At 36.4% G+C, this 144,179-nt stretch overlaps 2 protein-coding genes and 1 long non-coding RNA gene across 4 annotated transcripts; 2 read left to right on the top strand and 1 right to left on the bottom strand.

Moving 5' to 3' along the window:
* Positions 1 to 9,623: 9,623 nt before the first annotated feature.
* On the top strand, positions 9,624 to 11,236 carry LOC120074946 (protein OXIDATIVE STRESS 3 LIKE 1). Its single transcript, XM_039028056.2, has 2 exons — positions 9,624 to 10,414; positions 10,587 to 11,236. The coding sequence occupies exons 1-2, from the start codon at positions 10,104 to 10,106 to the stop codon at positions 10,972 to 10,974; spliced, it is 699 nt and encodes a 232-aa protein (XP_038883984.1). The 5' UTR covers positions 9,624 to 10,103; the 3' UTR covers positions 10,975 to 11,236.
* Positions 11,237 to 34,278: 23,042 nt separating this feature from the next.
* Positions 34,279 to 95,177, bottom strand: XI-I (myosin). 2 transcript variants are annotated; one of them, XM_039028483.2, is made up of 39 exons: positions 95,069 to 95,177; positions 94,687 to 94,815; positions 94,442 to 94,588; positions 93,443 to 93,588; positions 93,144 to 93,300; positions 92,732 to 92,790; positions 86,266 to 86,422; positions 85,920 to 86,069; positions 85,685 to 85,821; positions 83,208 to 83,354; positions 83,024 to 83,125; positions 81,376 to 81,433; positions 81,201 to 81,302; positions 79,678 to 79,715; positions 79,456 to 79,582; positions 79,184 to 79,357; positions 78,610 to 78,741; positions 75,522 to 75,631; positions 71,125 to 71,185; positions 70,458 to 70,635; positions 54,637 to 54,842; positions 53,040 to 53,159; positions 52,826 to 52,924; positions 52,208 to 52,429; positions 48,644 to 48,783; positions 48,323 to 48,434; positions 48,141 to 48,188; positions 47,969 to 48,058; positions 47,641 to 47,811; positions 47,364 to 47,516; positions 37,904 to 38,080; positions 36,898 to 37,032; positions 35,978 to 36,048; positions 35,800 to 35,899; positions 35,654 to 35,710; positions 35,512 to 35,568; positions 35,299 to 35,379; positions 35,133 to 35,215; positions 34,279 to 34,978 (listed from the first exon to the last, which is right to left on the bottom strand). In XM_039028483.2, the coding sequence occupies exons 2-39, from the start codon at positions 94,804 to 94,806 to the stop codon at positions 34,861 to 34,863; spliced, it is 4,542 nt and encodes a 1,513-aa protein (XP_038884411.1). In that variant the 5' UTR covers positions 94,807 to 94,815; positions 95,069 to 95,177; the 3' UTR covers positions 34,279 to 34,860. The 2 variants fall into 2 exon arrangements, with proteins under 2 accessions (XP_038884411.1, XP_038884410.1); XM_039028482.2 differs by lacking the exon at positions 95,069 to 95,177 and adding an exon at positions 94,950 to 95,009.
* On the top strand, positions 44,613 to 47,119 carry LOC150036682 (uncharacterized). Its single transcript, XR_016529190.1, has 2 exons — positions 44,613 to 44,867; positions 46,270 to 47,119. It is a non-coding gene; the product is annotated as an uncharacterized LOC150036682 (long non-coding RNA).
* Positions 95,178 to 144,179: the final 49,002 nt, after the last annotated feature.

The following is a 144,179-nucleotide window of genomic DNA, read 5'->3' as shown; positions in this document are numbered from 1 at the left end:
TGTGATCTTCTTGGACGATCGGCCTTTGGGCTTGTTGATCTTCTTAGAGAATTAGTGTTCGCACGGGGCTTCTGGAGAAACTTGTTTCGTGGAGTTGAACTTGAGTTGGTGTTGATGTTGATGTTGATTTGATGTATGTGGTTTGATCTCTAGTACTTGATCCTCCGATTCTCTCTCAGTTGAATGTGTACGCTTGATTTGAGGAAGCGAATCGCGTGATGATCTTGGAGTTGAAGTCTTGGAAGAATGCTTGTATCTCCAAAGGACTTCGGTCTTCAGAATGCTTGTATCTTCAAAGGACTTCAGTCTTCAAGCGTGGTCAGAATGCTTGTATCTTCAAAGGACTTCGGTCTTCAAAACTTTGATATGTCTTCTAATCTTTAGAGCTTTAATGTCTTCTAATCTTCAAATCTTTGAAGGAGTTATATTCTTTAGATCTTTAGAGCTTCAGACTTCAAATCTTCAGAGAGATTTTGCCTTCAATTCCTCTCCCTAAATGAAGAGGTAGGGCCTCTATTTATAGAGGTTTCTTATGAGTCTTACATGGGTTTGGGCTCAAATTGGGCTTGGTTGGTCCATGGGCCTGGCCTTTGGGCCTAATTAATTGGATTTGGGTCTTATTTAACATTCGGGTCAAATTCAACCTATTTTTGGGCTAAGTTGAATTTTAACCCAAATAATAATATCAAATTGGGCCAAAATAATCTTATCTAATTCAACGGTCACGATGAAACCACGTGATGTCATTGGACTTTGTCTTCAACTTCAATTTGGGAGGCATGTCACCCTCCTAGTTGGTCTCAAATTTGATGATCAGAATTTCGTCATTAATTTAATGAATGGTATGGCATATAATTAACATTTGAATCTTGTTCAAATATATCACTCATATATTATATAGTATTAATTATAAATCATATTTATAATTAACTATATATTATAATGTACCAATATACATTATATCAATTTGAATCTCATTCAAATATTTCTCTCTTATTGATTATAAATTATATTCATAATACATTATAATGTGTCAATATACACTATATTAATTCCATAATACATAATATTAATTATATATCATATTTATAATTAACTATGTATTATAATGTATCAATATACATTATACTTTATATTAATCACATTAATATAAAATTTCCCTTAAATAATTTGAACAATTCAAATTAGGGGTGTACATAGACCGAGTTGGGCCGGGTTGGAAGATTTTTGTGGACCAACCCAAAAATTCGGGTTGACTAATAGTGAACCCTATTAGTTCTTTTTTGGATGGTCAACCCAACCCAACCCAAAATTTTCAGGTTAGGTCACCGGTTCTTTTTTTTTTTTTTAGTTTGACTTTTTTTTAACTTATATATATATATTCGGGTCGGGTTGACCCGATCCTAAAATGGGGTAACCCCAGACCTAACCTGAATTTAACCTTTTTAACCCAATCCAACCCAACCCAACACTTGCGGTTTGGGTTGGGTGGTCCGGGTTGGTCAGATTACTAGGTTTTTTGAGCACCCCTAATTCAAATTATTCTAAAACTATTTATTCACTATTTTATCTTTAGTGAGCTAGTAAGGGGACCTGATGGACCTACAGATTAGATGTTCCAATGATACGAGATGAATTAATTAAACTTTTTAATTAATTAATCAACATTCATTAACTGTCGGTGACTACACTGAAGATCGATAGCTACACTCTTCGCACTGTATATATATTTCTATGTCCATGGATATAACCAATCAATAGTGAGTTGATCCTTCACGAATCGCTCGTAACTACAGCTGGGTCAAAATTACCATTGTACCCCTATTGTTATATCTAACTCCTTAAGAACCACTGATCTCTCTAATGAACAATTAGTTATAGTCCAACTATAAACTAGACCTCTCTCTGGCCAATGAGAGAGTGAGGTACCTCATCGTTCAATATCCAAAATCAACCCTTAAGGAAACAATTCTCTACTTACCCTATGATCGGATGGAGCAAATCGTTGTCTCAACGTGAACGATAAGGCACAAATCGTTTACAACTATTGTAACAATTACAAAGTGAGTTGTGTTTGTAGTGTCACTAAGATAAGGCACCCAACCTTATCCATATACTACATACCATTTAGGTCATTACTTAAGCATGATCCACTTGTATGTCAACCACATACATGAAGTTATATTAAATAACCTGAATCTAATTTATTGGATTGAGTTACACAATTCTAAATATCAAATAAAACATCTTTTTTTATTAAATAAATAAATATCGTCGTTTATATATTAGAACCCACTAGATTTAAGGCCCAACACCTATAATGATGTGAAAGTTAAGACCAGGCGTCATTCAACTTGATTACAAAGAAATCCCAAAGAAAAAACTTTAAAAGCTAAGAGAGTGGAGGGAGAGTGATGGAAGCCCGAGATAATTGGCCTAAAAATGAAAAGGAAGCATTAATACTAGTGTGAGAGCATTGTGACGCTGCTAAAAAAAGTCTCTAGTGACGTCGCGCTTAAGATTTTCTCAATAGCGTCTCGACGCCACGTTATTGTCTTGCAACATTGTGGACGAGTGTTTCCTAGCATTGCGACTCTATTCTTCTAGGGTATTTTGGTTTTTTTGCACATTTTTTTAACCTCATTGGTCTAATTGACCCCTCAATGCTTCATTCAACTCCAAAATGCACATAACACATCCCAATGACTTCTTATGCTCAATTATCTGCCAAAAATCACATTTAATAATAAATCCTAAGAACTAACTTAATTTAAACCGAGAAAAACAACTCATTTTAAGAACTACTAAGGTTGCTTTTAAATTTGACGTGAGAAATAATAGCTTACTTTTTAGCTGGTAAATTTCATTAGCTTAGCTACTTCTTCTGTAACTTTTTTAAGATATTAATTTCTGCAATCATTTAAATGGATTTTTTTCCCTAAAGTTGGTATACCTTTCTTTAGTTGTTCTATTTATTCAGTTAAATTAATACAAAATAATAATGTTAGGGTGTTGGATAATTTTCCAACAACTTCCTATATGGAGGTGAAAGCGACGGGTCAGCCCGTGCAAAAGCAAAACCAGGAATCGAACCTGCCCAATTATTCGATTAGACTGAAGTGCTTTGACACGTGGACCAATAAGTTTTATCCACGAAATTGGGTCCGTCCAATTCATTATTAATGGGCCCACTTCCAAAATCGAAGGATTTGATTCGGATATTAATGTAAAATCAATCAATCTACCTTTCCAGTTCAAAATACGTACTCCGCACGCTCCACGCCCTCCTTTTTCTTTTCTCTCTCTTTCCCTTTCCCTTTTTCCTTTTACTTTTTTTCTTTAGAGCGGTTTGATTTAAAATTTTGTAGATAATTAAGAATAAATGATGTCATGCTTAAGATATTTGAGGATTAAATATAGTTATATTTGGTTGTGAATGAAAATATTATCAAAATTATAGGAATAAAAATTATGTTTGTATTTAATTTATAAAAATAAGTATGAAAATATTTTATAATCATAATAGATTAATATATTAACTAAAATATTCAATGTATCGATAATAAAAATTAATTAATTATGAATAAATTATTATAAATATTTGAAAAATAAATATTTATAATTAAAAATTAACCAATTAATATATTTAATGAACGTCATACTAATTATAATCTAATAACTAATCATCTTTATAATTAATTTCAAAATTAGTAATTTTAATTTTTAATTAAATAATATAAGAATATATATTTTAATAAACCAAATATTTTATAAAAAGTAAAAAATAAAAATAAAAATATGATTTAGTAATAAATAATACTATTTTTTTTAATATGATAGATTAATAATGAATGAAGTAATAAAAGTTAATAACAATAAATAATTAATGATTACTTGTTCATAATAAATGATCAAATTAAAAATAATCTCAATAAATAATTACTTGGTTATTAAAAAAAATAAAGTAATAAACTATTATTATAGAAATAGAATTGTTGTACTAATTAAATTTAACTAATCCTAATTTACTAATTAAAGATATTATTATCTGATAAATTATTAATTTATGTAAAAAAAAGCAATTGCATTCATTTAATAAAATTTTATTAACAAAATAAGTTAACTAAATATTTTAATAGATTACCATTAATTATTAAAATAAATATTTATATTATTTTTATTAAATTAATATTAATTACTTAACTAATTAACTATATTCAAGGTGAAATTATATATAAAATAAAAACAAATGAAGAAGAAAAAAAGAAAACTCACAATTTTGGAAGGGAATATAAAACTCTTGTCTGTGGCAAATGAGAATGCTTGAGATAACTTATTTCAGACAAATGTTGAAAAACTATGAAATAAACATGAGAATTGAATGTTTGTGTCAATTCTTGTAAAAAAGATCTTCAACTAAACCATCCCTTACAAATTGAGACTTATATTTTTCCTTTCCTTTTTAAATGGTTAGATCGTAAAGTTTCCTACTCAAGTAAAATGTTTTCAAATAATAATAATAATAATAAACAAAAGGCAAAAACAACTAAGCTTGTGAGATTGTATCTATAATCAAAATTTGATTTCATCGATTTAAACATTAACTCTTCATTCGGATTTAAAAAACAAAAAAAAAGAAAGTACGAAAAATAATTTTAAATTAATTTCTTTGTTTTGAACAAAAAATGTTTGAATTAAATATATTTGAAATTATGAATTCGAATTGCGACTGATCAAGGAAAAAAAAGTTAAGAATTAGTTAGTATAGGCTTTTTAACTCTGGAAATACTAATTGAAGATTAGATTATGACAATGTTATAGTAGTAATTTATTTCTAGATTCAATAAATTCCTGTTAAATTCGATTTATAGTCATGAAAGGTTTTCTGTTAAAAGGTAAAATTAGGATTTGAAATTACTTCAAATTTTAAAATTATTTTCTTTTTTAGTAACAAATAGTAATTTGTTTAAAATTAGTTATGACTGGAAATCTTTGAGGTTTTAAATAGGTCATGAATTTAAGATTTGTGTCTATTATGAATAACAAAAACAAATTAAATAAATAATAAAACTTTGAAGGATATGTTTGGTGTCTAGAGTTAGGTTTAATTGAGTTGATAATGACTATTTATGGGTAATAATTATCCGTATTTAGGATGTAAAGTTGAATAGAGTTGGTTTTAGAATTCTATGTGTTTGGGTGTATAGTTGATTTATAATGGTGTAATTTTTTGTAACCTAAAAAAAAACATGCATTTTTATGGGCTTTTTTTTGTTTGTTACTGTTTCGTTGTTGTTTTTGTTTTTGTTTTTTTTCTTAACTTTTTGTTATACCAATCAACTATCCACATATTCTCACTAATTCTTAATACTCGTTTGAGATGTGAACTTAATACAAAAACACATATATTACAAATTGTTACATGTAACAATTGCACTTAATGTAGACAAAATACTATTATTTATGTAACCAACAATTAATCAATTATATATATATATATATTGTTAATTAAGATAGTCAAGCTAGTCAGTCCTACCGAGTTGATGCATACGATATGTCTTTTTAGATTGTGATAGGACCGTTAAAAAATAGTCTATCTTCTAGATATTTGTAACAAGTAGGTCTATATAAGGACGATTATTAATTACTATAAAAGGCGACTACTAAACACAATAAACTAATAATTTCAAATTTATATTTTAAAAATACTTTTGCCAATTGATTTTTTTTCTTTTAATATATTATCAATCAAGTTGGTTATTAGATTTAGTTGCTAGAGATAAACGACAGAGTTAGTAGTTTTGAAGTTGATCACTCGAGGTGATTGTCGAGGCTGGCTGCCCAAAGGTGATCATTGTTAAAGTTAATCATTAGAGGTAGTCGTTAGATCCATAGTTGGTCATTGGAATTGGTTGTCGACTTATGTCATTGAAGTATGGTAACGATAATGATCGATGATACCCAAAACATGAAACCATTGAAAATATTGGAGGGGGGAAAAGTTAGGAGTTTTAATAAATTGGTAAAAGCAACCAATTCAACTATACAAATATTTAAAATTGATAGGTCAAATATTGAGTTGATAATTTTTACCAACTTAATCCACCCATGTTGTAAACTGAAATTTTTGTTGAATACATTTTAAATTTTTTAGTTGTGTCTGATAGCATCTAGTGTAATTTTAAATTCATATACCGACTAGTTGGAGGGCTAGCCGAATGAAGCTGAGCCGAATCGCAAGGGACAGCTGGCAGTGATGATCGTGGGCGTGTGGAAAGAAAGAACATCGAAGAAAGGAGGGAGTGGGGGGCCCACAATTTCCCTCCCATATTTGGATAAGGCTTACCGAAACTTACTTCAGTTGGTCATTGCCACGTCAGTCCACCCAATCCAATTTCAAGAAACCTCTATCTCTCTCTCTCTCTCTTATCACACTGACCGACCACGATCCTCAACGTGTCTGTTTCTTACACCGTTCATTTTTCCAACCTGCTTACGTGGCACTATCTTTTTTACCTAAATTATCTACTGCTGAAAGGTCCACCCTATACTTCTGCTCTCTTCCAATCACATGCTTACAATTTTTCATATCTTTCACCTTTCTTTAATATTTCTTTGACGGAGTGGAGATAAAATTTAAAAAATCCAATTTATTACTAAAATCAAACAAGAGCTTTTTTAATCAATCCGAAATTATCTTAATACTTTAACGGTTGATTTTGAATCAAAAAGTTGAAATTTTATACTATTTTAATTCTTCTTTATTTATGTAGATTATATTCTATTATTTTTAATAAAATAGTATTATACTGTTCTTTAAGAGATACCATCTCTTAAAAATATTATGTTATAATTGAACTAGAAAAGAATAAGATTACTAATTCCATTGTTTTAGTTTTCTAATCACAAGTTAAATTCTGTAAAATGTCTCCATTTCACAAGCATCTTTTTCTTCCATGACCATATAAAAAAGGGCTAGTTGCACAAATGAAATTCAAATCCAAAATAATAGAATCTATAGTACAAGAATAAAATAATTGTATATATAGAATAAAAAATGGTAAAAGATTAAATAACCTATGCCTAACCACCATTTTGCTTGTTTCTTCTCGATTTTCTCAAATTGAAAGCTACCACTGATAGCAGGTATCGGTGATAGCACTGATAGCTGCTATCAGTTGTTATCATTTATAGCTCCTATCAATTGTCATCACTGATAGCTGCTATCAATAGTATCTTTCAATTTGTGAAATATTGATACAATCTTAAAATATTAGCTTTTAATTTGCTATTAATTATTCAGTGGCTATCATTGATACATTTTCATTAATTTGAATCAACATTTAAATATTAATAGTTAAGGTCAACAACGGCTATTAATGATAGAGTTTTTATAAGTAGTTATCAACATTGAAAGAAAGCCAACTTTGAAAGATTGAGTTATACCATTGATGAAAAACTATTAGTGGCAATCACTGATAAATTATCATGAATGATTATCAACTTTGAAAGATTAACACAATAGTTATCACCAATAATTTTCTATTGTGGCTATCATTAATAGCAACTATCAGTCGCTATCACTGATAGACTTTTATTAATTAGAATCAACCTTGAAATATTAACGCTTAAGGCTAGCAATGATAGACTTTTATAACTAGTTATGAACTTTCAAAGAAACTCGATATACAAATTTTGCCTAACTTCTATCACCGATATCACTAATATCAATCATATTGTAGTTATCAGTGATAGCTTCTTTCACTGATAACATCACTAATAAGATGTTATCCATGATTTCACTACTATCATGTTATCAATGATCTCATTGGTATCATGTTATCAATGATAGCTCTCTATCATCGATAACATGTTATCAGTGATGACTTTTATCACTAATAATGTGTTATTAGTGGTAGCTTATATCATCGATAACATGTTATCAACTTCTATCACCGATAACATGTTATCAATGTTAGCTTCTATCACCGATAATATGCTATCAACGGTATCTTCTATCAATGATAGCTACTGAATACCTTACTTTCCCTTTCTTTGTCCTTTACAAACATTAGTATGGTCCCTTTTCTTTTCGATACCTCTCAAAGACACCTTCGTAAAAACAATGAATAACCAAACCAAACTTCTTCTTCGTTTGATTTTATAACCAAATATTACAGTACGCAAATACACAAATACTTCAATTTATGCCCTTCATTTTGGACCATATATGCCATTTTTTCAAGTTAATTCGTGGGAAACATCACACTCTTAAAGTCCTATAAAAAGAAAAAAAAAAAACTATTGGCCTGTCTAATATCGTTTGCATTTCTCAAATTTTAATACGTAAACTTGTTTAATAACTATCCTCGTTTCTTATTTCAAAATTTTAAGAAATGTTTTTAAAAATTGTGCAAATTAGTAGACTAACAAAATAGCTTTTTTCAAATCTGTTTTCATTTTTTATTTATATTTAATGTTTCGTTATAATAATCAAACTTGATTATTATTTTTGTTGATGTTAAGTCATTTATGAATTTGGTACTTTCAAGTCTTGGGTACGAAACTCAGCTCATAATTCTTATGAAAAAAAAAGGAAGAAGTAAAAAACGGATAAATAAAAGAAAATTAAAAAAAAATAGAGAAGAAGCAAAAACTAGAGAAAGGAAGGAAAATTAAAAATAAAAAAGAAGCAAAAATTGGAGAAAGGAAAAGAAAATAAAAAATAGAAGCAAAAATCGGATAAAAAAATAAAAATAAAAAAAGGGAAGAAACAAATATCGGAGAAACGAAAGAAAATTAAGAAAATGAAAAAAAAAATTGAAAATGAAGAAGAAAACAGGAGAAAGGAAAAAAAAATAAAAAAGAAAAAAAAAGAAAGAGTAAAAAATGGAAGAAAAGAAAGAGAATAAAAAATAAAAATAAAAAAAATTAAGAGAAAAAGAATATATAAGACAAGATAAGGGAAGACAAAATTAAAAATTAGAAAAAAAATTCAAAAGTTAAATAGTCAACACTTCTATATTTACAAATATTTGAACGATATGATATATTTTCAGATTTTTCCCTTATTTTACTATCTACTACGAACATCCTATAAGAAAGTCTCACCATAATTTTTTTAAAAAAGAGAAATTATTATTATTATTATCATCTGTATGTAGATAAAAATATATTTTCTTTAAAATATAAATTTGGGTCCAAATTATGGTATTAAGTTTTTGTTAACATGGTGACATTTATCAATATTTTCACATTTTCATGAATTCAAAATTGACATGAGAGGTAATTAAAAGTTTTTATTATATCATAAAAAAAACGAAGAAATGTCAATAGTAAACTTATTTAATTGTTTTAAAACTGTGAAATGTTTTACCAATTTAAATATTTTTGTTGACATTTTTGTTTGACAATATTTTAGAGAAATATCTATCTAATTTGACATTTTATCAATAATTTCACCAATATTTACATTGACATCAACCTCTTAAACCTTGGTCCAAATATTCTCAGAGCTATTTTTGCATATAGTAAGAAGATTAAAAATGGTATGACAAATTCAGCCAAGTTAGGTTTAATAATTGAAAAGTAGGTTAGAAATTTAAGGAAAAGGATATAAAGGTGAGAGCGGAACATGAAAGTGCGATGGAAGCACAGGCAGCGAACAAAAACCAAAAATATTAAAATTACAAGAAAAAATGAAAAATAATGTGATGAATGGAAGCCCGGCAGATGAGGATAAGACCTTCGGCTTTCCTTATCTGAGTTCTTTATCCTTTCATTAACTCTCTCATCGATGATGATTTTACTGTTTTCGTTCATTAATTGTTTCCAAATCCATAATTTTCTATATTTAAATTGTTGCCTGATCTTCTTTAGACAATCTCTCCATTGAATCTCTGATTTGCACTCCCATGGCGGTCTTCTTCTTCTTCTTCTTCTTCTTCTTCTTCTTCTTCCATTGATTACATTATCATATCCTTCAACTTAGTATTTTCCGTGAATATATATATATATGTAAAATTATATGCACAATCTCTTCAGTTAAAAACCGTGATCATTTTGGTTTATCTTGTTCGTCCCTTTGGATTTGAATCACAATCATGTCAATTGCTTTGGAAAGCAATAGCAGGATTCCGCCGTCCGTTTTCTCGCAAAGTGGCTTGCCGTCGTACTGCTCCGTCTTGAATACGACGGGAAGGATTCCGGTAGTTCGACAAGAGGCAGCCGCTGTTGGTGATGCGGTGGCGGCAGAGGTGGATGGATGTAGTTCGTCTTCATCGTCGTCGATCGGAGAAAACAGCGGTTTCTCTGTACGATCGTCGGATAATGACAATGGAGAGGATAATGAGGCTGAAAGTTCGTATAAAGGACCTCTAGGAATGGAATCGCTGGAAGAAGTTTTGCCTATCAGGTTAGCGATTGTGATTTGTATTTTTGTTCGTCCTAATCTTCTTCTCCATGGTTTCTAGATTTAGGGCAACTTGATCTTGATCCATCGCTTTTCGATTTCGTTTCTGAAGGTTCTTAATTACGAGATTCAGTTGAATTTTAACACATTATATCATCCTGTGAATGTTATGCAGGAGAGGAATTTCAAATTTTTACAACGGAAAATCGAAATCCTTCACAAGCTTGGCAGACGCTTCCTCTTCTTCCTCCATTAAAGACATAGCAAAGCCTGAAAACGCTTTTTCTCGGAAACGAAGAAATCTTCTTGCATCTAATCTCATCGCTGGCGGCATATCAAAGCGACCGATTATTAATTCAAGTCGAAGCTCGTTAGCGTTGGCCGTCGTCCTGAGCAGTTCTGAAAGCCACAACAGTAACGATCTGAACTCAAGATTGTCCCCGCCGATTCGTCCTCCATTGCACCCCAACGGACGAGCATCTCGTAGCAATTCAGGTTCTCCAGTTCCTCTTCTCTGTAAATTCCCCTCTTGGCGATCATACTCCTTAGCCAATATACAGTAACGTAGGGTAAGGGTTTTTCCGTGGCCGCCTCCATGGAAGCTAATCACCATCAAAGACTAACTTGACCTTGCGAAACCGATTTTCTTCAAATTGGTTTCTCACGAATAACTCATTTTCTTTCAAATTGTCCACGATCTTACTTCCTTTTGCAGCGATTCTGTTTTTTTTTTTTCCCTTTTTGTATGTATGTAAATTGAAAAGAGAAAAAGAATAGCAGTTCATCCATCGAATCGAATAAATCGATATCTGTTTGTTTATAGAATTTGAATTAGCAAATTGAGAGATGCGAGAGTTGTTTTCCGGATAAAGTTCGAGCAAACATACAGATTATTGTGTAGCAGAAACTTTGGGGAAAGTTGAAAACGAATCATAATGAAGTGTCAATGTCAATGGTCTCAGGAATTGTGTGGAGATAGTGATTATGGTCCAATTTAGGGTACGTTGTAAAGAACATGGATAGGGTACGTTGTAAAGAACATGGACCTAATGGACTAAAATGGAATTAGAAGCATCAAGAGAATTTTTCCAATTCAATCTAATTAGAACTAAACGTTTGTTTTAATAGATGAAAGGAAAAGAAGAATTTTGACTTTTTGGCCAAATTTACAAAATTACCTTTAGTTTCTTTTTCCTCTTCTTTCTTTGAGTGCATGTCTCTACCCTATTTGATCTCTCTCTGTTCAGTTTGTGTTAAAGAGTGAGATCGTGAGTCAAAGAGCGATTTACGTGAGCGAGGGAAGGGACCGAGAGAGTGAAAGGGTTAATTTGCGTGTATGAGATTTTGTTTCGATAATTGCATTCGAATTTTATGGGTGCATAGATTGGGTTGGGTTGGGTTGAGGGTTTTTGGACCAACCCGGTTGATTAGATTGACAATATAAAGAACTTAAATAAAGTCTCTAATCTAATCCAACCCATAAAATTCGGGTTGGGTTGGGTTGTCGGATTATAATTTATTTTTTTCTTTTTAATTAAAAATATATAAATTTATATACATGACTAATAACTAAAATCTCATAAAATTAAAATGTCAATTATATCTAAAATATTTATTGTAAACTTCAAATAAAAACAAATATCATAATAATTTTAAAATAAAAATATTTAAAATTTACAAATTAATCAATACAAAATAATTAAATTTTAAACAAAGAGAAATATATATTACATTTTATTTATATATATAAAATTTGGGTTGAGTTAGGTTAATCCAAATTTTTTTAGCCAATCCATGATCCGATCCAATCCAATAAAAATAGAAAAAAATTTAATCCAACCCAACCTTTATATTTTGGATTGAATAGTTCGGATTGTTTAGGTTGTCGGGTTATTTGAATATCCCTATCATCAACCATGAGTAAAAAAAACTCAATTTTAAGAAATAGGAAAAGTGTCTTTTTCTTCTTAAATTTGGGTTACCCATCCAGTGGATCCAAAGGAAAAAAAAAAAAGATATGTATATTTTATTTTGATTAAATTATAAATTTAGTTCAGAAAAATTTAGCCATTAAAATATAGTTCTTATTTTTTAAAAGGCGGAATTCAGTCATTACACTTTGATAAATAATTTTCACCACTTATTCTAATTATAAACCAGGGCACTTGATAAATAATTCCCACCATTTATTCTAATTATAAACCAGTGCGCTATATTTGAACTTTTTCCATAGATTAAATTTTTAATTCAACCTTTTTTTAATAATTTTTTTTTGTTAAAATATTATTGTGATCTATTTTTGAGTTTCATTCTATCTGAGTCTGGTTTAATGATTTTGTTGACCTTATCCAAAGTTAAAATTATTAAAATTGGTTATATAATAATAATAATAATCTTTCATTCAAGAAAATGCACAACATATTTTTGCAATATCTAGAGAGAATGTTAGCAGAGAATAAGGACGTGTTTACCAACAAACATTTTCGTGTAATCGCAATAGGGATTGATTGAAATAGAAATATTGAAAATTTAGCTAAATGGATTGTTTTAAAATCATATTTTCAGGCCAAATATTTGTAACTATTCAATTTTAGATTTGAGGTATATTTTCTTACCTTTATGTTTATCTTATCCATAATAAATATTTCACTCATCCAATCTTTGTTTTTTTTAAAGGAGGTATCTGGCTCATAGATTTGTAAATGGGGATTTCGGCTTTTGAAGTCAAATCCATGGTTGGGCACATAGAATCAAATTCATGGGAATGATAAACTAAGTCCATGGGTTTGGAAGATGGGATTTTAATGAATGATAGGGTATGGAAAAGTTCTATCTTCATCTCCTACCTCTTATAATTAGATGTAGTGTCTGTTGACAATCGTTGCTAGCCAAATTCTTCACAAATCGATTGTCATGATTGTTGTCGACAATAGTTTTCGGTCGACTATTGATGACAGAAATGTGTATGAGTGATATGGTAATGAATTTGTAAGGTCTAGTGCAAGTATATAATATAACAAGTAGTAATCTAGGAGTATTTCAAGTATCATATCCCACGGGACTAGTAAGCAATTTGATTCTTTTTAAGACAATACTTTTCAATGCAAACCAAGGGTAATTAGTAAAAATAGGTGAACTTGTAGTTGGTTGTTAATAGTAAAGAAAATAGTAGATGATAATGAGGATTAGAGATTAAGTTTCGATCTATTGACAATTTACTTTGAGCTATGCGACCGCATCTTAATTGCGTCAACCAACTATGAATGGAGAATTACTCCTACTCAATTTTGTTTCACAAGTTCTTTTAGGAGGCTAAATAGCTAGTTCAATATCTCTATAGTTAATTGAAACTTAGATTACTTCATGCAATCTATGTCTAAGGTTACATGACAACTTATCTCTAGGCTATTAGTCTCATATTCTTTTGTAAGTTCCACTTATATCCTAACCTTCATTGCATTCACTACAACAAAACAGGATTGCCGTATTTCTTGACTCTTTTTTCTTAGTTTTTTAATCCACCATCAAGAAAAGTATATAAATAACTCACGAAAATTCTATCATTATTGGTTGTTTCATGACTTTTCAATTTAGACAATGATAAACATTTATTGACATTTATTATGTATTATGGTAACATTTTCTATGACAATTTATCATTGTAAATAAAAGATCCAAAAGTTGACTTTTTTTCTTGATTAAACATTTGCCTTAACAATGAAAATCTGTCACAAAAATATTAATAATGACACATATGCAATGTCAATAATGCCTTAATTTTGACACTTTCTAAACTTCATTGAATTACATATATTGACATTTATTTATAGTTATTGAAGTTCGATTGATGATAGTATATCAATGTCATATAATACATCTTATGACATTAGTTGTCAAAAAAATGCTTATAGTAATGGATAACTATTTGCTTTATACCTATCATTATACATATGTTTTTATCTAATTTTGGAAAAAAAATATGTACGCAACCACAAATATTAACTTTCATATATAACAATAAGATTAGTCAACTATACAAAGAAACTATATAGAAGAAAACTAGTAACCAAAATTTGGTTAAGTTATTTACAAAGAAACTAAATACAACAAATGTTGCAAAAAAAAAAAAAAAAAAAAAGTGATAGTACTATCCCAACATAAAGAACAAATATATAAATAACTTGCTTGGCAATTCCTTCACTTCAATGGATTTGCACAAAACCTAGTAAAAAATAACATTCATTTTAGAACTCAACTCAATACATATCAATGTCAGAAATAATAGTAATATCCATAAAGTATAATACCTTCTTAATGTTCATTATCTTCCCAACCCATCAAATATCAATCTTGCTCGAAATATTGATATCAAACCTACTTCTACAAGATAGGAAAACCCACACTTCTTTATTGGAAAGAATATAATCAAATGTTATTCAAAATATTGAAATATTACATTTTTATCTACTAACAACCCAACAAAAGTCTCATCCTTGCCACAATCAAAACATAACACTCATAATATATAGTACAAGATATTCATCAAGCTAAAAGGAGATGTTCTTACCTTGACAAGAGCCTCAAAACTTAGTTCAAACAATCTAGAACTACAAACAAAGAGTTTAAGACTTAATTAGAAATCTTAATCTACACTACAAGAATTTTGGTCGTTTCCGGCACAAAAAAATGCTTGATAGATCTTAAGAAACGCGTGGGCAAAGCCTCTGCCAATGTTTTCTTACGTGGACAGAAGTCTGTCGGCAGAGCTTCTGCCCACGCATTTTAACGTTGGGTCTGAAGGGATCGAATCCCAAACGGAAGCGTGTGATTGCCTGGCAATTTCATTTTCGATTTTACATAAACAAAATACGGTAAAAGAATAATAACATAATTGATAAACAATCAAGATTAGAATGCATTTAAAAGAAGAAAAGAGGAAATAGCTAAACCTTACCTTTGTAGATTCCCAAATTCTTCACGATTCCCTCCATGTCTTCTCCGAAACATTTCTTTAATGATCAAGGGACACCACCGTAAGTGAAACTTTGTTATTCTCTAGGATCCTAAGAATTGGATGTGTGGTCTCCAAGATTTGGAAGAGGAAGAAGAAGTAGTAGAGAAAAGAAGAGAGATTTTGAGAGAAGTAGAAGAGACTAGGATTCAAAATTCTCAATTCAACTGTGTCACAAACATGGGCCAAGAAGACCCATTTATAAGAGAGGAGGGGTGACCCCGTTCTCCTAGTCTTCCTATTTCTACTCTAGTTCTAATTTAATTAAATAACTTTTATTTAAGTAATTAGTCAAATAATTAAATAACCATATATATTAGATCCAATTTAATATAATAAATAAATAAATAAACATCACATGTTTATTTATCTCTACTTCTAAAAAATGTTGAGTTGTATGTCCTAAAACTCGTAGTTTGTAAAATTAAACATATTCTATTTACAATAAAGATATTATTGAGGTTTATTCAATAAAGATGTTATTGAATATGTAAATTGCACTTGCAAAACCTAAAATTCAATAAACTAATGAACACCTGGCTATAGTATGAATACTTAAACTTTATGTGGAGATATAAAAGATGATCAGGTTTGGATATATAACCAAAATGGTCTATAAGTATAAGGACAAGGTTGGGTAACTTATCCTGGAGACACTATGGATGCGGTCTGCTTTATATTTAATACAAACGATGTGATCCCAAAATCATTCATGTATAGACACGTGAGTGAGGGCATCCTATGCAAAAGATGTTGCATAAGAACGGACAAAAAAATAGTCACTTTTTCTTTATAACTACATTTACTATTAAAACTGATTATCTCAATCTAATGACTTAAGATGACTCGATCTCAATCCTAAGCTAACTATGAACTTCTGTTTATTCGGGATTATCTTTTAATCTGCATAGGTGAGAGTGGCTCAACAGAGCCGCTCAATATGCTTCCCATTTTAGGAGGAAAACCGAGTAGATAGCTGGGGACATAATCCTACAAGATGAAACTCACTCCTACCCACTTTAGGGTTAGTAGATAGGTTGTTCCATTAAATACTAACTCCTATTCTTGAACAAAGGGACCCGACCTCTCTATGACTGAGAGAGCTTCGATTTATTGGTAGAATAATAAACCAATTCTTCATTAGTGGACTTAAGGAGCAAGATATATTACAGAAATAAAACGGTAATATTGGTCCAGTTGTTAATACGAACAACCTGTGAAAGGTCAACTTACTGATCATGGTTAAATCAAGTGGAAAGAAATATATCTACAGTGAGGAGAGTGCAGCTACTGGGCTTTAGTGGAGTGATCCAATAGTTAACAAATGGTGATTAATTCGGTTTAAAAAGTTTAGCCAATTAATCTCGGATCATTGGAGCTCGTGATCTATAGGTCCATTGACCTAAGGTTTATTCCATTTGTAAGCTAGTGGGATGAGAAAATTTGAAACGTTCAGACTAGAATTAAGAGAATTATTAATTATATGTGATATAATTAAACGTTTAATTACAAATTAAACGAAATTTGAGAATTGGATAATATTTAAATATGATTAAAATATCAATAACATGAATAAGGATTCATGTTTGAAGAATTGGTGTTTAATTAATTTAATATTTGATATTAAATTAATATAATTAATATAATTATTTAGTTAATTATTAAAAATTAAATTCATACAAAATTAATTATGGAATTAATTTTGTTTAAAGCTAATGAATTTTATATAATATTAATTATTGAATTAATATTTTATATTTTTTCTTTATAATTTTTTAAATTGGATTTCAAAATTTGAAATTGATTTTTTTTTTGGGTTAAAAATCAATTACAATTAAAGAAAACTCTAAGTGGGTTTATTCCACTTTTAACACTCACATTTCCACCCAAAATTATTGAAGCTTGGGTGTCATCCTCTTGGGCAATTGAGTTGCATGATGAAGGAAGACAAAAACAAAACTTGAGCTGATGAGATGATGGATGCAACATCTGAATTTTGAGAGAAATTATTTCTCTCTAGTTCTTGACAGAAAAAAAAACCCAGAAAAATTCTCCAATACCCTTGATTCAACCTCATTTTGAAATCCACCTTCCAATCTAAGGTCCTCGAGAATAGTAGGGAAGATCAAGTAGTAGTATTCAAGCATTGGAGCGAATAAATTCAATCGAAATTGCAGCTGGAGGAGGATTCTTCAAAGGTAATTTCTGAAACCCTACTTCTAAGTTGATGAACATGTTTGCTTGATTGCTAAAATTAATGGAATTAGAGTGTTTAAGATCTAAATTCCTTCCGCTTTTTGTCAACACCAACAAAAAGTTAATTAATTAACCATTAATTAATCAATTAAACGACTATATTAAATCATATTTAATATAGAATGAATCAACATATAATTATCACATATTTATATGTATACATCTCTTTAATATTTGAATCTTATTCAAATATTTTTCTCTCTTAATTATAGATCACACCTATAATTAACCATATTATATTAGTCTCATTAATATGCAATTGATTTGAACAATTCAAACCGTTCCTCTTATATATTTTTTAGTGAGCTAACAAGGGGACCTTATGGATCTACTACATATTAGAAGCTCCAATTTTATAAAGTTAATGAGTTAAACTCTTTGGTTAAATTAATCAATTTTCATTAACTGCCGGTCACTTCATTAACGATCGATAGTTGCACTCTTTGCACTATAGATTTATTTATGTGTCTGCAGACATAACAAATCAACAGTGAGTCGACCCTTCACAAATTGCTCATAACTATAGTTGGGTTAAAATAACGTTTTACCCTTGTAGTTACATCTAACTCCTTAAATACCACCAATTCCTCTAATGAACAAACAGTTTATAGTCCAATTATAAACTAATACTTCTCAGGCCAGTGAGAGGTTGAGGCTTCAATGTTCAAGACCCAACTATAGGATTAAGGTCAAGTCACCTATGGTCATCCTAGTGAATTCCATCTCGTGTAGTTATGTTCCTAGCTCCCTACTCGGACAAGTCCCCAAAATGGTTGACTTGTTAAGTCAGCTAAGAAGGCCACTCTCACCCATACAAATCAAAGGATTGCCCTCATAGACAGGAATTCACAACTCACTTAGGATTAAGGTCAAGTCACCTATGGTCATCCTAGTGAAATCTAAGTCTCTTCTAGCAATGGTGTTATATAGAGAGATTATTCATTTCGCGGTCCGGTCTTATACAAACTTTTTGTATAGAATACCTCCACTTGCATGTCTCCACATGAGCTATTAGGATCAAATCATCTGTAGCACTTTACAATAATTGTAACATTTACAAAGCAGGTCGTATTTGTAGTACCACAAAGATAAGATACCTAACCTTATCCATCTACTATAGGCCATTTAGATTATTACTTAAACATGATCTGTATGTCTTTGTTGAGGATGATGCCCTAAACTCTCGTGTCCTGTAGTTTGTAAACACAGTTTGTACGAATGCTTGTGATGTATAATATATGATATTTTCTTCACTACTTGTCTTTGAACATTGGACGTTTTATTTACTATACCACAAACCAATAAACTAAAGTCCCTGGTTGTCATTATGTAACTTAAGTATGTATGTGGTGACATACAAGTGGATAATGTCTTAAGTGATATCCAAAATGGTCTATAGTATATGAATATAGGAGGGAAACCTTATCCTGGTAATGCTACGGATGCTGTCCTCTTTGTAGAATAGTTACAAATGTTATGACTTGCTACAGATGGTTTGATCCTCATAATTCATGCAGGGATGTGCGAGCGGGGGCATCTCATATAAAGAGTTTGTATAAGACCTGACCACGAAGTGTTAACATCTCATTATATATGCCGTTCATGACAGAGACTTCACTTCATTAGGATGACCATAGGTAACATGACCTCAATCTTGAGTGAATTGGGAACTCTTGCCTTTGAGGGTGGTCCTTTGATTTGCATGGGTGCGAGTGGCCTGATTGCCGACTCAAACCTACCACTTTGAGAATTCGTCTGATCTGGGAGCTGGGAACTCAGGTACATAAGATAGAATTCACTCCGTCCCTGAAGCAGGGGTAAGTAGATAAATTACTCCCTTAAGGGTTGATCTCGGGACTTGAACGATGTGGCGCCACACATCTTCTCATGGCTCGCGAGATGTCCATACATAGTAGGACTATGTTGTATTATTCATTAGATGAATCAGTGGTACTTAAGGAGTTAGATGTAACTACAGGGGAAAAACGATAAATTGGCCCAACTATACTTATAAGTATCTGTGAAGGGTTATCGTACTGTTGATAGGTTATATCAGATGGACGCAGAAATATATTTATGGTAAGAAGAGTTTAGCTGTCGGTCTTTAGTGGAATGCCTGACAGTTAACGAATGGTGGATCTCGTGGCTAAAGAGTTTAGTCAGCTATTCGCGTACTATTGGAGCTTCGAGCCATAAGTTCATAAGGTCCCCTTGGTAACTCAATGGATTCAAATTGAGAATCAGTTTTTGGGTCAGTTTGAAATATTCAAATTGACAAGAGGGAGTTCGATTATATATGATATGATTGAACTGGTTAATTATATATGATATGATTGACTTTATGTATGATATACAATAATTAGAGGAAAATGGATATAAATATGATTTATATCTAGTGGAGGAGAAAACACTATGGTTTATATGTGATATTAAACTATAGGTTAATAAATATAATATGATTATATTTATTATTTTAATTTGAAAATTATGGGATAATTGTGCATGCCATTTTCTTCGTAATCGTGTGATAGTGAGAAGTTCCAATCAGTTTTCGTAATTGAAGAATAAAATGAAATTCGTTTTCATTTTGCAAAAGATCACATAATTCGCTCAAGCATAGTGTATATTGCCCACGCTTAGCTAATTGAGAGATTATACGATAGCTCATTGTTGCTACACGATAGTATACAAGCGCGCATCTTTCTAAACGATCCCCTACGTTTCTCTCAACAATCGTCTAGCGCCGAGCGTTTACTAAACAATCATATAAATGATCGCAACCTATTTACTACACGATTTTGTACATTCTTCTAAACGATCAAGCATAGTCTATACGATAGACCCGACCCTTCTCCCACTTGATCGTTGTATACAATCTTCAGATGCTCCTCCTCTCTACCAAATTCTAACAGAGCCCACTCTTTGGATTCCCACACCAAGAATACCGAGGGTTCCAAGTGGTGGTGCCATCTCCATCTTTGTTTTGTTCGTGTGGAGACTGATTGTGAGTAGATGTCCGGGTGTGGGTGAACGATTACTTGACGTTTCAGTAAGAGCGAGAGCATCAATTCACTTTGAGAGAAAGAGTTTGTTGTGGAGAAAGGTTCTTCAACTGGTAAGTTTTCTTGTTCTCTTGTTTGTTAATCTTTAAACATGCTGGTAATTTTGTAGTATGATGCATATCTGTCTGTTTGAATGTAAATTTGTCACAATGTCTTTAGAAAGACCCGCTTTCGCTCAAAGGTACTCTTGTATGAGAGTTCCTTCAGTCTCTACATACAAAGGTACTCTTGTATGAGAGTTTCTTCAGTCTCTACATACATGTTTAAGTTGTTGGGAATGTCCTAGAACTCGTAGTTCGTAAATTTTGTATTAAACATTCTATTTATCAATAAAATATTACTAAGTATCTTAAGCAATAAAGTTGTTGATTTGCATTCTATTATGAAAATCCAATAAACATATCCGTGGCTATAGTATGAATACTTTAACTTTATGTGGTGACATAAACAGGATCAAGTTAATAATATATAGCCTAAATGGTCTATAAGTATATGGATGAAATTAAATATCTCATCCGGGTAACACTATTGGATTCGGCTCAGTTGGGAGTTGTATTTAAACTCCCGATGCCTTAAATCTCCATCGACAAAAATCCTTTCTCCCAACTATTTTCTCCCGATGCTGATTTTATGCATCAACAAAGAGCGTTTTTCTTATAATGAGACCAAGGAGTTCTTCCAAACACTTGAAAAGAATACATGGATTATTGGGGATGGAAGTATTTCTAAATCCCTTTATTTGATATAAATTATAGATTGCTTATGTAAAGATAAGCAGTCATTTCAAAAACCATAAACGATCGTTTATGTTTTAACACTCGATCATTTAGTTTTTATATATACAATCTTTGGAATTAACTAGACGGTCGTGTAGGATTCTTTAAAAGATCGTTTATGATTATCTAAATGATTGTTGAGGATAATCGAAGCGATCGTTGAGGATTATTTAAAGATCATCTAGGATTATCTATGATCGTTTATTGTTTTATACATGATTTATACACTCGATCACTTACAATGATATTGTCTGTTAATTATTTGTCTTGGAATATAGACATTCTACTACTGCATGTGCACCTTAAGCTACATTCCAGACCTAAATTTTGCCAATATCGGTTCACTATGGTAGATTTGAGCTTCATGGTATGTATTATGCAATTGGAGTTACTCTTTATGCTTTAGCAACAAGTGTCAGTCTGGACAAACCAGGGAGCACATATGAAGTTGTGGACAGACGGTGAATACTTTTTTTACTATGTTCTTGGACAACATGCATGGATGAAAGTAGACTTCAAATTTGGGCCAATCAACATCAGACAACATTGGCTCATGGCTGCCATTGACTTATATTCATGCAGGATATACGTTTTCGACTCCATGCCAAACTATATTGGTGATGACATCGTAAATGTCTACAACTCGTGGTCAGATGAATATCATCCATCTTGATAGCCATTGAGTATAATAAACATCATTAGAAGTTTAAGTATGGGTTGTGGGAAGTGAAGCTATCGAAGGTCACTCTCCAAGTGGACAAATCTCTTGACTGCGACATTTTTTGTGTGAAATTCGTTGAATATATTGTAACGAAAAAGGATAGGGCTAGCCTAAAACAAGATCATATGAAACTGTTTAGGAAACAATATGTTGCCCAGTTGTGTGGAAATAAATTATGGTAATTTTGTGGTTAGGTTGAATGAAATTGTATATTTTACACTTACATTGTCAATATTTTATAACTATTACATTGTAATTAAGTTCAATCGAATAATAATAATAAAAAAATATAATTAAGCACTAAATACAAGCACTGAAATGAGATCACCCATCATTAAGTACGAGATTGCATACAATTAAGTACAAGATCACATGTTCAACACTGGGTGATCATTTACTATTTGTTAGGCGATCGCCCAAATTTGTTAAGCGATCTCGTACACAATGATGGGAGATCTTGTACTTAGTGATGGGCAGTCGCCCATAATTTAATATGAGATCACTTATATTATGTATGAGATCGCATGTCAACTGTGGATGACCATTTAGCTCCTACTACATATCCTACAACCTAGATGGATCCATGTCAGGTGTTATCAGTGTTTGCACATTTTCTTGTTATTTCTTTTCTGACCACATCACATACACCTATGGATTTTTTATGGCTCCTCCCCAGTAGAAGGTATTCTAATTGTTTGACGTCGACCGACACTCGGTATGTTTCATGGTGGTAGAATTTCAAAGTCTTCAAACTCTTGTCTCCAGTTCCATTCTTGTCTATGTCTAACGAGGTAGATCTATTTGGTGTAAACATCAAGCACACACTCAACAATAAACCAATTTGTGCATAATCTTTGAGTGTTAATGTTTCGAAGGGCTATCGTAGCTATTGCATGGTAGCATGGGATCTCTGTGCAATTGAACTCTATAGTAGTACATGTCCGTGAATGAAGATCAACAAACTCCCCTAAATATCCATCATCCATGTTAATTACATGCTAGTCTTCCGGAGAAACACGATGTGTTCTAGACATCAATTCTGCCTCCTTGAGAACAGTCATCGCGTACTCAATTACAATGTTAGTGAATGCCATTGCACATAATGTCGGATATAGAACCAACCTTGTACCCACTCATGGATGTGCTCCAATAGCTTCGTGATTGGAAGTTTTCATGCATCTTTTAATACTCCATTGAGACATTTTACTATATTTATCATCATGTTGTCATACCTACAATGAACTTGGTAAACCTTGCCCATCGTTGTAATCCAACTTCCTCAAGATAGGCTGTCACTCTGGGATATTGATGGAGCTTAGCTCAAGATATATGAAACTCAGACATCCTATAAGCTTTGGCCACAAGATAGAAGTGTGGGATTATGTCCTTATTCTTGAATCTATCCAACAAATTATTTCGAATGTGGTATATACATAGGGCATGAAATACCTCAGGGAATATACTTGAGACAACTTTTCGCATGAAGATGAGACGATATGATATAATCACTAAATTCAAAATGTCTCCAATCGAAGGCTTCAAATAAGTCATGAACTAGTGCATCATTCTCACCTCTACAATATTGAACGCGATAGGATATATGTTGTTATTGCGATTAATAAACGTTGCTATTAACAACATACCTTTGTATTTCTCAGCAAATAGGTCTCGTCAACAATGATTATAGGTGGATGTAGTTTAAGAATCTCCTAATACACAGATTGAATGCCATTAAGACGTACTTAAAGTATTGTTCGTCTTCTACTTCAATCTCAAAGATCGTGCCTGAATTTGAAAGCTTCAGTATCTCGCTATATGCCACAAGAGCATATGATCCTTCCAGCGATCCTCGTGCACCAATGCATACTCTCTTACACGATAAGCCCGCTCGTAGTTTATATTCACCCCATAATCTCGTCGAATAGCTTCAATTATATCCCTTTGGGTGGTATGTTCAACCAACTTGATCGTATTTGGGCTTGATTAAGTGTCCAATTTTGCTTGTCGATGATTACCCATTCTCATTTCAAGAGCGCGTGTATGGACACTTCGATACTTCGTCACTTTGAGGGAATCACTTCCTTATAATTTTTTTTACATGAACCATCCACTTGCATTCCCCCAACAAACACCCTATAGTTAGCAAGCTCTTTTTCGACTCCTTTACATGGTAGTTAAAGTTATTTCTTATTGCAAACATTAGCAATTTAACTGATAAATTATATTTCAAAAAAAAAAAAAAATTGACCAACCTTCATATCATCGTCACTCTGATCATTGTGAGGTATTGTAATAAGGTCATCATATGATGGACCCTTGGATGGTATGGATATATCTACAAATAGTTAGGTTGCAATAATGGAATGCATTGGAATAGAAGGCATCATCTCTTGTGGGATGGGAGCAGGTAGGGTTAGAATATGAATGGAAGGTGTTAGAATTGTTTGTGGTTCTGAAGATTGTTCGTATATATGGTCAATATCAAATTGGGGAGTATCTAGATTGGATATTGTGACCAATCCAAGCTTCACTTCTGTCATTCCTGTAGAATTGTATCAATTGCAGCGGAAGCACAAGGATCATCTAAGCATTCAAATTCACTAATTTTGGAAAAATATAAAGCATGCTTTTGCAGAAAAATGGGTTTCAAGACATACCTCTTGTAAAACTTCTTCAAAGCCCCTTCTCCAGCTGCAATTTTCTCCATATCTTGTTGTAGACCACCTTAAGATCTTCCCCACTATTCTCTTGGTGCTCTAGATTGAGTTGTGGGACTCAAAACAAGCTTGAATCAAGGGATAAAGGAGAAAAGCTCACTGCAGCAACCTTTGTTAAAGAACCCTTCTTCAAATCAATTTTCTCTCAAAATTCTATAGATTGCATGCCCGATTTTCACTTCAATCTTCTCATTATATTGTAGATCAACATGCAAAGAGAAGAGTTGCATGAGTTGCAGCTCATGTTTGGAGAAGACAAAGCAAATATATTGCTTCATGTGTGAGCTAGTTCAAAGATGGATAATGGAAAAAATCATTTTTCCATTTAAGTGTTTTAGTTTTCCAATTTTTCAATTTTATCCAAAAATCAAATTTTGATTTAAAAAATCTATTTGATTTTAAAAATTAAAATTAATTAATTTCATAAAGTAATTAATTAATTAATTTAATATCAAATATTAAATTAATTTTAACACATACCATCTTTATATATTTAAATATATAAATTTTCCTATTCCGTTTAATTCTAAAATTAAACATAATTATATCTCATATAATTACTAAATCCCTTAATTCTAATTTGAACGTTTCAAATTAACTTATCACGCTATTCTAGAGTTAGTCCGTTACGAGCTAGTAGGGGGACCTCGCGGACCTACAGACCATGGTCTCCAACGATCCGAGATTAATTGGCTAAACTCATTAGACCAAATTAATCTCCATTCGTTAACTAATGAGTCACTCCATTAAAGCCCATAATTGCACTCCCCTCACTGTAGATACATTATGTCCACATGATTTAACCATAATCAGCAAGTCGACCCTTCACAGGTTGTTCGTAATAACGACTGGGTCAAATATCTATTTTATCCTCGAGATTACGTCTCATTTCTCAAGTCCTTACTGATCCTCTAATAAACAACTGGTTTGTGATCCAATCACCAAACCAAACTCTCTCAGCCCAGTGAGAGGGTGAGACCCTTTGTTCAAGACCTGGATTCAGTACTTGAGAGAACAAACCTTCTCCTATCCCTAAATCGGGTAGGTGTGAACTTCATCTTGCACCCTATGTCCCCAGCTATCTATCCGGTCTTACCCGTGAAATGGGAGCCTTATTGAGCAGGCGTTATTGAGCCAACCCTCAACTATGTAAATCTAAGGACAATCTCGAATAAACAGGAGTTTATAGTTAGCTCAGGATTAAGATCGAGTTACCTAGGTCATCTAGGTGAAATAGTTAGTCTTAAACAGTAAACAGCATTACAAAGTAAGAGTGACTTATTTCTTGGTCATGATCTTATGCAAACTCATTGCATAGGACGACCCCATTTCTCATGTCATAACATGTACGAATTAGGATCACATCGTATGTAGCACTTTACAACTCTTTGTAACAACTACAGAGTAGACCGCATTCAATGGTGTTACCAGAATAAGGTACCCAACCTCATTCATGTACCATAGATCATTTTGACTATTTACTCGAACCCGATCCATTCTTATGTCTCCACATAAAGTTCAAGTACTCATACAATAGTCATGGGTCTTAGTTTATTGGATTTATACTTTCATACAATTTATGAGATCAATAACAAGTATATTGATAATAGAAAATGTTTATCATTTTACAAACTGCGAGTTTTAGGACATAAAACCCAACAATACTCCTACTTGGACTAAAACTCCAGTGGATCAATATATGAAAATATATACAATGTTGAGTTTACATGGAGAGAATAAAATGTACAAATACAATAAACTAGGGCATTACAATACCCATAAATTCTCCCACTTGTCCTAGTGATACAAAACTCGTAGACCTAGTCCTACTAGGTGACCCACGAACACTTTAGCCGAGAGGGCCTTCGTAAATGGATCAGCTATGTTTCTTTTGCTGATTCACTTATAGCAACATACTCAACTTCCATTGTGGAGTCCGTAATACAACCTTGCTTGATGCTTCTCCACACAACTGCTCCTCCGTTCAGAGTGAATATTGACCCCGAAGTTGATTTCCTTGAATCAATATCGGTCTGAAAGTCAGAATCAGTGTATCCAATAAGGATAAGCTCCTTAGGACCATACACGAGCATATAATCTCTCGTTCTCTGAAGATATTTGAGAGTGTTTTTAACAGCAATCCAATGGTCATGACCAGGATTGGATTGAAATCTGCTGATAATTCCTACTACATAGCATATGTCGGGACGAGTACACAACATTGCATACATCAAACTCCCAACTGCAGATGCATATGGAATTCGATTCATCTCCTCAACCTCTAGAGGTGTCTCAGGACTCTGCTCCTTAGACAAGTGAATTCTATGCCTGAAAGGTAAAGATCCTTTCTTGGAATTTTTCATTTTATACCTAGACAACATCTTGTCTATATAAGATGCTTGAGATAATGTCAATGTTCTGTTCTTGCGATTCTGAACTATCTGGATTCCAAAAACATACTGTGCTTCTCCCAAATCTTTCATTTGGAATTATGAAGCCAACCATCTCTTAACGCCAGCTAGATATTCTACCTCATTCCCAATGAGTAGAATATCATCAACATACAACACTAGAAAAGCGATAGTTTTGTTGACGATTTTCTTGTAGACACAGGGTTCGTCAATATTTTGTTCAAAGCCATAAGATTTGATCGCAGCGTCAAATCTCATATTCAAGGATCTAGAAGCTTGTTTTAATCCATAAATGGATTGATTAAGCTTGCAAACTTTTTGCTCTTGACCCTGCTGTATAAACCCTTCTAGTTGAGACATATAGATACTCTCTTCAAGATAGCTATTCAGAAAAGCTGTCTTGACATCAATTTTCCATATTTCATAATCATAAAATGTGGCTATGGAAAAGAGTATTCTAATAGACTTTATCATGGCAACTGGAGAGAAGGTTTCTTCAAAATCTAACCCCTCTCTTTGGGTAAAACCTTTTGCCACAAGTCTAGCTTTGTAGGTATGCACCTTACCAGCTTGGTCTCATTTTCTCTTGTAGATCCATTTGCAACCGATGGGTTTTACCCCTTCTGGTTGATCTACAAGATCCCAGACATAATTGCAATACATAGATTCTCTTTCAAGGTCCATGGCTTTAATCCATTGGTCTTTGTCCACATCGTTCATTGCTTGATTAAAAGACAACGAATCCTCTAAACCATCATCTGGTATAATGACTTGAGTTTCAATTAAACCCATGTACTGGTCAGGCTGTTGCACAACCCTCCCACTATGACGAGGCATTCTCAACTCTTGAGAAGGATGTGAAGTATTAGTTTCATTAGCAACTCTTGTTGACAGACCTGCTCTATCAACAACTCTTGTTGAAGGACCTACTCGATCAACAACTCTTGTTGATACATTTTTCGTTTCTCTGGACATTTTTTCTTTTACTAGCTTACTGCGAGGTTGATGGTTCTTTATATAATCTTCCTCCAGGAAGGTTGTATTTATTGATACAAATACTTTATCTTCCCGAGGATCATAAAAGAGACCACCTTTAGTTTCTTTTGAGTAGCCTACAAATAGGCATACTTTTGAATGGTGTTCCAACTTTTAAGGATTTTGCACCAACACATGTGCTAGACAACCCAAATTCTGAAGTGATATAAATTTCCTTTACGTCCTCTCCAGAGCTCATAAGGTGTTTCAGAAACACTTTTCGAGGGAAACATGTTCAAAATATACACTACAGTCCCAACTGTGTGTCCCCAAAAAGGATTTGGTAATTAAGCGTAACTCATCATGGAACGAACCATGTCCAACAAGGTTCTGTTTCTCCTCTCTACCACACTGTTCTGCTGAGGTGTGCCAGGGGCTGTCAGTTGAGATTGAATTCCATGTTCTATTAAATAGTTCTGGAATTCTATGTCCATATACTCTCCACCTCGATCCGATTGATGTGTTTTAATCTTTTTATCTAATTGGTTTTCAACTTCAGCCTTATACTCTTTGAACTTTTCAAAAGTTTCAGACTTTAGTGTATTAGGTAAACATGCCCATACCTTGAATAATCATCTATAAAAGTAATGAAATATTCATACCCTTCTCTTGCTCTAACATTTAGAGGCCCACAAAGGTTTGAATGAATCAGCTCTAGGGGTTCTTTGGCTCTAAGATCTTTTCCAGAAAAAGATTTTTTTGTCATTTTACCCTCAAGACAGGACTCACATGGTGGTAATGAATTGTCTTCCAACTTGTTTAAAAGACCATCGTTAACCAATCTCGCAATCCTGTTGAGATTTATGTGACCCAATCTCAAGTGCCAAAGATAGGCATTTGGAGAAATCTTCATTTTCTTATGAGTCCCAGCAGTTTTAAACATCTCTATGCTCAAAACAGCTTTGACCTCAGTTGGTTTTAACATGTACAAGTTATTTTCTAATTTTTCATAGCAGATCTGTTTATTTACCATATTGATGAATACTTCACCATTTTCGAAATAAACTTTATAATTTTGTTCTAGCATAGGAAACAGATATTAGATTCCTTTTCATAAAAGGAATATAATATACATTTTTCAAATAAATGTACTTATCTCCTATAAATAACTTTATATCTCCCACTGCTTTGGCTGAAACAATCTCCCCGATCCCTACCTTAAAGATTGTTTCACCATCTATCAACTGTCTCCAGGAACTTGTTTCTTGTGAGATAGTACATACATGATTAGCAGCACCTGAATCAATTATCCAGATTTTATCGTTTTCCACTAAACATTCTTCGATAACAAGTAAATCATATTTATCTTGTTGTTCGAATTCAACATCCTCATCTACATAATTCATAATTTTAGATGAGTTGGGAGATAAAGGACAACTCTCTGTTAAAATTCTTTTGGTATAATCAACTGCTAGTAATTTGTTTGTTGATTTGATTTTACTGTTATGTACATCGGAAGCGAGTATACTAGAATTCGACATGCTGATAAAATTCAAACAAATTCTAATTAGCATATTGTAACTAAATCCAAAGTCAAGTTTTAGAAAAAAGTAATAATGTACCCATAACCATTATTTATTTGCAACAATATTTTAGTGAGTCAGAATATGTGTTACCGAGGGGCAATCAGATACTTATTCACTAAAACAAACAATTTTGACCAAACATTACTCCCAAAATAACTCTTATTCCTACTGTCTCTGGAATAACTCTTATTCCTATAGTTGTTTAGTTATCGTTTTTGGTCAAGATCTTTACTAACAACTTAGTAATTCTTATAAGTGTGACCCGCCATTTTCAGATCCTATAGGATGGTATGAATTTGCCTCCGAAATAGACCCTATTCATGTGATATAATTAATTAATTTAATATATATGATATAATTACTATAATGTGTTTGATGCATTATAATATAAAGTTTATTTGAAATGAAATAAATATTTGAATTTGATTCAAATATTAATTATGTGAATTGGATTCATATAATGAAATTTAGTATAAATGAAATTTATATTAAATACTGTACATTAATAAGAGAATGAAAAACTATAAGTTATATTGTATTTGATACAATATTAAACTATAAATTACATGTTATATTTGATATAACATATAGATTAATATATATAGTATATGATAAAATGGTTATCAAATAAATATATATTATTTGTTTTATTAAATAAATTTATTTTATTGTAAATTTTTTTAAAAAAATCATTTTGCCTCCCCCTTTTTTTCTCTCTACTATGTGAAAGTGGGGTGCAGATGGTTGGTTAATTGATCATCTTCTTCCTCTTCTAGATTTTGACAGAGCAATCAGTGAAAACCTATCTACGCACAAAATCTCTCTAAGAAAAGTTCTCAGGATACCATAACCCTTCTTCTTACAATCTCTATCCCTCTTTTTTAAAATACCAAGAGTCCACAACTTATTGGATTCTTAACCCAGAGAATATAGGAGATTCTGATTGGTGGTGGCTAGGGTTTCGAGCACGTTGCAGTTGATCGTGATTTTGGAGAAGAGGATTGCATGAAGAAGATTAAATCTTCAAGGGTTAGTATTTTTTTCCCCATATCTTTTCTTATTTTCATTTAGCATGTTGTAATTTAAATTTAATGCATAAAGTTTTTGTTTTGTTACTGTAAATTTCATGTTCTGCAAAATTGGGATTTGGATTTGATTCTTGGTTCCGCTCAAGGACCTTCATTGGTTCTTTTCAATACAAATGAAATCCGGGATGCATCACTGCCTTTTACAAAAAAGTTGAGGTCTTCATCATCGATTATGCCAATTTGGGTTAGTTGGGATCATTGTAACAACATTTGATATGTATATAAAACATATCCGGATCGATATTCAGTCTTTGGTGTAGAATATTCATTAGTTCACTACACGTTATAACATTTCTGACCTTCAGATCTTTCATATGACCTCCAACATAATTGCTTCCGGACTGGTTCTATTCCCTATCAAATCGTACAAAAATGCGAACTACCGTCATTGATCTGCAATTAGAAAATTGATAATTGGATTTGAATTTTTATTAATGTAAGCAATCGTCCAACAAGTTATAATAGATCACCTAGCAAGTTATATAGATCGTCCAACAAGTTATAAGTGATTGCCCAATGAATTATAAGTGATTGCCCATATTAATGTAAGTGATCATTTAGTTGTATATAAGCAGTCGTTTATATAATACTAAATGATCACTTACATTATGGTGGGTGATCTCTTATTTTTATGAAAGCGATCTTGGAAGAAAAATACTACGTAAATGCTTACATTCTCGTCGTTTCCAGTTTTGATGAATGTTCTTGCTCTATAACCAATGACAAAATGAACTAAACGAAGAAGAAAACGATCGACAATGAGAATGTTGGACTGAAACTCTGAGAGAACAATGGGAAAAGAAGTTCAAAAGTTTGACTGAAAGTGAATAACTGAGAGTGATCTTTTATTCTTGATATCAATAACATTCAATGTTGTTGGTATGAGTGAAATATTTTGATGGAATGTTGGTGTTGCATTAAATACATCTGTTAAATCGGTGAAGAAATCATCCAAGGAGGAAGAAAGTGGGTGGGTTGAGAAGAGATTTTCAATTTGGGGGTAGATATGGTATTTCACATGGCATAAAGGTCAATGGCAATCTATGAAGCACAAACACGGAGATATGAATACGATAGGATATAACGATACACCAATTTCTAAAAAACTAGGATATTGATACGTCGAAGATACGATTTTTTTTCCTTAAAAAAAATATAGGATATAGAAAAACTTAGCATATAAGTTAATGACAATAGTATAAAATACAACGGTAATACCATACAAAAAGCTATATCTAAGATAGTCAATAAAATACAATTGAAAAAGTGACTCATATTGATTAGAGAAGAAGAAGAAGATTAGAGGGAGAAGTATAAGAACTTCGTTGAATTGTTGAATCAAGTGGGTTATATTTTAGTGGACATTGTGGGGACTCAAATGTGAAGATGAAAATTAAATGATTCTAGGTTTTGTCTTTTATTTTTCTTTTTCTTTTAGTTTTTGTCTCAAATAGTGAGCTTTTTTAATAGATTCTAGTTTTAGATTGGGAAAGACTAAACAAGTTGCTTATCTTTTTTTCTTTAAAAAAAATGTAAAAGTAAAAATAGATACGTCAAATCATGTGTCAGATAAATATCCAAAAGTATCGGTATCTGATACGTGTCTGATACGGATTCTTTGATAAAATATCTGTATTTCATAGATGGTAATAAAATTTTTAGAAAGAGGTCAATCATAGAAAAATTTTTACTTTTGGATCCTTGTGTGAAATTTTCCTCAAAAAGAGAGGAAAAAAAAATCCATTTGGGTTTTACTTGATTGATTTTTTGAGATTGTGGGGATATTATTATATTGTTGATAGAAACAAAATTGAGATTTGTGGAAAAAAAGAGAGAAAAATGAGTTGTGTTCCATGTTTTTCATCTCATGGGAAAGCAGCAAAAAGAACGAGTGGTAGAAGGGAACAGTCCGTTTCATTGCATTCTCGCTGTCGTAAACAACCATGGAAAATCCGATCTCTTGTCCCCCTGTGTGAACAATGTGGGTAAGGTTTTTTAAGAGAGAAATATTGAGTAAATGACAAATTTGCTTCTTTTTAGTCTATGAAGCATAAACACGAATATGATAAAATACAATGATTCATCAATTTCTAAAAAATTAAGATACGAATATGTTTAGGAATACGTTTATATATATATATTAAATATAATCCATCAAAGCATAAAATACCAAATAACAACCTAAAGAAAATTTAATCCTCCAAATACATATTACAAAGTTCTTAGTACAAAGTATACTAGAAACTAGAAAAACCTTGAGCGTTCATGCAAAGAAGATGAGATCGGTGAGGCGCAGCAGATAGTACAATAAATGGAAAGAAGATGAAATCCGGCATGACTCATTGAAGACGAGGAGATGCTTCACGGATTTTAAGGTTAGCAATCGAATGGATGGGACTGGGAAGAAGAGGAGATCGTAGGGGTGAGCTATGCATCAGGGAAATCTGGTTTTTCTTTCTTCTTCTTTTTTTTTTTTTTCCTTAAAAGATATCTTTTAGTTATTTGGTAATCAATAATTATGAAATGAAGTCGGCTTGTGGATTGTAGGCTGCTGATAATCATGAAATAAAATGGATTGGTGGTTGTGGGATCGAAATTGAACCCAATTATTTTAATTGTGTATTGTCGTATTCCCTTCACAAATCTAGAAGGGAATAAGCGTGTCTTAAAATAATAAAATCAAATACTCTATTTTACATATCTCACATCTCTCCTATATATCTAAAAGTATCAATATCAAATACATATCTAATATCGACTCTCCACATTTTGAAGTATCTATACTTCATAGCTTTTAGTTGAAGATCAACTAATACAAAGACATGATTACACACTTAATAAACTACAAGGATTAAAGGATTAATGGATCGATTTAAAGTTTTTGGATGTGATTCAATAGAAAAAAAAACAAAAATAAAACCCAAGAAACAACTTTTTTTATATAGAAAAAATTGATATCTCTCATTCTTCTATTCAAAATAAATTACAATGAAAATTCAGTTCGGTCAATTGTAAAAATGAAAATCCGTTAATAAATTAACATAATCTCAAGATGTGATACATGACAAACTCAATAATAAATGAACTTAACTAGAAAGATGTGGCTCATAATAAAACTTGGCTACGAAAGGATATAAAATTTCTTTTTCGAATCAGCTAATTTTATTCATCATTTACTACTTTTTCTAAAAGAGAAGATTTAATCTCCCACCTTATAATTGAAGGAAAAATATATATTTTTTAAATATAAATGCAAGAAAGAACTCTCACAAAAACTGAAGGAACATTTGCATAATGTGTTATAGAAAGTTACATCGACTGAACATTAAGCAAATGTTCAAACATTAGGTCCTAACAATGTCCCATCTGAAGCTTTGGGAGGTCCTAGATTTACATATTTACATAAACTGCTGTTCTCAGCATCCTACTACAACGAATGGATTGCAAGTGAAATCATTTACAAATTGAAGAAATGAGTCAGCTTCACATGAATGGAAGCCTTCCTAGCAAAGCTATTCTACTTCCTATTTTTGTAAGCACTATATACTACTAGCTACTTTAATCGAATGAATGGAGAAATGAGACCAGTCTCATCATCAGCACAAAGTTTGAGTAATGTAAGAAATCAGTTTTCTTTGCTTCTCAATCGTCAAATCTCGACCCCAAATTTGAAGTATGCATGGTTTCGGATATCTTCAAGCTTATGCAGAGAAGCTTTCATGATATAATGAAAGATCATATCCAATTGAAAAAAAAGATTTAGTTGAATCTATCAAATCGATTAGTTGATCCCAGGTTACCGTCGGAATAATCGTTTGTTTACGTGTTGTAAGCTAACTAACTACTTTACTGCTCGACCAGAAATTGTGCACAGGGGTATTCCGACAGGAAAGTGGGAAGTTCAATGTCTGAAGGTTCAATGGCGGGAAGAGCCATGTCAATGTCTTCAGTAGAGAATGGGATGCTGCAATCAGCATATAATGATTAAAAGAATTATTAACATGAAAAAAAGGTGAAAAGGGAAGGGAAAAGGAGAGCAACCGACTTCGTTCATAAGCTTTTAGGAAAGCAATGGCTAAAATTTATCCAATCACGATATGAAGATGTAAGAAAGTTACCTTAGATCATCGTCCAATAAAAATGAATTTGAGGTCAAGTTCTGATTGTCCTTGTTCAGAATTTCCCTCATTTGAGCAACCACCTAAACCATGCGCCATCGATTACACAATTGGCCAAGAAACAAAATTCATCAAGCAACTAGAAATAGGGAATAATAAAACTTGCCTCATTCGACACACTCTGTGTCCCGTATTTATCATCCCAATACATAGTACTGATGCGATAAATTTGTCTCACTGTCAATGCCTGTGTTCAGTACTCAACATAAGAAAAGCCAAATTCCAATAGAAATGATTCCTCAAGAAAACGGACAAAAGTAAAAATTTTAAACAGTCAATAAATAAGTCAAACAAACTAATAAAAGAGTAAAGACCATACAGGGCAAAGATCCTGTCTTATCTCTTCTAGTGATTTCTTTCGCTTCTGATGTATTACCTACATATAATGCAAAATGACATCGATATTAACCTCAGTCCTACGACTGTAGAAAGGGGAAGGGGAGTTCAGGAAGCATACATACCAGAAACCCGACAGCTTGCCTTATATAGTTTAGCTCGTGCCAAGAGGTCCCTGAATACTAAAATTTCCAATTTAAAATATAAGTTCTACATCCAAATTCAGATTAAAAGTTGTAATATCAACCCGACTATGATATACATTTATTACCTCATCTGTTGCATTGCCAATCCACTTTTCTAGTTCTGCAAGACCAGATTTCACGTACTCCCCATTTGAAAACGTACAACATTCACGTCTTAGTAGAAGGCTACAAAACAAAACATCACATCCAAATTTAATAAACTTCATCACAGCCTCGAAGGGACAGAAAACTGCAACCCCATACCTATTAAAAAGCGAAATGTTGATGAATGAGAACACCTGAGTAATCAATTTACGAATGAAGAAAGATGGTACCTGACACAAGGAATCTTCAGGTCAACCAATAATACAAAGAAAAATTTCATGGCTAGTACACGTTCATATTTGTCAATTCCCTCACATAAAAAGTTAAATATAAAGTTGAACATTTGTTGTTATTAATGCTATAAACAAAACTGATAAGCTCTGCAGAAGTAAGCATTTCAAGAGAAAGAAAAGAGAGGCATGAAAGACTGGCTGAGCTGACTAGACTCATATACTGAATTGTTTATAGGCATCTGTTGATAGGGAGCTACGTGTAGAGTTACAGAATAACCAAAACAATTGGGTGCATGAGGATTGCTTAAGACCTTCGAAGGAGTTGGACAAAAAATAGAAAAAGGTCAGTGGATGGAGTTGGGTGGGGAGATCAGTAGATGAATGTGAATTGCTAGGAGGTTTCCTTTTCTAAGGAGTTGTTTGTAGGTCGTGTATGAACAATAGATGAAGGATGTAGAAGTTTGTCAATGCACATTATGTTTCGAGAAATATTTGTTGAACTTATGACCACCCTTTCCTGAAGATGAAATATGTTAATGAGTAGCCAGGAGGATAATGGAAAATCTCAGAGTGGCTAGATTTTAGTGATGCTGTTAAAAAGTGTTGGAACATCTTTAAAAGTGGTAATGTTTTCAACATTACATCTGCTAAACTGAAAATTAACATGGCAAAAGTTTCTTTCAATCTCAAATCTTGTTTTTTTTTTTTTTTTTTCCTGCTCCTTGGCATTCTATCCCTTTTGTTTTGGTTGCTTGTTATCTTGAACTTTTTCTAAGATGAAAAGTTTTTTCTGGTTCAAAACTAAAATAAATCAAAAACCTCATGAGGATTATTTCAAAGACATACATGATTCGCACGTAATCGACTCATCAAAGAATCCAAAAACTTTATTATGTTATCCCATGGACTACTTGTAGATGGCTGGGGAACACCAGGCGATCTAGAGGACTTCCCAGCATGTACTCGTGCAGCTTTTGGTGCCTGACATTAAAAAAATGTTATGTTATGCAATACCTTTGTCTAATGACTTTGAAAATAAAATTCAAGCAATAAAATTTAGACAAGAATAAATGAGATGAAAAATATGAAGTGGTTATCCCCATAGAGGATATGCCATAGAACACACTGAATCTATATAAAAAGAAACGCGAACAAAGTGGGTCCATGCAGCAAGATCAAAAAATAGGCATGCATAAAATATCATAAATATAGGATAAAGAAAAAAAATCCAGTTAAGTATTTTTAAGCATTTAAAAACTACTATAAAACAACTTCTAGGAATCATTTAACAATAAACTTTGTGCTAGTAAGAAAAGTATTCATTTCAAATCTACTCTCAAACATTTCCTCGAAAACTTTTAATTGGGCATGAAAAAAAGAATGAGCAGCATTAACTTTGAAGGAAAAGCAAAGCAGTCAACGATGACATGACAGTTACATTCATCACTTCCAAAGGACAATTGAAAACAAAAGAAGTGTCCAAACGTCCAAACAAATTGAACACATAAATTTGAGATAACAGGTATACTTTTTCAATGGCAAAGAGCCGAAGACCGCAAAGATACTTCAACTATTCTTATGGTGTTCTAATCATAAAATAAAACCAGCAAAAGCCAAGGCACCCATGCACAATTCCTGAAATAAATGAGATGAAGATAAAAAAATTCCAGTTGTCACTTTTTAGTTAACCTGAAACTCAACTAGTATTTAAACTAGCTACAAGTTCACATTTCACCGAGTGGGTTCATGATCCTAAAAAGGCCAAGGAGCCGGATAAAGCCTTCTCTAGCTTATTCTTTCATTAGCCTGTTAATGCATTATCATGATTATCATTCAGGAACAGAACAATGACCTGAATACATGAGCTCAACAATGGAGATAACTCTTTCTTCAAATTATCACGGATCAAGCCGAAAATCTTCTCCACACAAGCAGTTAATTGCTGTTTAAACAATATTGCTGGATATCTTGCTTCAAGATGAGAAATCCCATCTTCAAACCCAATATATTTGAAGGGTGATTTTAGTCCCTGACATTCAAACAAGCAAACTTCAGCTGAAAACATATATACTTCCACCAAAGATGAACAAGTAATTATTAAGAGAGTGACAGAAAGATAACCACGTTAATTTATCGACCACTAGAATACAAAATCAAGCAGTATCTCCACTATTAAGAAGTTAAAAGTAAAACACATTAACATAAATCAAAATTACAGCTCTTCCACAAAATTGAAGAAAATAGACTTTCAAGGTTAACTTGTTAAATAGAACACATCGAAATGAAATTCTATTGTATCGTATACTGTATCGTAACTATGGTGTATCATAAGTTACCATTTGATAAATAGCATTAAAAAATATAAATAATAAAGCCTAAAATAGAGAAATAAACAACCAAACGTTAAATAATTAAATAACTCCAAAAAAATATGATTACATAAGCTAACTCCAAAAGTGCTCGTTACAAGATAGAAATAGAAGACACAAGGTTTACATAGAAAACCCTAGAACAGGGAGGAAAAACCACGATAGAGAGTCTCCTTTTTATTATTTTTTAACATAATATGAAAGATACACGAGGGTTCTTATTTATAGGCTCCAATAAGCCTTAATACAAAAAAGGAAAGAAAATTAGGGTAAGGTAAATTACCATCATACCCTCGGAGCTATAAACTAAGTCCCTTAGTTTCAACACTCCCCCTCAAGTTGGGACATAGATGTCAATCAAACCCAACTTGCTAACACATGAGTCAAAATTTTGCCTGAACAACCCTTTCGTAGGAACATCAACAATTTGTTGATTTGATAGAATATACATAAGACAGGTACTATCATTGTCAAGTTTTTCTTTTGTAAAGTATTTGTCAATCTCCACATGTTTCGTACGATCATGTTGTACTAGATTATTGGCTATGCTTATAGCCGCTTTATTATCACAATAGAGTTTCATCGGTAAGACACCATCTTGATGAAGAACAAACAATACTTTTTTCAATCAAATTTCTCCACAGATTTCCAAACTCATAGCTCTGTATTCAGCCTCTAGCAACAACACTTTACTTCTTACTTCTCCAAGTGACTAGGTTAGCCCACACAAAGGTACAGTATCCTGAGGTAGACTTTTTGTCAATAACTGATCCTGCCCAGTCAGAGTCGATATAGGTCTCAATGCATTTCTGTCGGTTTTTCTGAACATTAGACCTTTACCAAGAGTGCTTTTCAAATATCTCAGAATTCAACTCACAGCTTCTATATGTTCTTCATAAGGTGCCTGCATAAACTAACTGACTACGCTAACAACATAGGCAATTTTTGATCTAGTATGTGATAAGTAAATTAGCTTTCCTACTAGATGTTGATACCTCGCTTTATCAACAGGAACTTTGTTAACAGAATCTCCCAGTTTAACATCGAATTCTATAGGAGTGTCAGCAGGTCTACATCCAGTCATGCTTGTTTACAATTTCAATATAAATATAAAATTTAGTTAATTTTAAATAATAAAAATAATAGAATAAAAAGCGGGGATTTTCCCCGCAGGAACCCGAATCCCCAAACGGGGTTTCCCTAATCCCAAACCCGACTCCCCAAAACGAGGAATGGGGCGGGGACAAGGATTAAAAATCCCCATCCTACCCCGGCCCCGTTGCCATCCCTAGTTTTCGTTGTGAGACAGAGATCCCTTCCCTTGATTTAGCCAGTTCCATTCCAAGGAAATATTTTAGATTCCCAAGGTCTTTAATTTCAAACTCATCTGCCACTTTCTTTTTCAGTCTGGTGATCTCAATAATATCATCTCCTGACAAGACAATATCATCCACATATACTATTAGGATAGAAATTTTTCCAAATACTGACCTTTTTGTGAACAATGTATGATCAAAGTGTCCCTGAGTGAATCCTCGAAACTTAACAAAGGTAATAGAATAAAAATATGAAATTTAGTTAATTTTAAATAATAAAAATAATAGAATAAAAAGCGAGGATTTTCCCCATAGGGACCCGAATCCCCAAACGGGATTTCCCTGACCCCAAACCCGACTCCCCAAAACGAGGAATGGGGCGGGGACAGGGATTAAAAATCCCCACGAGGACGGGGATGGGGAGTGCATCCCCGCCCTACCCTGGTCCCGTTGCCATCCCTAGTTTTCGTTGTGAGACAGAGATTTGGCCAGTTCCATTCCAAGGAAATATTTTAGATTCCCAAGGTCTTTAATTTCAAACTCATCTGCCACTTTCTTTTTCAGTCTGGTGATCTCAATAATATCATCTCTTGACAAGACGATATCATCCACATATATGATTAGGATAGAAATTTTTCCAAACACTGACCTTTTTGTGAACAATGTATGATCAAAGTGTCCCTGAGTGAATCCTCGGAACTTAACAAAGGTAGTAAACTTGTCAAACCAAGCTCTTGGGGACTGGATCAAACCATACAAAGACTTCATGAGTTTGCACACCTGATGATCAAAATGAGCTTCAAAACCTGAAGGAGAGCTCATATACACCTCTTCTTCTAATTCACCATTTAGAAAAACATTTTTCACATCAAGTTGGTGGAGAGGCCAATCTTTATTTACTGTAATAGAGAGAAGAACCCTAATCGTGTTTAACTTCGCTATTGGAGAGAAAGTTTCTGAATAGTCTACCCCATAGGCTTTGTACCTAGCTAGAGTTCCATCAGATTTATACTTCAGAATAAATACCCATTGCACCCAACTATTTTATGCCCTTTTGGAAGAGCAACAAGGTCCCATGTATTATTTTTTTTCAAGAGCTCTCATTTCTTCCATAACGACAGTTTTCCACTCAGAAATTTCCATAGCCACCTGTATGTTTTTTGGTATTGTTGTTGTGTCAAGACTGGCAGTGAAAGCCTTGAACTCGAAAGACAGATTATTGTAAGATAGAAAGCTATACATAGGATACTCAGTGCAAGACCTCGTATCTTTTCTCAAGGCAATGACCATGTCAAGAGAATCATCATAATCCCCAGGGTTGTCTGACTTCTTATCTACTTTCCAACCTATAGTAGGATTCTGATCACATCTTTCAGCCAGAGTGTTGGTTCGGATTCATGGACCAGAGTCGACAAAACAGTAAGGGACACTATTTCCTTTATGAGATTCTTCCTGTACTATGTTAGCCAAGGGACCTATTTAGTAGGTAGAACAGTGCCATGGAAACTCAAGATAGGGGACACTATTTCCTTTCTAAGATTCTTCTTATAGTATGTTAGCCAAGAGACCTGTTTAGTAGGTAAGAACAATATCATGGGACTCAAGATAGGTTCAGGAAGATCAATAAGGACTAAAGATGTTGACCAATTAGTCTCTTCACAAGTACTCTCCTTTGAAGATGACTAACAAGGAAAAAGGGTTTATCCTCGAGAAATGTGACATCCATGGAGATGAAGTACTTTCGGGAAGAATGATGGAAGCATTTATAACCTCGCTGGTGAAAGAGGTATCCAAGGAAGACACACTTTTGAACACGAGAGGTAAACTTAGTTTGGTTAGGGCCATGACTATGAACAAAGACAGAGCACCTGAAAACCCAAAGAGGAACATCAAGAATAAGCTGTGTGGTCGGGTACGACTCCTTGAGGCATTCAAGAGGAGTTTGGAGTTGGAGGACACAGGAAGGCTTCGATTAATAAGATGAGCTGCAGTAAGAACTGCATCTCCCCACAAATAAGATGGAAGAGAAGTAGACAGCATGAGAGACCGAACAACCTCGAGGAGATGACGATTTTTCCTTTCAGCCACCCCATTCTATTGAGGGGTATAGGAACACAAACTTTGGTGAACAATGCCTTTAGAAGACAAAAATTCACAAAGTGTATTATTGAGAAATTCACGACCAATGTCACTTTAAAGAATAGCAATTTTGATATTGAATTGAGTCTCAATAGTAGTGTAAAATTATTGAAATATCGATGAAATCTCTGATTTGTCAATGAATAGAAAGACCCATGTAAGACGGGTATGATCATTGATAAAGGTCACAAACCACTACTTTCCTGAAGAAGTGGTAACACTGAAGGGGCCCCAAACATCACTACGAATATGAGTAAAGGGCTGAGAAGGTTTGTAAGGTTGAGAAGGAAAGGTGACCCTACGCTATTTTACACGAATACACACATCACAAGACAAAGAAAAGACATCAACTTTATTGAATAAATAAGGAAATAAAAATTTCATATATTGGAAATTTGGATGACCAAGGCAAAAATGTCACAATAAGAAGATAACAAATTAGTCTTATAGTTGTTCCTAGAAGAAGCATCGCCATCAAGGAAGCAGAGTCCCTTACTGTGCCGGGCAGTGCCAATTATCCTCCCCGAACTCAAGTCTTGAAAGAAAATATTATCCGGTGAGAAGGCAACTTGACAATTGAGATCTCTGGTTATCTTACTAATGGATAAGAGATTGTAAGATATGTTAGGTACACGCAGCACATTCTGTAAAGTTAAACCATGAAACGGAGAAATATGACCCTTGCCCGGAATAGGAGCAAAAGACCCATCTGGAATTCTAATCTTTTCATTACCAGCACACGGTAGATACGATAAAAAGTTATCACACGACCCAATTAAATGATCTGTAGCCCTGGGATCAAGTCTCCATGGTTTATTGTCATTTATACTTAGGAGACTTAAGGATTGTGATGTACCTGATTGAGCTATTGCCCTAAGGGAAGAGATAGCAAAGTCATTTTGACCATTCATCTAAGGTTGTGGCTGAGAAGTACTTGCAGATTCACTCACAAGAGCCTGACCAGGATTGGGTTTGTCATTCGGAGGGCGTCGTCTTCCATTCAGTGGTCTACCATGTAATTTCCAGCATTGTTCCTTTGTATTCAGGTTTTCTTGCAATGTTCACACACCGGAGTCTGTTTCCCATTTTTCTTGTCACCATCATTACCAGATAATTTCGCACTAAAAGCAGATGAATCAGTAGCAGACACAATTGTGATGTTCATAGCACTAGATCTGTCCTCCTCAAGGCAAACCTCAGAACACACTTCTACAAGAGAGGGTATAGGTCTTTGTCCCAGTATACGGCCTCGCGCTGCATCGAATTTGGAGTTCAAACTAGCTAGAAAATCATATACACGATCTACTTCCTAAATTTTAGAATACTGGACACCTTTACAAGGGCAATCCCAAATAATTTCACGACACAAATCCATCTCCTGCCAGATTAAAGACAATTTATTAAAGTATGAAGTGACATCCATCGTCTCCTGTTTGAACTAGTGAACTTGTTTACGTTGAGTGTAAAGACAAGACGCATTTTGCCTCTTAGAATATAATTTATGAACTACATCCCAGATATCTCGAGCAGTTGCAGCATACAACAATGGTTTCCCTATCTGAGGCTCCATACTATTAATCAGCAGTGACCGTAGCAAGGAGTCTTCTCCTTTCCAAATGCGCTCTTGAGGGTCTCCTGGTCTAGGTCAAGATATCTCACCAATTAGATACCCAAACCTGTGACACCCCTTAAGAGCCATTTTAATGGACTGAGACCAAGAGAAATAATTCATTTAACTTTTCTCCTACAATTAAACCTGTGGAATTTTCCATAGATCCAGACAAATAATTTGTAGTAGTTAAACCAGGGATAGAGGTTACCAGATTCTCTGGATACATCGGTAGACCGAAAGGAACGTCTGAATTCAATACACTTGAATTTAAATTTGTAAGAGAACCTAGGGCCACCCCAAGAGCAACGATTTGTTGTTGAAAACTCGCCTTAAGATTAGCCAACTGTTGTTGAACCATTGTTGGAGATAGACCCATTGATCCTTGGTGTTCATAGCTCGGCGGCGTAGGAGAAAGAAATCCCAACGGCGGCAGGTATGCGGTTGGCGGCTAGCGGCTGTTTAGGAGTTTCCATCAACGGCGACGGTGGTGAAAGCAAGGGTGGTGAAGACCTAATGTTATCTTGCACCGGTTGGTTTTTGCCGACGATGGCTAAGGTTTTGTCACCATACTCTGATACCATATTAAAAGATAGAAATAGAAGATACAAGGTTTAGGTGAAAAACCCTAGAACAGGGAGGAAAAATCATGATAAAGAGTGTCCTTTTTATTAGATTTTAACATAATATAAAAGATACACGAGGGTTCTTATTTATAGGCTCCAACAAGCTTTAATACAAAAAAGGAAAGAAAATTAGGGTAAGATAAATTACTATCATACCCCCGAGACTACAAACTAAGTCCCTTAGTTTCAACTTTGCTAAATATGCAAGAAAATAAAACATAAACCAACTCCAAAATAAGTATGAAACTTTAAAGTTTAAAAACAATAAAAACAATATACTAAAAAATTAAGAAAAAGTTTAAAAACGTTCATGAAGACTGAAGAGAGAAGAGTATTCGAAAAAAGAATAAAAAATTAATAAATGGTTAGGATTGGAAGAATTGAGAAGTCACACTACAACAATCATGGGACAGTTGTAGGCATGAGAAAAGGGAGGACTGATTTAATAAATATTTTTATTAAAAGTAAATATTGTGACATTTTTTAATTGATTAATAATACTAAACAATTTTAGAAATCACAGGTATCTTTTCAGATTTCCTTTCTTCTAATCTCCTTTTAATCTCTTTCTTCCTGCCTCAATCGCAAGTCTCTTCATCTTCATTCTTCAAATTTCAATCCCTCTTTGAGTCTCGGCTGCAAGTTCCTGTTTCTTTCCGTTTTTGTAATCACTGACAACTATCCACAAGGTCATCTACTTCGGCTAGCAATGTTGCAACAATAAACCCTAAAACTCAAAATTGCAACCGTCCACGAGGTTTTTTGTCGTCTTCGTTTTTTTATTTTTACTCTTTTTGTTACTTGAATCGAACGATTTGATTAATGAATGATTAACATGATTCAAGATCGCAAATCGAAAGGTACATATTATTTTTTATTCAAACCCAGGATTTGTATCGATTTCCCTTTGTTTCGATTTGAATCGTCGATACAACTTGGGTATCGTACGATTTTAACAATGTTGGTTAAGATGCTAAATTTAAGAAATGATTTGCACCATTGATAATTATGGAAACAGGTGCAGGACTCAACTGTTGCTTTTTATATACATATATAGATACATACATATACATATATTATATCACATGTAGGTCGGGAGAAAATTTTCCAGTACAATGGGAGTATAGATTCTATTTATTGTGTGCCACGTCACCATGATTTTTAAAAATAGAGTAGCACCCACTAACATTAAGATGGAGTTTAGACAAATCTACAGTGAACAAAGGGAGTCTGGTACTCCCGTAGTACTGGAATTTTTTCCCAGTGTGAGGGATCCAAACCTATGACATCAAAAAGTAGAAATGCCTTCAATGTTCAAATAAGAACCATTATTTGATAATAAAACTTTTAGTTAAATAGTTTTTACCATATATAATATAATAATATATATAGAAGAAAATTTCTTTGCACCAACATTTTTCGACAATCCTTCCACAAATTCATGATCACCACAATGGAAAGAGAAGACTGCCCATATGGCGGACTAACCACTATAAACCCAAAAAACCAAAGTACAAAACAGAACAAAAAACAAAAAACGTAAAGCAGTGTCGTTTAGACATCTAATTATACAAGGTAGGTAGTTCAGATCTATTTTCCACCAATGAACACTTTCAAGAAATTAAACAAACCTATTACAGCAACCAACTTAGGTTTCAGGGGCAAGGAAAGACTAAATAAAGGGAAGAGGTCATGATGCCTATTTGAAGCCCATTCTAAAACTATCTCGGTCCATTCAGAAGATGCCTATTTGAAGGTGCCAAGACTATGGGCATTCCAAAACTAACTCGGGCCAAATCCCCTCATGAACACAGTTCCTATTCCCTTAGGATTCTATCAATTGTAAATAAATATATTCTATTCGCTTCTTACAAGTTTTTTTTTAACCATTCCTTCTACTTCCATTCTTGTTCAATGCCATCTCTTCCAATAGAGTTCTAACATTGTTCGGAAATTTAGAAAGGGTGAATTTCTTCCTATTGCAAAACTGATGTAGTCATAAGTCAGCATTTTAGACTAGTTAATTATTTTATATCCTCTTTGGCCTTTTAGCTTGTTTGTTTAGTCAGTTAATTTGTTATCACCAGTTCAGTTATTAGATTAACCAGTCACTTCATTAGAGCCATTTACTTTAAATAATACTGCTTATTCTGTTGAAGGCATGATTTGACTTTTACTTGAGAGATTAGCTTGCCAGCGGCAATGACCTCATCAAAAAGGAAGTGAAGCAAACCACCACCCTATCCCTGAAGACAACAACTCAATGCTTGCTGTCAGCCGAAGAAAACAGAGCACAACAAAAAATGGTACTTCAAGAAAGGCATAACCCTAACCCTCCGTGACCTCAAAAATCAAGAAACCTTCAAGAATTGCCTATTAGTCACTCAAGAAAGACCAAGCCTCTAGGTTTATCAACGAAGACATTGATAGGAGTTCAATCCATCTAGCGAAGAAGACAAAGAAATCAACACGAAAAACAGAACACATAATAAAAGCCGACAAAAATGAAGAAAAAAAAAACTGTGCGAGGGAGGCCAATCGCGCGAAGAACAAGATGAAGAGAAATTTGAAAGTGAAATAAGAAGTCGAGTTGAATAAAGAAGAAAAATTCACGTGCTAAAATACAGATAAGATGTGTGAGGAAGAAGAAGAAATGACTGAGAAAACACATCCGACTCGCCATTTTCTAGAATCTCAAGCAAAGTTGCAAGTCAACTCATCGACTATTTTCTTTCTAGTAATTTGTTTATCCTATTTGTTTGTCCTTTTTAAAACTCGAGGATGAGTTTGATCTTAGGAGGGTGGAATATGAAGTAGTCATATGTCATCTGTTTAGACCATTAAATTATTTTATCTCCTCTTTGGCCTTTTGACATGTTTGTTTAGTTAGTTATTTTGTTATTATCGGTTCGGTTATTAGATTAATTGGTCACTTCATCGTACTTTTAGCCCTTCACTATATATATGAGTTGCTTATTCTATTGAAGGCATGATTATATTTTTATTTGAGAGATTAGCATTCTGGTTTATACCAAAAATCACTCAGACGTGTTCTGATAATATATATAATTGGTTGCAACTGAATTGTGCATCACATCTCTTCCACTGTTGAGATACATGCTTTTTGCTCTTTTAAGATACATGCTCTCCAAAAAGCATCCACGTATTTAACAAATATAAAACATAAAGTGTAAACCATTTAACTCTTGCAATAGACAAAATCACAAACTCCAAAATAAATTGCTCAGCTCACCTGAGAAATCCTGCTAGCTAAGCCAGCGGAACCAGTGGAGCGTTGAGAAGCTGTGCTCAAAAAACCATTTGACTTCAAATTTCTTTGCAAGAGACATAGTAATGCAGATGCATTTGACAACCAATATGGCAAGGTAATATTCTCGTCCCCAGTCTGAGCCATTATAGAAAAATTAGAGAACTAAAAGTTAAAGCTAGGATGGAACAAAAAAAAATCAAGTTGGAATAAATACAGGAGACACTTAAGAAATTTCATCAAACTGAAACAAGAGAATAACCTTGAGGGCATCATTGATTCCTTCAATTATATAGTCAAAAATAACTGTTCGTTCTGATTCAAAGGCATGCCAGTTAAGAAGGCATCTGTAGATGATGCAAGCAGCCAGTGGCTTGCCACCTTTAAACCCCAAATTTTCTTTAATGCACCTAGAAAGGACTTCATAGTTTTCCTGCATAGAAAGTGCTCTTTATCATCCATGGAAAAGGTTCCACCATGTGACATTTAAAATAACTTGACTACAACTTTTCACAAATATTTTAGCCATGAATTTTCATGGATGGAAATTTTAAATTGAAAGCTCGGTATTCAATGAATCGTATAAAAACCTGGTGTCTCTCTATAGTTAATTTTGTTCGCCGTGATTCAGAAAGGCCTTGTGACAAAGGTGCAACCAATTTTGTAGGTGTTGGTGACTCCTGTAAAAAGGACGTTCCTTTTTTTAGAAGGATAACACAGCATAACAATTTACCAGTCTATTATAAATATATAATATCTTACAAATAAAGTTTTCCGATCAGCATTAGGGACAAGCGCACTAGAGGATTTCTGTTTCATAGAAAAATCAACGATCATTCGAAGTCATGAAACAAGTCATATTATCAAATGAAGAGCCATATAGTTCGCACGTACACAAAATTAGTGCATGTGATTATTCACATATTATTCACAAAATGTCTTACCTCCGATAGTGCCCTTACAAAATTGGGCCGGATGCTCCTTGGAGTTGCACTTAAGGCTTTCTGTCGCAATACATGATTCTCGTCCTCTAGAACTGAGAGTTTATCTTCAAGACTATATTTTATAACAAGAGTAGAAAAAGAAATAAGGTAAGGTAAGAAAAAAATAAAACAGAACACAATGAGCATAAGGTGCACAACATAGATACAATCAGAAAATAACCTACCATAAAATTGTTTAAGAAGTCAAACAATAATAAGGGAAGAAAGCATGCAACTCAAGTGATACGCAAATATAACATTTAACATTTCTATTAACAACACCTTTTCACATTCTGTTGAAGCTTATTGCATTTCTGTTCAACATCCAGCAACTTTTCAACAGTGTGGCTACCATCCTTTTGTGCCTCAACAAGCTTAACTTCCAGAGCTGAGTTCCGTTTCTCCATGGCATCCAGAGCACTCTGAGGATTTATGAGCAACCAATTTGAGATTAACATTGGTAATCCAGAAACAACCGGAAGGGTGAAATTATTCCAATATGAAATAGCAAAGTGGTCATGTATCAGAGGAGCCATATAACTAAGTCTCAGCCATATCATACCTCCCTATTTTTGTCGTTCATTTGACACTTGACAATATGATTGTGTGCACTATAACCTCTTCTTTTGGCTCACCTTCACTGCTACTCTAACTCAATTGCCATTTAACATTAAAGGCCCATTGTTACTACTTTCCACTACGGCTTCTTGTTTTTTCATTATAAGAATCAATTATCATTTCTGAATTTTGGGCGAATAAGTTCAAACAAATTCTAACAAGGAGGGGAGGATCAACCTAAGATTAAACCACGATCTTCAACAATAGACTTCAAATGTGTCGGGATTTCTGAAGGAGGTACTGGAGAGAAACAAGCAGCACCCATCATATATTATCTTTTAAATCAACTTCATTTTAAAACAAAGTATTGAGATCCGCCTCAAGATTTTCCTCTTGCATTGGTTCATCAAGATCAACTCCATTCTCAAAGCCTTCTGAATCCTCACGGCAAATACTGATAGGAGAATCAGTATCTGATTCAAACTTCCTTTTTTAAGAAGAATCTGAAGGAAGGCATGGTGTGCCTCTCAAAATTTGAACCTTCGAATTAGGACTAGAGAGAACAGAGTATTTAAAATGTTGAGTTTGAGGGGGAAGAGTAACTGGCCTCTTAGAAAGAGCAAAGACCGTCTGTTGATACTTAAAAATCTATTTTGTTCAAATTGTTTTCTAACATTCTTTTGCATCAGGAATGAAAATGATGTGGGTTTTCCTGAAGACTTGAAGAACAAGTTGAAAATTCCTCTCTTTTATCTGAAAATTCTCCAACTCAATAGTTGCTAAATCCAGTGCACACATTTTTTTTTTTTTTTTGGTAAGCAAGTTGCAAAGGCTTCTGGGACTTATCCATTTGGCCAAGTTTAGATCTCCCCAAAGTTGGAAATTTGAACGTGTATATTGGCCACCTTGAGAAGGTAAAGAGATATTACAAGTAATTGTTGGTGTTGAAAAGAAAGGATCGGTTGTTTTTGGGAAATGTAAAGAAATTTTCTCTAAAGGAGTTGAGAAAAATTAACACCCATCTCTCATTTTTCCAAATCATGTTGAAGAATGAGAAATATTGCAGTTAGAGCTAGTCAAAGATAATCATCTCCTCAAAAGTTATACAGAGGTGGTATAAAAGAAGAGTTTAGATGCTTCAACTTTTAAGGGTGAAAAAAGAGGGATTCCAACTCAGGATTCTTTTGAGATTGTTTCCCGAGGCATTGGAAATCCAGACCGGCTTAGAGAATCACTGGCGCTATTTAGCCCTTCGTTTCGCCTTACTCGAATATAGGAGACATCCTTTGGGATGGATAGAAGGAATAAGTACAATTTGGAATGTCAACCGATTTGATAACGGAGGCTTACCCCCTTTCTTGATAAAGCTGTGATGTTTCATTACACATCCCAGTGTCAAGGGGATATAACTATGATGCAGAATCCCTGATATTAAGACAGAAAGACCCTATGAAGCTTCACTGTTCCCTGGGATTGACTTTGGGCCTTTCCTGCACAGCTTAGGTGGAAGGCGAAGATAGTAGAGATGAATTTCAATTGTCTTTTATTTTTTTATAAAAACAACTACTTTATTGAAAATGAAAGAATACAAGGGGATTTAAAAAAAAAAAGAAACCCACAAAACCCCTAGAGAAATGGTTTCCAACTAAGTAAAATATTACCTAGGGAATAATTAAAAAAATCTTCGAAATCGAAGTCCAAAGAGAAACATGAAACCTCACCAAAGACCAAACCTCACTAGGATCTCTCTCCAGACCACAAAACACTCTATTGTTGCTCTCTCCACAAAGATCCCACAATAACGTGCACACCCCGCAAGCCAAAGAAAGTGATCTTTCTCTTTGGAAGGAAAGCCAGTGAATTTCATTTCAGTTTTTGTGTTTTCCAGATTGCAAGCCCACAACTCTTAGAAAGAAGCTTGTGTTTGGTTCCCCCTTCCTCACCAAAGTTACAGCAGTCTACCAACTCATACACTCATTCCACGGTCACTCCTCTGGGATCAAATGTTACTTTAACCAAAGGTCTCATTAGCTCTCCCACAACTATGGATCCTATCTTCTTTCCAATTGTTCATGATACCAATTCTGATGAAGCATCGAATGTTAGTATGAGCAATGAGGAATTCAAAGCACATTTAGACAACATAGAGATTGTTGAATTTCTTGTTGAAGACTATTTTGCAAAAGTACTCAAAAGTCTTTTTTTGGTTGATGATAGAAGAAATCCAGGTGACATTTTGCAATCAACTACGTATGTTGTCAGGTATTCTTATTCTTCAATTCTTCCAAAATTGCATTCCTTAACTAAGGTTTGTGGACTATAGATGAAAGAAACCACACCTCACACCACAGTCACCACGAGTTAAAATTATGTTTCACTAGTACGTTATGGTTGTTTAGCATTGTGTAGTAATGCTTAGTTTTCAAAAGTTTTTGGGGGTGGTTATTATTGTGTTGTCTAGAAGATCTTTTTCAGTTTCATTCTGAAGTTCGAAGGTTGCTGGTTGGTTTATGGAAGTTTTTTGGAAATCTATGGTGGCTTTTATTTTGGTGGCTTGAAATTGAGTGTGTTCAAGTGTTTTTTAGCTAGTTCTCTTTTTTGGATTTTGATTATGTTATTAAGAGGTTCGGCTTTTGGTCCATATCTTTGGTATGAATATGTTTAGAGTTAAGAGTTATTGGCCTCTATTTTGATTGTTTCGTTTGGTTTTTGGATTATTACCCTTTGTCGAGGAGTTAGTATTATTTGGATTGTTAATTTATAACCTTTGTAATCCTTCTTAGTTGTTCTTTTCATTCTTCTATAATTTGTGTATCGATCTCATTTCATTATTTTAACAAAAAAGAAAAAGAAAAGATTGTTTCTTATTTCAAAAATACATATCTTTAATGCCCCATTATCCCTAACTACCTCAATAGCATTAATCATAATGCTTCCAAAGATGAAATGTGAAGACCAAAGAGTTGCGACCTACAGGATTCCAAATGTTTCTCTAGCGGCTGGGCGAGAACAAGAAGCGGCCGTGGCCTCATAATAGATAAAAATCCTTTATTCAAAATTGCAAGATAGAAAGAAGAATCCTTGAAACAAGAAAAAAGGTGGAAGGATTAGACATAACTAATGGAATTGCCATTCATATTCGATTAATTTAAATTTTAACTGTTCGATCTTGTTTGCAATTGGTGGAAATACCAAAAAGACTATTACCAAGAATCGTGACAGAAGACAAAAAACATAAAGAAACACAAACAGAACCATATTACCAGAAAGGTCAATTGCACAACTCACCTTGAGAAAAGCATTTTCTTTTCTTAATTCAACGACCGCTACAATTTCTCTTTCAAAACCATACTTCTCCTTCGCCAACAATTCCATTTGGTTTTGCAGCACAGCATTTTTGTTGCACTCGTTGATTGCAGCCAATTTGGCTGCATCTAACTCCAGACTCAAGGATTGCAGCATCTTTTGCAATTTTAATATTTCATTTGACTTGGCCTCTTCATTGGAAGCCTGCATCCATAACACTGATCTGTAAGAGAAAGATACTACTAACTAACCAAAAGCTGGGGAATGCAAAATCAAATAAATCCATAAAGAGAGGGAGAGAACACATTAGAAAGGCGAAATATGGAAAGAAGAATCTATCCCACGTCAAGGCCAATTTAGCAAACAAACCAAAAATGTAGCAGATCACTTCAGATGTATAACAGACATGATTCGGCAGTTCAAGCACCAGTTTTGAGAACCTTTGCTTAACACTGTATAAATAACATACTTCTGATATACATTACTAAACAAAAACTGATTTACATATCCTTTTTTTAGATATTTTCATTATTAAAAAGAAAAAAAAAAAAAGAAAGAAAAAAGACTAAGTGAACAAGTACACAAGGTAACTAAAATTACCCGCAATCTTTTCTCCAAATGCAACCGCCATGTAAGATCTTCCAACTGCTTCTCAAGTTTGTTTTTAGCTAAACGCAATGCTCCAGCTTCATTAGCCTCCTGCCCAAAGAGATGACGAAAACGTGCAATGATGAAATTCAAGAAATAAAATGATTTAAGTTCCACATTTCTTGTAATACTCGTATTTCTCGTTGAATATTTTCTGAATACTTACCTGTTTAAGTCTTCGAAGTTCCCTTTTTGCAAGCTTTTGCCTCCATCGACATTGTATTGCAATAATAGAAGCTTGATGGCGATGGAAAACAGAACGGACTTTGAATGTCCTCCATCGAGCCTAAGATTTCCATTACCAAACAGAAAAAAAAAAAAGTAAAAAGGTCAGGCCAAGCTGAAAATAAAGCGTAATTTGTTATTAAAAATAAAGAGAAAGGAAAACAACCTAATGCGTACAATAAATATGACTAAAGTCTACACGCTGATCAAGATTTGCAATGCTAAGTACAAAATACAAATTAAGATAAAAACTTTAAAGAAAACGAAACCAAAACCAAACCACATTAAACATTCGACAAACGTGTTTTTTTCCAGAGTATAGAAATTCTAAGAATTCTAAGAGTTTCTTCACAGAATCACAATGATCTGCCAATCCAACAACCTCACTTTCAATAAAATTCTTAATTTGATGATAAAGTCAAGCGTCATCGCAAAACCAAGCCTTATCTTTTGGTGGCTCTTCAGTCACATGGTCATCCATATCTGTACTAAGCAAATAAAATTGAATCGTCCGACGCCAATTATAGTAATTAGACCCATTGAATTTGTGTTCAATTATCTTTGACACTAGGGGAATCACATTAAATACTACCACATGCTTCACTTCATCCATTATGAGCTAACAAATGGTTTGTAGATCTCACGAGCAGGAAGAACAAATCAAAATAGAAATTAAAGATAATCAAAGAGCAAACAGAACCAAATTGAAACAAAACAACGACAAACCCTAAGCACAAAAGGTTTTTTTTTTTTTTTTTAATAACTCATAACCGAATAGATTTCAACGGAACCAAATGCGCAGAATGATCAGAAAAGATGAACCGGGAAGAACCCAACTGATGAAACGTGGAACGATGATCCCATGCACGGAGGAAACTCTTTGTGGTGGTGCGTGACGTGAACCTCACGCGTGACTTTTTCGATGACTAACGGCTGTAGACTCTAGCGGACGATGATGGCGCTTCTCTTGGGATGGGTGGTGTAGACAAACGACCACTCAAACTTGATGACTCAACTCAAACCCTAACCTTGTGAGAAGTATAAACCTTACCATGGCCGTCGAACGAATAACCTTAGACTGCTCTAATACCATGTTCTCAATACTTTTGGAGAGAATAATAATCTTATTATTTAATCAGACTGAAGACACATATATATAGGCAACTAAGAAACACTAATCTAGGAGATATAAAATTACAATAAAGGACAGCTAATCATAATTACAATATAAATACATATTATAACAGAGATGTCCAGGTGCGCCCTCCTGATCCATAGGCCTTTTTTGCTCATTGTATAATCCTCTTGCATTTTAAGCATTAGTCTCATTTCATTACATCAATGAAGATGCCCGTTTCCATTTCAAAAAAAAAATTAAAAAAAAAAATTAATTAATTAAAAATATATTTTTTTTAAAAAAAAAAAGGTCCAAAAATTACTCTGGAAGCACACCCACAAAGGCCATCAGTAGTAACCTGTGGGAAGGGGATACAGATATCATTGATTAACATTAAAGAATAAAAGATCGATTAATTTACCTGAATTAACACCGCTGCTTTATTTCTTCTATCTTGTAAAAACCTATTGCGAGTTGCAAAACCACGAATACTGGACTGAATGGTTAAAGCAGCAGAATAGAGCTCCAAATAAATATTCCTGAAGAGCCACCTGCGAATATATTTCTGTATCGTAGTGGCAGCACTGCTTTCTCGTTTTGCTACATAAAACTTTCGGGCAAGGCATCCTAAATATAATAAATCATCACTAAATCATCATAGCTATAATATGTTTGCAAGTAAAAACAAAGAAAATATACCATAGCAGAAAAGAATTAGGTCCTTCATTATGAAACCACACATATAAAAATGACATGGTAGCCGGCTTAAAGAGTATACTTGTGCAGTCATCCAACCAGTACTAAGTGTAGATTTGTATATAGTATAGTTGCATTTTAATTAGTCATTTACACCTCTTAATAAATTTTTAGATGTCATTTCCTTTTATAATTGGTTTCCTTCGTAAGAACTTGTGTATTATATTTATCCATTACTGGGTCCTGGAATAAGATGAGTAAATAAAAATCTCTCTAAAATTATCATGATATGAAAGCAGGAAAATTAAAACCCTAAAGGTCAATTTGGAAAAAAAAAAAAAAAAAAAAAAAAACCCTAACTCTAGTTGTTGCCACCACCGCCACCCCTCATCTTCCGATGCCGCCGTCTCCTCACAACACCAGCCACTGCCATCACCTCAGATCCGACTGATATACCGTTGTATGCTGACGATCTATCACAAACGACGGACACGCACCACCCAATCGCATCGGAGTTTTGCGATTCTTCAACTTGCAACCACGCGTGCAACAGCCAATCCTTCGCAACCATGTCAACTGATTCACGTTCTTCATCCATCCGGTTGCTTTGATTGCCTTCGTCCAATCGATCTTCAGTATTCACACCGTGGGTGTCTTTCTCCAGTGTCGAGGGTACTCAGTTGTCTTTCTTCAATGTTCACACCATGGGTGTATTTCTCTCCATCCTCTCCTTGCGTTTTAGATCTCACTAACACCAACTCCGACAAGGCTACCTAGCTATATATATAATTTTTGTTAGCCATCAGCCATCCCATTGTCGATTTGTTGCAGCGTTGGGTTGAAATCAATTCTCTGAACGCATCAAATCACATGACTGGTGACATCAGTATTTTCCACGAGTTCAAATCACACCTTGGTCATTCCTCAGTCCTAATTGCAGACGGGTCTCTCTCTAAAGTTACAGAAACAGGGTCGATAAAACAATCAAATGATCTCTTACTCTCCAATATTCTTTATGTTCCTAAATTGAGTTGTAACTTGATGTCTATTAGTAAACTTACAAGTGACTTAAACTGCATATCTAAATTCTATTCAAACTTATGTGAATTTCAGGAGTTGGGTTCGAGAAAGGTGATTGCGTTGCTCAGTAGCATGGTGGCCTCTATCTTTTCCAAGAAAAACATGTTCCAAGTTTGTCTTTAAAACCCAGGTGTGAGTCTTCTTCCAATTCTGTTAGTTTCATCCCCGAGTCCTCTTCCCATTCTAGGTCTTTGTCCAGTCAAAATCAAATTATGTTATGGCACTTTCATCTTGGTCATCCAATTTTTTTGTACCTTGAAACATTATTTCCTTCTCTTTATCAACAAAAAATCGAGTCACTTTCGGCGCAAAATCTGCCAACTTTCTGAACATACCAGAAATGCCTATCCAAGTGTGCCTTACAAATCGTCAAAACCTTTCGCATTGATCCACGGTGATATTTAGGGGCCCTCTAGAGTTAAAAATATATCTAGAACATGTTGGTTCATAACCTTTATTGATGATCATACTCAACGACAAATCTGAAACATCAAGTATTTTTCAATCCTTTCGCTCTATGATCTCACTTGATTTCAAAGGAATATTCAAGTTCTTAGAACAAATAATGGCCGAGACTATTTCAACTCCACTCTTGGGTCATTTCTTTCATCTCATGGTATTGTTCACATTAGTTCTTGTGTGGACAATCCTTAACAAAATGGGATTATTGAAAGGTAAAATAGACACCTTCTTGAGGTTGCTCGTTCTCTTATCATTGCCAATGATGTTCCTAATTTGTTCAGGAAAGAAGCCATTCTTACTGCAACATTTCTCATAAACCGAATGCCTAGTTGAATCCTCAAATTCAAATCTCTCTGTGATGTCTTCCTCCAAAGTCATTCCCAACTATTGGAAATAAAGAGCTTCGTTAATAGTTTATAACCCCAAGGGTATTTTAATATTTTACTTTACCCTAGATTTATTTCCTTTTTAATTTTAGGGCTTGCTAGAGCCTATAAATATGACTTCTATTTATAATTTTCATTGTGTATTAAAAATAATAAAAGAGACATTGTATTGCAGTTTCTTCTCCTTGTTCAAGGGTTCTCCACGTAAAATTAGTTTTCTTTATTTTTTATCTTCTAACATAGTATCAGAGAGTGGTGACGAAACCCTAGCCACCATCGGCGAAAACCAACCGATGCAAGATAATCTTAGTTCTGCACCAGCCCCACCAGTGTTTTTAAATGCCTAAGGTGCCTTAAGGCGCAATGGCTCTCTGGAGCCTAGGCACAAGGCGCACAAAAAAGCGCAGACTTTTTTTTGTGAGGCGCACTATATATAAAAATATTACATTAAAAAGATAGAGTATAATTGAAGTGGAAATATGGAAAAAATGGACCCAAAATACAAGAAATGGAAAACTTGATCCTTTTAGTTAATAAAGAAGGAAAATCCTTAATTAATACTATTTTTTTTCAAAATAATTGAAAAGCCCCCAAGGCTTTGATCCTTGGGGCTTCACAAAAGGCGCACGCCTAAGGTGTGCCTTATTTTGTGAGTCTCGCTTTTCGAAGGCAAGGCGCCAGACTTGTGCCTTGGGCCTAGGCACATGCCCGAGAGGGCTTTTTAAAACACTGAGCCCCACTACTACCGATTCTGACCACCAACGCTAATGCCACCCGCCCCCACCACCGATACTGTGATTGTTGTTGTTGTCCAAGCCGCGGTTAATCGATATCTTCAGTCCTTACATATCTGTTCAACTCTAGCGCCACCACAACCTTTTGATGGAAACCCTAGCACCACCGCCTTTATTCACAATGTTGCCAGCGTTCCTCCTTTGTTACCGAGAGTTTTCGCTGCCTATCCCTCCAATCTCACTGCCAATAGCCGAAACCTACACCTTGAAGCCGGAATTGGTGAGTTGTCCACCTTTACCACAGAGGTAAATCCCCTACCGCTACAATGCCGGGAATCCCCGACTCCTTTCCCTTTTAGCCGCAAGCAACCTATCTGCAGCCACCAGGCCTTCCTCATCATGAGCCGCCTAGTTATGAACATCAAGGTTCGATCGGTTTATCTCCTGTAATGATTCAACAACAGTTGGCTGATCTTCAGGCATGTTTTCCACAACAAATCGTTGCTCTTGGGGTGGCCCTAGGTGTTTCACAAACTTAAATTCTAGTACAGTGAATTCTGATATTCCTTTCGGTCTACCGATGTATATAGAGAATCCGATAACCTCTTTCCCTAATTTAACTACTGCAAACTATTTGTCTGGATCTATGGGAAATTCCATAGAGTTAATCGCAGGAGAAAAGTTGAATGGTCAGAATTATTTCTCCTGGCCTCAGTCCATTAAAATGACTCTTGAGGGGCATCACAAGTTTGGGTATCTAACTGGTGAGATACCAAGACCTAGGTCAAGGGATCCTCAAGAGCACATTTGGAAAGGAGAAGACTCCCTGCTTCGATCACTGCTAATTAATAGTATAGAACCTCAGACAAGGAAACCGTTGTATGTTGTGACTGCTTGAGATATCTGGGAAGCAGTTCAAAAATTATATTCTAAGAGGTAGAATGGGTCTCGTCTTTACACTCTGGGTAAACAGGCTCACTAGTGCAAATAAGGGACGATGGATGTCACTTCATACTTTAAAAAATTGTCCTTAATCTGGCATGAGATGGACATGTGTCGTTAAATTATCTGGGATTTCCCTTGTAGAGGTATTCAGTATTCCAAGATTGAGGAATTCGATCGTCTCTATGATTTCCTAGCTGGTTTGAACTCCAAGTTCGACGCAGTGCGAGGCAGTATACTGGGAGAGATGCCTATACCTTCTCTTATGGAAGTGTGTTCTGAGGTTCATTTAGAGGAAGATAGAGTCAGTGCTATGAGCATCATGATTCTATCTACTACTGATGTTGCTGCTTTTAGAATGAGATTATCTCGTTTTGATAGTAACAAGAAAAATGGGAAACAAACCCCGGTGTGTTAACATTGCAAGAAACCATGGCATACAAAAGATCAGTGCTGGAAGTTATATGGTAGACCACTGAATGGCAGAAGACGTCCTCCAAATGACAGGTCCAATCCTGGTCGGGCTCTTACGAGTGAATCTACAAAGGCCTCCCAGTCACAACCTCAAGTGAATTGCCAAAGTGACGTTGGTGTCTCTTCCCATAGGGATGATGCACAATCAGGTACTTCTCAATCCTTAAATCTTCTCGGCATAAATGGTAAGAAACCATGGATACTTGATTTTGGGGCTACAGATCATTTGACTGGATCTTCTGATAATTTTCTATCATATCTTCCGAGTGTTGGTAATAAAACGATTCAAACTACATATGGGTCCTTTGCTCCTCTTGCAAGCAAGGGTCATATTTCTCCTTTTGATGGTTTAACTTTATAGAATGTGCTGTATGTACCCAAAATATCTTACAATTTACTATTTTATTAGTAAGATAACTAGACATCTAAATTGTCAAGTTGCTTTCTCACCAGATAATGTTTTTTTTTCAAGACTTGAGCTCGGGGAAGACGATTGGCACTGCCCGGAACAAAAGGAGACTCTATGACCTTGATGATGATGCTTTTTCTAGGAACTGTTATAGGACTAGTTTGTTGTCTTCTTATTTTTCAACTTTAGAAAAAGATGGTATGTTGTGGCATTTTTACCTTGGTCATCCAAATTTTAAATATATGAAATATATATATTTCCTCATTTATTCAATAAAGTTGATGTCTCTTCTCTATCTTGTGATGTGTACGCAAAACAGCATAAGGTCACCTTTCCGTCTCAATCTTAAAAACTTCTCAACTCTTCACCCTTATTCATAGTGATGTTTGGGTCCCTTGAGTCTTACCTGGTTTGTGACCTTTATTGATGATCATACTCGTCTTACATGGGTTTTCTCCTCACTGATAAATCTGAGGTTTAATCGATATTTCAACAATTTTATACTACTGTTGAGACTCAGATCAACACCAAAATTGCTATCTTCGTAGTCATACTGATCGTGAGTTCCTTAATAATACTCTTCGTGATTTTCTATCTTCTAAAGGCATTGTCCACCAAAGTTCATGTGCCTATACACCTCAACAGAATGGGGTGGCTGAAAGGAAAAATTGTCACCTTCTTGAGGTTGCACGGTCTCTCATGCTGTCTACTTCAGTTCTTTCTTACTTATGGGGGATGTAGTTCTGACTACAACTCATCTTATTAATCAAATGCCTTCCCGTGTCCTCCAACTCCAAACCCCTCTTGAATGCCTCAGGGAATCATACCCTACCACACGACTTATTACCGATGGTCCTCTTCGAGTTTTTGGGTGCATTGCCTTTGTCCATAGTAATGGCCCTAACCAAACTGTTGAAAAAGCAGCTTGTAACCCTAGGGGCATTTTAGTAATTGTGTGTACCCTAGGGCTTCCCACTAGTCTAATTTGGCCTATTCTCTTGTACTTTGTGTATCAGAATTAATAATAAAAATCAGTGTCTATCGTGATTTTTCTCCCTGTACTAGGGTTTCCACATAACTGTGTTGTTATTCTCTTCCCTACTCTTTTATTTTTAACATGGTATTAGAGAAAGGGGACGAAACCCTAGCCATTATGGAAGAGAACCATCCACAGTCGCCTTCAGCTGGTGAATCTTCGAGTTTTGATATGAAAACTGCTATTCGGGTCGCGGTAAAGGAATATTTTCAAGCTGTCTTACCATAATTAATTTCTGCTGTCCAGTTGCAGTCAACAGAGAGCCGCCGTCAATGGGAGCCGCACACGGACAGATCTGAAGAATACGCTAACAGAGTTGATCTGCCTCATCTCGCGCCACCGTCGACTGATCCGACTCAAATCAGGTATGGCCGCAGCAACCCCTCAGACCCACCGTGAGGTGGATCAGATCTGGCTCCAATCGGGGACGTTCGCATCTGTAGCAACCCTTCGGCAGACAGAGTCTCTTCGACAGCTTCAGATCGCGCCTTCGACCTATAGATTCTTGACGAACAGGCTGGGCGTTCGTCTATCCAGCTTCCGATCGCGCCTAGAGCTTCGACATCGACCAGAAAAAACTTGACCGCACCGGCGTACCCTAGGGTTTTCGCGTCAAATCCAGCAAACCCACACGTCCGGCAAGGAGAACAACACCTTTCCGATTCTGCCCTAGGCGCATTCGACCAACAAGCCGACAACCACCTTCCGCCGGTGACCCCCTTCCAGCCGGCGACTACCTTCCAGCCGTCGATCTCCTTCCAGCCATTAGTGGCTGCCCCGTTTCCAACCGGTTGTGGCTCGACCCAATACCCAGATGAAAACCCGATAAATTCTTTCCCTATTTTACCTACTACAAATATCCTGTCTGTGTTTCCCTCAGTTGACAGTACGACCAGCCTGAGTACGGTTGGAATCAATACCATCGCCCAGTCAGGCAACATACAATCTTTTGGTCTTATTAGTGTGAATGGTAAAAAACCTTGGATTATTAACTTAGGGGCGACGGATCATCTTACTGGTACCTCTGATCAGTTTCTCTCATATTATCCAAGTGCTGGTAACGAACGAATTAGGATTGCAAATGGGTCGTTCACACCTGTTGCAGGAAAAGGGGATTTATCGCCATTTGAGGGTTTGGTTTTGCGGGACGTTTCGCATGTTCCTAAAATTTCATATAATTTGTTAGCCATCAGTAAGATTACAAGAGATTTGAATTGTCAAGCAGTTTTTTCACCCAACTCTGTTTTATTTTAGGATCTAAGCTTGGGGACGACGATTGGCACTGCCCAACACGATGGGGGACTCTACTTCCTAACTGATGATGTTTCCTCTAGGAATGATTATAGGACTAGCCTTGTCTCCTTAAATTTTTCTACCTCCGAGAATGTTTTTCTATTATGGCATTACCGCTTAGGGCATCCGAATTTTCAGTACATGAAACATTTATTTCGCAATATTAATGTGTCTTCTTTAAAGTGTGAAGTGTGTATTCGTGCCAAACAGAGTCGTGTCTCCTTCCACTCCCAGCCCTATAAACCATCCAAACCCTTCACCTTAGTCCACAGTGAGGTCCCTCACCAACCACAACCTCCACAGGGAAATGCTGGTTTGTCACTTTTATAGACGACCACAATCGGCTTACTTGGGTCTTTCTTTTCACTGATAAGTCTGAGGTGTTATCTGTATTCCAGCAATTTTATGCCACTGTGGAAACCCAGTTTAATGCCAGGATTGGTATTTTGAGAAGTGACAATGGGCGGGAATTCTTTAACGCTTCCTTTCAGGAGTTTCTTGCTTCCAAATGGATTATCCACAAAAGTTCGTGTGCCTAAACTCCCCAACAAAATGGGGTAGCAGAGAGGAAAAATCGTCATTTGGTGGAAGTTGGTAGGTCCTTAAAGCTATCCACATCACTCCCGTCTTACCTATGGGGTGATGTCATCCTTACTGCTGCTCACTTAATCAACCGAATGCCTTCCCGGGTCCTCAATTTTCAAAACCCCTTAGACTGTTTAAAAGAGTCATACCCTACGACTCATTTGGTCTCCGATGTACCACTTCGAGTTTTTGGCTGTGTTTCCTTTGTTCACTCCCATGGTCCAAACCACACGAAATTTCCCCCGTGCTCAAAAGTGCGTCTTTGTTGGGTATCCACTCCATCAGCGCGGGTATAAATGTTACCATCCATCTTCTTGCAAATATTTCATTTCCATAAATATCATCTTCCTTGAGGATCAACCCTTCTTCCCTATTAGCCATCTTCGGGGGAGACCTCTAGTGAAGAGACTAACTGGTCCACATATACAATTCCCTTGGAGTCTGCCCCTATTCCCGAACATGTTGGTCCTATCCTTTCTACCAATCAAGTCCCATGGATAACATACTGTAGGAAGAATCTCAGGAAGGAAGCAGCGTCACCTGTTGCATCTCCGGCTCCGGTCCATGAGTCAAACCCGAAATCAGGTACATGTATTCCTGAAATTAATGAGATTGATACTTGTACTAACGAGTGCAAAGAGGAAAAAGGAGGGAAAGGTGCTGATAGCACCACTATAGCAGATGGGAAGACGACAGTGAATGACGATTTAGACACAGCTCTAGAAAATGTGAGTGATACTAAAGATAATGGTGAAAAAGGTGTGATTTCTGAAGATGAGAAACAGGAAGAGGTGACTAGTGATCACAATGGAAATTCTGACAGTTTGAAGGAATATGATGCTTCTCTTGATCTTCCAATAGCCCTGAGGAAAGGTATTCGGTCATGTACAAGGTACCCCATGCATAGTTACATGACATACAGTAACCTGTCATCTGAATTTAGGGCCTTTACCACTAGTTTAGATGCAGGGGTGATACCGACTATCATACAGGAAGCAATGGGAACCGAAGTTTGGAAAGCTGTTGTTATGGAGGAGATGAGAGCTCTGGAGAAAAATGGAACATGGGACCAGGTGATCCTACCTAAAGGGCACAAGACGGTTCGGTGCAAATGAGTTTTCACTATAAAGTACAAGTCAGATGGGATTGTTGATCGGTACAAAGCCAGGTTAGTTGCCAAAGGGTTTACTCAAACCTTTGGAGTAGATTACTCCGAGACATTCTCTCCCGTAGCTAAACTCAATACTATCCGAGTATTGCTATCAGTTGCAGTTAACAAAGATTGGCCTTTGCATCAACTGGATGTAAAGAATGTCTTTCTCAATGGAGAACTTGAGGAGGAAGTCTACATGAATCCTCCTCCCAGATTTGAAGATCAGTTCAAACCGCAAGTCTGCCGGCTGAGAAAGTTGCTATATGGGTTGAAACAATCTCCGAGAGCCTGGTTTGACAGATTTGTCACCTTTGTCAAAGGACAAGGGTATACCCAAGGGCACTCAGATCATACACTTTTTACAAAGAAGTCAACTTCAGGGAAGGTAGCAGTTCTCATTGTGTACGTTGACGATATTGTGCTCTCCGGTGATGATGATGTTGAAATTGTGAAACTCAAAGCAAAGATGGCCAAAGAGTTTGAAATTAAAGACCTTGGGAAGTTAAAATACTTTCTCGGAATGGAAGTAGCCCGGTCTAGGGACGGAATCTCAGTGTCCCAACGGAAATACACGATTGATCTTCTAACGGAAATAGGAATGACTGGGTGCAAACCTGCTGACACCCCAGTTGAATAATTCAAAACTCAACAATACTAGTAACAGTGTTCCGATCAATAAAGAAAGGTATCAGCGGTTAGTTGGAAAATTGATATACTTATCTCATACGAGACCTGATATTTCATATGCAGTGAGTGTCGTCAGTCAGTTTATGCAGGCTCCTTGTGAAACACATGATAGTAGTTGAACGCATCCTTTGATATCTGAAAGGTACACCAGGTAAGGGGTTAATGTTCAAGAAGTCTGATAAACGCTACATTGAAGCCTACACTGATTCTGATTGGGCAGGGTCTGTTGTTGATAGAAAATCAACATCAGGGTATTGCACATTTGTTTGGGGTAATCTTATGACCTGGAGGAGCAAGAAACAGGGAGTTGTGGCCAGAAGTAGTGCAGAAGTTGAGTAACGAGCCATGAGTTTAGGGATATGTGAAGAGATCTGGTTGATGAAAGTGTTGTCAGATCTTCATCAAGACAATGAGCACCCAATGAAACTGTTTTGTGACAATAAGGCAGCAATAAGTATTGCAAATAATCCTGTTCAGCATGACAGAACAAAACACGTTGAGATCGACCAACACTTCATCAAGGAAAGACTTGACAACAAGTATATGCATTCCTTATGTTCCCTCAAATCAGCAAATAGCAGATGTGCTCACAAAAGGATTACTGAAACAAAGCTTTGATTACTATGCCAGCAAGTTGGGTCTTATTGATATTTACACCCCAACTTGAGGGGGAGTGTCGAAAAAGCAGCTTGTAACCTTAGGGGCATTTTAGTAATTGTGTGTATCCTAGGGCTTCCCACAAGTCTATTTATTTGGCCTATTCTCTTGAACTTTGTGTATCAGAATTAATAATAAAAATCAGTGTTTATCGTGGTTTTTCTCCCTGTACTAGGGTTTCCACGTAATTGTGTTGTTATTCTCTTCCTTACTCTTTTATTTTTAACACAAACTAAGTTTACCCCTGGTGCTCAGAAATGTGTCTTCGTTGGATATCCCCTTCACCAGCGAGGTTATAAATGCTTCCACCCTTCTTCCTGGAAATGCTTCATCTCCATGGATGCAACATTCCTTAAGAAAAGACCTTTCTTTCCTGTTAGTCATCTTCAGGGGGAGAGTACTAGTGAAGAGACTAAGTAGTCTACAACTTCAGTCCCTACTAACCTTCCTAAACTCCTTCCTGAACCCATCCTGAATGCCCATGACACCGTTCTACCTACTAAACAAGTCCCTTGGACAACCTACAATAGAAAAAATGTCATAAAGGAAATGATGTCCTCTACTGCTCCGCCGACTCCGGTCCATGAATTTGAACCAACGCAAGCTCAAGGTACTGCTGGCCTTGATAATACTAACTTGTGTGTTGAGGATGATATTGTTGATTTAACTGAGAATGACAGGAATGATATGTTAGTTCCAGAGAATAATAGGGTCGCAAGCAATGATAAGACTTCAATAGAAACACAAGAGGGTGAGATTCTTCATCAAGCTAGAAAATGTAATCAAAATCCCATCACAAATGAGGAATCAGCCAAACCAGAGGATTATGATCTCTCTCTTGACATGCTCATTGCATTAAGAAAGGGCACCAGATCCTGCACCAAGTACTCTATGTATAGTTGTATGTCTTACAGTAATCTGCCTTCTGGGTTCAAGGCGTTCGCTGTCAGGCTTGATATAGTAACAATACCGAAGAACATACATATGGTTGTGGAAATTCCTAAGTGGAAGACTGTCGTCATGGAAGAAATGAGTGCTCTTGAAAAGAATAATACGTGGGACCTTGTTGCTCTTCCTAAATGGCAAAAAACAGTTGAGTGCAAGTGGGTGTTCACTCTAAAGTATAAATCATATGAACTCTAGACAGGTACAAGGTCAGACTTGTAGCAACAGGGTTTACTTAAACTTATGGGATAGTTTATTCTGAGACTTTCTCCCCTGTACTGAAATTAAACACGGTCTAGGTCCTTTCTATTGCAATTAATAAAGACTGGTCTCTCCATCAACTTGATGTGAAAAATGCATTTCTAAATGGTGAATTAGAAAAATGCATTTCTAGTCTCTCTTCTAATTAGGCAGGATTAGTTATTGACAAAAAGTCTACCTCTCGATATTGTACTTTTGTGTGGGGTAACCTAGTTACTTGGAGAAATAAGAATCAAAGTGTTGTTGCTAGAAGAAGTGTTGAAGTTGAATACAGAGCTATGAGTTTGGGAATCTGTGAAGAAATCTGGTTGAAGAAAGTTCTGTCTGATCTACCCGAAGATAGTGTTCTACCTATGAAGCCCTATTGTGATAATAAAGCAGCTATTAGCAGTTATAAGCATAGCCAATAATCTTGTACAACATGATAGAATGAAACATGTGGAGATTGACACACACTTTATAAAAGAAAACTAGACAATGACAGTATCTGTATTCCGCATATTCCATCTAGTCAACAAGTTGTTGATGTTCTCACCAAAGAGTTACTCAGGAAAAATTTTGACACGTGTTAGCAAGTTGGGTTTGATTGACATCTACACCTAAACATGAGGGGCAGTGTTGGAAATAAGGGGCTTTGTTGATAGTTTATAGCCCCAAGGGTATTTTAGTATTTTACTTTACCCTAGGTTTATTTCCTTTTTTATTTTAGGGCTTGCTAGAGCTTATAAATATGACTTCTATTGTAACTTTCATTGTGTGTTAAAAATAATAAAAGAGACCCTATCATGGTTTTTTCTCCCTATTCTAGGGTTTTCAATGTAAACCTAGTGTTCTCTATTTTCTATCTTTTAACACCAACTACAAATTTCTCCACAAATTACCTCTTTGATGTTTTGGATGTTCCTACTTTGTTCTATCCAAAATCCATCAAGTGCATTTTTCTAGGTTATTCACCACATCAAAAGGGGTATAAATGCTATTCCCATGACTAGGAAAATGTACACTTCTATGGATGTTACCTTCTTTGAAAACCAACCTTTTTTCACCAAGTCTCAAATTCAAAGGGAGAATGTGAGAGAATTTGAGCCATGGAAAGTTGAGTCTACTTGTCCCACATGTCCTACTCACATCATACCCGAAGTTTTAGCTCCTCCTCTAGATGAGCCACCTATTTCCGTGTCGGACCTACCTATTGTTTCCGAACCTGAAGTCTCACAATTTTTTGAACCTTTAGTCTCAAAAAGTCGAACTCCTATTGTTTACTCGAGAAGGAGAGGAGTTACCTTGCAAGACTCTGAATGGCAATCACCTAAACCAGACACATTTTCCTTCAATTCCACCTCTGAAAACATGTCTTGATGATACATCAAGACCAAATTGCTCGGTGAAAAGGTGTTAGAAAAGCTGTACTAGTCATCCAATTCAAAAATATGTGACGTGGGAAATTACATTTGTCTTATAAATCCTTTGTAACTCAATTGGATAATATTCAACTTCCACACAATAGTCCAGATGCTCTAAAGGATCCTAAGTGGAAAAAGGTTGTACATAAGGAAATTAAAGCTCTTGAAAGCAATGAAACGAGTCATCCAATTGAAAAATATGTGACGTGGGAAATTACATTTGTCTTATAGAACCTTTGTAACTCAGTTGGACAATATTCAAATTCCACACAATAGTCAAGATGCTCTAAAGGATCCTAAGTGGAAAAAGGTAGTACGTGAGGAAATTAAAGCTCTTGAAAGTAATGAAACATGGACTCTCACAACGCTTCCTCTTGGAAAGAATCTCGTCGGCTGCAAATGGATTTTCACAGTTGAATACAAGTCAGATAGTAGTGTTGAAAGATTTAAAGCAAGACTTGTGGCTAAGGACTTCACTCAATCATATGGTATCTTATGAAGAGACTTTGTTCCTGTTGCAAAATTAAACACTATTTGTATCCTTTTATCTTTAATAGTAAATCAAGATTGGCCCTTTCATCAACTTGATGTTAAAAATGTCTTTTAGAATGGTGATTTCGAAGAATTTTATATGCACATTCCTCCTGGAATGGAAAATGAGTCTAACAGAAACTTAGTATACAAGTTGAGAAAGTCGTTACATGGATTAAAACAATCACCTCATGTTTGGTCAGACAAATTTGCCAAAGTTATGATGAAAAATGGTTTGCCAAAGTTATGATGAAGAATGGTTTGAAAAGTTATGATGAAAAATGGTTATCACCAATGCCAAGTTGATCATACTCTATTAGTGAAGTCTACTAACAACAAAACAACAATCTTGATTGTATATGTAGATGATATCATCATTACAGGAAATGATCTAAGAAAGATCCTCAATTTGAAAAAGATGCTTGCAACTGAATTTGAAATCAAGGATTTGGAAAGTCTGAGATATTTTTTAGGAAGTGAGGCGGCGAGATCTAAAGGTGGTATTTTCATTTCTCAACAAAAATATATTCTGGACTTGTTAAAGGACAATGGAAATCTTGGATGTAGACCTGTTGAAACACTATGGATCCAAATTTAGACCAAGACCAAAGTGAAGGGATTAGTCCAATTGACAAGGGCATGTATCAAAAGCTTTTGGGAAAGTTAATTTACTTGTCACATACAAGACCAAACATATCATATTTTGTGAGTATTGTTAATCAGCACATGAATAGTCCAAATGAATACCATCTTAGGGGAGTTAATAGGATTTTAAGATACTTGAAAGGTACTCCAAGTCATGAGCTATTATTTAAAAAGTCATCAAACAGAATGATGGAACTTTATACTGCTGCTAGTTGGGTTGGAGAGTTAACTGATCAAAGATCTACATCTGGACATTACTCTTATATATGGGGCACCTTAGTCACTTGGAGAAGCAAAAAGCAATCAGTTGTAGCTAGAGGTAGTGTTGAGGCTGAATATTGAGCTCTAACTTTGGAAATTTGTGAAGGGATGTGGATTCATAAGCTTTTGGAAGAACTAGGGATAAAAACACAAAGTTCATTCTAAATACTCTGTTGTAGTCAAACAGCAATCAGCATAGCAAAGAATCCTATACATGACAGAACGAAACACATAGAGATAGATCGACATTTCATATCTAAAAAGATCAACAAGAACAAAGTGAAACTAAACTATGTTCCATCTCGCCATCAAATCGCCAATGTTCTCACCAAAGCTTTATCAAGGAGAAGCTTTGAAGAATTTAATTCCAATCTTGGGTTGTATTCTATATACAATCCAGCTTGAAGGGAAGTGTAGATTTGTATATATAGTTGCATTTTAATCAGTAATTTACAACTCTTAACTAATTTTTAGATTTCATTTCCTTTTATAATTAGTTTCTTTAGTTAGAACTTTTGTATTACATTCACCCATTATTGGGTCCTTTTTGGAATAAGATGAGAAAATAAAAATCTATCTAAAATTATCACTAAGCACACTAGAACGCCCATGACCAAAATCTCGCAGTTGTCCAACAACTCACAAATATCATCCATGTTCCCATCACGACCATTTTAGTAGCTTATTTAGTTATGATGTTAACATACAAGTTACTGTAGGTAAAGTCATAGCTAATTTTAAAATATTTAAAGATACAGATTATTGCCCCTTCCCATAAATAGACACTAAACAATTACTATTAAACGTAAAATTTTCAGTAGAAGTAACTAATGAATAATGCCTACATTACAAGTAGTAAAACAAATTTAATGAAATGCCTCAAATGGATCAACCAATAAATTTTTCATGGAGCCACTCCACATTTCAATTCTAAAACATGTGCACTTTACACATTCTTTTATATCATTTTTCATCTCAGCAACCTGGAGTTGCAACAAAATTAAAATTTTACAAGAAAATAAGATTCGTCACAGATGAATTTTAACAAGTAGATCTAACATTATCTGACAGATTATATATTGAGTAGGGCCTAGTGGTAAAAGTAAAACTCCATACGGAGCTGTTTTAAAATTTCTGACTTTATAATTAAGTACTCTAATTTCTTTCCCAAACATGTGTTATCTATTCTCGTCTTCATTCTATGTAGTATGGCATGCTAAACTTTATGATGGTCTAAAGCTACCCATTTAACCAGAAAAAATTATGGTAATGACACAAGGAAAGAGCATGAATGGAGAATAGATTTCAGTGACTAAAAGAAATTATAAGATATCTATGGGGTCCACTGTCATCAAATGCATTGCTAGGTAATTGTTACGTGCTGAAGACAGACATGGTAAACTCAACTTATTCTAATGACACCAAGCAAAACAATTATAGCAACACAAGACATTCAACTCCATGAATGCTACTCTCTTAAACAGTTAAACTTGAGATGACCATGCTAAGAATCACAAACATATGAATAGGGTAGAGAAGCCCAGCCGATTATATGATCTTCATAGAATAAATAAATTGGAAAATGGAAACAAGTACACTGACCTCTGCAATATGCTTGGAGTGCAATTGCAGTAGAACGCATCAATAGAAAATCCCTGCGCGCATGATATGTTCGTAATCGGCGTTGAATGCACTTCGCAGCATTGTCTAATACTTCAGCTCTTCGAGCATCCAGTATACCAATTTGACCAGCCCTAAGAAACACCTTGGTCCTACCCAACTACAATATAGTAATATTTTACAAAATAGGAACACATTTCAACAGCTGCATGTTTGTTTAAGGTAAAACCTTCAGATCAGCCACATAAATGGATACAACGATCAAAAGCACATTTATAACACAGAAATATCCAAGAGAAAACATTAAACTGTATAGTATAATAATTTTTTGGTTAAATTACATGTTTAGTCCATAAGTTCTTGAACTTTATAAATGTCTACTAGATCCCTACATTTTGAATCCAAATTGTTTGTCTGATAGGTTCACGGATTTTAATAAATATCATCAGACACCACCCTAAAAATTTGAGGACTAAACTTGAATTTTAAACTAATCTTATTCAGATTACTCAGGGAACAAGAACAAATCTCAACTTTCAATTTTTCCAAATTATTCCTTGATGTATCACTTCTTCACATTCACACCACATTCATGCACTCATTCAATATAGGCAACGATTAAAAGAACAGATTCATATGACAACTTTACCTGAAAATTTTTTAGCTTCAACTTCTGTAGAATCTTTTCTGTAATCAATCTTTCATCGTAGCTACAAAAACAAAGTTGAGCAGAATACATTATCATGTAACCCAGAAAACAAAAACAACCGGGAGGGAGGGAGGGAGGGAGAACAACCCGCACAAAGAAAACAGAGAATGACAAAGACATCAAGGTGTTAATTTTTAAGCCTAAAAGGTAGTACCAGTTGTATATGCTTTGGCTTGTTGGAATTCATTATTCCATCTTTTTAATATACAATGGAATTTTTCTCAAGATCCTTTTTTTGTAGGAAACAAAATGATTATATTCCAAAAGAGAACAAGAGCACCCCCTAAGGGCCGGTGGTAGAGCCAGCCCCCCCCCCCCCAACAAAAAAAAAAAGAGAAAACCCAAGAGACATGTTGATGTAGCCTATGTATTCGCAAGTTATAATCTTCCAAGAATGAATCTTGTGCATCTTTTATTGAAGTGATAATAATTATCTCATACAAGAGAAGAAGACCCCAATTTATAGAGTTTTATTACAAGTGGGGTAAAAATGGAATTAACCTAAAATATTACTCAATTACCCAATTAACTCCTATTCTTCTTAAATCATGCTACCTCCATAAAAATAAAACTCGTCCTCGAGTTTTAAAAAGAAAAGAATGAAAAAAATCAAGAAATAAAATAAGCTCATTCAACAGAATATGGCCAAACCAACCTCCTATACCTTAAACAAAAATATTCTGATTAAAGAACCCATCAAGAAAATGTGTGGAAAAGAATTTGGGTCATGTGAAATTGTTATAAAACAAAGGTTTGAGACAATTATGAGGGTCAAAATAGGTTGGGTTGAGAAAATGGGCTGCAAATTGGTTTAAAAATTGTGAGTCTATGCTAGGATAAAATTTGTGGGCCGGATTATACAGGGAATGGGTCAAAATTTTGGAAATTGAAGCCAGGTCACATGATGCATTGAGCCAAAAATATGAAAAGGTCAAGGTTTCATCTAGGTTGAGTTGCGTAGCTGTCAATGAGTAGGTCAACTTCCAGGCAGATATTTTCTTCATTAAAGAAATCGTAATTGTACAGTGTGTGTTGAAATCGGTTGCACACGACATAGAGTTCGTCGGAAAAGTCTTGATGGCACTTCCCATCACCTTCAACCATGGGTTTGGCTTCATGAATATCATTTTCTTCATCTTCCTTCAGACTGAGTCGCACAATCTTCAAGTCGGAAGTACTAAAATTTCTTTCCTTATGGGTTCCACGCAATCAACTGAAATTAGGGCTTTGATGTTTTCTGAATCCATTCACCCATGGTGGCATACTTCTTCAATCGTACTTTCTCTACTTGAATTGTTTCCATTTTCTTCAATTTCGTCAATTTCATGAATCTCCACGAGATTTTCACCAAAATTGTCATCAAGGTTCTCTATTTGGAAAGTTTCCAACTGAGATTCCTTTTCTTCAATATACAAAATCAATCTGTTCTTGAATTCTTGCAAATGATTTGATAGTTGATTTATACTTTGGGTCACTTTTCCCAATGAACATTGGATTTCTTTTGCTATTTTCTTTACATTCTCAAATGCAATAGGATCAAAGTAGTCATTTTGTTGGATTCTTGAGTATGTTTCCATCTCATAATAGATATAGAGCTGATTATTTGATTTTCTTGAATAGGAACCAACCTTTCTTGGTCATGTTTCATAACCAAAAGAGTAATTTTCGGCCTTGAACATTCTTCTTAGGATATAAAAATCCATTCTTGATAATTCTTTAATTTTTCTTCTTTTTTGACTTGAATTTTAAAGGGTTCCGCCTAAATATACGTGGGTTGTTTGGTAATGAGCAAACACTCTAAGCTCCATCTCGCAATCAGCATCGCCAAGAGTTTTCTAGTCTTCCACCAATGACCGTCATCATTGGCCCAAGCAGTTGCTTCGGTACCAAATTGATGTAGCCTAAGCATTCTCAAGGAATAATCTTCCAAAAATCAATCTGGTGCATCTTTTATTGAAGTGATGATATTGTCTCATACAAGAGGGGAAGACTCCTATTTATAGAGCTCTATTACAAGTGGGGGTAAAAGAGGAATTAATCTAGAATATAAACCAATTACCCAATTAACTTCTTACTTCACATGTAACAAGCAACCAAAGGGATTGTGCTTCGTACAAGCTTGAAGGCCGTTGCAATGAGGAAATTTTTTTTTTCAATACTCTCTTCCGCAAAATGTACCATGTAATGGTTTCCAAGAGATACAGGAATTCAAGTTTCTACAAAAATGACATTTTGTGTGATGGTGAAGTTAATATATTTTGCACAAAAGAATCACAGTCGCCATATTGAGCCCTAACTGGGATTCGCGGTCACCTCGATGTAGGAAAAAGCTAAGATGGTATAGATCCTTTATTTAGTAGTTGTGAGATCCCTAAAAGACAGGTGGGTTCTTTATCTTATTTTGGCTACCAAAGGCATTGTCCTCGCCCTGTGGGCCAATTTTTTGAGGGGATAGAAAGAGTTCAAATTCTTTGGGCAGATTTTATCTTAGCAATCCCTTGGAGGATTTGGATATATAATGAACAAAAGGGCCTTTTGAATAAGCAAAGGGAATCTGCACCCCTCGCTCCTTTTTTCTTTTCTTTATGAACAACCAAGCTATGAAAAAATACATGGGCATACCCAAAAAGAGAGAGAGAGAGAGAGTCCACAAAAGATGAAGGCAACCTAAAGAAAGACCAATAAAGCAAATCTTTATTAGAAATACGCTCTCTCTCTCTCTAATTAATCTAACTATAACACATTCCTTTCTCTCCATTCTCTCTCTAGCTAATTTCTATATAACACATCTCTCGCTCTCTAAATTCTAATCCTCACTAAAAAAATTCTATTTGCAGCTTCTCGTTTATGCTCTCTATATATTTATTAATCTTTCTATATTTTCTCTTTTAGTCTTTTTTACTTGAACTAAAATTGATTATAATCCAAAGAACAAACAAACAAACATGTTTGATTCTTTTGTTTTTTTAAACAATAAACGACTCATTGATGCAATGAAAAAGACCAAAAGTTTAGGAGATACAAACTCTTGCAAGGAGAGAAAAAAACGAAAAACAAATACAAGCAAATAGACATAACCTTTCAAACAACTACGACCGACAATTCGCCTTCAGCTGTAGAAAAACAAAGGGTACTACCAAGCTACCAAAGGAATCCAAAAAACAACCACCAACCAACAAAGAGTGGACTGAGTAGACTGAAAACTCTTCAACGATGCACGAACTAAGGACCAATGAAAGAAGCCTTTGATGAACCAGTACCAAGAAACTTGAAAAGAAACAATCTCACAATGCTTTAAAATCTTCCAACAGGAGCATGACACAAAGCCCAACAAGAAAAATTAAACTGCCGCCACTTAAAGCTTCCAAAAACGGCAAACAAGAAACCAGCCAAGCCACCCATTAAAGAGCAAACCAAAGAAATTTCTTCGACAATTTCTATTAGAAACAAAAATTCAACTCTAATTGACAAAACAAGTTGCATCAACTCCTTAAAACTTTACGAGAAGGGAAGATGGGTGAATCCAAAAGATGATCTAAATTTAGATAAGTGAATGACACCGAAATCATCCTTAAGTTTCTTCTGAAAGAAAAAACGAATTGAAAGCTGAAGTCATTCAACCATAGCACCTTCAAGTCAACAAAAACGAGAAGCTAAAATAGGAACTTATTGGTTGTCCCATCTCTTCCATATAAAACAGATCATTAGCACCTCAAATATCGTAGTAGATGTTGAGACCGCAACAACTTTTCAAATTCATGGTGGCAAAGCTAAGATTTGAAAAATAACTCACGAAACAACTGCAGAACAGTGGAAAAACTAAAAACCCAAAAAAAAAATGAAAAACAAAGTAAAAATGGCAGAGCATAGCGAGTTAGGCTACAGCAAGAAAGGACAGCGCAACGAGGGTTGGGAAACCGATGATCAAGGAAGGGCTAGGAAGACAATGAGAGATAGAAGAAGAGAAGCTAAAAAACTAGAGAGTGGAGCCGATGTACGAAAATCAGCAAAAAGGACCAACGAGCCGACATTGGAATTGACAGGGAGCCGGCGTACGAAAGGCAGCAAAGTACGACCGGTGGCGGTAGCTGTTGGGGTTAGGTCAAAAAGTTAGGGTTAGCAAATGCGGATGGGACAAGAGAGAGAGGGTTGGGAGAGGGAGAACCATAGTTACAAGATGAATTTTTTTGTTTTGTTTCTTTTGTTCTTACAAATAGAAAACCAAAAATTATTACAAGTTTTTGTTTTTTTGAAACAGAAAGCAGAAAAACCAAAATAATTATAAAAAGAATAGGACCAAAATATATCAAAATAGAGAATATACAAATAAAACAAACCTTCCATCCAATAAATCAGGTGCCAACAAACCAAAACGGTCAATAAACTCTGCATAAGTTCTTCTGGTGGGATAACCTGCTAGACTTATTCGAACAGCCTCCAAAACACCCTTCACTCAACAAGTTAAAAAATATATATATTACATTGCATCCTATATGACTAAAACAAGGACTACATGCTATTATTGCACTTGACTCAAATAACAAACTGCATGTATGTATAGAACACAGAAATAGAAAATCTACAAATCAAGAAAAGAACCCAAATTCCTTGTATTTTGAGGATTAGTCTCTTTTCATTTTTTCAATGAAGTTTTGTATCCTTTCAAAAAAAAGAAAAAGAAAAAGAAAAGAAAACGATCCAAATAGAAAAAGTCAATGTTCATGTCTACATAATAGAATTTTCTTAATCATTATCACATTTCACAATCTCTGCTATTTCTATCTTTGTACTCACAACCGACAAATTATCCTGGAAAGATATTTTGTTAGTGTCTCCAGAACAACTGCACATGGTAAATAATATGCATATAGAAATGATGTTGGTATTTGATTTCTAAGCTACTTTCTTGAAGACTGTTCAACACTGCTAGTAAACTATTTCAGACACTATAAAATGCACAAATCTCTTAATAAGCTTCCCACTAAAACAAAAATATTATTTAAACATATAAATATAATTTTGAATAAATGAATGGCCCAAGCACAACATCCAGTAGCCTTTTCCCACCCCACAGGCATTATTGATCAAAGCTTCTCTCACGTCTAGTAAATCAAAACTTATGTTGACATATATCTCTACCAGCCAAGTACGTAGATTTCAACTTCTTAAATTTTAGCAGCTCGGATAATTTGAGAGAGAGAGATGTGTATTCAGTGGATTGGGACAAGAATGATCAAACAAAAATGATCCACTCGATCAACAAAGTGTCTGATAAAACAAGTTTGAGAGAGAGAGAGAGAGAGAGAGAGAGAGAGAGTTTCTGAATAATATTTCTGAAAAATTGTATTGAAATGAAGGGAGAGTTCAGTTTAAATACTAAAATCTGTACAGCCTAATGCTAAGAAGTTACCAACAGTAACTTTTCACGAAACAAGATTACAAAAGTCAACATTTAAAGAATCTGGTATCTAAAGACAAAAACCTAAAGAATTGGTTGCTGCACTTAACTAAAAGACAGAAAATAAAGAATCATTGATTAAAATACATCAGTGTCGTTCTCAAAGGAAACTTTCACAGTTACGAGTTACCTCTCTAAAGTGTTTATAGACTATTCCCTTATCATCATGACCTTTTCTTTATAAGACACTTCAAAAAGGATTTCAAAATAAGAAACTCCCTTTAAAGTTTTGTCTTTTCCTTTTCTGTTTGTGAGATTTTGGAGTTGCTATTTTTGTCTTTTCCTCTTTAAAGTTTCTGCCGTGAAGCACAAGAGATTTTGGAGGTCTTTCTAGCTAGTGGAGGTTTTATGTTTGTTTTAAATTTTATTTGAATCTTGGAAGATGCTCCAAGTTTTATTCTCTATTAGAAGGACAGTACAAACTTTTGAACGTGTTTGTCAGCCTGATTGATTGGGTTGTTGAGAGTTCTCCAAGGGATTGCTTTGAACTCAAACAGCCGCAGAGCATATGGAACTATATTTGATTGGTTGCACCTTGCGCATTTGTTTCTCCTCTTGAAAGGTATTTCTCAATGGACCGGCACAGCAGAGAGAAAGCAACTCAGGAGGTTTTAAAACAGATTATGTTATCGTGGGTGGTTTTGTCCTTTGCCTCCTGTTCAAGCCTCAAGTCTTGTACTTTGCTAGTAGTTTGGCAGTTCCATATTTTATTCTTTGGGTGTTGTCTTAAGGGTTGTTATCCTTTGTCTTTCTTTTTTCCTTGTTTGGTCCAATTTCAATATTGTATTTTCTCATTTCTTTGTTTGTTTCGTTGTAATTTGAGCATTAGACTCCTTTAATTAATTCAATGAATAAAGTCTTGTCTCCGTTTCAAAAAAAAAAAAAATAAGAAATTCCCTCATCATGACCAATTGGAAAGATTTTTCAAATCTTTTCTGGTCTTGGTTTAGATGAAATTCATATTTACACCCTTTTGTATTTTTCTTAATTTCATGGTAGTTAAAAAGATAAAAGGGGATCTGAGAAAAACTCAATGTCTTGGAGAATCATGAAGAATGATCTCATTAAAATTAAAACTAAACTGAATACAGAAGCCTTCTTAAATGAGCTGGATAAAGGACCGTCAACTTGCTTTAAAGGTAAAACTATTCAACTAAAACTTAAAAATAACCTAACCCGCCCAAATATCAAACTTAAAAACAGGAGACTTTAACCCTTTTAAACAATTAAGGGAAATCCCAAGAAGAACCCTACATCAGGATCTTCGCAAAGCTAGTGCACCTTTGCCACCCATTTTACCCATGCAAACCTTTTGCCGTCAATATGAGTTTCCGTCAATGCAGCGAAGAAACAACTCAAGTGCAAAATGCAAACTTGACTTGTTTTCTTTTCATTATATTTATGAAAAGAGACTAATGCAAACTCATTAATTCAATGAAAAGTTGTTTCCTTCCCAAAAAAAAATGCAAACTTTTTACCATCAACATGAGTTTGAGTTAATGCAGTGAAGAAATAACTCAAATGCAACATCATAAGCCTTAGATATACCTGCTCAATCCTAAAACACTTGATGTGTTTCTTATGATCCACTTTCAAAAGTCTTATAAGCTTGAAGAATAAATAAGTGAGCATTAGCCTCTTTTCATTTCATCAGTGAAAAGTTTTGCTTCCATTTCAAAAAATTAAAAAGAAAAAGAAAAATAAATCAGTGAACTGAACTTGCAACTCAAAAACCTAAAACGATCTAATTATTCTTACAAAAGCGTACATAGTTCAAACAGGGAAACAACAAAATCCCATTTTAATGTATAAATCATTAGTTGGAAACTAAAATCAACCTCACCAAGTAAACAGCCAATAGGTTACAAAAATGCAACTCAAGTTAGCATAGGAAGGTTAATCACGTATCTATCTGCATGTTGAAAGTTCCGACAAAAGAAAAGATATCAAATTTCCAGAAAACTGACCCCACAACGTAATTGATGCAGAATGCTTAGGTTCTCAAACTTCTGAGGCCTATTAAGAGAGTTTGGCTTCACACAGCGTACATAATGGGGCTCAGTAGAATTCAGTGTCTCCATGAGTGCTTGAAGTTGTTGCTATTAGCACCACAATTTGGAAAATGTAGATCAGAACATTAGGTGGCAAAAAGAACAAATAAAATTATTGAGTAGATATAGCATTGTCGTGACTTGTGAGCATCGCTCTTTAAATAAAAAGGCACAAAAATCTAAGTAATTGTACTCAAAGAAAAAGCTATCCAAATAGTACACCATTGTAGTTATAGTAAAACACGCCTTTCATCCAGAACACCATTGTTTTCTTGTCCTCAACTTGGACAAATAATAACGCTATTGAATAAATCCAAACACGCAAAGGGTTACTATCCAAACGTCTTCAAACTCTTTCCTGGAAGAACTACAAATATTTTCCTATATAATACCTCCAAATTATCATTAGCAAAGCTTCAACCTACCAACACTATGAACACTGAGAATTGGTACACGGTATATAGATTGAAAATACTTTTCAGAGTCTCACCTTAAATCTTGAGGCTACGGAAGAAAATTTATATGATGATCTTGAAGATTCCTCTGGTAAGGAAGAGAAAAGGCCAGCAACAAAATTGCATCTAGAAGAAGCCAATAGATTGCAATGCTCTACCACAACATAATCACGATTTTTATCTAAAAAGGTATCCGTATGATAAGTGACCTGCAGAAAGAGGAAAAGACAGCAACCTTAGCTAAATGAAGTAAATAGTATTTATTTCAAACAATAAGATCAAACATCTGCATTAAAATACTACACACCTTTCCAGCATAATGGGAAAGGGTGAAATCTGTTTCTGAAAATTTTGTTCTTTCCAACCTCGGATGAGTACGAAAATTCTGAAATAATTTGGTTGAGAATGTTTCATGAGTTGATCTTGGGAACATACTGCAAGGAAAGAAAAATGAGGGATAAGGATATGGTGCAGCAGAGTAACTTATAGCTAACACGCACCAATTGATATGGAATAACTCAGACTGTACCAAGCCTCATCCAGCAAACCAATGATCCCAATAGGTTTCTGCAAGTCATAGAGATAAGTTAATAGGCAAGTGGAAAAAAAAAAACCCAAACAATTAACACGGGCTTGGAAATATGGGTTTATGTATGCGTCTGTGTGAAAGAGGGAGAGAGAGGGATTCTCTAAACTAAATATATTGATTTAAATCAACATGGAAATTAGCCAACAATTTGGCAACACATCCACGAGCTAACTACCAGAAGTGCAATAAGTAGTCTTTGATCATGAAAATGTGGATAAGATAAAGAATAATTGTAATGCTTAGAAAAAATGGTTGACATATTCACAAATATGTCATACAAATAAATAATTTACAAATATGACAACTTGTTAAATGTTCAGATCTATCGTCGATATACCATCTATATAATCTATCGGTATCTATCACTGATCAACCATTTTAATAGTCTATCATTGATGTACTTCTATCACTAACAAACAATCTTTTTATCTATCATTGATAGACAATTTGGTTTTTTAAAAAAAAAAAAAAAAGAAAGAAAGAAAGAAAGATAACTTATGGGAATGAAAAGAGACTAGTGCTCGAGGACACATGGAAACAAAAATGTAAAGACAAACAAGGGCAACTAAAGAGGAGAAACCATTTCGCCTTCTGATGTGGTTAAAAAACCTTTCAGCATACCAGAGAACAACCTCCAACCCCGAAGCGGTAGACCCATTGACACATGAATAAATGACCGACCACCGGAAGTAGGCCAAACAACACATCTCATCACCCACCTTGAGATACCTTTAAATTTTGATAGTTTTACAACTCCCACGTCATCCTTTAGCTTTTCGAATAAAGAAGTTATTGACTTGCCCTTGAAGTAATTCCGAAATCTGATCCACAAACCATTTTAGGTGAGCCTTTGCCAAAGGAAAAACCTTGTTGAACTCCACATCTTCCACAAACAAGTTTCCTTCATCCAACCATATGCAGAAGAAAGAACCATTCACTTTGCAACTTTGGATTTCCATTTTATAGATTTGATAAAGGAGTAATGGAACACGGAATAGAATGATGACCATAGTGCTGTCGGAGAAGAGAAGGTGACCCGTGGGGGGGGGAGGGGCGCGGGGGTGGAGGTGGGGCCAGGCGGGCAGGAAACCTCTTTTATTCTTTGAGGCTGTGGAAAGATATTTGACTGTGTCCATCATTTATATACCTTTATTAGTTATAGATACAGATAAAGTCAAATCATGTCATATTTGCAAATACTTTTAGATTGGGCTAGATTGTGCTACTATTTTGTGTAATATTTCCATATATGCAATTGCCCCTAGGATAAATATAAGTCAAGAGCACCATCGTTCTTAATGTCACTTCTCAGTTCTCACAACCGTAGTTATGAACATGGTTTCCATCCTCAACCAAGGAAGAAATCTCAAAAAGTAAACTCACACTAAAGTTTTTGAAGTTAAATAACCTAGATATCACCCCCCAAACAGGAAAATAGGCATCAAAGGAAAACAGGATAAAACCTTCTCGATCAAATCCAACACATCCTGATTGTCAATGAATTCAATGTAGCTCCAATTTATTTCCTCTTTGCTATACTCCTCCTGTTCCATCTTAAAGACATGCTGAAAAAAGTAGAAAAGATTAAATACAAGTCCCTCATAAGTAAAATACAATAAAAATTACAAAGCTGCACACCTCATTAAAATGTTGCTGAAGCTTTTCATTTGCAAAATTGATGCAAAACTGCTCAAAACTGTATAAATTGAATGTGTTAATGAAACAATGAACAACAATGATGGTACGCCAAGATTCAAATCAAAAGATCATTTGTGATCACAAAAACAATTCATTTTGAGTAGTCAAGTTCGATAGACACTTGATACTGTGAGAAAACTAGAAAATTTCTTTTTCTAAGCTAAAAGGATGCATGACGAATATTAGATTCAAACGAAAAAGAAGCAATACGAAGTTATAGCAGATAAACAGTGAAGTTTCAATTACAAAGGTGGGAACAAGACAAGAATTTCTTCAAGCATCGAGATCTCTCATGCTGGAAAATACTCGAGAAACATTCTATTACTATTACGTTCTTGAAGATAAGTAAAAGCAACTTCCATCCATTTGTAGAAATAATATAGAACTACAGAGACCACCATATGTCTACTTTCACTTCACCACTTCAAAAAATTATACATTTTGAAAAACTCACTGATTACTTACCATCAAGACCCAAGATAAAATCTATATCTATTGCCATCTACAAGTATTTAAAGATATATAATTTGTTGTGCACGGTAAATAAACTTAATCTTAAATCACCAATTGACCCACAAGCTTAAGCTAATGCGTGAAGGTAAATTTAATTATATATCATCTCTCCATCACTTGTGGGCTTGAAATATGAAGGCCCAATAGTGGAATATTAATTGGGGAGACAACATTGCAGAGGCTTGAACATAGGACCTTCCTAAACCACTTGCTTTGATACCATCTTGAATCACCAATTGACCCACAAACTTAAGCTAATAAGTTAAGGTAAATTTAATTATATATCATCTAACACTTCGAGATCTATACTTGAAGAATAAAGACAACAAACCCAACAAAAAAGCCTTTCTAAAAAGGAAAAATGAACTACAATAGGCTACTTAAAATGCCCAGGTACAAATCAATCACAATAACCTAAGGCAAATAAGCCTAAGTTTCTACCTCAAAATGACATATATAAGTCCCAACAATACCAGATGTTTTTTCATAGCTTCAATATCAATCTCATTTCTCCTTTTTTGTAAAGTTTGGCTCTTAACTGATAAAAGTTATTCTCAGTTCCCCATCAAAAGGAATAAATATCAATTCCACGTTCAGAGCCACAAATAGCAGGATTGCTTTATTTCATCCAAGATTCCCTAAAGTCTACGACTCAACATATTTCACACCATTTTCCACTGACAATATCATACTATACAAATCTAAATCTTAATCAAGAAGCTCCACAACAAAAACAAAACAAATGCCAGTACTTAGATATATTACAATTGTAGAAGATACCACTCAATAAAATAAGATAAACAAATTAAGAGCAGAGAATGTAGCTAGTCAAGCCAAAAACCTTCTCAATGTTAAAATGTCAATATACCCTACTCGATGAGATTTGAATCTAACAAAATATTATAAGCTAAAAGCAAATACGATTAAGCTCTAATGAGAATTTATAATGCTCGAGACAATTGAACTGCTACATTTCAAATTCAATGCATTACGAAATCAGTACTTTCAAATAAATCATAAGGCTGACAATGCAACTCCAAATGTAAAGAAATAAGGTTGAGAGGAAGGAGATTACCTGTTGTCCTTGAAGCATTCGAAACCGTAAATGTCCAGTAACCCAATTTGAAATTGAGAATTCAAATCTTGCCCAACAGACCGGTTAATCTTATCAACAAGCCTGAAAGAAACGACAACACATGAAAAATATGTGATGTGGCCATAATGTAAGTCAAAAAATTTGAAGTTCCAGTGACCATCACCAATCAAACAGACGAGCATAAACAGTCTTTGCCAATGCATCCCGACTAGCAACAGCACCTTCACAATCTAGCGCTTTGACAATAATTCCTTCACGAGTTTGAATTGAGCGAGTACAAAGGGCTGAGACCAAGAGGTTGGAATCACACCTAATTGTGAGAATGCATATTTAGCGATTGGCAAAGAAAGTACATCAAGATGGAAAGTGAACATCAATGTGAGTTGATTGGTCATTCATGTTATCAGAAAATTCTTAAAAGGAACAACAGATTGTAGTACACTATTCATTGATGCAAGTCCTAAAAGTGATTGGAGAAACACTCGTAATACAGACATGCAATTAATCACAACAATAAAAGCTTCATCATTTGTAAAATAAAATGGCAAAAATTGAAGCACCTGGAAGGATGAGTAGGATTTGGGTTGCGCAAAAAGCTAATGGGTTGCAATGGCAATAGTTAAGTTGGTGGTGATGTTTGGAAGAAGCAGGCGCAAGGAATCGAGAAATTAAAAGCAAGTAGGCTCGTGGAGTAGCAAACCAACGTGATTTTCCAATTTTAGACCTTAGCTCCCACACCACAAGTACAGAATACACACATTGGGACTAGGACAAGCATAGTGCTTTTGAGAATTAAGTTATGGGAAGGATAGTAGGAAAAAGAAAGAGTGGCTTGGGATTAGAGTCTGGCCAAATGTATTGCATACATGCCCGATGTTATGGTATCTCTTTGGTTCAATGATGAGCTAAGTTCTTGACCTTTCAAGTTTGCATCTCATATATCTCTGAGTTTTCAATTTTGTGCCTAATAGGCCCCTAAGTGTTTAATAAGTCCCTAAACTTCCAATTTAGTGTCTTATAGTACCTAGAATTTTCAATATTTTTTTGTCCCACTAGTCCTTGACCTATTTGACATTTTTAGAATTTTAAAGATCTATTATATACCAAATAGAAAGTTAGGTTCCTATTAGACACAAAATTCAACTCGATAATTTTAAAATATATATATATATATATATATCGAATATGCTATAAATTTATTAAATATTGATTTGAAAGTTTAGGAACCTATTAAAAACTTGTAAAATTCAGAGACATTCGATACAAATTTGAAAGTTTAGAGATTTATTGAACTCTTTTAAAGTTTAGGAACATATTGGACACCACCCTAAAAGTTCAAGAACAAACTTGTAGCTTAACCTTTCTCTATCAATTAATAATAATAAATAAGCCTTCACATTATTTTATAGTATGACTTGTGAAGATTATGTAAGAAAATATTAAATCCATCCTACTCTAAGTTTTGAAGTTTAGAATTACTTAAATATGGTATAAGATTACAAGGTAGTAAATTGAATCCTAGTGACATCATTTCCTCCCCAATTGATATTAATAGTTCATAGCTTTATGAATCACTAATATTTGGACTCAGGAGGGAGGGGAGCATTAAGAATATCTACATAGCATTAAATATACTCTAATTCATCAAATTAATCTCTTGAGTTTAGTTGTAGTCTAACATAACTAACTCAGACGTTATTGTTGTGTCTTCTAACTACATCATCCATGTTGTCTGACACAAGACGTTGTTGGGTTTTTCATCTCTACGTAGTGTGTAGTCTGACTTATTTTGACTACATCATTTGAGATCAGGATAACATAGAGCATATATAAGGGTTAGTATTACATCTCGTCACTTTCACACTCAGTTCTTAAATGAAGGTTATGTGATGTCAAATTACGATGGAAACCAAGTTAATTTGACACCGATGATGACTATGACACAATTTACACTTGCTTTCAAAGGTGGGCTTGTTCTAGGCTCTGTTTAAACAATAATTTCTTGATGAACCTAAACAAAGCAATGGCTAAATAGATTTCATTTGCATGTGTGAAAGGGCGTGGCAATTGAGGTGTCAAAGATCCTTTTGCCTAATATACGCTACTTTCTTTTAGACGGTTGTCTACAAGACTATTCAAAAAGTGGAAATTACATTCCCAATCAAAGCAGTTCATGACCATCTTTGCCCAAGGTTAAAAACAGACAAAAGAAACCACAAAAAATCAAGACCAACCAAAAGCTAAAACACAAAAGAAAAAAAAAACACAGGAACTCAAGTTGTAGATTATAAAAAATAAGGGGTAGTTATCAGAAGAAGAGTTGAAACCGTGACTACATATTTTCCACCATGCGTATATTTTTCTTTCCATAACAGAAACCCGAGAATGCAATGCGAAGAGAAAAAGGGAACAACCTAAGGGCAAGGATGACATATGTCCCCTTGCACCATGCGTAGGTATTCACTCAAAAAGAACACCAAGAAATTAAAGACTTCTTTTATGTATTTATTTAAAAAATTATATTATATTTATGGAGAGAAAAAAAAAAAGAGATACACCAAAATAACTACCAATTCGATTTAAAATATCGTAACATGGTAAGTGTGGAAAGCATTTTTCGGGCTACCCATAATCACCTACATGAGAAGATTAGAAGCCACCCCTAAATGAATGGTAGACTTTTCATCCTTCAAGACTGAAGAGTCGTGTTCTTTTCCGGGAGAAAACTCAACATTCCCCAGATGCAAAATCGCAGCCAAGGTACGAAAGATAGCTTCCTGATAAGATGATAAAACCAGAATACATCAAGTGATTGTGCCATGTAAGATCTACCGTAAAAAGACTAGGAAAACTCATTGATATATCACTCTCAAACCTGATCCTCATGGCTTATACCAACTATGTCCATTGCCCTCCTTGTCCTAATATACTCTTCAGCATTGCTCACTCCATCTAATTCATACGTCTTGCTTTGATTTAAGTAGCGAAAATGACTTGGGTGGTCTAACTTGTACTTCTCTGCATCCTAGACATGAATACACCAAAAAAAAAAAAAAAAAAAAATACATATATACTTCTTGAAGAGCATACTAAACATCAAAAGCATGAAATGATGTCAATACAATAGTCACATTAAGAAAAAATATATATAATAGCACGGACATTAAAATCAACAGAATAATAAGAGATGTAAGATGTAAGGCAAATGTGAAAGGTGTTACCCTTCCAGATGCACATAGCTGATAAAAACAATGATAGTTCCTCTCAGGGTTCGTGATTTGTACAACACGAGAACGTTCTAGAAGATAAGTTCTAATTGCAGCACCCGATATTCTACCATTGGTATCAAATTGAATTTCAACAAACTTTCCAAAGCGACTGCAATCAGAAAAGAACAAAACAATCCCATAAGTAACAACATCTTGAGTTGAATTAAATACACACATCGACATATAGCATCATTACAGTACAGACAGACTAACAATAATTGCAAAGATAGACTCTGATCATTTGCATTATCCATGAATTCGAGCTATTATGTTCACTAAGATTGGGGTCTATACCATATGCTTTTTCCAAAATAACTTGAGGTGAGCAAATGTACCCATCTTTCAAGATTATAGTTTTTATCCAAAGTTAGCCTTCAATCAACAGAAACAAACACCAGGACAGTGAAGGCAATATATTGTCAAAAGAAATAAGAAAAAGTATTAGATATAACAACTTGTTGAAATTAGGGTTTTTTACTCTAGGGGCATTTTTGTCTTTATACTTGTACCCTAGGGTTTCCCTTTTTTCTATTTAAACTGGCAGTCACTGTGTATTCTGTGTATCAGTCATATAATAAATTCCTTCTTCTCATGGTTTTTTCTCCCTGATTAGGGTTTTCCACGTAAATCTAGTGTGTGCTATTTTTCTTTCTCTACTCTGTATTTTTCATCATGGTATTAGAGCATGGAGACGAAACCCTGGCCACAACTGAGGAAAACCCAATAGGAGAATCTCAAACCATTGGCACAGAAATAGCCACTATTATCCAAAATGCCATTGACCATATTTCCAAGATCTTCTTCCCTACTTTCAAAGATCCGACCAGTCGGCAAATAGATCCAACCATCCCAGTCTGTCCGATTTCGCGATTTTCTACCGAACTCCAGTTCGAAGCTCCGCAGACCCGGTCGATAGCTTCTGTGCCGCGCCGCACTCCAGATCTGTCCGTCGACGCGCTTCAGGGGACGCAGTCGACCGCCGCCGAACTGCACGAGATGAAGTCGACCCAGCCTACCCGCGACTTTCTACCAAACCAGTCTAACTTCCAACCGACCAGCGATCTTCTGCAGAACTTCCAGCCAAGTAACGCTGTTCTTCCAGTCAAGCCTGGCAGTTTCTCTTCTGTGCGGATCGACCCATCAAGTTCGGCATGTAGGTTTCAGCCAATCCCTCAAGCAGGTACAGGCAGAGATTTCCAGCCGGATGCAAATAGTAGTTTGGGGCAGTCATCACCTATCATTGGTGGATTTGGAAGAGATTCATCGTCCCACCGTCGAGATCAGAGGACTATAATCCAAGACCGGTTTACTCAGTTGCAACTACAGATTAAGAGGCAGAATAAGATGTTCCAACAACAAATGGCTGCAATTGGAGAAGCATTGGGATTGGTATCCAATGTCCAGTCAGATCTGAATCAGAATCAACCGATTTACCCTGGAAATTCAGTAACTTCTTTCCCTACGTACTCTTCAAATTTATTCTCTGGAGTCATAGGCAATTCTTCTAGCTTTATTATAGGAGAAAAGTTAAATGGTGAAAATTATTTTTCCTGGTCCAAATCTATTAAAATGGCCCTTGAGGGTCGTCACAAATTTGGGTATCTGACAAGAGAAATACCGAAACCAAGGCCAGGAGATCCCCAAGAACAAATTTGGAAAGGGAAGAATTCTTTGCTGAGATCTATTCTGGTAGGAAGTATGGAACCCCAAATTGGAAAACCTCTATTATATGCGGCCACAACCCAAGATATTTGGGAGGCAGTCCAAAAACTTTACTCAAGGAGACAGAACGCTTCGCGTTTATATACTTTACGTAAGAAGTCCACGAGTGTAAGCAGGGGGCAATGGATGTTACAGCTTCAATAAATTGTCACTTCTTTGGCAAGAGATGGACTTGTGTCATTAGATGATTTGGAATTGTCCTTGTGGAGGAGTTTTGCACTATCAATCTGAGGAAACCGATCGTGTATACGACTTCCTTGCCGGACTGAATTCTAAGTTTGATGCAGTACACAATCGTATATTGGGAACCCATCCGATACCGTCCCTAATGGAGGTCTGTTCTGAAGTACGTCTTGAGGAAGAAAGGCCTAGGGCAATGAATAATACTATTGTGACCCCAATAGATTCAGCTGCTTTCAAAACTTCAGGCCCTGATAAACAGAACAGTAAGCCGCCACCAGTTTGTGAACATTGCAAGAAACCCTGGCACACGAAAGATCATTGTTGGAAATTACATGGTCGTCCACCAAATGGTAAAAAATGACAGTCAGGCCGAGCACTGGTAAGTGAATCGGTAACGGGGGAGACACAGCCTCAGAATCAGGAAAACAGTCAGAATACTACTGGTCCAGTAGGAGTCAGTGCAATCACTCAATCAGGTATTTCTCATTCCTTTGGCTTTGTTAGTATAACTGGTAATAAATCATAGATTTTAGATTCAGGGGCCACAGACCACTTGATTGGTTCCTCAGACCAATTTCTCACCTATCAACCAAGTGCTAGAAATGAAAGGATCAGGATTGTTGATGGATCCCTTTGCCCCGGTTGCTGGAAAAGGACGGGTGTCACCCTTTGAGGGTTTAGTTCTCCAAGATGTGTTACACGTGCCAAAAATTTCTTACAATCTTTTATCTGTTAGTAAAATTATAAGGGATTTGAAATGTCGTGTTATCTTCTCACCTGATGCTGTTGTTTTTCAGGATCTGAACTCAAGGATGACGATTGGCACTGTCCGGCATGACAGAAGACTCTATTTCCACTGAAGAAGCCTCATTTAGGATATGTGATAGGACTAGTTTGCTTTCATCTCATTTTTCTGTTTCTGAAACTGATTATATGTTGTGGCACTATCGCCTTGGACACCCTAACTTTCAGTATATGAATTATTTATTTCCTCATCTTTTCCATAATATTAATATTTCTAAGTTAAAATGTGATGTGTGTGTCCAAGCCAAACAGCCACGTGTTTCTTTCAAGTCTCAACCTTATAAGCCATCGAAACCATTCACCTTGTTCCATGCGATGTTTGGGGTCCAACACCTGTTACTACCATCACTGGAAAGCGATGGTTTGTAACCTTTATTGACGATCATACTAGGTTAACATGGGTTTTCCTTCTGACCAACAAATCCGAAGTTACATCGATCTTTCAACAATTCTATAACTCTATAAAAACCCAGTTTAATGCCAAAATCGTTATTCTCTGGAGTGATAATGGTAGGGGATACCTTAATAATTCCTTAAGAGAGTTCCTAATCTCGAAAGGAATAGTCTATCAGAGTTCCTGTGCGAACATCCCTCAACAAAATGGAGTGGCCGAACGGAAAAACCGTCACCTAGTCGAAGTTGCTCGGTCTCTTATGTTGTTAACTTCCCTTCCTTCCTATTTATGGGGTGATACTGTCTTGACAGCAGCCCATCTGATAAATCGAATGTCGTCCCGGGTTTTAAAGTTTCAAACCCCCTTAGATTCCTTCAAAGAGTCATACCCAAATGTCCGACTTCTTTCTGATGTACCCCTCCGTGTCTTTGGCTGTGTTGTGTTTGTCCATACTTATGGCCCTAACCAAACCAAGTTTACTCCTCGGGCTCAGAAATGTGTCTTTGTGGGACATCCACTTCATCAACGTGGTTACAAGTGTTATCATCCCTCTTCCAAAAAATACTTTGTCTCCATGGATGTAACATTCTTCGAAGATCATCCATTCTTTCCCAGTGGTTCTCTTCAGGGGGAGAATACTAGTGAAGAAACCAATTGGGGTCCGAGTCTCGCTGTCCTGCCTGAACCCGAACCCATCCTTGACATCAGTACCAATGAATCTATTCTACCAACCAAACAAGTCCCATGGATCACATACTATAGGAGGAATCTCAGGAAGGAAATGGCGCCGCCTGTTATTTCTCCGACTCCGGTCCATGAGTCAGAACGGAGAACAGTTCCAGGTATAAATAGTTCTATCCCTAATGATAATAAATGTGATAAAATTGATGCTTGTGTTGAAAATGGTGAAGGCAAAATTAGGGAAGACAATAACAACAAAGATGTCATCGAGGCAGAAAATGATGATTGTGAGACACTTGTTCCAGCAAAGAATATTGTTGAATCTGGATAAGAAATGTCACCTATTCCAGCTGAAAACACAGTTGAAAGTGGAAAAATGACAGAACATGAAACGTATGAGCAAGAGGGTGAATACAGTATGGAACCCGAAGGAAGTAAAGACAGAGATGCATCTCTTGACCTCTCGATTGCCCTAAAGGTATCAGATCATGTACGAAATACCCTCTGCAAAGTTACTTGTCCTATAGTAACTTGTCTCTTGAGTTCAAGGCCCTCACTACGAACCTAGACACAGTGGTGATACCAACCGGTATACACACAGCACTGGAAATTCCTGAGTGGAAAGCCGCAGTCATGGAAGAAATGGGGGCACTCGAGAAAAATCATACGTGGGACCAAGTCACTCTTCCAAATGGTCATAACGCAGTCGGATGTAAATGGGTGTTCCCAGTAAAATATAGACCCGATGGAGCAGTTGATAGATACAAGACCAGATTGGTTGCCAGGGGTTTTACTCAGACATTCGAGGTTGATTATTCCAAGATTTTTTCACCAGTTGCAAAGCTAAATACAGTATTGACCCTTCACCAGCTTGATGTGAAGAATACCTTTCTCAACGAAGAATTGGAGGAAGAAGTCTACATGAGTCCTCCCCCGGGATTCGAGAAACAATTTAACCACCGAGTTTGTAGACTAAGAAAGTCCTTGTATGGGTTAAAACCGTCCCCAAGGACCTGATTTGGCAGGTTTACTTTGTTTGTAAAGTCACAAGGGTATAGTCAAGGACATTCAAATCTCTCTCTTCATTAAAAGGTCAGTATCTAGAAAGATTGTTGTTTTGATTGTTTATGTTGATGATATTGTCATTTTAGGTGATGATACCTCAAAGATTGACTGATTAAAGGCAAAGATGGCTGAGAAATTCGAAATCAAGAATCTTGGAAAACTAAGGTACTTCCTTGGAATGGAGGTAGCTCGATCAAGAGAAGGGATTTCAGTTTCCTAACGGAAATATACTTTGGACTTGCTTAAGGAAATAGGTATGACAGGCTGCAAACCTGTTGATACTCCTATAGAAGCGAATGCAAAGTTAAGTGATATGAGTGAAGGTGTTCCAGTTAACAAAGAAAGATATCAGCGACTTGTTGGGAAATTAATATATCTCTCCCGTACTAGGCCCGACATTTCATATGCAGTGAGTATGGTAAGTTAGTTTATGTAGTCTCCATACGAAGAACATATGAGGGCAGTAGAGTGCATTTTGAGATATCTGAAAACTTCTCTAGGGAAAGGCTTGATGGTCAGGAAAACTGAAAGGCGATGCATCGAAGCATACACAGATGCAGATTGGACAGGGTCTGTGGCAGACAGAAAGTCGACATCAAGGTATTGTACCTTTGTGTGGGGCAACCTTGTCACATGGAGGAGTAAAAAACAAGGGGTTGTTGCCAGAAGCAGTGCCGAAGCTGAGTACAGGGCCATTAGTCTGGGAATCTATGAAGAAATTTGGCTTGAAAAAGTTCTAAGAGACCTTGACCAAGATCATACCAGTCCAATGAAACTTTATTGTGATAACAAAGCCGCAATAAGCATAGCAAATAACCCAGTTCAACATGACAGAACAAAACATGTGGAGATTGATCGGCATTTCATCAAGGAGAGACTTGATGGTGGCAAGATCTGTGTTCCTTATGTTCCTTCCAGCTAACAAATTGCAGATGTCCTAACAAAGGGACTACCCAGACAATTGTTTGACGCGTGTGTAGGCAAGTTGGGTTTTATTGGCATCTACGCCCCAACTTGAGGGGGAGTGTTGAAATTAGGGTTTTTTACTCTAGGGACATTTTTGTCTTTATACTTGTACCCTAGGGTTTCCTTTTTTTCTATTTAAACTGTCAGTCACTGTGTATTCTGTGTATCAATCATATAATAAAATTCCTTCTTCCTGTGGTTTTTTCTCCCTGATTAGGGTTTTCCACGTAAATCTAGTGTGTGCTATTTTTCTTTCTCTACTCTGTATTTTTCATCATAACTTAAGATAAGCAACATTATGATTTACAATATAACTAAATATATAATTGCTATGAAATACTTAGTGATGTGGCATTTAGCAATATTGCGTCCCTATTCATTCATGCATGAAATTGAAGAGAATGAAATTCCTTGTCTTGAAGAACAAAAAGACAGTAGATGATGGAGAAAATCTAACAAGGTTTCATGACAGATTAGAACGATGTAGCAGGGTAAAGATTCACAAACCAGCAGGGCCCGTCTTCAACTAGGCTAAATGATACTCAGAGCAACAATAATTGGAAAAAAGTACATAATAACAAGTTCTAGAAAAAAATTACCGACCTTGAATTATCATTTCTAACAGTCCTTGCATTACCAAATGCTTCCAGTAAAGGATTTGACTGCATGGGGCAAAAATTGAACGTGCTCATACTATAAGGAATAACTAACAGAGTAATAATACTACTGTATGATGAGGATAGAAACTTAATGCAGTGCAACTATATCAAAACCTAGATTTTTAACATAAATGTGCATTTTATATTTTTGGAATGAAAAACAATGTTCCAACATCAGACTTACTACGTCCATCCAAAACATATTTCACATATCCTCTTCACAACAAAAATTACTCGTAAGCTAAATAAAACTTCACCTCCAGAAAAAATAAACAAAGTAAAATTATTGTGATCACATATAAATCTTTACCAAAATGGTACAGTATGGAATTGGACTGACAGACAGTGACCCTTACTTCAAGAACTTGTTGCTCAACAGTTCTGTCATTGCCTGATGCTCGACCTCCAACAAATGTAAGATACTGCATGATCAATTTTGTTGTCTCGGTTTTCCCTGCCCCACTCTCTCCACTGACCAATATAGACTGGCTTCGACCCTCGCTAATCATTGCTCTGAAAAATGAAAGAATATAAATGAGGGCCCCATTACTGCTACATCATGTGAAAATTCTATAGATGATGCATTAGCAACTGCAAAAACATTTACATGTAGTCCGGGTATCCATTAAATTGATTTTCCTAAAACTTTACCTACCTATATGATGCATCAGCAACAGCAAAAACATGAGGGCTCAGTTCCCCAAAAGGCGCTCCCTTGTACTGCTCCATCATGTGAACGTTGTATAGATGGGGAAGCTTTGTGAATGGATTAACGGCAATCAAAATGCTACCAGTATATGTCTAATAAAAACCAAAAGGCAACAAACATGTATATATAAGTTCACAAACGGTTTTATAGTGATGCCAAAAAGTATTAATTAAAACAAGGTATCTGAACAACTACAATGGCAGATAGAGTAATTTATCCAGAATATAGATTCTGCCATGATTCTGGATTGACAAGACTTGATCATATTGATGATGTTAAAAACCCTACAATGGGCAAATATTTGAAAAAAATAACTTCCTTTCACTTTTAGGCTTTCCTGCCCTTTTATCTTGGTCCTTTCCTTAAACACCAAGATCAAGTAGAGCATGACATGTATGGTCAACTTCTAACTAAAACCAAAACCCGAAAGAAGATTCAAGTAGAAAGTCCTATATATGAAGATTTAGAATAATAGTTGATGCTCAATCACGATGTGGTATAAAGAGAAACAGAGCTCTATAAATTAATTTATTAAAGGTCGAGTATTTAAACGGTCATGTCCATCGACATCTTAGCAAATAAGCTATCTTTGCCAACAAAGTAAAAGTTTACTCATAGAATAATACCTACTTGCATAGTTGTCCAATGCTGGTTAAACTCAAGCACTAGCAACATACCATTTATGGAGGTCTTAAGTCATCGAATAAAAACAGAAATCAAACCCACAGGCCGGACACGAGACTGCAGAGACAAAATACTCAAGGAACCCCAATATCCAATCCTTTATGACTATAACTCCGTGTGATAAAAACAACTAATAAGCTAACTTATCGTCAATAAATTATAGTTAACTATACTTGACCCATAATTAAGTATCTTAAGGCCAAAACTCATACTAACAATTAATTTATCTACCTATCAAAGTAGAGCTTAACTACATCTTACATATATGTCATTGAGAGAATATCTTCTTTGAAGATTATAAAGCACTCCAGGCTCATTCAAATAGGTCAACTTCGTCATGTCATCCACTCCTCCATGGTCATCCTCATCCGCGTCCCTCGGCAAAAGCTTCTCAGGAACAGCCAACACCTACAGTTGACAAAGCAGAAATACAATTAAGAACATCACTTCTTATCGCTTTAAAATTCTGAAAACTCGCCTAATAGAAGGATGGGAAAGGAAACCACCTTCTTTCCAGTAACAGTTGAAACTCGAACTTGTTTGCCAACGAAGTCGAGGACTTCAGCCGCCACCCAAGCAAAATCTTTATCTTCCACCCAAACCTTAGACCCCTTGCGTAGGCTCATTTTTGGTTGCTACAATGGAACCGTGAGCAGAAAGAAAGCAAAATCAAGAGGTTTCGAACAAAGCAAGATTGAAATTGAAACCCTAAGAACAGAGAATGGACAAGATAGAGACAGAGGCAGAGAAGAAATGGACTTGCAGAGACATTGTTTTTGGAGAAACTTTTGGGTTCCCGCTCTCTAACAGGTGTAGACTTGAGTTTCTCAAAAAAGAAAATAATAACCCAGAAAAATTAAATTGTGAAACTGGGCGAGATATTTATACCGTAATGGACACGTCACCCTCTACTGCTCTCCCAGTACATGGACTCGATTCTTTTCTTTCATTATTTTGTTTGTTTATTTTTTAAGCTGGCGATTCACTCAACGTCTCCTTTTATTCTTCCCATTTCTATTTTCTCCTCTTTCTATTTTCCGTTGAAGAATTTATTTCCTTTTAATTACTTAAAAACGACTCGTTTGAATGCCACCACGCGCTACGTGGGAGCGTCTTCCCCGCCAAACGGATTTTTACGTAAAGTAGATTTTGAATTTTTGAATTTTTGAAATAATTCTATTTGTACTTTTTCAACCTACCACCGTCGAACAATCTGTCTTGTTCTCAACCATTATCTTTTTCTGACCCAATTTTTGCACACATATGAGTTTTGGCCACGACGCTACTCTATGAATTTTAAAGTAAATAATGTTGGAATAAATAGTATGTGACAATTTGTGCACAGATGCATTGTTTTATAAATAAACCTCTCTTTTTATAATTAACCAACTTAAAGAAATATATGACTATTCAAATGGCAAGAATAATTGTAAATATATTTATTCTTCAAATTGCATCTAATAACTTTTTCAGTCACTTTTTCTTCCATAAAATATTTCTCCCTTTTATAAATTTGTTCAAATTCGATCTTTTTCTACAAAGTATAGTTTATTGGATCTTGTAGACGAAGTGTTGCTTCCGTAATAAAGGTAATATGTTCTACCATATGAGACAACTACTCATAAAACTCAGACATTGAAGTGAATAAAATTGTCTTAAGGAAACAATGTAAAGTTATTGGGTTCAGATTCTCTCCTGTATACAAGACTACTTATTTTCTGATATTCTATGTGATATTAATCATATAATAAATAAATGTATAAATAATATTAAAATTATAATTATAATCTCATTTGTGTATGTGAATATGATTCCCAAGTTTATAGTAAAAAACGCTAATAGGTAATATAATATTTGTAATGCTAATAGGTCAACCCTCGACCTCTTAGTCATTTATGGAGACCATGTCTCCTTTTTACAATTAGGTTAACTAACGATGGTTTAATGCAATATTTTTATAAAAAATCAACAATATACTAGTAGTAGGAATCAAATTTATGATTTATTGACGATACATTGACTAAAATTAATCATTTAACAATATGAGGACTAAAAGTAAACAATTATCAAAATACATTGATTAGAATGGTATTTTAATCTCTCATCATGGTATGATATGATTTTTTTACAATGTCAAAATTTGTTTTTATAATGTCAGAGTAAGCACAACTCAATTGTCATGCAAATATGGTGATCAAGAAGTTTGTGGTTTAAATTATCTTACCTTCTATTATATTAAAAAAAATTGTTTTTATAACTAGACTATATTTAAATCGGTGGTATAATATGAATTATGATTCAATGATTTAAGAAATTTGTAGTTTAAATTCTCTTACCTTTTTTTGTACCAAAAAAATTATTTTTATAACTAAATTTCGGTGGTATGTCGTGAATTGTGATTCTAAAAGTCTTTTAAAAGATATATTATAAAATTATATAGATGTGAATGAATCCGTTGTTATTTTCAATCACTTATCTTATTAATGAGGTATATTGAATACTTTTATTGGACACCTATTGCTTTTTGTTACCAAGTTACTTCTTCGGCGGTTTGTCGCCTGTCCTCCGTCAATTATCACCAGGGTTAACAAATAAATGGCATTGTTTCTCTTTTCTTTTCTTTTCTTTTTTTTTTCTTTTTTTCTTTTTTGTGATAAATGTCATGGTTGTATGAAGAAAATACATTGAAAAGTATAATAAATATAATGAAGGTTAATAATGGCGATTTAAATATCGAAACTACGTGTTGCATATGTTTCACAATGTTGAAAATGAAATATACACGTATAAATTGAAAGAACTATTTCAACTAGACAATATGCCTTAAGAAAAAAATATTTTTTTTTAATATTTCATTTATTTAACGTGAAATATCAGTTAGAGATAAAGTATGATTTAAAAAATCCATTTGCTTAACATGAATTTTTTTTTTTTTTTAAAGGAACGTGAAGTATATATTAGTTAGAGATAAATTGTGAGTTTTAAAAAAAAAATCCTTTAATAAATATATATTAGTTCATGATAAAAGAAAAATCATTTTTTTTTCTTTGATAGAGGTTGATGGAGGCTACCCCCCCCCCCCCAAAGGTTACCTCTTTCACCTAAAAGAAGACATGATGGCAAATACCACCATTTTGTGGTACCTACTGCCCACCTCAACCTATCCTGCTTAGTAAACTCATAGTCAAGTACATATGACAATAGCCCTTTGGCTTAACTTATTTTATTACAAACCAGTATAATGTTTATACAACTCCAGAAACTTTAACTTCTAAGTTACATCATTCATAAAGAGCATACTTTAATCTAGAAGCGTGGTTATAGTGTGACAGACCCTGACCTCAGCAGCATTCTGTTACTCCTCTCTTTCGCTACTTGTGAAGAAAAACATAAAAGAAAAGAATGTCCAATGAGTGGTAAACAAACTATAGAGTCTCTTTTAACCCTTAAGAGCAAACGACTCAATGGCAACATAACAACACAATGAGGTTACTATTTTATACCTCGGGCTTGAATGTATCTGTTTCCTACTATCCCTACACACATGGTAGACAATTAGTCATATTTCCTTATGTGCACATAGCTCTACCTCATATAGGTTCATAAACTAGACCCGTCGATCCTCTGACCATCCCACGTGAGGTTCTTTCCACAGGCTTAGAAATTAGACCTTACGACCCCCTAACCATCCGCTCGATGTATGCTTTATCCCTATAAAAATTCACATATACATGTATGGGAATCTACAACAATATCTAAAGGAATACCACTCATAGTTTACTAGCAGATATTCTCCATTTTTCAAGCCTTCTAGTTTCCTAGTTCCTTCTTGAATCCCAGGCCTGCATTAGCCCAATTTTAGCTTAGAAACTCATGTTTAGGGCTAGAATACCTTATTGACCCTAAACTTAGCTTACCAACTCCAATGGATATGAAACTAGGCCTTGGAACAACATAGGATAGTAGTGGTTGCAAGGTAGCCTTCCTCAACACCAGTTGGATGCGTGGTTGCCTTCCTAGGTCAGTTGGATGCATAGGCTTCCTTCTTAGCTCATCTCAGACTCGGTTGGATGCCTGGATCTTCTCCCCAATGCTTGGACTTCTTTATGAATGCATGGTTGGTCCACTCCAATGCATGGTCTACCCTCATAACCCAAATTCTCTCCAAAACTCCCCTTTTTTAGTCTTTTTTTAAAGAACTTTGAGTTGTGAGGTGAAATGAGATTCTTTGGGGTATTTATAGGCAATTTCAGGCCATTCTTGTCATCCCAACTCTTCCTCCAAGCATGACACCTTAACACCAAGTGGCCTCATCATGCACGAGCAAGCATTCTTCTCCATGAAGGTTGCCAACTCCACCTTAAAATTTCTAAGTGTCCAACTAAGGTGAAACTTCACTCAGGATTCGTCACCTCGAGCTTTGACACTTAGTAAAATTCATGCTATGCTACCACTTATCTTCCTAAGATGTCCACCTCTAGCTTTGACACTTAGTCAAATTCATGCTATGTTGCCATTTAACTTCCTAAGATGTCCACCTCAGAGTTAGCCACCTCCTCCTTAGAAATTTGGTCCAACTAGTGCATGCATAACCCAATCCTCATCCATCATACGTTCTATTGTGCTCGTTCCTCAAAGCACGCATTCAACCAATCCATCTTCTACCCTCTATACATCCAACATGCCCCTACTAAGGTGTGTGCCCAATGAGCCATCCAACACTTAACCAAATTCCCAAATTCTTATCCCGAACACACCATGCGTTCATTTCAACCCTAATCGTCTAGGTTGTTTCAGGCATGCGTCCAAGATGGTCCTTTCTTGCCCTAGCATGCGTTCAATATAGTGCTTTTAGGGTTCCACTCAATTATGCTACGAGTTGAACTTCTTGTTTCCAACATTTAGTCAAGTTCATACTTCTTAACCATGCATTCAACCTTTCCTCCCTAACTTTTGCACGCCTAATTTCATCACTTAGAGGTTCTCCTAAGTTTCTCAACTCCTTTTAAAGCATAGTTAGTCACATTTTCACTTCTCCAATGGCCATACATCCAACTCTCACTTCCAACATTTAGCCAAAATTTTCACTTCCAAGGCTCCAACTTATTGTTCCATTGAGTTATAGTGGATAGAAATATTATGAACAATTTGTAAATACCAACCCTTTTGTGATACTTATTGTCCATCTAAATATGCTTAACCTAATATTCAACATATTCTATTTATTCTAACAATAATATGATTTAACAACCCAAGTTTACATAAATACTCATATAAATTCAAGTTACACAACTAATGTCTATCCACCCCACCATATATGAGTTATCTTTCAGGTCTCATAATCAATTATTTATACAAACAGAAATCTGAGGTACTAGAACTATATGGAAAGTCCAATGCAGTTTGGGGATAGACAATGATACTATCATTGTTTATCTAGCACCTGAAACTCTTTCACTACCTGGAGGGAAGACAAAACAGAAATACTGAGTTGGGAAGCCTAGTGGGTGGTATCTTAATATGAACATAGGGTTTTTCCTTTTAAAAAATATTTATAAAGCCATTTAAGTCAATCTCAAATCTTTACAAGGCATTAAACAATGAAAAGAATTCTAAACCATAACCATAGTCAATAAACTTCTGAACATATAAAAATTAGTGCAATGGCATGATCATAAGTTTTCTCAAACTTACCAGAGATAAAATCAACATAAATCCCATCCAATTCCACATAACCACATTAAACCTCAAACCCATACACAGTGTTAAGGCAACCTGTCTAATGTACACATGTCGACATTTTCCATCAGATATACACAAGACACGCTGACATTACTCGGGTACATAATCCAATGGTTTAAAATCTATTTCCATTAAGACCACTAAGAATATGAGTTTTCGTAATCAGAATCAAAACTTTGAAATTCCAATGAAAACCAATTAATTTTATAGAAATCATATATAAAGCAGTAAAAAGAATTCCAAAACAGTTCAAACTTACAAGATTACAAATAAAATATATCATATCAGGTTTTTTTCACTATTCATACTACAATACTATATAGATAGATTATAGCTCAAAACAATTGAAAATAAACCACTCATAATCATCGGTAAGAATTTCTTTTCCTCCAAGCCTTTCCAGACTCTACTTGGATCCCTAATTCTCCAATTTATAACTCGATTTGAATAATTCCAATTATTTTAAAGTCCAAATTTATCCATATTGATTCCATTTAGGCATAAATATTGTGAAAGTACCAAATTGGCCTTGAAAATATCTCAATAATAAATAAATGGCCTAAAACAAGCCAATTGACACTTAGAAAGAGGTTGGCCTGTGTTGATGGGTAGCAACCAAGCATTGGCATGCGACATGAAGGAACTCTTATCAAAGAGAATCCATGAGCAGAAACAAGATCGATCCAAATTCATTGTGACAGAATTACGAGCATTCACAAATATACAAGCCAGTTACACGTCTTTAACAAAATTGTGGCATGCATTAGAAATTAAATACAAAAGTAACGAGATACATGCATTTGAAGAGCTCATCTTCTGAATTTCTCTCGCTCTCGTGGAGTATGGAACAATAACCTCACTCTCGCCCAGATCGTCTACCCAATCATCCAATAGTCACGAACAAAATTCTCCACGAACAAGTAACTTCTCGGACACCCCCACTTAGTAACATTGGTATTCTCAGAGTGAGAATCATGAGGTGTGGGCTATGTTATGAATTTGGTAGAGGGTTGAAGGAAACTACGATCGTACTATACGACCAAGCAAGTGGAAGAAAGATACTGTCTATCATGTAGACTTTGTGTGCTTGATCGTTTAGTAAATCTTAGTAGGTACACGATCATTTGGAAAAACAGGTTTGATCGTTTACACAGTCGTTTAGTGAATCTCGCTTGCCACGCGATCATTTAATAAAATGTTACACGATCGTTCAGAGAATGGTGCGTGTACATGATCGTTTAGACAAACACTTGAAGGCTGTCATGTAATCTCTCGTGAGCTAAATAATTAGCTGTGTACTTAATGAAGCAATTCTTTAAAAAATGAAAACATTTTTCATTTTATCCTTCAGTTATGAAAACTGAATATAACCTCCCACTTTCAAGCACGGCTAAGGAGAAACCACCTACAATTATCACATAATTGTTTTAATTATAAATAAATATAATAACTAACTTATCATATTATATTTATAACCTATAGTTTTAATATCACATCATATGTAACATTTAAACAATAGTCATTTTCTCCTCTACTTGATATAAATCGTATTTATATCAAATTCCTCCAATTAATGTATCTCATACATCATTTCAATTATATCATATATAACTGAACCATTTTAGTCATATCATATATAATCAAACTCCCTCTTGTCAATTTGAACACTTTAAACTGACCTAAAAATCGATTCTTAACTTGAATCCATTGAGCTACCAAGGGGACCTTATGGACCTGTAACTTGAAGCTCCAGCAGCACGTGAATAACTGACTAAACTCTTTAGTCACGAGATCCACCATTTGTTAACTACTGGGCAAATACGATAACCCTTCTTACTACAGATATATTTCTGTGTCCATCGGATATAACCAGTCAACAATACGATAACCCTTCACAGCTCGTAAGTACAGTTGGGCCAATTCATTGTTTTGCCTCTGTAGTTACATATAACTCTTTAAGTACCACTAATCTCTCTAATGAAAAATAAATCATAGTTCTACTATGAGTAGACACCTCTCGGGCCATGAGAAGGTGTGTGGCGCCACATCGTTTAAGCCCCGAAATCAACCCTTAAGGGAGCAATCTATCTATTTACCCCTGCTTCGAGGAAGAAGTGAATTCCATCTTATGTAGCTAAGTTCCCAGCTCCCTAATCAGACGAATCCCCAAAGTCGTATGTTTAAGTCGGCAATATGGCCACTCGCACCCATGCAAATCAAAGAACTGTCCTCATAGGCAAGAGTTCCCAACTCACTCAGGATTAAGGTCATGTTACCTATAGTCATCCTAGTGAAATGAAGTCTCTGTTATGAACGACGTTATATAACAAGACTAAACACTTCATGGTTCAGTCTTATACAAACTTCTTTGTATAGAACACCCCTGCTCGCATGTCTACACATGAATGATTAGGATCAAACCATCTGTAGCACGTCACAATACTTATAACTATCTACAAAGCGGGTCACATTCGTAGTGTCACTAGGATAAGGCCTCCCTCCTATATCCATATACTACAGACCATTTTGGTTATTACTTAAGGCATGATCCACTTGTATGTCTCCATATACATGCTTAAGTTACAACGACAACCAAGGATCTTAGTTTATTGGTTTGTGGTAAATGCAAATAAAATATCTCATATTTCATAGATAACAGTGAAGAAAATATCTCATATTATTACATCACAAGCATTTGTTCATATAGGTATTTACAAACTACAGAATCCTACGAGAATTTAGGGTATCAACCCCAATAATCTCCTACTTGTCCTAAAGTGAGTGGTGTACAAGATAACAATAAGTACAAAACAATAAACTAGGGCACTAAAGCCCAGTACATAAATCTCCCACTTACCCTAGTCTAGCCGCAAGCGATTCCATAGACCCATGCTCTGAAGGTGACCCTAAAAAACTGTACCGTGAGAGCCTTCGTAAACGGGTCAGCAACGTTGTGCTCCGAAGTGATCTTCGTGACTATCACGTCCCTCGATGCACTCTCTTATGGATGTGATGATACTTTCGCTCTATATGTTTGCTACGCTTGTGATTTTTAGGCTCCCTAGAGTTTGCCACAACACCACTATTATCACAATAAAAGATGATGAGCCTAGACATGTCTGGAACAACTTCCAGATCAGTCAGGATCTTCCTGAGCCAAACAACCTCTTTAGTAGCTTCACAAGCCGCTACATATTCGGCCTCCATCGTGGAGTTAGGATACGCCCCTGCTTAGTGCTTCGCCACACTACAACTCCTCCATTAACAGTGAACACTGAGCCTGAAGTGGATTTCCGAGAATCCTTATCAATTTGAAAGTCAGAGTCCGTGTATTTAGTAAGGATAAAATCCTTAGATCCATAAACGAGCATGTAGTCCCTCGTTCTTTGAAGATACTTGAGGATCGGCGGCGTAGTAACTCTTCCTGGATTAGACTGATATCTACTGACTATCCCCATAACGTAGCAGATGTTCGGTCTAGTACACAACATCGCATACATCAAACTGCCAACGACAGATGCATAGGGGACTCGTCTCATCTCCTCAACTTCTTGATGTGTCTTAGGACACATTTTCTTAGACAATATAACTCCATGCCGAAAAGGCAGTAGGCCCTTTTTGGAGTTCTGCATTAAGTACTTGAGCAACATCTTGTCAATGTACGATGTCTGAGACAACGCTAGCACTTTGTTCTTCCGATCTCGAAAGATCTGAATACCAAGAACAAGTTAAGCCTCTCCCAAATCTTTTATTTGGAATTGGGTTGCTAGCTAGTTCTTAACTGATGTCAGTAGATCTACATCATTCCCAGTGAGTAGGATATCGTCTACATATAACAGTAGAAAAACTACTGAACTGTTGATGATTTTCTTGTAGACACAAGGCTCATCAACATTTTGGTCAAATCCGTACGATTTGATTGCAGTATCAAACTGAATTTTCCAAGATCGAGACGCCTATTTCAGCCTATAAATGGATCGATTCAGTTTGCAAACCTTTTGCTCTTGACCTTGGTCTATGAATCCATAGGCTGCACCATATAAATGGTCTCTTCAAGATTACCATTCAGAAAGGTAGTCTTGACGTCCATTTACCATATCTCATCATCATAATATGAGGCACTGGGCAGGAGGATGCAGATAGACTTTTTACATGGCAACAGGCGAGAAAGTCTCCTCATAGTTGACTCCCTCCACTTGGGTATAACCCTTTGCCACAAGTCTAGCCTTGAAGGTTTGCACCTTCCCATCGACACCCTATTTCCTCTTGTAGATCCATTTACATCCTATAGGTTTTACCCTATTAGGTTGATCTACAAGATCCCATACTGTGTTGAAGTACATAGATTCCATCTCGAGATCCATGGCTTTGACCCATTCATCCCGGTCAACATTCTTCATTGCCTTCTGATAAGACAACGGATCCTCAACCTCGCTATCGGCTACCATAGCCAGGATTTCAGTGAAACCCATATAGCGAACAGGTGGGTTTGCAACCCTCTCGCTACGTTGAGGTTCCCTCAACTCTTGAGGTGGAACTGACCTACTAGATGAACTTCCATTAACAACTCTTGTTGATGGAACAGGCCATTCAACAACTCTTGTTGAAGCTTCAGTAGTTTCATTGGAAAGTTCATGCAACACGATCCTACTATGTGGACTGTGCTCCCTAATATGATCCTCCTCTAGAAAGGTAGCGTTTATCAACACAAACACTCAGTTGTCCTTAGGATCATTAAAGTAACCCCCTCATGTACCTTTAGGGTAGCCTACAAACAGTCACAGCCTTGAACGTGGTTCCAATTTCTTTGGATTAGCCTCAAGCACATGTGTTGGGCAATTCTATAAGCGGAAGTGACGCAAACTAACTTTACGCCGGTGCCACAACTCCAAAGGTGTTCTGGCAACACTCTTGGAAGGAACACAATTGAGGATATAAGCTGCAGTCTCCACTGTAAAACCCCAAAACGAGTCCGGTAAGGAAACGTAACTCATCATCGACAAACTATGTCGAACAAGGTTATGTTTCTCCTCTTTGCTACACCATTCTTCTGAGGTGTACCTGATGCATTGTGAATATGATGAAATGATGGTATATATTGCGACGGTGGTGTATGCATTGCACATGCAAGTTTTCCTAGTAAAATCCTACTAGGTTTCCTGGTAAGTCCAGGGTCAAACATAGGGACTACTGAGACAACATGCGACGGTAAATTTTGATTCCCTTGCGGTGACAAAAACATTGAGTTGGTTGGTATGTTATGTAAAGTATAAATCCTATGCAGTGGAATTGATTAAAGAGTTAATGACAGTGAAAGTTACAATGAGTATGGAGGGAACGGGTTAAGAAGGGGTTTAACTAACATTCTCTAAGATTGCATTCAAGTCATGCGATCATGCTACACACACACACAACAACATGTCATCTCTCAATGCAAATGCCATAGTTCCTAATTTTAGGATGCATGCGATGTATACGATAATGTCTGTAGGACTTATGTCTAAGCCTCTATTCTTGTCTAGCGATGATGAATGATACACACATACACAAGGCGATCGCATACTATCGTATCCTATTTCTAGGGTGCATTCGATGCATGATAGCAAACAGAACTTATCTCTAAGTTTCTATCTCTTGCTTATGTGGTTCTAGTCTGACTTTCTCAAGCCTAGATTCTAACCTAACTCTCTCAAGTCTGGGTTCTTTCCTTAGACTACTCTTTCAAGTATCTCTAAAGGGTGATGGACGCATACATAAGACAAGATGATCGCATAAAATGAAGATCTTAGGTCATGCTAGCTAAGTGCTTCTCAACCCATTCAGAAATTTAGTTACTCATGTGCAATGTGAAGAGATTGAACAGATGTAGAGATGCAAATTCCATTTTATAAGTAACATCAGAATACAACGACAATGTAAAGTAGGGATAAGAAGCCCAGTAGCAATGTCTTGCTTCCCGAGGCTTTTACACTGTGTTTTACTCCACTCTGCCCAAAAGAATGTTCTTGCTTTCGCAAGAGTCAACCCTCTCTCCGTTCTCAGTGCCTCTCAGCAGTCTCTCAAGTTAACCAGGAATGATCTTTCAGCGTCTTCTCTCTTCGCTCGCCTCCGCCTTCTAAGTATATGAATTACAGACTAACAACTATCTATGATCTATCTTTATGTATATGGTGAACTATGTATATTTTGAACTAGCAAAAATTGGAACTCCGAACTTCTGAACTAGAACTCCTTTAACGAAGGTGGCCTTCAGTATTTATAGAGCTTCAGAGTGAAGAGTTTTTCTCTCAAATGATTGCAATGATGGGAAGTCATTAAATCTTTGTCTGATGCGCCGATTAATGGTCACCAAAAAGTTGAATGTACTTGTTATAGTGTGTCGTTAACGGCTTGTCAACTAAATTTGGATTTGACCGTCATCAGCTTTTTGTCCCATCATGATTTATTAAGCTTTCACCTTGATGTACCGTCTTTATGCGGTCACCTTCTTGAGTAGATCTTTGTGAGCGCATACGATCGCGTAGCTCTGCGGTCGCAATCTTCTAATGTTCTCGGGCACCACATTCCTTGGATCGCAATTTTGCTTTGCGTCAATGCATTTTCCTGCACAAAATATGTAAATTAGCTGCTTTAATGCGATGGGCGCATGCGATCGCAATGTTCTCAACTTAATGCTTTTGGACACGATTTGCATGTTTTTACCATTGCATTCCCACATTATTTTATATCTTAATGTTGTAATAATGTGCCTGGCGCACCATTTTTTTCACCCCCAAATTTAAAACAATGTTTGTCCTCAAGCATAAACTAAAGATTTTCCTTAGAGAGTCAAACCACTTTTCCTTACCTAGATTTCTCGAGGTGCCTTATTCAAATCCTATGAACCAAAATCTCCTTAATTTCTATCCTTGTCTCTTCTTAAAATATTTCTAAAATTTAGGGACCGCAAGTTTAACCTTCAAAAAGATTTTACTTATTTCCAGGACATCACATGATTTATTTCAAGAAAACTTTTTTCAACTGGGGTGTTTTCAAATGATTTTTATCCTTGTGTAGTTTAGATATTCTTTTTATGACCTTGTGTTGATCCAAGTGCCTTGCCTTCGTTTTGGTTTGCCCCAATGGGTGTCATGTGAGCATCCAACTACGAGCAAGGCACTATTTCTCAGTCTAAACTCATCCCATTTGGCAGCAGAGTTGCGATCACTTTATTTATGCATTGATCACGATTCCTACCTTCGTTTTGGCTTGTCCCCACGGGTGTCATGCGGACATCCAACTATGAGTAGGATCCGATATCTATGTTATAGTTTTTTTTTTTTTTTTTTTTTTTTTTGAAATGTCTAAGGCTAGCAAGGTTGAAAATAAATACCGTCACCCCCAAATTTAAATGCAACAATGTCCTCATTGCTGAAAGACTGAAAGAATTCATGCGATGCTCTTAGGATGTTTCGTAAAAGTTAGTTTGAAAGAAAGCTGGTGGACCACTAACTTTTAGAAATATTTCATGAATTGACTGTTCTAAAATTAAGTTGATTCTAGTACATGCGATGAGAAATAGAGGCATGTGTTTCATCATTGAAATCATAATTGGTACGAAAAATATTGTGATGACTAACTAAAGTAATCTATATTTAATGATTGTGCTAACTAAAGAGGATGCGATGATAAAATTATCAAAGTTAAGAATGAGATGCAAGAGTGAAAAATTTGGAATAAACAAAGTCAAAGAAAGATACAACCCCTAAATTTGCTCTATTGCCCGCATCCTTTGTGATCCCATCCTTTTTTGCGGCGATTCGATTTCTTCGATTGCGATGGCGGAATGAACTAGTCGCATTTTTCAGTTATCATGTAGCTCCCCCGTAATTGTTCACCACGATCGTTGTAAAAGAACATCGAGAGGGTAAAAAATATAAAAGACAGAGTTTTTTTTTCTTTTTTTTTTTTTTTAAGAAATGATGGTATCAAAAAATATAAAAAGGATATAAAAAGGTAGAATGAGTTCATGAACTGAAGATTTAAAAGGATACTTCAAAAAAAGATTGCGTCCCTGATGAGTTTGAATCGCATAACAATGTAGAGACCGCTTATTCTTTTTTTTTTTTTTTTTCAATCTAGGCTTTTTATGCCCAAGGAGGTTTTCTCTTCTTTTCTCGATCTTTTGGGATCTTGATTGCCTTAATCCGGAGCTTTTTTCCCATTAACGTTTATCACGATTTCTCCCTTGTGTACATCAATTTTAGCGCGACTGGTCAATAGGAATGGTCGTCCCAATATGATTGGCGCATCTTCGTCCGCTTTATGATCCAGAATCATGAAGTCTGCCGGTAAAATGAATTTGTCAATTGAGATCACGACATCCTTCAACTCTCCCTCAGGGTGTACTCGGGTCTGTCCGTGATAACTTGCAGAAATACAAGTTATTTATACTGCTTTATTTAGATATTGTGACCAAAAGAAAGGAAAGTTGCGCCAATTGTATGGAAATTAGCTAAGAAACACAAGAATTATAAATTGTCGTCAATACACCCACTGACACCATTGGGATGGTAGAAAAGAATATTTCAAGTATGTTTTGCAGGAAATCAAGTCACCGTATGCGTTCATGGCTCAAGAGAAAAAGATTAACGCATCTATGATGCCTTACGCCCATCATTCAGGAATGAATAGACGATCAACGCAATGACGACGCATGCGACAATCGATCAAGAGCTTTGTGATCAACGCAACTTCAACCACATGTGATAATAAAAAAAACAACACCGCATTCAAGCACACGATCGAAAGATGCAAAAGAGCAACGCAATTACGGAGGATTTTGACATGTGTACAACTAACCGTTGTGCATTTTCGACGGATTTATTGCATAACAAAAGGAATATTTATTCCACCATTTTCGGAATTTCCATAACAATAAAGTGGGGATCACACGGCAGAGAGTCAGAGCATTCATCTATAAATACCTTTAGAGAATTCACTGAAAAGATATACTTGATACGGGGGATAATTGATACGAGGCTATTGAGAGAGAGGCTGATCTGAGTGTTGATCGGAGAAGATCCAGGAAGAAAAAAGGTAAGGCCGAGAGGTGAGTCTCAGGGCAAATCATTCCAAATCCCCGCCGTGAAGCTCTGTACCTAGATCAACTCTACCGGTTGGGCAAACCTGAGAGGGAAGCTCATCCTTCCATTCACTCCATCTACATTGGCAAGCAATCTCTCCATCCAGATCGGTGTCAAGACATTGGCACTCTTCTATATCTGTTTTTAACTCTTGTTCATCAATTGTACTTCATCTTCTTAGTCTAAATCATTCACAACCATGTATTAGATGCTTGATTTTATAATTAATTGTCGTGATCATTTTCATTTCCACATTTCTATCTATTTCTGTTCCTCCATAAATCGCTTTCTCTATGATGTTTTCTTAATCCCTAGGTGATTAATATGAATTAAACAAGTAATTTAATCTGTGCTAAAGAAATAAAGATGTTTAGCTAAAGCATGCTAGACGGCATCTTCACCTGTAAGAGTAGAAGTGAAGATGCCATTCTGATATGTCGAGAGAAGGTTAGAAGAATGCGTTAACTAAAGCAAGAAGTACTTCCAGAGATGGAAGCAACCTTTCGTTCACTACGTTCGTCCTTGTTTCACCACAGAGATGTGGGAAACGCGGTCGATCACTGAGAGGTGTACGCCAAGGGAAAGCGGAACCATACTTATATCTTTAACGCAATTAAGGAACTTGCGATGTTTATATTAATTATCCTTTCTCTTTCTGCTTCGCACATAAGCCTTGCCATCACATAACACGACCTTTGTATAATCTTCATAGTCAGTCTCAACCTCGGTATCTTGTATCATCATAGCTTAGGTTTATTTTATCGCACTTTACTTTTATCGCGATTTACTTTATTATCGCATTTTTATCGCTTATCTTTACTTTACTGCACAATTTACTTTATCGCATATACAAACCACACTTTTATTAAATTGAAAAACCCCCAGTCGCATACAAACCACACTTTTATTAAATTGAAAAACCCCCCTATGTTCGACCTTAGATCACTCCGAGAAACTTGCGATGAAATTATACTTGGTTTCAACGCAAGGAAACTTGTGACAACGCATAGCATAATACAAGCATATCGTTAATAACGCATATATCTAGAAGTAGTATCGCATATCATCGCAATCATCCATGCGTTGTATGGCATAAAAAGAATTCATTTTATGTTGTCAAGTTTATGGCAATAGGAACATGGACGTGTTCATTCATTCATATTCATCATTGTCCTTATGCTTAAAGATACAAATTATGTCAACAGTCCACAAGTAGGAGAGTCTCCATCATGGGCGTTAGTTTTCCTACATTCAATCGTTTGAAAATTGATAGTGGCATTAAATTTATACTCGCCCCAAGATCGCATAGTGCTTGATCAATGTAGACCCCTCCAATTGAGCAGGGTATCGTGAAGCTTCCTAGGTTGCACATCTTTAGTGGGATCATAGTATTTAACCTTTGCATTACTACCACTGTAGCAATCTTTTCTTCATCATTATGTTTTTTTTCAATCTTTGCGGGAATGGTGGTAGCTGTACTTCTTCTGTTTCGTGTTCTAGAGACTTGAAGGTGGACGCAAATTTTGGGTTCATCTTCTTGGGCTCTTCTGAATAATATGTCAACGAACTCTTGGTTTTCATCGCATAATGGTTGGTCTGGTGGGCTCTTCCCTTTCTTCCGCTGTCGTTTTTCCGCTCAACAAGGAAACTGCTAGAATTGTTCCTTTCCTACACCCCCAGAGTTACGAGGGAGCTTAGTTGAGCTTGGCAAAGCCCTTTGCAGTCTGTTTTTAAGCTCGCCCGCAATCTATCCTATTTGGATTTTGAGATTGCGGATTGAAGTCACCTGATTCTGGAGCACCATCTCGTTCTTTTCTATGTACTGCTTTAATAGGCTTTCCAGGGAAGAAGATGGTGGCGCTTATGAGTTGTTGGCTTGATTTTGCGTTTGACCGTTCATTCGTGGGAAAAATCCTGGCGGCCCTTTCTTTTGCGTCATAGGTTGATAAGTTTGTTGTTGATTTTTCCAAGCGAAGTTGAGGTGGTTTCTCCACTCGGAGTTGTACGTATCAGAGAAAGGGTTATTTTTTATGAAGCATACTGACTGCGGATTCCTTGGGCATTCTTCAATTGGATGTGCTTCTCCACAGGTGACACAACTTGTGTTCGTTTGAGCGATTGCGTTGACCTGCCCTTTATGCGTTCCCATGCTATTGATTGAGATTCCCTGAATCAGGTTCATCATCGCATTCATTTGGTTTTGCAGGGATGCGATGGTTCCATTACTTGTGTCACTATCTTTAATTCTCAGTCATTGATCGCTTCAGTCTTCATGGTTCTTTGAAATACGATCAAGTATATTCTTAGCCTCGTCATATGTTTTGTTGAGCAAACCTTTAGCTACTGCCGCATTGGCAGACGTATGCGATGCAGAGTTCAAACCGTGATAAAAAATTTCCATTTGGAGATAGTCGGGTAAGCCATTGTGTGGACAATCTCGCACCAGTCTTTTAAAACTCGCCCAGGCGTCACCGAGTGATTCGTTGATATCTTGTTCAAAATTTGTAATCAACTTCATCCTTCTTGCGTTTTCTGTCGGGGGGAAGTACTTCTTCATGAACTTTTCAACTACTTGTTCCCACGATGTGATCTCCCCTGGTTCGAAAGAATAAGCCCATTTTCGTTCTTGGTCACACATCGACAATGGGAACAACATTAATCAAACCTCCTCAGCGAAGATGTTTGGGAACACAAACGTATTGCAGATTTCAATAAAACTCCGGAGATAGGCGTGCAGATCCTCGCCACACCTACTAGAAAACTGTTTGGCAGTATGAATCATCTGTAGCATAACCGGCTTCATCTCGAACCTCGATCCATCCAGGGCTGGCCTCATGAATCCTGGTAAGAAATCATAAAGGTTGGGCAACTGTAACAAGTTTGGATTGATGATATAAATTGCTCACAATGATGCGATACTACTTTTAGTTATGCGTTAATTATGGATGTTCATGTAGCATGCCATGCATTGTCACAAGTTTCCTTACAATGGAACCAAGTGTAATTTCACCGCAAGTTTCTCGGTGTGATCCGAGATCGAACACAGGGAATGGTTGAGGTTATTGCGGTATGTTCATGATATATGCGACCATGTTTTCAATCTTTTTTTAAAAAAATGAGTTTGTATAAGTATATAAATTGCAATAAATAAAGGAAAGCAGTAAAGATGGTATAAAAGCATAAAAATACAGTAAACCTAAGCTAGATGATACAAGATACAGACATGTACAAGATGCTGGGATTAAGGCTAGCTGTGAAAGTTATGCAAAGACACGAGATGCCGCGACAAGTCTCATGAACAGAATAGAAAGAAAAAGACAAATAATACAAACAACGTAAGTTCTTAATTGCACTGAAGGTGCAAATACTGTTCCGTTCTTCTCTTGGTGTACACCTCTCAGTGATCGACCGCGCTCCCACGTATCTGTGGTGAAACAGAGACTAACGTAATGAACGCAAGGTTGCTTCCATGTCTAGAAGTACTACTCGCTTTAGTTAATGCATTCTTCTGACCTTCTCTCGATAGATCAGAATGACACCTTCACTTCTGCTCTCACAGGTGAAGATGCTGTCTAGCATGCTTTAGCTAAACGTATTTTATATCTTTAATACAGATTAAGTTCTTAGTGATTCATATTGCTCACCAGGGGGTTAAGAGACATCATGAAGAAAGTGATGGATGGGTGAATGGAAATAGACGAAAAATGGTAAATAGAATCTATCGAAACATTTAATATTTCTACTAAGCGTTTGATACATGGTGTGTGAATGAAGAGATAAAGAACACATGAAATACACAATGAAAGAGAGATAGAATAGATACAAACAAGTGCAAATGTCTTGGCACATATTTAGTGGAGATCTGCTTGCCGGATAGGATGGATTTGATGGTAGGAAGAGCTTCCCTCTCAGGCTTACTCTACCGGTAGCAGGGATCTTTGCATAGAGCTTCCGATCGAGTGTATGGCAGATTGAATCTGAGATTCACCTCTTAGCCTTATCTCGTCTTCTTCCTAGATTTCTTCTCTTAAGCACTCAGCTTAACCTTTTCTCTACAATCTAGCAGCACTTAGCCCCGTATCAAGTAGCATATCTTTTCTCTGAAACCAATGGGGTATTTATAGGTGCAGATCTTTGACTCTGGCCTTGTTGTCCCCACTCATGGTTATAGTAATTTCGAAGATGGAGGGATATTATTCCTTCTGTTATGCAATCAAACTGCAATTCTGCACAACCGTTAGTTGTACACGTGTCTCAATCCTCCGCTTTTGCGTTGCTCAGCTGCATCTTTCGATCATAGGTTCGCATGTGGTATTTGTTTTTATTACTGCATGCAGTTGAAGCACAACTCTTGGATCGACTGTCGCATTGCGCCGTCATTGCTGTAATCGTCTCTTCATTGTTGATTGACGGGCACAATGTGAGAGAGATGCGTTGATTAGTCTCTCGTGAGCCTTGAGCGCAAGCGGTGACTTGGTCTCCTACAAAACAGAGTAAAGTTCGGCTTGTCTTCCATCTTTTTGGTGTTAGTGGGTGTAATCGCAAACATTTATAACTATTGCAATACTAGGCTAATTTTCATACAATTGGTGCATAATTACTAACTTTTGGCCGCAATATCTAGATAAGGTGGCATAAATAACTTGTATTTCTACAAGTTATCACACCCCCAAATTTAGATATACGCTTGTCCTCAAGCATATCTTCTACTAAGGTAATCATGGTCCATTCCTATCCTATATTTCTGCGATGATTGATTGCTCCGAATGTTACACTTAGGCACATTACTTGACATCGCACTTTCCTTCTATCCTTGCTAATTCTTAGCAAGCTCAAGCCCTACTTTATTCTTCTATGTAACAAAATTCTACTCAAAGACACTTTTCTAGTTTTCAAAATAGAATGTTTAACTCTTCTTTATCAAAACAACTTGATGTATCTATATGCGGTGAGCAAAACTTTGCATCATTTATTCACTTAGAGACAATTGGTCATGGTTACACTCTTCATTTTGGCTTGTCCCCACGCGTGTCATGCGAACATCCAACTACGGTTGTGTGCCAGTTTCAACTTTAACTCATGATAATCAGAGGAGTTGTCCCTTGCACTCTTTTTATTTTTCTATTTTTGTTTATACTACGTTGTTTTTGGAAACCCACGTTCGTTTTGGCTTGCTCCTACGGGTGTCATACGAACATCCAACTACGAGCAGACTCCTTTCACAACTAAACTCTTATCAGGTTGGAAACAGATTTGAAATTTTCCTCTGCGCTGACATTGGAGTTTTGCATAACATATATATATATATATATTTATTATTTTTTTAAAATGGAAAATGGACACATTTTCTTAAATACTGCATATTCTTGATATTATCTGCTCAGACCTTCCTTACCCCCAAATTTAAAGATGAGCAAGGTCCTCATTGCGTTATTTGGGTAGACTAGACAAACACTTAAAAGAAAATTTCAAAAAGAAGGTTTGAGCAGAACTTTGAAAGATAAAAGGTAAAGTACTGCTAAACTAAGTGTTAACTAAGTGTTAGTCAGAATTTACTAAGTATGGGAAATGTTTCTAAGTGTAAACATATAATACATCATAGCAACGTAATGAAGATCATAAAAATAAAAGATTAAGAATGTCACAAAAATTAACAAAGGAAGATAAAGAATGAGGCACAGGCAAAAAGTAGAGTGAATATATACTCTGATTGTATTGACTATTAACAAAGTATACAAATATGTTACAAATGAACGCATTACAAAAAAATTTCTATTGCATGTACAAGAGTCAAAGAATAACTTACAAATAATAAAAGAATTGAATACAAATAATGAAGGGCCGCATAAAAAAAAAAAACTCAAATTAGAAGAAAAAGTAAACATTAAGGCTGAGGAGCAGGGGAATCCGGTGGGGGATGTTGAGGTGGCACAACAGAAGCATCATCAAATAGTAAGTGCTGCCTCAGATGCGGAGGTACCATCGACCCATGCAGATAGGCAGTAAGAAAATTGAAATACTCTTGAATGTGTTCCGCTATCTGTTTTTGGTTTAGGAAGATTCTATGCATACTGCGCTGGATATTGATGAGTGCTTCCCTTGAAGTCGTAGCATTGCGTTGAATCTTATCAATGCGCTCCATTGCTACCTCAAATCGTTGATTAAAGAAGTGATGTTGTTGGGATACGAGCTTTTGCTATTGAGAGAAGAGGGTTCTCATTTCAACTAACTCAGCAGCTAGGGAGGTGGAGGATGGTTGTGCCTGCGATGCCTTGCTAGCACCGTTTTGGGGTTGAGTAGATGTGCCTTCACCCAAATCGTGTGGGTCATCAACTTGCGGTGGTGGGATGGTGGGTTGTGGTGGTGAATTTGTTGGTGAAGTTGGGGTTGCCGGGTGAATAGCAGGAGAGTTGGGGATAAGAGGAAGGTTTGTAAAAGGAAGCTTGGGGCAATATGGGGAATCCTTGAGGAGCATCCTCAAAATTTTGATGTTGATGAGGTCGTGGACTTCTGGCATGGGCTTTTCATCAATGCCTACACCCACAGTTAGGCATAAACTTGAGACAATCCACGGAAAGAAGTACTGCCCCCGTATATGCCCCACCAATGCTCTACTCTGCCCTGCTATCAACCGTCCCACGTCGATAGGAATGCCGCGAGCAATACAGTATGTGACCATTACCTGATCCCTTGATACAGTTCTGTCATGCGTTGTTAGGATCAACCGCTTCTTGACCAGATAAACCCAGAGCCTTCCCTCCGATAGCAAAGACTTGGACTCCAAGGTGCGGATGCCTTTAGGTGAGACCGACCATCGTGTGCCCGGTTGCACTAGTACCCTCAGTGTGTCTTCCATCAGTTCTTCTGTAGGATCATCAATAATCTTGTTCCCTAGTGCATCAGGGTTGTCCTTTAGCTAATATAGCTCATTGATGTCCTTTGTGCTGAAGTGTACTATCTCTCCCTTAAAAGTCACTGCATCCCCATTTCCGTGCAGACGCCCGCGGTAGAAGTCCCGCACTACTTGAGGCACGATGATGGATGGGCACTGACAGAACGTGTCCCACCCATGCTCCACAATGACGGTCGTGATGAGGTCAGGTAGTGGGGTTGGCGCAGGGTAGAAGCTCATCTCGATCAACATGTCATTGTTTTCTTCTTTTTTTTATGATCGCTTCTTGGCCGATGCGAGCGCGCTGCTTTCTATTATGTCCTTGCCTTTTGCCTGTGCAAGGCGGGCTGCTTGCCTTTGTCTCTTTTCCTGCTCCATGTGCTGTTCTTCTTTCTCGCGTTCAGTGAGTTTCTCGCCCTTGCTCTTATATAAACGCTTCTTGTTAACTTCGCGCTTCCTCCTCTTCTCCTCTAGATACAGTCTCTCCTCTTCTTGCTTCTTCCTTTTTTTTTTTCTTCTTCTTCTCTCTCTTCTCTCTCAAACTGCTCAGAGGCCAGCAATAGGCGCTGTTTCTCCTCGCACTTCCAAATATCTTTGAGTCTGGCAAGCTCATTGTTGCTTTGCATCTCCTTAAACTCCAATCTTCTTCTTCTATTCCCCCGTGCGATGATAAGCTTGCCCCTCTCCATCTTTTCTTGCTTTTCTTCTTTTTCTTTTCTTCTTCTCTCTTCCACTTCCATTTTTTTAATTTCTTTTTAATTCATTAACAATGCAAAGTTGAAAAGACTCTACAATGTTTAATGTTTCATCCAATCATTCACAAAAATTAAAGAACAGTGCCACTAATGCATACAAATTAAAGGAATTAAAATGGAGCATTTTTGCGTTGTTAAGTTCCTTAATTTTCCCTGTTTCACCACAGAGATGTAGTTACGCGGTGATCACCGAGAGGTATACACCAAGGGAACAACGGAACCGTACTTATGCATTTAACGTAATTAAGGAACTTGTGATGTTTGTACTAATTATCTTTTCTCTTTCTGTCCCACACATAAGACTTACCACCGCATAACACGATCTTTGTATAATCTTCACAGTCAGTCTCACCCTCTGTATCTTGTATCATGAAACTTGTATCTTGTATCATTATAGCTTCAGTTTATTTTATCGCAATTTACTTTATTATCGCATTTTTATCGCTTACCTTTATTTTATCACATTTTTAAATACTTGTACAAATAACCTTTTTATAAATTGAAAAACCCCTGGTCGCATATATCACAAATATAACGCAATAACCTAAAACAATCCCTGTGTTCGACCTTGGATCACACTGAGAAACTTGCAGTGAAATTATACTTGGTTTCAATGCAAGGAAACTTGTGACAACGCACAATATACTACAAGAACATTCATTAATAACGCATATTTAGAAGTAGTATCGCATATCATCGCATAAAATCTATGTCTTCAAGTTTATGGCATGAACTTATAGCCTGGAATCAATTTTTGTGTGTCAAGTTTATGGCGCCATTGCCGGGGATTGGTTAACGGTTTATTGTTTAAGTATGTTTCTGGTATTTTGTAGGACAGGTCTCTTTGAATTGGCTGTTCAACGCGAAGAGCAGTCTGACGGCTTAGGAGTGCTGGAGTGATCCAGAGATTCTAAGTGGACCCAGAGATTAGGTGTATTATTAGCATAAAAGTACATCAAGGCCGAATCAAGTGGTGGAGAAGGATGGCTAATAATAACGAGGCTCCCGTAGGGAATCAAAGAGAGAATTGGCCAGCGCAATATTCCAATTTCTTGCTTCTAACCGCAATGTTCCAATGAGAGACTATGCGGCACCGAATTTCTACAACTTCTCACCAGGAATCTCAAGACCAACATTGAGGAGAATGTAAGCTTTGAAATCAGACCAATTATGCTGTAGATGATTTAGAATATGGGTCAATTCGAAGGATTACAAGGAGAAGACCCACATGCGCATTTGATAAATTTTGTAGACATTTGCAGTGCATTCTCCATGCCTGATGTGACTCAAGAAAGACTTAAGTTATATCTTTTCCTGTACACATTACGGGATGAAGCAAAGAGGTGGGCTCAATCGTTAGAGCTGGATGAGATTAACGCATGGGAATAGTTGATAGACAGGTTCATGAATAGATTCTTCCCTCTAGCCGTCAACGCAAGAAGACGGAGGGATGTGTTGAATTTGAGCAACAGGATTATGAAACTTTGAGCTTTGCCTGTGTGCGTTTCAAACAATTAATGAAGAATTGTCCGCATATGGGGATTCCCGATAGCATTCTGATGGAGAAGTTTTACAATGGCTTAGATCAATCAACGCAAGCAGTTGCCGATGCTTCCGCAGCAGAAGTATTGATGGATAGATCATATACGGAAGCCAAGAGCATATTGGATCGCATATCGCGACATTCTAATGAGTGGATTGATACCGGGTTTGAGGAAAGTGGTCGGGAGTAAGAAAGAGTAGAAAGTATCGATGTGTCAACTGATACAATGAGCACATTGGTCTATCAGATGACCACGATGACTTCTCTCCTTCAGACGATGGCTAATCAACAGAGAAATCTCTCTCAAGGTTCAGCGTAAGTTAATGCGTTGATGCACATGGCCGCAATGAATTGCATTCAATATGGGGAGAGACATCTAGCAGAAGTCTGTCCATGGAATCAATAAGCCGTATACTCTGTCCATAATGAATCATTTGGCAACATCTACAACCCTGATTGGTGGGATCACCCAACTTTAAGTTGGGACGGGAATCACAACCAAGGGAGCCATAGTTTCCATCAGAACAATTATCAAGGGGATCAAGGCAACTCTCCGGTCTTCATTAATCAGGAATGTAGCCCAAGTAACTCTCAGAGTATACCACCCTATGACCAATTGTTCTTATATGACACCTCTTGCAGTACCTCGTCTCTAGAGACTTCATTGAAGCACTATATCGAAAAGAGCGAGGCAACTAGACAGTCACAAGCTGACTCCCTTAGAGGTTTGGAAGAACAAATTGAACAGCTTGCAATGGAGTTGAAAAATAAAGCGCCTGGTATGCTGCCTAGCAGTTCAGAAGCATTGGGGTCACGAGGTAAAGAGCAATGTCACACAGTAACATTGAGGAGTGGTAAAACAACAACCTCTATGACATCAATACCAGATTCTACAACAGTATCAGCAGATTTAACTGTTGATGATGACCAATCAATCAGTAGTGGAAAGATTACCAGCTCAGAAGCAAGTTCACCTACAAAAGATGAAGCTCCTTAAGACTTGAATTCTAAATTAACGCAACCTCCAGATAATGAAACGCAACAAAGACAAGACCTCAACAAACAGCCAATTCAACAAGAAGTACGGCGGGATCCTCCACCTTTCCCGTCTAGGCTGAAGAAGAAAGACGATAGTAAGCAATTCTAGAGGTTCTTGGATGTTCTCCAACAACTACACATTAATATTTCTCTAATAGAAGCTCTGGAACAGATGCCGAGCTATGTAAAATTTCTCAAGGATATTCTTGCTAATAAAAGAAAAATCAGAAAAAATGAAACAGTTGTACTAACATATGAATGTAGCGCGCTATTTGAAAACAATATCCCCACCAAAATGAAGGATCCTGGGAGTTTTACATTGCCTTGCACAATAGAAGGTAAGATGGTTGGAAACACGCTGTGCGATTTAGGGGCGAGCATCAATCTAATGCCCTTGTCGATCTTTAAGAAGTTGGATATCGGCAACGCAACACCAACAACCATCACACTACAGTTGGCCGATAGATCAATAATGCATCCTGAGGGCAAGATAAAGGATGTACTCGTACAAGTGGACAAGTTTATCTTCCCGACAGAATTTTTTATATTGGATTACGAAGCTAACAAAGAAGCACCTGTCATATTGGGTCGCCCATTCCTAGCAACAGGGTGAGCACTGATCGATGTGCAAATAGGAGAACTGACCATCAGGGTTGACGATCAGGAAGTAAAGTTCAACGTTTTCAATGTGTTGAAGTACCCAAGTGATGTAGAGAACTGCCAACATATTGAGGAATTGCGGGAAGAACCTTGGCACGAGCCCCTAGAGGAGCTGGAGGAAGAAGATTTTGGAATCGGTGCAATGTTGGAGGAGGATTGCATCGCAATTTATGTTGAATCAAACTTTGAACCACTCAAGTTATCTGAACAAACTTCACAACGCATCAAGCCATCTTTGGAAGAACCACCCGTGCTAGAGTTAAAGCCATTGCCTGTGCACTTCAAGTATACTTACTTAGGAGGTAACAACATGTTACCGGTTATCATTTCTGCCTCACTGAGTACGGAGAAAGAAGACGCACTTCTACAAATCCTGAGAAATAACACAAAGTCTTTAGGAGGGACCTTGGCAGACATTCGAGGAATCAGTCCCTCGTATTGCATACACAAGATTCGACGTTTAAACCCTGCCATGAGGGAGGTCGTGAAAAAGGAAATAGTGAAGTGGCTGGATGCAGGAGTCATCTACTCGATATCTGATAGAAGCTGGGTTAGCCCAGTGCAGTGTGTTCCAAAGAAAGGGGGATGACAGTCATCACCAACGACAAGAATGAATTAATTCCCACAAGAACTACAACGGGGTGGAGAATTTGCATGGATTATCGAAAGTTAAACTTGGCCACTAAAAATGACCATTTTCCACTTCCGTTCATTGATCAGATGCTAGATAGACTTGCGGGGAATGAATTTTTCTTTTTTCTTGATGACTATTCAAGGTACAATCAAATAGCAATTGCGCCGGAAGCTCAGGATAAGACAACATTCACGTGCCCATTTGGTACGTTTGCATTTCGACGCCATTTGGACTCTGCAATGCGCCAACACTTTCCAACGATGCATGATGGCAATATTCTCAGATTACTTGAAGTAGTCAGTCGAGGTATTCATGGATGATTTTTCAGTCTTCGGCAATAATTATGATTCCTGTCTATCTAACCTTGAAAAGGTCTTGAAGAGATGTGTGGCGACAAATCTTGTTTTGAACTGGGAAAAATGCCACTTTATGGTGGAAGAAGGAATAGTTATGGGTCATAAAATCTCTAAAGCAGGATTGGAAGTTGATCAGGCAAAAATTGACGCAATTTCTAAGTTACCTCCACCAATGAACATGAAAACACTTAGGAGCTTTCTGGGACACGCTGGGTTTTATAGAAGATTTATTCGCAACTTCTCCCAGATTGCAAGGCCCCTAAGTGCGCTCCTTGAAGTTGACCGAGAATATAACTTTGATGACGCATGCACAAAAGCATTCAACACATTAAAAGATGCGCTCATCACTACACCCATCTTGGTGGCGGCAGACTGGACGCAACCATTTGCATTGATGTGTGATGCTAGCGGATATGCTGTGGGTGTAGTATTAAGTCAGTGAAAGGACAAGGTATTGCATCCTATTTATTATGCGAGTAAAACATTGAATGATGCACAAGAGAACTATACAACCACAGAGAAGGAATTGCTTGTAGTGGTATTTACACTGGAGAAATTTCGACAATACTTGATTGGAACAAACGTTATGGTGTATACGGATCACTCTGCGATCAAGTATTTGATGACAAAGAAGGATGCAAAACCACGGCTTATACGGTGGGTGTTGCTACTGCAAGAGTTTGACCTAGAGATCAAAGACCGGAAGGGCACCGAGAACCAAGTCGCAGATCATTTGTCAAGATTGGAGAATTGCGAGGTTCAAAGTAAAGGAAAAGATATTGAAGAAAGATTCCCCGATGAACCGCTAATGTCAGTAGGCATTAATGTTCCCTGGTATGTGGACATCGTAAATTTCATTGTTTGCGGTCAAATACCAGATGACTATACTTACTAGCAGAAGAAGAAGAAGCTAAGACATGATGCCAAATTTTATTTCTGGGATGACCCATTTCTATATCAACTTGGTCCTGATCATATATTACATCGAGGCATTCCTGAGCATGAAGTCAAGCATATTCTGGAGATGTGTCATGAGTCCTCGTACGGAGGACACTTTGAGGGGCAGCGGACTGTCGCAAAGGTCCTATAGTGTGGCTATATCTGGCCAACACTGTTCCAGGATGCCCAAGTCCACGTTGTGCAATGCGACAGATGTCAGAGAACGGGGAATATGTCAAAGAGAAATGAAATGCCATTGAAATCAATCTTAGAAGTGGAATTATTTGATGTTTGGGGAATTGACTTCATGGGTCTGTTTCCACTATCAGAAGGTCATCACTATATCTTGGTTGCGGTTGATTACGTATCAAAATGGGGTGAGGCTATCGCATGTACCAAGAATTAAGCGGCCACAGTGGCGAAGTTTCTTAAGAAGAATATTTTTGCTCAATATGGGATGCCACAGGCCTGAATCAGCAATGAGGGCTCTCATTTTATAAATTGGATAATTGCCAACTTGTTGACTAAATTTAACATCATCATCGAGTTGGGACTGCTTATTACCCATAGGCTAATGGACAGGCAAAGATTTCTAACCGAGAGATCAAAACTATCTTGGAGAAGGTAGTTAATACTTCCAGGAAAGATTGGTCACCCAAGCTTGATGAAGCACTGTGGGCATATAAAACTGCCTTTAAAACACAAATTAGCATGTCCCCGTATGTCCTAGTCTTTGGAAAGGCTTGTCATCTACCGCTCGAGTTGGAACATAAGGTGATGTGGGCATGCAAGAAGCTGAAGTTTGATTTAGCAAGTGTGGCGAAAATCTGGAAGCTACAATTGAATTAGTTGGTTGAATGGCGAAGGGACACCTATGAAAATGCCAAGATGTATAAGGAGAAAACCAAGAAGTGGTATGATGACCGCATAAATGATCGGACATTCACCGAAGGTCAATAGGTATTATTATTTAACGCTCATTTGCGATTGTTCGCAGGAAAGTTGAAATCTCGCTGGTCTGGGCCGTTCAAAATCAAGACTATCTTTCCTCACGGAGCAGTTGAACTAACAACTTTAGACGGGAACAACGCGTTTAAAGTTAATGGTCAACGGATTAAGCCGTACTACGGAGGAGACTTCGAGCGACTCATGGACACCATTAACTTGGGCAAGTAGGATTAAACAACTTGCTTGGGAAGCAATTGCGGTAATTCTGAGAACTTCTTTCAATCAGCATCCCTATTTATGTTTACTTGCTTTCTTTATAGTTTTCTTTTATTGCTTTCTAAATCATGTTATTTACTGCTTTTTAGAAGTAGCATTTAATGTTTTCAATTTAATTTTTTGTGTCATATTTAATTCTTTTAGTTTGTATACATTAGTAGCGCTGTTCTTTAATTTCTATGAATGATTGGATGAAACATTAGACACCACAAAGTATTTTTGACTTGCATTTTTTATGACGTAAAAAGAAGAAAAATTGGTATATAACGCGATGATGGGTGCATGGTGAGTTAACAAGAGACACCTTGCATCTATTACACCCAAATGCATTGCGTAAAGGGGTGTGTTGCGCGCATAGGTGTTCTTTGCCTGTCCTTAGCTAAATGCACTATGTTGAGGTATCCTCCAGAAATGTGTTAGTTAAGGGGTGTGTTGCGGGAATGCATGCGTTGTTGCCCGTCTTCAGCAAAAATGTATTTGCGTTAATGGAAGCACGATGTTAATTTTTAATCAGGAACCCATCTGAATCAGATTCAAAAGAAAAGTTCAATTCATTATTTTTTTTCTAAGTAACAAAAATCTTTGATTCTTTGTATAGGCATAATTTTATATTGCGTTAATTTCTAATTATTTGTATACTTTGTTAATATTCAATACAATTGAGTAAATATTCTCTCCATTTACCTGTGCCTTTTTCTTTATCATCCTTTGTCAATATTTACGATGTTCTGAATCTTTTACTTTTGTGTTGTTCATTGCGCTGCCATGATGTAATATATGTTTATACTTAGAAACATTTCTCATACTTTATAAATTCTGACCAACACTTAGTTAATTCTTAGTTTAGCAGTACTTTACCTTTTATCTTTCAAAGTTCTGCTCAAACCTTCTTTTTGAAATTTTTATTCTAAGTGTTTGTCTAGTCTATCCAAACAACACAATGAGGACGTTGCTTATCTTTAAATTTGGGGATGGGGAAGGTCTGAGCAGATAAGATAAAAAAATATGCGATCTTCAATAAAATGCGTTCATTTCCATTGAAAAAAAAATTATTATGCCAAACTCCAATATCAGCGTAAGGGAAAACTTAAAAAATGTTCCCAACCTGATAAGAGTTTAGTTGTGAAAGGAGCTTACTCGTAGTTGGATATTCGTATGACACCCCTAGGAGTAAGCCAAAACGTAGGTGGGTTTCCAAGAACAACGCAATAAAAGAGAAAATAAAAGAGTGTAAGAGACAACTCCTCTGAATATCATGAGTTAAAGTTGAAATTGGCACACAACCGTAGTTGGATGTTCACATGACACCCGTGGGAACAAACCAAAACGAAGAGTGTAACCATGACCAACAGTCTCTAATAAATGACGCAAAGTTTGACCATCGCATATAGATATATCAAGTTGTTTTGACAAAGAAGAGATATACATTCTTTTTTAAAAACTAGAAGAGCATCTTTGAGCAAAATTTTGTTATATAGAAGAATAAAGTGGGGCTTTGTTCAGAATTAGCAAGGATAGAAGGAAATTGCGTTGTTAAGAAATGTGCCTAAATGTAACATTCGGAGCAGCCAATCGATGCAAAAATATAGGAGAGGAATTTAGCTTTATTGCCTTAGTAAAAGATATGCTTGAGGACAAGCATATATCTAAATTTGGGGGTGTGATAAGTTGTAGAAATAATGGTTATTTATGCATCCTTATCTAGATATTGCGGCCAAAAGAGAAGGAATATGCATTGATTGTATGAAAATTAGCTCTGAAATACAATAATTATGAATTAATGCAATTACACCCACTAACATCGTCAAGATGGTAGAAGAGGATATTTTTACTCTGTTTTGCAGGAAACCAAGTCACTGCTTGCGATCAAGGCTCAATGGGAAACTGAACAACGTATCTCTGTCACATTGCGCCTATCAAACCACAATGAAGAGACGATTAACGCAATGATGGCACAATGCAACAGTCGATCTAGAGTTGAATTTCAAACGCATGCGGTAATAAAAACAACATGCATGCGAGCAACCGATCGAAAGATGCAGCTGAGCAACGCAAACACGGAGGATTGTGACACGTGTACAACTAACCGTTGTGTAGATTTGATGATCTGATTGCATAACAGAAGGAATATTTATTCCTCCATCTTTGGAATTTCCATAACAAGAAGTGAGGTCCACAAGCCAAAGGTCAAAGCTTTTCACTTATAAATACCCCCATAAAATTCAGAGAATATATACTTGATACGAGAATAATTGATACGAGGGCTAATTGCTGCTAGATTATTGAGAGAGAGACTGAGCTGAGTACTAATCGAAAGAAATCCAGGAAGAGAAGAGACAAGGCCGAGAGGTGAGTCTTAATGCGAATCTGCCTGATCCCTGCTGCGAAGCTCTGTGCTTAAATCCCTGCTACCACTTGAGAAGGCTTGAGAGGAAAGTTCATCCTTCCGCACGATCCATCCACACCGATAAGCAAATCTCCATCCAGATCGACACTAAGACGTTGACGCTTATTTGTATTTGTTTCTAACTCTATTTCATCAAGTGTATTTCATCTTCTTAATTTCTTCATTCACAAATCATGTATCAGACGCTAAATAGTTTTATTGAATGTCTCGATCACTTTCATTACCACTTCTCTGTCTATTTCCATTCCTCTGTTTATCGATTTCTCCATGAAGTCTTCTTAATACCTTGGTTATTAATATGGATTAAATGAGTAACTTAATCTATGATAAAGAGATAAATGTGTTTAGCTAAGGCATGCTAGACGACATCTTCACCTGCAAGAGTAGAAGTAAAGATGTCATTCTGATCTGTCGAGAGAAGGTTAGAAGAATGCGTTAACTAAAACAAGTAGTACTTCCAGAGATGGAAGCAACCTTACGTTCATTATGTTCATCCCTATTTCACCACAGAGATGTGGGAATGTGGCCGATCACCGAGAGGTGTACGCCAAGGGAAAAGCAGAACCATACTTATATCTTTAACGCAATTAAAAAACTTGCGATGTTTGTATTAATATCTTTTCTGTTTCTGCTTCGTACATAAGACTTATCACTGCATTACACGATCTTTTCGCATTTTTACTGCTTTACTTTACTTTATCGCATGTTTAATTACTTGTACACAAATTCTTTTATAAATTGAAAAACCCCTGGTCACATGTATCACAAACATAACGTAATAATCTAAAACAGTCCCTGTGTTCAACCTCGGATCACACCGAGAAACTTGCGGTGAAATTATACTTGGTTTCAACGCAAGGAAACTTGTGACAACGCACAGTATACTACAAGAACGTTCGTTAATAACGCATATCTAGAAGTATTATCACATATCATTGCATAAAATCTATGTCACAATAAGTTTATGTCATGGGCTTGCATTGCATTACAATTACTGTGTTACAAGTTTATGGCGCCGTTGCCGGGGAACTGGTAACGGGGACATGGACTTGAACCTTGCGTGCATCATTGTATAGTTTATGTCGTTACAGCGGCGACGGCATGAGCGACTGGCTTGGCTCATGTGGTCTACGGCCTTCGACGGTTGGTGGAGGTAGTTTGAACCGACGATCTTCAACATCTCGGACTGGAAACGACGAAACTCTCGTGGCTAGAGGCGGCGAGCTGAAGGGCGCGTGAACGGCAGGAAAAAATTTGGGGGAAGGGTTTCGGTGTGCGTGAGGAAGAAGACAAGTTCCCTTTTTATTTTATAAAATAATAATAATAATTATTATTGTTATGATTATAATAACTAAAAAGGAATTAGTATAATTATATTTAAATCATTTCCTTATTCCACTTTATACTATTTAATTCCTTTCATTTTCAAAAGAAAATTAATTCCTACCATTAATTTTCAAAATTGAATTTCAAAATTGAATAATTTTCACGCCAACACTTAAAATTCCGCACTTATACTTGAAGTCCAATTTTTTTTTTAAAAAACCCTCCAACTCATAACAATTACTGAAATTCTAAATAATAAAGTTACTGAAATTACATTATTACTAAAAAAATGTGCGGGGTGTTACAAAAACGCTCGGGCGCGCGATCACTTAGAAAATGTTAGACGATTGTTTAGGTAATTCTATGTGATCGTTTAAGTAAAGGCGTGCATGTACACGATCATTTAGAAAACATTTAGCTGTCATGTATGCTCTCGTTTTGCTACGCGATAGGCAGTATAGATGATTGGTGAGCGAATGTTTGATTCTTTGCAAAAAGAAAACCATTTTCATTTTATGCTTAAGTTACGAAAACTGAATGCAACCTTCCACTAACTCATTTGGTTACAGAGAAAAAACCGTCACAATTATCCCATAATCGTTTAATTAAAAAATAAATATAATCTTATTATATTATAACCTATGGTTTAATATCACATCATATGCAATACATCAACCATAGTCATTTTCTCCTCCACTAGATATAAATCATATTTATATCCTTTTCCTCCAATTAATGTATCTCATACATCATGTCATCTATACATATATAATTGACCAGTTCAATTGTGAAACTCAGATTTCAATTTCCCTACTTAAGCAGGTAAATAAGGAAACTAACTAAGTATAAGTTAAATCCTATGTTGAAGAGAAGTAAAATTTCTAAGTATTGAATGGATTTTCCTTGAGTAGTTTTGAATTGAGCCTTAACTAGTGAAATTTGGCTAAGTGTGAAGTCAAAAGAAACCATGCATTAGGTGTTAGAAACATTAACACATGAGATGAGGCTAAGAGTAGAGGTTAAAAGAGATTAAGCATTAAAGCAAGGGCAACCATGCGTTGAGGTTTGGATGCATGTTGGCTGAAGCGTTGGCAAGGGGCATTGTCCAAAGGTTGCTTATGCGTTGAGACTGCTTGAGCGAGAGCGAGAGAAGCTAGAGCGCAAGGTGTTAGGCAGACGATCGTATAATTATGGGTGACGCTGAGCAATGCACAAGACGATCATGTAGCTACAGGCGGCGCTAAACTATGTGAATTGATGCACTAGATGATAGAGCTATACGATAGGCGATGGCACTATACGATTAGTGTAAGCACTAGGGGATAAACGTAGATGCTAGACGATGCATTAGGCGCGGGCGCTGGGCACTACACGATAGGCAAAGCGCTAGACGATGGGCGTTGCGTAATAGACGCAGACGCTGGGCAATGGCGCTACACGATAAGCGGGCGCGTTAGACGATGGGCGTGATGCATTAGATGATAGGTGTCATTACTACAGATGGAGCTATACGATAGACGCAGGAGCTATGCGATAGGCTATGCGCTGAACAATGAGCGTCAGCGAGATCATTATCAGTGAGAGATACGCGATAGCGAGATCATTGAGAGTGAGATATCACTAAATGATTGAGTTATATGATGGGGCATAAGTGCTATGCAATGGGACGCAGGCACTAGACAATTGGCAACGTGAGGGGGCTGGATGATGCACGACAGCGAGAGGGCTGGATGTTAAGTGACAACTAGAGATTTAACTAAATGATGGAGCTATGCGATAAAGTGCAAGAGCTACACGATGAACTAGACGACGAGCCAAGTGTTTAGGCGATGTTGAGGCTTGCGTTACGCAAAGCTGATGAGTTCACCCAGACAAATTGCTATACCGAGAGAAGGCTATGCTTGAGTTAGTAATTGCTGGATGAATAGAGTTTCATGCAAAGAAAATCTTATACAAGAGGAAGAAAACTCAACTCCATGCAAGCAGGTGAGTGGCATGGATATGCAAGCAGATGAGTGGCATGGAAGTAGGTGAATGGCAAGGAAGAAGGTGGTGGCAAAGCATGGTGCAAACACTCCAAAGTAGGTGGTGTCTTGGGTTGAAGGCTTTGTAAGATGAGAAGGATACCACCACAAGGTGTTTCTTCAATTCATAAACCCAAATCCTCTTCAAAGAACATTAGGAAGAGTGTTAGAGGGTAGATTTGGAGGAGACGATGCATTGATCAAAGAGGGCATGCGTTGGTAGTAAGATCATGCGTTGGTTAAGTGGTTCCAAGAGGAGGAGATTCTGTTGGACAGTGAGGTCTGGAAGTAGCCTCAACTTGGGACGAAGAGTTCTCTCAGAATACTCATGCGTTTTGAGTGATTTCAAAACCATCTGAAAGCTCTGAGAGTCTCGTTTTCAAGGTAGGGCTGTCAAAGAAGAAACTCCAAGGAATCAAGCTAGAGGGTGAAGAAAAGACAGAAGGGTCGAGCTTTCGAGTAAGTTTAGGCTAGTCTTGATTTTTTAAAGATTCCAGCCAAACTACGAAGAGTTACGAGCTAAGATTTTAAGGTAAGCTTTTTGAGACATTTTAGAGCATGTTTGTAAAAGGAAGTATCTCGAAATAAGATATGGAACTATGAGTAATCTAAGATTGAAGTTGAAAATGGAATTTAGGGTTCAAAAGGGAGCCCGAGGAAACCAAGGAACTTCTAGAGAGAAAGGTTCCTACTTGACCAAGGTGAGTGGTATTTTTTTTTAAGTCTTAAGCATATATTTTAGAGTATATTTATATGCTTATGTTATGAATGAGTAATTATAATGAGATTGAGAATATGTGTACAGGATGGTCAGGGGGTTAATAGACCTAGTTTCTGAGCCCCAGAGCAGAACCTCACGGGATGGTCAGGGGACCGAGAGGTCTAGTTCTTGAGCCTGTTAGAGGAACCTCGTATGGGATGGTTAGAGGGCTGACAGACCTAGCTTATGAGCCCATAAGTGGGGATCTATATGCACATAGGAACAAAGGGAATGCAAGAGAGTAAGCGTTTATGATTAGTATCAGTTAACTATCTACTGTGTGTGTAGGTAGAGCACAAGCTAATTCTTAGTAGTATCAGTTCTACCGTGCGTGTAGATAGAGTTGAGATCAGACTCATTCAAGTTGAGGTTTGAACGTAACCTCGTATTTGTGATATGCTTGTATTATTATGAGTTGTAATAGACTCTAGAAGAGTCTTACCACTCACTGAGCTTTGTAAAAATCATTCTTTTCTTTCATGTTTTTCTTCCCATGCACGAAAGGTGAAAAGTTCCAGGGTGCTGCTAATGTCAAGATCTGCTACAACCACAGTCACACTTTCGGGTTTTAGAGTTGTTAGTGTAAACTTTGTAGTTAAGTCTTGGAGTTGTATAAACATTACACTGTTGTAATAAAATGAATTTAATCAACCAGTTGTTGTTTATTCCTTGACTTAAAATTTACTAAGAGTAAAGAGGTTCAAATGGGAAGTAGGTATCACAAAAGGGTGATATCTACGGTCCTTCACGCCTCCCATTGAGCTTAGGAGGCGAGCCCGGGGTGGGGTGTGACATCAATCATATAATATATAATCATACTCACTCTTGTCAATTTGAACACTTCAAACTGACCCAAAAATTGATTATCCACTTGAATCCATTGAGTTACCGAGGGAACCTTATGGACCTATGGCTCGAAGCTCCAACGGTATATGAATAGCTGACTAAACTCTTTAGCCACGAGATCTACCATGTGTTAACTGTCAGACATTCCACTAAAGACCGACAGTTGCACTATTCTCACCACAGATATATTTCTATGTCTATCAGATATAACCAATCAACAGTACGATAACCCTTCACAAATACTCATAAGTACAGTTGGGTCAATTTACCGTTTTGCCACTATAGTTACATGCAACTCTTTAAGTATCATTGATCCCTCTAATGAACAATACAACATAGTCCTATTATGTGTGGACACTTCTCGAGCCATGAGAAGATGAGTGGCGCCACATCGTTCAAACCCCAGAATCAGCCCTTAAGGGAGTAATCTATCTACTTACCCCTGTTTCAGGGAATGAGTGAATTCCATCTTGTGTAGTTGAGTTCCCAGCTCCTAAATTAGACGAATCCCCAAAGTGGTAGTTTTGAGTCGGCGATCTGGCCACTCATACCCATGCAAATCAGAGGACCGCCCTCAAAGGCAGAAGTTCCCAACTCACTAAGGATTGGGGTCATGTTACCTATAGTCATCCTAGTGAAGTGAAGTCTCTGTCATGAATGACGTTATATAACGAGACTATAACACTTCGTGGTCTGGTCTTATACAAACTCCTTTGTATAGGACGTCCCCGCTCGTATGTTTCCACATGAATGATCAGGATCAGACCATCTATAACAAGTCACAACACTTATATCTATTTTACAAAGCGTGCCGCATCCATAGCGTTACCAAGATAAGGTTTCCCTCCTATATCCATATACTATAGACCATTTTAGTTATCACTTAAGACACGATCCACCTATATGTCTCCACATAATGCTTAAGTTACAATGAAAACCAGGGATCTTAGTTTATTGGTCTGTGGTAAGGCAAATAAAACATCTAATGTTCCATAGACAATAGTGAAGAAAATATCATATATTATTACATCACAAGTGTTTGTTCAATACTGTGTTTACAAACTACATGACCCAACGAGAGTTTAGGGAATCATCCCCAACAATCTTCCACTTGTCCTAAAGCGAGTGGGGTGTACAAGCAACTAGTACAAAATAATAAACTAGGGCACTAAGGCCTAATACAAAAATATCTCCCACTTGCCCTCGTCTAGCCGCGGGCGGCCTTGTAGACCCATGCTCTGAAGCTGACCCTAAAAATTTGTAGCCGTGAGAGCCTTCATAAACAGGTGATGACGGGCGAAAATGCATGTCATTATAGGCCTTTTATTTAGAATTATGAGGACTATTAAGTAGAAGATGTGGCGAATATACTTAGAATTCATGAGAAAATGAGCTTGAGTCTATCGACATTAAGAATCTCGGCTAACCTACTACTATGCGTTATTATGCGTTCAGTTGTTTATTTTTGTAGCAACCACAAAAATCGATCGCATACGCGGAAACCAAACTATCACGAAGATGATCGCATGTGGTGACCACATGCATCCATCACATAGAAGTTGCAGCTATCAAGCGAATGCGGTCATCGCAGAGAGATTGCGACTACAGAATAATAACCATAATAGAGGGATGAGCGCAAGGGTGGTGGAATGCATTGATACTCTAGAAACCAAGCATGAACGCATACCTCGGGAGTATCAAAAGGTGATGTTGACATTTCACCTACCACGACGTTAGCAGCAAAGATTCAGAAAAGAACCATAGCACCGCGAGTGTCAGATTCAGAGTAGGTTCATAAATGCTGTCGAAGATCAAGCTCTATAAATAGAAGCCGTAGAGCAGAACTTCAAATCATCTGGAGTTTTCTACCTGAGGGCAGATCCTTGTGATCCAGACGAAAGTGTGAGAAGATAGCCTTGAGAGTTCTTCATCCTCTCAACCATTCCGAGTGACGACCGGAGCCTTCACTGGAGTTAGAGCTCGAAAGAGTCTACTCCACCGCCCATCCATGGCACCATCGACAGCCTTGACACACATCTGATGGAAGCAAGACATTGCTTCCATCCGCCCTTCTATATCTCTTCTATCCTTGTATTGTATTGCATTAAGAGATTAATACATTTTGTGATCAATGCATTTCTATATTTCCTTCAATTCCATCTCCATCTTTATTTACTCAGTATCCTTTACTTTCATTGCATCACTAAATAAGACTGTTAGAGTATCACATACTTAATCATGCGACATAGGAATATGAAGCATGTAGCACACCACTGGGAGGTGTGCGTTGCACGAATGTTGTGAGAAAACCTTATTTGCTTAGTGTGAAGCTGTAGCAATGCTTGTCTATAAACGGACGCAATGCTTGTCTATGAGTAAAATCAGCAGCAACCAACTGCCCGGGAGGGTAAGTAGTTGATTGCATTAAGCAATGTAAGCAAGTGTTCACTAGAGATAGGAATAATCTTACGTCAACCATGTTTATGTGATTACCTTGTCTTATGAGTGCATCATTCATCATTTAGGCATACTTGGAAGAGTAGTCTAAAAACCAAATCTAAGACTCGAGAGAGTGGATTGGATCGCATAAGCAAGAATGGGGAACTTAGGAATAAGCTCTGTTTGCTACTACACAGCGTATGCACCCTTTAAGTAGGATATAGTGGTATGCGGTCATCTTGTTATGTGTGAGAACACGTGAGCGGGATTGTAGAGGCTTAGAAATAGGCTTCTCGACACTATCACATATTCATCGCATGCGTTTTCGTCAAGTGTGTATAGCATGATCGCCTGGCTTGTTTGACTGGGGTTACCCTTGCGGTCAAGCTTAGTGTTGCAGTGAAGACATCCTCGCCATTTTATCTATTTTTTCATGCATTTTACTATGCGTTAATAGTTGCCATGTCTCTACCTCTCGGTCATACTTCCACCACTTAATCTGATAGTTAGAAGTAGGAGTATTGCATAGCCCATAACCCTCATCATTCTTTTATTTCTTCGCCGCAAACACATTACCGCATACCATTTAGCTACGAGTCCTTGAGTTCGACCTCAGATCTTCTGAGAAACTTGCGATCTCGTTATACTTGGCGAGAGCACAAGAAAACTTGTGACAGGAATGCATGGTCATTGCATGAGAATAAACACATAATCTAAGACATGCTTCACAGAATATGCGCTTCCAAATTTACATCACCAAGTTTTTGGCACCGTTGCCGGGGACTTGGCAGCTAATAGTTTGTTGAGTTTTGTGTTTTCACAGGCAACCTATTTACCTTGGGAGTATTGTAGCTTGTGCAACTATGTTGCAACCAATATTGAAGTGTAGGCGATGCGCCGAAAGCCAGTATTGACCCCAAGATAGAAGAGTAATCAGTCGCATGAGCTGAAGGTAGTTCTAAGCACATGGTGGCCAACATGCGCCCAACAATTGCCGGAAGTTCTAATGGTCAGGGCGAGCATCTTAACCTAAGCAGTTGAGATCAATCTGCTGCATGGAAGACTCCTTGCGGTGACATCACTCTAATTTCTCTTGGGACGTCTTCTACTCTATCTTTACCTTGCTTTTTTTAGTGTAGTTTATTTTACTTGTTATTTTGGATATGCGGCTACTTTCTTGGATGTGGTGTGTTTTCTCCGTGTAGGTGCGACAATAATTCTCCTCGGTGCGCAATTACAACGGAAGGATCCTCTTCATCATTCAATGCATGGCTTCAACCGCATGAATTCTAAAGCATGGTCGCAAGTCTTATTCTACTTAAGGTTCTTTCTTGTTATCTTTTATGCATTATCCTTTTGAAATTTTCTTTGTCTGATTGCCTTCCTTTGCGATGCATCTATGATGGTACGTATAATTCGCTACATCCGATAACTAAGTATCACAAAGCTCACTGATAACAGGTAGAAATGCAAGTTATTACAGCGCAAAAATAGAAAACAATGAAGGATTGCGATGGTAAAAATATATAAAATTGCGTCCAAAAGCATTAAGTTTATAACATTGCGATCGCATGCGTCCATTGCAATAAAACTAGCTAACTTATGTATTTTATGCAGAAAATGCGTTGGCGCAAGGCGGAAATATGATCCAAAGAAATTAACGTCTAAGCGCATTAAGAGATTGCGACCGTAAGGCTATGCGATCATTTTCATTCGCGAAAATCTGCTCAATAAGGTGGCCGCATAGAGCTGGTGCATCAAGGTGAAAGCTTAATAAATCACGATGGGACAGAAAGCTGATGACAGTCGATTTCGAATTAAGTTGACAAGCCATTAACAACACTGTAGCAAGTACACTCAACTTTTTTGTGACAATTATTCAGCGCATCAGACAATGAATTATTGACATCCCATCAGTGCAATCATTTGAGAGAAAAGGCTCTTCACCTTGAAGCTCTGTAAATACTGAAGGCCACCTTCATTGAAAGAGTTCGCCCAGTTCGATTTTTCATTCCAGCTGACCATATAGAATATGGTTAGCCTTTGTTCTTAGTTCCATATACTTAGAAGGCGGAAGCGAGAGAAGGGAAAAGACACCGGAAGATCGTCCTGGTCAGCTCGAAAGAGTGCCAGGGAGCGTGAGAAACAGAGAGAGGGCCGACTCTTATGAGATTAAGAATATCTTTTGAGCAGAGTAGAGAAAAACAGTGTAAATGCCTTGGGAAGGAAGAAATTGCTACCAGGCTCTTTATCTTTATTTCACATTGTCATTCTGTATTTCGATTTCGTTTATAGAATGGAACCTGCATTTCTACATCTATTCACTCTCTTTACAATACGCATGAGTAACTACACTTTCAAATGGGTTGAGAAGTACTTAGCTAACATGACCTAGGATCTTCATTGCATGCAATCATCTTGTCTTATGTTGCGTCCATCACTCCTTTAGAGTTGCTCGAGAGAGAGTCTAAAGAAAGAACCTAAGACTTAAGAGAGTTAGGTTAGAATATAGACTTGAGAAAGCAAGATTAGACTTGTATAAGTAAGAGATAGAGACTATAAGTTCTATTTGCCAACATGCATCGTATGTACCTTAGAGATAGGTTATCGTAGTATGTGGTCGCCTTGTGTATGTGTGATTCATTCGTCATCACATAGACAAGAATAGAGGCTTAGATGTAGGTTTTATAGACATCATTGCATACATTGCATGCGTTCTAAAACTAGAAGCCATAGCATTTGCATTGAGAGATGACTTGCTGTTGTATGTATGTAGCATGATCGCATAACATGAACGCAATCTTAGGAAGTGTTAGCTAAATCCCTTCTCAACCCGTTCCCTTGCATACTCATTATACTTTCTGAAATCCGTAACATAAACTTTATACTTTAAACAACATACCAACCAAGGCATTGATTTATTTGTTACCGCAAAGTAATCGAAAAGTACCATAGCATACTGATTCCTTAGTCCCTGTGTTCGACCCTGGGGTTACCAGGCAACTCAGTAGGATTTATACTTGGATCTTGCTGAGAAAACTTGCATGCACAATGCATATTCCACCATTGCATTCTACACCATTATTTCATTGCATTAACCACACATCACTCACCTTACTTTTGATAGCTTCTTCAAAATTTGAAAATCTAAGTTTTATTATGTGCAAACCTCTGCTCAAAGATTTGCTACCGCATTCCTGTTTGAGTTTGTCTTTAGCTTTGAGACGAGAGCGCTGCCAATCTTTAAGTTTGGTGTGGCAGCGATCCCAGATAAATGCGTTCACTACATTGCAATGCTATTAAAAAAAGAAAAAAAAAAGAAAAAAAAAAGAAAAAAATTAGGGAATAAAAACTCCAATGTTAGTGCAATGGGGAAACCTATGCGGATAAGAGTTAAGTTGTGAAAGGCGCTTATTCGTAGTTGGATGTCCACATGAAACCCATGGGGGCAAGCCAAAACGAAAGTAAATCGCTAGGATCAACGCATAAGTGCAACTCCTCTATCTGGCACAAGCCAAATTAAGCCAAGACAAGAGTTGAGTTGAATATGGCACGCAACCGAAGTTGGCTGTTCGCATGACACATGTGGGGGCAAGCCAAAACAAAGAGCGTAACCAGGTTCAACGCTGCATTTCAATAATAAAATCATAAAGCTTTGAATTGTTTTAACACAACCATGCATTATAGAGATATAAGCATGCGGCTGACCACCGAAAGGTGTGCGACGCGTTAGTGTTGCGAGGTTGGATTACCCTTGCGATCAAGCTTAACGATGCGGTGAATTTATCCCCTCCACCATTCTATTTATTTTTCCATGCATCTTATTATGCGTTAACAGTTGTCGCGTCTCTATCAATTCTCATAATCATACTTCTATTGCTCAATCTGTTTAGTTAAGAGTAGGAGTAGCGCATAGTTTTTTAACTTCCTTATTCTTTTATTCATTGCCTCAAAAGCATTGCTTCGCAAAATTTAGTTACAAGTCCCTGAGTTCGACGTCGAATCACCCTAAGAAACTTGCGATCTTGTTATACTTGGCGAGAAAGCAAGAAAACTTGTGATAGGAATGAATGATCATCACATACATGATTAACGCATATTCTTCAGTTCAACGCATGATCATCGATGCATGGAGATCAACGCATAGCATAAGAACATGCATTATATATTTTTCCTCCCATCACTGCGCTTGGGACTCCTGGGCTCCCTGGTGTTGGCCACAACACCACTATTATCACAATAAAGGGTGATGGGCCTAGACATGTATGGAACAACTTCCAGATCTGTCAAGAACTTCCTAAGCTAAACGGCCTCCTTAGCAGCTTATCAAGCCGCTACATACTCAGCCTTCATCCTGGAGTCGGCAATGCTTCGATCAACAACTCTTGTTGAACTTCGATCAACAACTCTTGTTGATGGAGCAGGTCCTTCAACAACTCTTGTTGAAGCTTCAGTAGTTTTGTTGGAAAGTTCATGCAACACGATCTTATTACATGGACTGTGCTCCCTAATATGATCCTCCGCCAGGAAGGTAGCGTTCGTCGACATAAACACTATGTTTTCCTTAGGATCATAAAAGTAACCCCCTCATGTACCTTTGGGGTAGCCTACAAACAGTCACATCCCTGAACGTGGTTCCAATTTCTTTGGATTAGCCTCAAGCACATGTGTTAGGCAATCCCATAAGTGAAAGTGATGCAAACTAGCTTTTAGTCATCTTACCCTCAAGGCAAGATTCACTCACTGGTAAAGAATTTTCTTCTAACTTGCTTAGAAGGCCATTCTTCACCATCTCTCAATCCTATTGAGATTGATGTGCCCTAATCGAAGGTGCCAAAGTTAGGAATTTTCTTTTGGAGAAACACATTGACGATAAGTGGAAGTGATGAAAACTAGCTTTACGCCCGTGCCACAACTCCAAAGGTGTCCTGGCAACACTCTTGGAAGGAACATATTTGAGAATATAAGCTGCAGTCTCCACTGCAAAACCCCAAAACGAGTTAAGTAAGAAAGCGTAACTCATCATTGACCAAACCATGTCCAACAAGGTTCTGTTTCTCATCTTTGCTACACTATTTTGCTGAAGTGTACCCAACGCCGAGAATTGGGAAATGATTCCATGTTCTATCATATAGTTCTGGATCCTAGAATAAAAAAACCTTGCACCCAATCCGATCTAAGTATTTTAATCCATCTATCCAATGCGTTTTCAACTTCAGCCTTGAACTCTCTGAACTTTTCAAAGGATTCAGACTTCCATTGCATCAAATAAATATACCCATACTGAGAGTAATCATTAGTAAAAGTGATGAAATTCTCATAGTCTTTCTTGGCTCGCACATTCATCGAACCATAGAGGTCAGAATGCACTAACTCTAAAGGTTCTTTGGCTTGATAACCTTTTCCAGTAAAAGGTCTTTTAGTCATCTTACCCTCAAGGCAAGATTCACTCACTGGTAAAGAATTTTCTTCTAACTTGCTTAGAAGGCCATTCTTCACCATCTCTCAATCCTATTGAGATTGATGTGCCCTAATCGAAGGTGCCAAAGTTAGGAATTTTCTTTTGGAGAAACGCATTGACGATAAGTGAAAGTGATGCAAACTAGCTTTACGCCCGTGCCACAACTCCAAAGGTGTCCTGGCAACACTCTTGGAAGGAACATATTTGAGAATATAAGCTGCAGTCTCCACTGCGAAACCCCAAAACGAGTTAAGTAAGAAAGCGTAACTCATCATTGACCAAACCATGTCCAACAAGGTTCTGTTTCTCATCTTTGCTACACCATTTTGTTGAAGTGTACCCAACGCCGAGAATTGGGAAATGATTCCATGTTTTATCATATAGTTCTGGATCCTAGAATAAAAAAACCTTGCACCCGATTCGATCTAAGTATTTTAATCCATCTATCCAATGCGTTTTCAACTTCAACCTTGAACTCTCTGAACTTTTCAAAGGATTCAGACTTCCATTGCATCAAATAAATATACCCATACTGAGAGTAATCATTAGTAAAAGTGATGAAATTCTCATAGTCTTTCTTGGCCCGCACATTCATCGAACCATAGAGGTCAGAATGCACTAACTCTAGAGGTTCTTTGGCTTGATAACCTTTTCCAGTAAAAGGTCTTTTAGTCATCTTACCCTCAAGGCAAGATTCACTCACTGGTAAAGAATTTTCTTCTAACTTGCTTAGAAGGCCATTCTTCACCATCTCTCAATCCTATTGAGATTGATGTGCCCTAATCGAAGGTGCCAAAGTTAGGAATTTTCTTTTGGAGAAACGCATTGACGATTATTTTGAGTTACGATAGATTTAAACATCTCTATGTTATGAAGGGAACTTAAGGCTAACGGTCTTAGCACATACAAGTTGTTTTCAATTTACCTGTATAAATCTCAACTCCATCTTTATGAATAAACACTTTATCCTAAACGAAAGAGTGTATTTACATTGCAATAGGAACTTTACAGAAATTAAGTTCCTTTTTAACTCAGGAACTACAAATACATCTTTTAAAACAAGAAATCTATGATGTAAAGTTAACTGGATTCCTCCCACTGCCACAGTTGAGACGGCGTGCCCGATGCCTACTCGTATTGTCATCTCATTAGCCTCCAGCTGCTGCTAGGATCTAATCCCCTAAAAAGAAAAACAAACATGATTAGTGGCACCCAACTCAATTATCCAAACAGAATCATCATTCTCCACTAAACAAGTTTCTAGGACAAGTAAATCACATTTACCTTTGTTCACTTTGGCCTTAGCCTTGGCGGCCTTTCTTTCCTTCAGATAGCGAGGACAATTCCTCTTCCATTGTCCGTTTTAGTTGCGGTGGAAACATTTTCCCTTGTCAACCAGCGTCGGACGCTTTCTCTAGGCAACAGGTGGCGGGTTAGCAGGCGCTTTCTCTTTCCCCTTACCACCCTTCTTCTTCTTCCCCTTTCCAGAGTTAGAAGTAGAAGGTGCAAACTTCGTCCTTGAGGCCAAACCTCGATGGAACGCCTTTAAAGATGAGGCAACATTTGCCTCACTTCCCCTATTTTCCTTACTTTTGAATAAGGATTGATAGGTATGCAACTCGTTGAGGAGAGTTGTTAGGGTATATTCCACTTTGTTAAGAACTGCATTGCTAACAAAGTGGAGGAAGCTTTCCAACAATAAATGCAAGATAATGCTAACCTGACTGCCCTCATCGATTACAGATCCATTCATCTCCGCCACATTGAAGTGGACCATCATGTTAAGCACATGTTCACGAACAGAGGTGCCTTCCTTCATTTTGGAGTTGAAGATGTATTTAAGAGCCTCATGCTTGAGCTGTCCAGACGGTTGTCTGAACATTCCACACAGGGACTCCATGATTTCATGCGCTGAGACCATGGGCTCATGCTTTTTGGCCAACACGTCACTAAGACTGGCCAAGATATAGGCTCGAGCCTTCTCGTTTGCCTGTGTCCATCGCTCGTACGCCTTCCGAACGTTTTTAGTGGCATTTGGAGTTGGAATAGGAGGACAGACCTCCGTAAGGGCGAACATAAGATGATGAGTATCGTTATGATCACATGTTTTCAACTAGTGTAGTTGTCGCCAATTAGTTTTTCGGCACTTAGCAATGCAATAGTGGTTGTAGCCGTCTTTAAAATCGTTGCTGAAAAGAAGAACAAACTTTTATAAGGATTTGCTAAACCACATTTTAACACCAATTAGTTTTAGCAAAACAGTTACTAAGTACCTTAAGTGATAAGACTTCTATTTTGCAATGATACCTCAGCGAGGCAGGAAAAATGTCACTGGTGGGGTGATCAGATGCCCTTTCACTAGGATGAAACACTATCAACCATTAGGCAGAACCAACTCTTGGAACTGAACCTAACAACTACCATTTTATTGGTCCAGAATTACTAACCCTTAACAATTCCGCGTAAATGTAACCCCTCATTTTTTGCCCCAGAATCCTGCCCTAATGCATCCGTCATAGGGAAGAAGTAGATTAGGACAATAGTCCAAGTAACCTTATCCTATACAGGAGATTAAATAAAGAAACACGCAAAACTGCCATTGTATAGGGGGACACTCCCAGGGTGCCTCGAGGCGATGCACAGAAACTTTATTCAACCTAATGAGAGAAACCGAGGGATATGCTGTCGCACTTCCCGCTCCCACTTACTATGAACATTCTCTCCATTCACCTTGATATTGACCTACCCAAACACCATCCTTTAAGGGGACACTTCTAGGGTACCACGAGGCCGAGGATAGGTCTCACGGTGTGGACAATTACAGGGAGAAACACGAGAGGTTTAAATGAAGCATCAAATGCCCCAAGTACCTCCCACTGAATGTTCTACCTAGGGGTTCATTAACCTAGACAATCTGACTATTGATTTTAGTCTAAGTCATTTTAGTCCACTCTTTTGTCTTTGAAATAAAAACAAGTTCAAGTAGTCAAATTAAACTCTTTAATGGAGTATCCTTAACCCTTCATGCATGCATCAAATCTATCTAATTCACCTTTCCAGGTAGGTTCCCAGGTAGGGGTGTTTCGTTTCCGTCACCTTAAATACCCCAGCCTAGACAGAACCCGCCTTAGAAAAAAGGTCTCTTATAGATAGATTTGCTACACTTTAACATTTTATTAGTCAATTTAATCCTATTAAACTGAAAAAGATTAAAGCCTAAGGTTGCTAATCATATTAGAACTGTGATCTTAGGTCTATCTTATCCAAGTTTTAAAACATTTTTAAAACCATGTAAACCTAAGTTGGCATACATGTCTTTCTTATTGATTTTAGTTATAATCCTTATAACTTTTATAAAAGAAACAACTAAAACCATACATTGCCACACAACGAGGTATTGATAATGCTTATAAATTTAACCTATGTGTCATGCTTTATGAATGTCTGGTCATTACTATACATAACTTTTACATACAAGTAACAACGAAGCACTCATGCTTTCCATACACCCTTATACTATAACACTTATAATATAAAGATGATGCATGTCAATGTTTTATGCATGCATAAATATAACTCTTATATTATATGATGCATGAACATGCTCTTACATAATTAAATCATGCTTCTCTAAATCATAACACTTATAATAAAGAGATGATGCATGACCAATGCATAACCTAAGGTGGGATTTTTTCTATATGGCATACCATATGACATATAAATAAAACATACATCCTATGTATATTAACACAGATTAATGGACCGGGATGAACCACCTTAAACCCAGAAAGAAAACCCTATCTATTACATTTTTCCACCGAGAAAATTAGTTCACAGGCGAACCGAGTCTTGAACCGCCGAGCGAAGCTTCCATCGTTTAGTAAACACCTCAAGGTAAATGATCGTGTAATGCACAAGACGAAAACACGCGGATGCTAAATGATCATTTAGACGACAATGAAGCTGCGAAGCCCGATCGTTTAGACGATCATTTAACACGCGATAGGCAAATAATTTACTTTGCGATCGTATAGTCAGTAACTAAGCGATGAAGCTTGCTGAGCTATATGATCGTCTAGTGCGCGTGCATAAAACAGATCCCGAGTATCCGATACTCAATGATAGTCCACCCATCGTTTACATGACCTGACCAATGCTTGGTCGTCTTTATCCTCGAAGAACACCAACCTTTACTACGAAGCTTCTTCATGAATGGCTCACAGACTCAAACTCTTTGAAATTACAGACTCGATAGCAGTTAATATGCCCAAAAATGCAGGGGCCTTAACAGTAAATTAAAAAATGTAAAAGAATTTAAACAATCCGAGGCTTCAACCCAGAAACTCCATTAATCCCACACATCCACAAACGATTTAACGATTAAACAGAGAGTAGACATGCTTCACCCACCGAGAATGTAAATACAATTCTTTGCATCAATGAATTTGGAATATCATAAACCTGACTCTGATACCAATTGAAGTAACTCTTATACAAGAGTACCTCTAAGGGAAGCGATCTTTCCAAAGACATTTTGACAGAATTACCACATTTACATTCAAAAGTACAAATATGCATCATTCTACAAAATTACCGGCATGCTTTATGAATAACAAACAAGAAAACAAGTAAACTTACCAGTTGACGACTCTTTCTTCACAGTATAGCTCGTTTTCTCCAAGCCAACAGGCTCCTCTTGCTCTCATTGGAACGTCAAGCCAATCGTTCACCAACAACCGATCGTCTACTCATGAGCAATCTCCACACAAACAGAATAGAAATGAGAACGACACCATCACTTGGATCCTGTTGAGATTAATGTGACCAAGCCTGAGGTGCCAAAGATAAGCGTTAGGAGAAATTTTTCGTTTTTTATTATGAGTCTCAGCTGTTTTAAACATCTCTATATTTAAAATGGCTCTTGCTTCAGTTGGTTGTAATATGTATAAGTTATTTTCAAGTCTAGCAGAACAAATATGAACACCTATTGAATAAACAAACACTTCATTACATTCAAAAGATATACTGTACATATTCTCTAATAGACAGGAAATGGAGATCAGATTTCTTTTCATCTTTGGTACATAGAACACATTCTTGAGCAAGATAAAAGAATCTCCAAAAAACTACTTTACATCTTCCACTGCTTCTGTTGAAATGACTTCACCTGTTCCCATCTTGAAAGTCATCTCATATTCAGAAAGTCTTCTCCAAGAACTAGTTTCCTTGTTTAGCCTTTTCCGTTTTCTTTTCAGCCAGATATTTTGGGCAGTTTCATTTCCAATGCCCAACTTCTCTGCAATGGAACCATTTTCCTTTGGGGTTTTTTGTTTTTCTTTGCAGTGGGTTTCTTTTTCCCTTTTCCTTTCTTCTTCATTTATACGGTTTTATCCTTGGAAGAATAAGGACCAGCTTTCTTATCATCAGTGGGTTTCATACCTGACGTGGACCCCTTATAAAACTTTTTCGGTTTCAAAATAACATTTATTTATTTTTTCTTCAATTTCATCATTGATTGATAAGTCTGTAACTCATTCAATAGATTCGTTAATGACAGAAATCGAACTCGAGATTTCCATAAGCAGCAGAAAATAGATCATTCCAAATTACAATCATGAATGAACATGACAAATTACAGTCGTACAGAAACATACAGTTATGCAATTGTTACAGAAATTAAAGCATGATAGGTACAAAAGAACAAAGCGAAAGCTACAAACATTTGTAGACTCGTCTCCACGCTCCTTGCTCACGAACGCTCAAACAAAATGACTGCAACACTGCACGAACACTTCGCACTCGTCCTCAGCGATCGCCTCAGTCAC

Source organism: Benincasa hispida, chromosome 4 (assembly GCF_027475165.1).
Source record: "Benincasa hispida cultivar pf3 chromosome 4, pf3_genome.v1.1, whole genome shotgun sequence".
Lineage (NCBI taxonomy): Eukaryota > Viridiplantae > Streptophyta > Magnoliopsida > Cucurbitales > Cucurbitaceae > Benincasa > Benincasa hispida.
This window is presented reverse-complemented; position numbering and strand designations above follow the sequence as displayed.

Bases quoted from the DNA above. Each gene is read 5' to 3' on its own strand.
- LOC120074946 (XM_039028056.2), top strand. From the start codon at position 10,104: ATGTCAATTGCTTTGGAAAGCAATAGCAGGATTCCGCCGTCCGTTTTC. The intron at 10,415-10,586 runs GTTAGCGATTGT...AATGTTATGCAG, and splicing joins GAAGAAGTTTTGCCTATCAG to GAGAGGAATTTCAAATTTTT.
- XI-I (XM_039028483.2), bottom strand. From the start codon at position 94,806: ATGAGCCTACGCAAGGGGTCTAAGGTTTGGGTGGAAGATAAAGATTTT. The intron at 48,784-52,207 runs GTGAGTTGTGCA...ATAAATCCTCAG, and splicing joins AAGAAAATGCTTTTCTCAAG to AGTGCTCTGGATGCCATGGA. The intron at 48,435-48,643 runs GTGTTGTTAATA...TATAAAATATAG, and splicing joins CTTCAACAGAATGTGAAAAG to TCTTGAAGATAAACTCTCAG.